The sequence below is a fragment of the Lepisosteus platostomus genome, chromosome 5 (genome assembly GCF_059453375.1).
Source record: "Lepisosteus platostomus isolate fLepPlt1 chromosome 5, fLepPlt1.hap1, whole genome shotgun sequence".
Lineage (NCBI taxonomy): Eukaryota > Metazoa > Chordata > Actinopteri > Semionotiformes > Lepisosteidae > Lepisosteus > Lepisosteus platostomus.
The window spans coordinates 56,933,482-57,077,660 of NC_142615.1; the positions used below are offsets into that span (position 1 = coordinate 56,933,482).

The window sequence follows — 144,179 nt, forward strand, 5'->3', positions numbered from 1 at the left end:
AACCTGAAAGGCTCCCCATGCAGTTGAGCTTTATCTGTACACATCTAAATGAAATAACAGAGCAGTACAGGACATGCTGTCCACATTGTGGAAACAGGAAGGCAACTCAGAGATTGCTTCAGAGAACGTGTTAGGGATGTGAAGATTAAAGATCTCTCCAAGCCCATTGTTTCTCATTTCACCTCTGACGGCCATGACCACACTAATTTCTCCGTCTGTGTTTTCAAAGATGGTTTTCCGAACTCAAACATCAGAAAGACTACCGAAACCAAAATTATCCTGCAGCTATGATCACACCTTCCCCCTTCTCTTAACAACAGACTACTCTTCTTCTAAATTTTCTCCATTCATTGAAATGTTTCATTTCACACCTCTCTACAGCTATTCTGACTTCACACCTCTTGACTGGCCTCTCTTTCTGTCCCCTGCTCCCGCCTCTCGCTCCTCCTCTCTCCATGCCTTTGTTCTCCTGCTACATTACCTTTGCTTACTGCCTTGTCTTTCTCACACCTGAAGAGGGCTTCATGGCCGAAACGTTGTGTTTTCTTTCTCCCTTTTTTTCAGCATGGAATAAACCTATTACTACTTCTTTTGCAGCCTACACATGCTGACGCAGCTACCCACCTGAACTATTATAATAATATATATAGATAAAATAACACACATATAAGACCACTTTATTGGCCATATACAATTTCAGGTATTAGGATTTTGTCTTTTAAAAAAACCCACAACTTGCTCTCATAGCACAGGGTGAACCATTTATACAGTGTCCCTGGAGCACTTGGGTTTAAGGGCCTTGTTCAGAAACCCAACAGAAGAGGATTTCTCTGATGGCCACGAGACACGAGCTGACAACCTTCCAACCACAGGCACAGCCACCACACAACCCCATATACCTTAGATAGTACGACGGCGCTGAGCTCACTCTGGTGCAGTTCTGCAATGTGAGGAAAGGCAGTAATGCAATGGATAACGCAGATCAAAAGATTGTAGGTTCATTTCCTGTCTGACTCATATTGCTTTTAAAACTATCGAGCTCCTCAGTAATAAATGTCCTTTATGTAAGTGAACTGCACCTGACAGCTATAAAACATACTTTGGGTCAATTGCAACAAACTTTCAAAAGGAGCACACAGCTGCAGACTAGTTAACACGATTATATCTTGAGATCATCTCCAGCTCTGAGCTCAATTGCAACGAAAAACTCTGCGGAACAAAGCTGGAGAGCAGCTGAACTTGTGCTCAGGTTTCAGCATTGTTGTTTTTCTAATTAACACTAACTGCAGGAGCTCTGATTCAAAGCTTTTCAATTATTCTGGTCAGTGTGTTAATATGTAGGTTATGAGGTATATGGGTATATGTAATATCATAATTGTTACTTTTTTTGTCTGTCCAAGTATATAACTGGATATTGTCAATTTCCAATTAATTATTACATATATTTTAAAATATTGCAGATCTGGGTAAGTTTGCTCACAAAAGCAAGAAACTTAGAACGGGACTTAAACAAAGAGACTTTGGCTAGGTTTTTTTTCTTATACTTCATTGACCCAATGGTGTGTTTCAGTCTTCCATAAAACATTCATAGCAGAGGATGGTTTTGGTGCATCAAATTCTAGGTTATGAGCCCAGCACACTTCAGCTGCACCACTCTGCTGTGTGATGAAGGTGTTAACACAGCCGTTCTTTCTATGCCTTCTAAAAGCACACCTGAGATGAAAAGTTGCAACGGTAAAAGATGTCACCTTAAGCACTTGGTGTTTTTTAGTACAGATCTTCACACTGTGCTTTACATGGTAGATCTCAAGATCGCTGAGAAACAGAGCTCCTGCTTTCCGACGCTACTGATACTTTAATCGTGAATCACCAATTCTCAACAAGAATCGGCAAATCAAAACCCAAACACATATTCACATCGGTGTCCTAGTCAATAACAATATGATGCATTTAAGAATCTGTGTGGTCTCGTGTTATATTTCTTACCATAAGAACCATAAGATTGTTTCCCAACTTGTCGGGATCGCAGGAAGAAAGTCCAGATTAATCCATTGGGATCGTACTGGATTTAATTGAGATTTTGAAATGTTTCTTGCAAAGTTATTCAAGTTTGCTTGAAACTTTAATAAAAAAGCTATTTGAAATTTCTTAGCTTAAAATCTCTGATGTTGCGGTTACTAAACTTGGACATGATGTTCCGAAGATGTGCAATGTGGTTTTATTCTTCAAGAATTCTCACTGTGCGAGCCTGTACTATGACATTCGATTTTGTTTAGATTATCTAGGTGGAGTACAACGAGAAGAACACCTTGAATTTTTTTTTGGTATAGAAAAAATGCTAATAAAGAAGTCTTTGACGCTATGAATAATAATAATAATAATAATAACAGTTTTGAACTGATCAATCTGTATTCTCTTGCAATAACAACTTATAATGTGGGAAGATTGGCTCTGGGTTTTTCTAAGTCCTAGTGAATGGTGCGAATATGTTGAATGCACTCTTGGGATTATCTACGCAAAAAAGGAAAGAAATTCATTTTAATCAAATACGTTCATTATCATGTTCTTCAAGGTACCATTGTGGTGCCAAATATTCAAGGATGTAAAGGATACGACTTTAAATAAGAACACCCGAACAGCACAATGAGTAAAAGTCTCAAGCCAGTCCCCCTAAAGAAAACTGACATTTCCGCTTCAAATTAAATACTACAGTCCCTGACCTTTACGTTTTGGCTTGAAATATGTCGGTCCCAATAAGCTCGGGTAGTGCTCATCTGTGTAAACTGTAAAGTCGATTACATGTGGCAGCAGATCAATTCCGTGAAATTTATGTTGTCAAGACCTGGTTTCAAAACAGGGTTATTATTGCCACAATATAATAGACTACCCACTATATTGTTTCAAGATCTATTCAGTGAGCACAGAAAGTTGTATAAGGGCTAGACTGCTTTGCACTTTCTAGATACCAGTATGCGAATTTGAGCTTTTTAAAATTATTTTAATAATAGTCTTTACAATAAAGTTAGTTAAAAAAACGTAACTTATCAAAGTAAGAAACAGTATTGTTTCAACAAATTTAGCCTTTTTATGCTTTTATTTTTTATTCTTTTTATACTTTAATATTTTACACATCACATCACAGACCATCTTGAAATTAAACAATTAGAAAACTGGAACACAACCTCAGTTCCCCAAAGAGAAAAACTGTCTTACACTGACCTCGTTCCTTATTAGGAAACCAAGGTTGTGAAGACAATCTGTTGTTTCTGTTCCTCCAAGGCATCAGTGAAGGAAAATATTATGCTAAAGTTGGGAAACACACTCCGAATGGTCCATATATTTGATTTCTGTGATCCGTGTAGGATACAATAGGCAACTTGGTGCTTCTCCAGCAATGTGTTTCAGGGAGAAACCTCAGTTTAGTTCAGTTTACTGGTGTATTCAGCACAGCTCCCTGTATCACTCATGCAGCTGGCCAAGTGCTCAATGGCGCCAGACTCAAGGACTTGTGTCTTTCCAGCTCATTTAGGTGTTCTGGTCTCTAAAAGGAGCTCAAATCCCCCTCCTACCACAAGCATTTTTTTCCCTGTCTTACGTTGTTCCAGTCTTCTTGTGCTCGCTGACAGTGACAGGAGGAGAAAAACAGAAAAACTGCTTTCCTGATTCATAATATTTATTTTATTAAAATACAAGTATATCTTTCAGCTTTTGTCACATGGCTTCTAGCAAACTCAAAGCATGACTTAATGTTGGCCTTTTCAGAAGCGGCTTCCTTCTAGCCACTCTCCCAAAGAGACCGAATCTGTAAACTGCTGAAGAGATTTTTCATGTCTGCACAGTTTCTCCCATTTCAGCCAAAGAGCTCTGCAACTATCAGTGACTCTTGGTCACTTTTCTGACAATCACCATTCTTGTCCGGTTGCTCAATTTGGTAGGAGGGCCTGATCTTAGTAGTGTCTGGGTTGTGCCATGTTTTTCCTATTTTGTTACAATGGGTTTTTAACGGTGCTTCTAGGAAGGTTCAAAACTTTGCCAATCTTTTTATAACCTTCTCCAGGTTTTTTCATTCTAACAACTTCATCTCAAAGTTCCAAAGGCAGCTCCTCAGTCTTCATGACAGCAGGACTGATCTGATCTGCTGTTTCAGTTGCGAGACCTGACAGTGATATTTACTGTGCAATCAAGCAATTGAACACTGGTGAATTTGAAATGAACACAGGTGTACCTTGTCAACGTATTTAGTGTGATCTCTCAAGATAATTGACCGAAATTAGGTTGTTAAAACAAAGGGGGTGAATACTTATCAATTAAGTAATTTTCCATTTTTATTTTAAATATGTCTTCAGAATTATAAATACTTAATTTCATTTTAACATTATAGAGAATTGCTTCTACAGGAGTGGAAAAAAACATTTAAATAATTTGACTTAGCAACACAGCAGAAGGAGAAATAAACAATGGGGCATGAATACTTTCTGAAGGCACTGTATATATTGCTTGTCCTGTCTTGTTTAAAAAAACAGTTGCATTGGAAAAAAATATATATATATGGAATTATTACAAATGGTGCCAAAATAGATTTTCCTATTAAAAGAGATTCATACAGTATCTAATTCTTTATTATTTACCCTTTATTGCATAAATATTTATTGTATTTGATATATATCCTCTCTTATCCACATAAATTAAACTCCATGACAAGAACTATTTCTGTTTTAGTCAACTGTAAATAAGAGTATAGTCAAAATTTAACTGACCAGATGAACTCAAAAGTGGGTGACTTCAAAGTGACTATGACTAATAGACATTTTGGGAACAAGTAAAGTTTTGTTCCATGCTGAAAAGGGAAGAAATTAAATGTTTCGGCTGTGAAGCCTTCTTCGGATGTCACATGCTGACGCATCTACCTACATATCTACCTTGACTTGACTAAGACTATGATTAAATAAAAAACCTGGTGACTAAATTGATGTTTTTAAGTCACCTAACTGGATAAAACTCTTCCCACACTGACTGTAGTTGAATGGTCTCTCTCTTGTGTGAATGCGCTGATGTAGTTTTAAGAGGTGTGAGTGACTAAAACTCTTCCCACACTGGCTGCAGCTGAATGGTCTCTCTCCTGTGTGAATGCGCTGGTGGGCTATTAAGTTACTTGACTGACTAAAACTCTTCCCACACTGACCACAGCTGAATGGTCTCTCTCCTGTGTGAATGCGCTGGTGGGCTATTAAGGTACTTGACTGACTAAAACTCTTCCCACACTGACTGCAGCTGAATGGTCTCTCTCCTCTGTGAATGCGCTGGTGGGCTATTAAGCTACTTGACCAACTAAAATTCCTCCCACACTGACTGCAGCTGAATGGTCTCTCTCCCGTGTGAATACGCTGGTGTCTTTTTAAGTCACTTGACTGAATAAAACTCTTCTCACACTGACTGCAGCTGAATGGTCTCGCTCCTGTGTGAATGTGCTGGTAGGGTTTTGAAATACTAGAATGACAGAAACGCTGCTTCTCCCTGTGCCATAATGGCAGTTTATCCACTCCATCTGAGCAAGGCCTTGACTGATTCTTCCTCATCCCCTGATCATGCTGGGGACTCTTATTCTGCCAACGCTCCATGGAATGGTCTTGCTCTTTGTGCTGAAACTGAGATCTGTTTTCTCCACCATGTCCCTCAGTGTGCTTCTCAGCAGTGTGAATCATCTGGGGCTCCTTCTTCAGCTCTCTGAGACTTAAACCGTCCAGTTCATTCAGTTGTTCCTCTCTTTGCCCAAGAACAGACATAGTCTCCAGTTCATTAAAACTTTCAACAATTTTCTCAGTAATCAGATTATTAAACCTGTGTGTAAAGTCATTAGATACAAAGGGATCATATGATTGTTTGAGACTCTGCAATGACAGTCTCTCCACTTGAACAGAACAATGCCTAATTATCAAGCCCTGTAGGAGCTGCTGTTGCTCCTCCCTGTAATGACTCTTCTCTGTGTGCTGTGACTCAGTACTGTTCTCTTCACCAGGTACATCAGTCTGCTGCTCTTCAGGGTCAATCAACTGGGTTTCTGTGTCCTGTTCTGTGAGATTTAAAACATCCAGTTCTTTACTGTGCTCTTGTACAGAGACACAGCCCAGTTCATTACAACCTTGTGTAATATTGTTCGTGTCCAGATTATTAATCTTCTCTGTAAAATTATCACATACTAAGAGCCCAGATGTCTCACTCTCAGGCTCTGTCTTCATCATGGGCACAGAGTCCAGATCCTTGACACTCTGTCTCCTCTCTGTGTGCTGCTCACTTACTGTCTCTTTCCCTTCTGCAGCAGTGAGCTCTGTCTCCTGTATCAGAATGGAGACCCACTCCTCCTCACTGCGCTGCTGTTCAAGAGGAGCCCTGTCCCCAGCGTCAGAGAGAGCACTGGCCTCTGAGCCTGTAAGCACAGGACAAGAGGACGAGACCTTTATAATAATAAACTTTATTTTATATAGCACTTTTAAAGGTGGCTTCTCAAAGCACTTTAAAAAAGGCCAACAACAAAAAATACACAATATAAGCACGGTGAGAATGCACAGTTAAAGGAAACAGTAGATGGTGGTACTAAGTCCAGTAGGAGCAGAAGGGTAAAGAACAGTTAAATAAAGGCTCTTCTGAAGAAGAAGGTTTTGAGTCTGGATTTGAAGAAGTTTAGAGAAGATGACTCTCCGATATCCTTAGGGAGAGAGTTCCAGAGCTTGGGGGCATAACAGGAGAAGGCCATGTCACCCATAGGGTGTAGAAGGACTGGGGGACAAATAGTTGTACACAATTAGAAGAGCGAAGGTTGGGAGGTGGGGAGTAGGGCGATAACTCAGACAGGTACTGAGGTGTCAAGCCATGGAGAGCCTTATAGGCGAGCAGGAGGATTGTTCAGTCGATAAGAAACTTGACAGGAAGCCAGTGCAAGGACTCCAGAATAGGAGTAATCTGAACACTTGCACTAGACCTGGTCAGGATTCTGGCTGCCAAATTTTGGACATACTGGAGTTTGTTCAATGTGGATTTAGAAGAGAGTAGAGCTTTACAGTATTCGATTCAAGATTAGACAACACTTTTCAGCCACAGTTAGTGATAACATAGGGCATAGTCAAGCAATATTTCTGAGGGGAATGAAAGATGTTCAGACAACATGCTGCACATGTGGGTCGAACATCAAATATCATCCTCAAGTGTTTCCAATATAGACTGAAGCTCAAGTACAAGACCATCTACAGATAGGGTTACAGCACTGGTTTTATAAAGTTGATGGGTGGTGCCAATAAGCATGACTTCAGTCTTGTCACAGTTAAGATGAAGGACATTTTGAATCATCCAAGATTTTATATCGGAGATACAACTAAATACATCCACATCAACGTCAGGTTTGGTATGGATTTATATTTGAGTATCATCAGCATAGTAGTGATAACTGAGGCCATGTGATCTTAAAAACTTTAAACTACACACACATACTAGTACACCCACAATCAATTTGGGTTGTTTAAACATAGCGGAATAAGTTGGTATAAGGGGGTGTTCTGATTTAGCTTTGTCAGAAACCTAACTACCATGTAAAAAGTAAGTCTACTGTAATAATATCATAATTACATTACATTTACATTAACACTGCAGATAGAAAGAGAGTGGTTAATACAGACACATTGACTGGACACTACAGTACATTAACACTACACTGAGAGAGAGGGTTTAAACAGACAACAAACTGGAAATAAAAGCATATTAACACTGCACTGACAGAGAGGGGTAAATACAGACACACTGACTGGACATAACAGTACATTAACACTGCACTGAGAGAAAGGGGTTAATAGATACATACCAACTGCACACTGCAGCATATCAGCACTGCACTGAAAGGAGTTTATACAGACACACTGACTGGACACTACAGTACTTTAACAGTACTTTGCACTGAGAGAGAGAGGGGTTAATATAGACACACTGACTGGACACTACAGTACATTAATTCTGCACAGAGAGAGGGGTTAATACAGACAAACTGACTGGACACTACAGTACTTGAACACTGCACTGAGAGAGAGGGGTTAATACAGACACTGACTGGACACAACAGGACATAAAGACTGCACTGAGAGAGGGGGTGAGTACAGAAGCATTGACTGCACACTACAGTACATTAACATTGCACTGAGAGAGAGAGGGGTTAATATAGACACACTGACTGGACACTACAGTACATCAACACTGCACTGATAGAAGGGGGTTAAAACAGACACAATGACTAGACACTCCTGTACATTAACACTGCACTGAGAGAGAGGGGGGTTAATACAGACATACTGGATTAATATTTCAGACACAGACACAGACCCTGGAGGACTGTAATACTTAAACTAATTAAAATATTTTTATATACACAATCATTAGTAGACATAGACATATAAAAATCTAGACCAATACAATGTAAATACAATATTAATAAATGTTGTTTCCTAATGACGTTGGATTACAAATTGATTCAGTGAAACAACTGTTGAATCTGAACAAGGTGTTTTCAGCACCGTAACCGGACAAAACAGTTCAGTTTCCAATAAAGAATCCCATTGCACACACATGTCTTTCCCACGTCACTCTGCATCTCTCCACTATATTCTCACCTCTTTCGGAAAGTTTATTTGATGACAGTTTGATACTTTGTTAGAACGCGTACTGATAATGAGAATGTTTACTATTGTGAGATGTTTTCTTTAAAATAAAGTTTGTTATTTAAAAAATCTCAGCAGTGAGTTAGTTATAGACACTGGTTTTTAACAAACACACACTCTGACTTCATACAAGTCACCACACTGACCTGACAATCGTTTCATGTCCATTTCTTCTTTTATTCCTGCAGTCACTACACAGGGAAGCGTCTGGGTACACTGATCTCCTCCTCCTCCCAACTCCTTCTCCCACAGCTGCAATCTCCACTTCAGGCTCTCGTTTTCCTTCTTCAGCTGCGCCATTTCACTCCCGACACTGTCCTCCACACACTGTGTGATTTTAAACACGGCCCGTCTCACCAGGATCTGGGAGACGCTGAGGAGTTTGTCTTGAAACGCGTTCTCAGAGTCAGACATCCTGTTTCCAAAAACTTCTGACACTTCATACACGAACGATTTGAGCAAAACGTGCATGAAAGAGGCAAGCTGGGTTTGCAGATTTAACAAGCACTCCGCCATCCTTCTTCAGAGTCGGTCAGAAACAAAGGCTGACTTCCGGAGTTTAAACAGAACAACTTATTTTTTATTCTTCACAGATCCTGTTGTCAGGGCTGTGCTCTGTTCAAGCATAAACACAGTCGACAAGACGTTGCGTATTCAGAACCTGAAGTTATTTTAAAGAAAAACAACAACTTCCTTCTTTATCTAAAGAAAATGATTCAGTCAACCCACACGTGGGTGAAATACATGCAGGGTCGCGCAATATAATGACGTCATTCGTTTGCGCGGTCGCAGCTTCAAAACAATCGAGAAGCAGAGCTGAGAAAGAGGAGTTTCTTCAACCGGATATAAACTTCTCTGCACCTCCTAGCGCCACCTAGTCAAGAGGAGTGAATCACCTGCGACCTTCGCCGTTCGTGACGGAACAGATTTACTTTTTTGCCCTTCCACAACCCTCCTCCCCAACGAAAACGTCTCAAGTGGATTTTTTCAAGTGGATTTTGATCTCCCTATGCAGGTTTTTGTTTAAAGAAAAAAATGCTGTCGTTTCTTGCCAACTGGCAGTATTTCTTCTGCACTGATAAGCAGGATTTCTATTTCATATTTCACAAATTGTTTGAATTTGTCCATTGTCCCTAATTGTTGTTTATGTTTGATTAACAGACAAAATATGACAACCCCTCTACTGAGCATATACTTACTTTTCCTTATGTACTGTAGCAGCCCCGACACTGAGAAACGAAGTGAAAATGGCTTTTATCTAGCATTTTATATTGTAACGCAACGGGGGCTCAGGCGGGCGCCCTTGCCGCATCTGTTCGGCCCCATCCCGACTGGAGGCTCGAACCCGGGACTTCCGCGTCTCTCTACAGAGACCTAGCCCCGTGAGCTAAAGAGAGATCTCTCTACAGCCCAGTAGCTGTGGTCCTGCTATCACAGGGAAGGGCGGTGACGTCACCCGCTCTGGTACGCCGGCTCTTACACACAGTGCTTGTCGGCCGTAAGCGTTACACTCTCCCCCGCTTAAATCGCCGTCCCCGGCGAAGGGCTATCCCACCCCGCCGGAGCCCCCGTTGCGTTACGTTGGTGTCAGAAGCGGGGCGGGATAGCCCTTCGCCGGGGACGGCGATTTAAGCGGGGGAGAGTGTAACGCTTACGGCCGACAAGCACTGTGTGTAAGAGCCGGCGTACCAGAGCGGGTGACGTCACCGCCCTTCCCTGTGATAGCAGGACCACAGCTACTGGGCTGAATAGAGATCCCTCTTTAGCTCACGGGGCTAGGTCGCTGCAGAGAGACGCAGAAGTCCCGGGTTCGAGCCACCTGTACTTTGGGCCGACCAGATGCGGCAAGGGCGCCCGCCTGAGCCCCCGTTGCGTTACAATATGTTCAATGCGTCTGACATATCCCAACAGCGACAGAGTTCTTTTGTGACACTGTTTCTACTTTTATCTTCTTTCTGTACGCTTTGATAAAAAAAAACGAGAAATCGTGCAAGGGGAAAAATGTATTTTTTCATAGAGAAAACGTGCACCAGGAACTGTTGTGTTGAGAAGAAATGATTTAACACGATAGGTGACCTTATTTACCGGAGCAAATGCTCACCCAGCAAGGTCTGGAGAACTTGGAGAGTCTGGTGGATGTGATAATTTCACGGTATTGTGGAAGAAAACAGAAAACACGTTTCTCACTTTGAAATTTTAGACGGGGCGGTGTATTACTAGTAGCGGCGCTGAGCACACTACGGGGGAATTCAGGTTATGTGATATACTAGAGTTTTAATAAATAACGCATCTGATTTCGAATCATAAGATTGTAGGTTCGACTTCTAGCTGGTTCGTGTAAATTTTAATCAGGCTCTTCAGTAATAGATTATTTAATGAACCGGACCTGAAAGCGAACGTTGGGTCTGTTTTCTTTGTTTTCCAGCATGAAATAGCAAATCGTTACAAAAAGCACCAGCTAATGTCCAATAGCTGTTTTTTTTTCAAATTACATTTTCAGGTTTAAGACACTTTTTAACAAAACACAAGTGTCCTTAAAATCTCCAACTTTCAGGTTTGTTTTACTCTGTAATAAAACAGTGGAGATCTGAAACCTCCAGGATTCCAATCTCTGATGTAGCTGTCCCTAAAGACGGAGGTGATGTTTAGCAGATGTGAGTTGTGTTCACATCTTGTATTCAAGGGTATTCGCTGCGTGAGCTCCTAAATGTGTGATCTTTATTACTCTATTTTGTGTAGATTATCTATGTGGTGTACAGATAGAACTCAACTACATGGTGTGAATTCTCTGTTCAGCACAAACAGAACCTGAAAAACCTCGATGTGATTTGAACACGCAGCCTTTTGATATGAAGTCAGACGCGCTTCCGTTGCGCCACGAGATCACGGGGGCTACTTTTAAGCCCCCATCAGCGTCGCGAATTTTTTTTTCCTCTTGTGAGGTGCGCCGCTCTTCCAAAATGACTTTCTTCTTCCCAGACCACATTTTATTCTTGCTGCGCAGCTCTTGAGCAGGTATTGTTTTCGACAACAGATCCAGGAACACTGATTGTTTTTTTTCATTAAGTACCCCATGGTGCAACGGTAGCACGTCTGAGTGTTTTAAGTACATGGGAGTCAACTGATACTGAACAGGTTCTGCTGCTGAACCTGCAGCCTTCACCATAAGGTCCAATTCCCCAGCCTTCTGACCTTATATGTCCATCCCTTCTCGTCAAATTCGTATTTTCACAGGGTACCCTTCAGAAATCGCAGTATAGAATGAAAAAACTCCAATAAATTTCGGCCGCTGTTGGTGATTTTCCTTTAAAAACAAATGGATCTCCAAAACTTTTACGGAGTGTATCACTTGCACTGAGACCAAGACGTGTTAAGCTGTACATGAGTCTTTGTGGCTCGGGTGTTAACCAAAAAGGTGGTGTTTTGAGCCCTCCCAGGGACGCTGAGCCTTTTAATGAACACACCCTCCTCACTTCATTTCTCCACAGGCGGTCTTGTACCACAATCAAATACAGAGCCTGTAGGGGGCAGTAAGCTCGTAAATATAGCTCGCTGTGTATATAATGAAGAAGCAGAGGTTAGTTTCTCATCTGCATGTTGCAGAGCCTTACGAAACTCGTACCAACAGCTGGGGTTTGATCCCTGCACGGGCTATTAGTTGAAAGGCCATTGTAAATGACGTGTAACAGATTTTCCAGCTGGCTTTTATGTTTCACACTAAATTGCGATCTTGAAACCAAAATAATTAGAAATATGGAACACAACCGTTGTTCCCCAAGAAGGAATGCTGTTTTACACTGACATTACTCCTTTTAATATTATCCAGATTGTGAAGACAAAGGAAAATATTACACAAAAGTTGGAAAGCACACTCTCAATCCATCTGTATATTTGATTTCCGTCATCCATTCAAGGGTGCTTGGTGCTTCGCAAACAAATCATTTCAGGGAAGAAACTTAGTTTAGTGAACTACTGTTGTATTTTCACTGATTGAATTTGATCTTTGTACTCTCTTTGCATTCTCAGATATAATATTTCAGAATTACAGTTCAAATGTGTTGGAAAACTTCACAGGCATTATTAGGTTAGCACTGTACAATTGTATTTTAATATCTTGGTATATTTACCTTCATTTTAATATAGAAGTAACCATAAATGTTGTTATTTTGTACTTTTGTCACAAAGGATGCTGAGGATGCACGGCGACTATTATACCTTGTGATACATGCAAGACATCTGTAAATGAAGATGTAATTACAATAAAATTGGCAATTAACAGAAAACCACAATTTGTATGATATTATTCCTTGATATCGATTATCAGTTGAAGGATTTGATGAAACTATCAAAGAAACAGCAGCAATAGCAGATGATTTTGGTTTTTGAACCCATCTTTACACCTCAATAATCCATTTGTCCTTGAAAAAAAAGAAAAGACAGGCATGTTTTGAGTTTTGAGAGGAACAATCCTCTTCTGGATCAAAAAGAAACATATAAATTTGATTGCTTCAGTAGAATTTTGGATTTTCTTTTGAAGATCTCACAAAGTATTGCCAGGATCTATATTTAGCATTAGGTAGTGATAACACTGCTGATATTGATGGAGTAGAAATCTATGATGTATTGACAGCTTTATCTGAAGTTTTGGGATTCATACCAAGAAATACTCTTTGTTTTCCACCCAAATGCTACTATTACATTACACATTATGAAAACATTACCAGTTTTAGTAGCTTCTGGGCGCAATTTTCCAAAACTGAAAATTGTATTACAAATTATTTAAGATGAACCATGTCCAAAAATTGTAAATCAGGATTAATATAATATCAACTGAAATTACTACAGAAGAAAAGATTTAACTGAAATATCAATAAGACTATGCAAGCCTAAAAAGTAGAACAGTTCAATTCATATAACTTTTATTTGTTATTTTTTTACACATTTTTTGACTCACACACTGGAAAACACTAACGTTTCTCTTTATTAGAGAATGTGAATAACAGTTTAACCCCAAATGTTTGTAATTGTGATTTTGTTAAAATTCAATAAATCATCTATCTATAGTAAGAAATTATTAAGAAAGTAAGAAATTGTTTTATTTGATAAACTATAAGACAATGAAGAGAGTTTACTTCGCTTTTGTTCTTTTAACTTAAGCGTTCAGGATCCAAATCCATCTGCGGACGGTTGTGTTTCTTGAATCTCTTGTAATCATCAAAAGTCATTGTTTTGGGCTTCAGTTTTTTCTTGAGTTGTACCATGGATATTTTATATGATCAATACTTTTCATGCTCTTTTGCATTTTCCTTCACATACAGAAAAAGTTCAAGGTGTTCATGTCACTGTGCTGCACATTTACGCTGGACCACCTGTAACAGTACAGGACACGCAGTGAGGAATTTGTGCAGCTTTCAGCTCAGTGCGGAGTCCAGAGGGAGGACTCGCTCGCTGAATGATCTCTCAGGAAATCCCGGGTGAGATTCAAAAGGTAAACCTGGCTCTCTATGAACACGAGCAAAGAGTTCTCACTCAACAGAAGATTGAGATGTGATTACAGTAATATAAAACACCTGAAGATGCCGGGGATTGAACCCCGGACTTGTGGAGCAGTAAGTGACTTGTAGCGCTGACATAAGAGATACTTACATAAAGTGCTTTTACTGACCATATTACAAATCACAGGAAGTAATAATAATAATAATAATTAATAATTGCTTACACTTATATAGCTCTTTTCTGGACACTCCACTCAAAGCGCTTTACCGGTAATGGGGACTCCCCTCCACCACCACCAATGTGTAGCATCCACCTGGATGATGCGACGGCAGCCATAGTGCGCCAGAACGCTCACCACACATCAGCTATCAGCTATCAGTGGGGAGGAGAGAATGTTAGAGGAGAATGTTATTCACATTCTCAGTAATGTAGCCAATTCATAGAGGGGGAGTATTAGGAGGCCATGATTGGTAAGGGCCAATTGGAAATTTGGCCAGGACACCAGGGTTACACCCCTACTCTTGACCACAGAGAGTCAGGACCTCGGTTTTACGTCTCATCCAAAGGACGGCGCCTGTTTACAGTATAGTGTCCCCATCACTATACTGGGGCATTAGGACCCACATGGACCACAGGGTGAGCACCCCCTGCTGGCCCAACTAACACCTCTTCCAGCAGCAACCTTAGTTTTTCCCAGGAGGTCTCCCATCCAGGTACTGACCAGGCTCACACCTGCTTAGCTTAAGTGGGTTGCCAGTTGTGAGTTGCAGGGTGATATGGCTGCTGGCTTTGGTTTTAAGACCTAAGTAAGGTCTTAAAACATTGGGTAGTAGTGGAATTTAAACACACGCTCCTGAGAGAGTGGAGCCTAAAATCCAGCATATTAGACCATTCAGCCACGCTACCTCTGGTCTCCTCTCCTTTCCTCACATTGCTGAGTATAGGTGCTTTCATGCAATTGAGCCAGGTTTGAATCCCAGCCAATGCATCTCCAAATTTTTTCAAATTAATCTGTGATCTTGCAGCACATCCTCTGAAACCAGCAATCGAAATTAGAAACATCTTCTTCAACACTAAAAAGCTCAATTAGGACGAAGCAAAATATGAATTCCTTTTGCAAGAAATTGTATATGGTCAATATAGTGATCATATCTTATCAGCAGATGGTAATCTCTAAGGAACAATCTCTGGCCATCACAGAGGACAGTCACCACACCGGGCATGAGCTCTTCACCCCACTGCCCTCAGGCAAGAGATATAAGAGCATACGGACACTTACCACTAGATTCTTCAATAGCTTCTATCCACAATCAGTGAGACTGGCGAACACATTTAGCCATCCCATTCGGACCACACCTACACCATCTACCTCTTTATGATTTCTTATCTATTGCACATCTCCAGTCATTGTTTACACGTCTGTATTGTTTACATTCAAACTGTCTACATGTTTACTTGCACATTGTCTATTGTTTGTTTGTACATTGTCTTGATGCACTGTTTGCACTTTGTTTTGTTTTTTACACTTGTTTTACAATCGAGAGACTTTCTGTAAGTAAGAATTCCATTGTACCAGTACCGGTTACATATGGCAATAAAGTTCAAGTTCAAGTTCAAGTTCATAAGTAATAGGTTTATTCCATGCTGAAAAATGATCAAATGATTGATGAACCCAAGTGATTTGAAAGAAATGTTCCACAACTCAAAGCGAGGTTGTATAAGGTTAGGGGAGCTGTCTGGTGTGTAAAACACCTGATTGCAGCACTGTGGCTGTTGTGCTTGAAGAGCTATTGACTCGTGAATAGCGCCCCCCTATCCCCATGTACCGCCTGTCTAATGGTGCCATATTGGTGCCAGGTTGTATAAGGTTAGGGGGCCTGTCTGGTGTGTAAAACACTTGATTTCAGCAGAGTGGCTGTTTTATTTGAAATGCTATTGAGCCATGAAGACGACCCACCTGTCCCAGTGTATTACCTGTAGTGTTATCTTCAAAAAATCATAAACAAATAAAGAAAGGTTCCACAACCCAAAACAAAGCTGGGAAAAGTCAGAGGACCTGCTTAGTGTGCAAAACACTTACGTGCAGCATTGTGGCTGCTGTGGTTTAAATGCTAATGGTTTCTGAACAGAATACCCCTAACCCCTGTTTTTAATAAGCTGCTGAGTAAAGAATATTTTCATCTTCCTGCTGTCAGTAGTATTGTCAATATAGTTGACCCTTACCTGAAGCTTTATTCCTGTGTTTACAGTCTGGGTAATTGGAGACAGGGCTGTTCTGCTTTCTAAGGTCATATACGGGTTTTTCGCACAAAGCTGTGTTGAACAGTATTTCTCGCGTTGTGAACGTCTGTACACAGCGGTCCCCCGGAGTTACAGTTAGTGCGTAATTAAGCATCAGTGAAAAACCAGAGGTTTTAAAAAAGATAATTAGCTCACTGATAGTTTGATGTAAAGGCTGTGAAAATATCCACAAGTCGTGGTCTTTAAAATGCATTTGGTTTGAAGGCGTTCTGTGCTTCCACTGCGAAGATATCGACAAAAGAATATTCGTGCTTGGTCAAAAAAATGTCATAAAAACTAAAAATAAATGCTGAGAAAGCATTCACAATATATTTTATACACAAAGGAAGTATTCTCGCAACTCTAAGAGGTTTTGTGTAAACGCTACAAGCGTTCCAAAATTGTTTTCGAACTTCAAGCTAACTTTACCCCGGTGTCCGGCTCTGGGCTGAATTTAAGATTTTTACCAAGTGTTAATGCGATTCCTTTCAAATAAATGTGCTTGTTTCACATATCTAAATGCAAAGAAAACAAGATTGCCGCATCTTAAAACTCTTAAAGAGCTGCACGGTTATTGTTTAAACTATAATCAAGATTGTCCTGTAAAGACTTTAAAAAGACAGGGTTTGGGCACAGCGACACCTAGTGGTCCAGGGCCGCAGCACCACAAGAGCCCAGTCTCACGTTCCATGTGATGCTTTTACTGCAATAAAAACTATGAATCACAAATTAAAAATATACAAGCAACTTTAATTTCAATATTTTTTTTCCTACAGTACAATATTAAACTACATTAAAAAAGAAAAAAAAAACATGTTACTTGTTTCATCCATCCATTTGCAGTCTGCTTTATCCAGTCCAGGGCTGTGGGTGCAGCCAAGCCTGTTTCAGCAAGAAAGGGCCCCAGGCAGGACACCCCATGGCAGGATGCCAGTCCAGCTCAAGACAGATGGACACACAGGCCCAGCAACAGCTCTGGCAGCAGCAACACTGAACACTGCGCCACTGCGCTCCCCTGAACTTGGTTTAATAGTATGGAAATTAAGATAAAGCTCAATCATTTTACAGATTTTGTTTGACTCCCTAAAAAACTGTAGCTTCTTACTACACTTTAACAAAAAGCCCCCAGCACTGATCAGCGCATCAATACTGTACATGGCCACAATATTTGACGTGATCGGTCAGGGACAAATTTAATCTCTAATTCTGCATTTTGAAGAGTTTAAGTCGTGTCCACATCATATTCTCCAGTGACTCACAAAACAGATGTAGAGTCGTGGGCCAAATCTGTATTATAATCTAAAATTCAGTATAATCTTGATGATATAAAAGTTTATTTACAAAAGTCATTAAAAAACTTCTTCAGAGTCTCTTCTGCAATTCTGAACCTCATGATAGCCAGTTAAAAGACTGAAATAAACTACAGATCAGTAATTACTGCAGACCAGGAGTTTGAATGCTTGGAGCTTTATTGAGTTTTTAAGGAGTGATCCGTCACAGCAGGCAGAACAGAGCCAAGAGTCTCACCAGGGAGAGAGGTCAGAAGATACACTGAAAGAAGAAAACACAGAATCTCCATGTAATAAACACCAACAACAGGACAGGAGATACAGTGAGAGGGAGAGAGGAGATAAAGATAGATAGAGAGATAAATAGATAAAGACTTTATTGATCCCAAAGGGAAACTGATGTTACAGCAGTCCAGCCCAAGAAAACAGAAACAAGCAAAAACAGACATCAGAATAGACAAAAAATTAAAATACGTACAGTAATACAACATAAATATAAAAGAAATATATAGGTGTATGCAAAATATGCATAGGTATATACAGATTGAGTGTCCAAAAAGTACAATGGAGCAACATGCTATCCATAGACGAGCAGATGAAGGGCTAATAGTCTTAGCCTAGGACAGTGTTATACATCCTGACAGCCACCGGGAGGAAAGACCTGCGGAAATGTTCCCTAGAACACTGTAGCTGGAGCAGTCTGGTGCTAAAGGTGATCCACTCCCCAATAACAGTCCCATGAAGCGGATGAGAGGTGCTGTTCATGATGGCTGTGAGCTTGGTCAGCATTCTCCTCTCAGCCACCATCTCCAGGGGGTCAAGACTCAGCCCCAACACAGAGCCAGCCTTCTTGGTGAGTTTATTGAGCCTATTTGCATCTCTAGTCATGATGCTGCAGCCCCAGCACACAACAGCGTAGAAGATGGCCGCTGCCACCTCTGATTCATAAAAAATGTGTAGCAGTGTTCCACACACACCAAAGGACCTGAGCCTCCTAAGAAAATAGAGTCGGCTCTGACCTTTCTTGTACAGGGCGTCAGTGTTACCACACCACTCCAGCTGATCATCCAGGTGTTCCCCTAAGTACTTGTAGGACTGCACCCCCTCTATGTCCTCACCCTGGATGGAAACAGGATTCAGCGGAGACTTATTCCTTCGAAAGTCCATGACCATTTCTTTTGTCTTGCTGGTGTTTAGCTGGAGATGGTTAAGATGACACCACTCCACAGAGTTGGTAATCAAGCTCCTATATTCCTCCTCCCTCCCCTCTCTAATATACCCCAAAATTGCAGAGTCATCTGAAACTTCTGCAGATGACATGCCTCAGAGTTGTACCTGAAGTCAGAGGTGTAAAAGGTGAACAGGAATGAAGCAAGGACAGTCCCCTGTGGAGCTCCAGTACTGCTAACAACCTGTTCAGACACACAGCTCTGTAGCCTTACATACTGTGGCCTGCAGGTCAGATAGTCTATAATCCAGGACACCAGGGGAGTATCCACCTGCACCGCCCTTAGCTTATCTCTCAGTAATGGTGGATGGATGGTGTTAAAGGCACTGGAAAAGTCAAAGAACAATGCTCCCTGTCTTCTCCAGGTGAGAGTTAGCTCTGTGTAGCAGATAGATGACTGCATCCTCCACTCCAAAGTGTGACCAGTAAGCGAACTGCAGGGGGTCCAGGTCTGTACTCACCAGGGTTCTGAGGTGGTCCAGTACAAGCCTTTCCAGAGTTTTCATTAGGTGTGATGTCAGTGCCACTGGTCTGTAGTCATTCAAGACTTTAGGGTGTCCCTTTTTGGGCACTGGCACCAGGCAAGATGTCTTCCAGAGGACCGGATCCCTTTCTAATCTCAAGCTCAGGTTGAAGATGTACTGCAGCACTGAACCCAGTTGGTCTGTGCAGATCTTTAGCACCCTGGAGCTGACACCATCAGGACCCGCTGCCTTCCCTGCATGGAGTCTCCTCAGCTCCCTCCTGACCTGGTCAGCTGTGATGGAAAGGCCGAGGAGGGCAGGGGAAGATGGAGTAGGAGTAGGAGGGATCTCATGATGGGGTGGCTGAGGACATGAAGAGGGTGTCTGGGGTGAATGGACAGTGGACCCTGTATTGAATCTGTTAAAGAAAAGCCCTCTCCAGGCCTCCCTCACTCTGTTGGCTGCCAGACAGCTTGTATCCAGAGATCTTCCTCATGCCATTCCACACTTCTCTCACATTGCTTGTTTTGGATTTCTCTCGTTACCGGACCCTCTGCCTCCCTTATCGACCCAGCCTTTGGATTTTGTCTTTTGGTTTGTCCCTTTGCTACTCTGTGTCCTGTGGGATTCCGGTCATGCATAAGGATCCTTCTATTCCACGTATAGGTTCTGTGACACATACAACAAGCCCAAAGTCTTATTATGTCTAGTAGGGCATTTAACAAACTGACTAAAAGTAGGCAGAATAGAGGAGAGCGAAGCATGATTAAAATCACCAGTTATCAGGACCAGGGCTTGTGGGTGACGAGTGTGTAGTCCAGCTGTAACAGTGTGTATGATGTGTCACACGCTGAGGCTGCGTCGGCAGAGGGCGAGACATACACCAACACAACAGTAACACACTAGAACACTCTAGGTAGGTAAAATGGCAGCAGGCTAACTGCTAGTAGCTCAACGTCCGGGGTGCAAAGCTGTTCTTTTACAGTAATGTGACCAGAATTACACCATCTGTTATTCACAAACACTGCCAGCCCTCCTCCTCTCTTTCTATCGGATTTTCTGATCCGCGCACCTGTGCAGTAAATACAGTTGTCAGCTGATTGCTAACTACAGAAATGCCATTGCCAGCCACAGAAAACCATTATAAATTTAGCAAAAACATTGTGCTTTAAAAATGAAATGTTAGGGACATTGTAAAAGTGATTCACTGGTGGCTAAGGGGAACGCCCTAGCCGAAGACAGGCGGTCTTAAGGTCTGGAGAACAGGACAGAGAAGGTGAGGCCTACGTCAGGATGGTGCAAGCTGGCAAACGGCTGCAAAAATTACAGGAGGCTCCTCGGGCCTGTGAGACGATGGTCTCTAGTGCTGTCAGGACACAGGGCAGCCCATGAGGCTGCTGGGCAGCCCAGACTTAACCAAAGGAAATTTGAGTTTAATTACTGATTGTCTGTTGCAGTACGTACAGCTCTTGACAGAGACCAGGTGCTGGAGGCCTGGGGACACAACCAGAAGGAGGACATGATCTGCTCCCTGGCGAGTGGGTTTGGGTCAAGAGGTTTCCTTCAAGCACCTTGCAGCCCCGTTGGGAAGGACTGTTCCAGGTGCTGCTGACCACTGGATCGGCCGTTAGGCTGGAGGGGAAAGACCGCTGGACCACGTCACTCTCTGTCGGCGAGCTTCTCCAAGAGAAGCAGATTTAACCAGCTAAAAATGTTGTATTTTGCCATTTTGCTGTTTGACGTAAGAGAAGCGGGTCCAACGGGGGACCAGGAACAACATTGGGATCAGGGAGAAAAGTTGTTTCTGTCAGTAAGGAATAATCAGAGCTCGTGCTGGGTATGTATTGCCAAACCACGTCACACATTACAAGGAGGGCTGCCCTTGGGGGTCATTCCTTTTAATATGAACCACCATGTAGGTAGACTAGATTGGACACATACTGTAGAACTACTCTGAACATATCTGCCAATGTAAAGGGAGGTAACTTAAAGCAACCGTATAGAGAAATAGCTAAAGGGCAGAGATGGTATCCCACAGATTTCGAGGGCTGGTACGCACCTCGTTATAATCACAGTAAACGTCCACCTGCCTTGCGCCTTGCCAGGCCATACAGGGGCTGGTTATGTTTTAACAGGACACATAATCAGAATACACAGTTCATGGGAAGAAAATTGTAATCGAACAGAAAACAGCTGAGCTCCGTTCTTTATGATGAAAGGAGACAATAATACTTGGGGAGTGGGGAAGTACCCGTTAGAATGCCCACCCCTGGCTTCCTGCAGAGTGGTCAGGAATACGCTATCTAGGCTGCGTGGTGCCACGCGCCTGGATATTGGCACATAGTCCATTCTCCCCAGATCGCTCCAAAATGCACCCCGAGCAATTACTGAAGTAGAGCGATTCTTTGCTATAGCTTTCCCTTGGTTTGGAACAGGGAAACTTGCTAGAGAATCTATTCACATGTCTGTGTCCTTAGAAAAACTTGCTAATGAAACGTCCGAAGGGTTAAGAACCAACAATGACGAGATGGTGGCCATGAGGACTGTCGCAATGCAAATTCGATTGGCTTTACATGACTTGTTAGCCGCTCAAGAGGGGACGTGTGCAGTAATTGGAGCTGAGTGTTGTACTGACACCCCTGACAATTCGGAACACATCCCGGATTTAGCACAGCACATCTATGATGAAGGACAGAAGTATCACACTTATAATCTTGATGATTGGGGCATCGGCTCATGGTTGATGTCAGTGTTTGGCTCGTGGGATACTCTTGCTCAATATGTATTGATGGGATTGGTAATGTTTGTTATTTTTGTCCTAGTCATATCATTTAGCATGGAACTGTACTGGAACTGTTCTGGGTGGGTTTTTTGTTTGTGATTTATAGAAAAAGCCTCCTTTTGTATCAGTGAGTTGAGTCAGTGCTTCATCAGCTGTGGCTCCCGTGTGCACATGTAATAAAGGTGATTCCTGCTTCAGACACACACAGATCGTGTGTCCTGTGTTGGACACAACAAATGCTCTGTTCAGTTGCAAGAAAGAAGCTCCCACAGTAAAGCTTAGTTCTGTTGGCTATAAACCTGGGTCGACATTTCTTCATACTTCTTCGTCGCTTTTTACAAGCCCACGTTTCTGTCCTTGAAGAAAAACACCCCCCACTGCCACCAAAACCCTGGGCTCGGTTTAGGGTTTTGGTCTTTCATATGAAGGAAAACGGAGCTTTCACTGGCCGATTATCACACTTTAATGGGAACCAAACTACAGAAAAGACCAGAAAAAAAGAGTAATGGACACAGCGTGTCCACACCGCACTCCCCCCTGGGTCAGAGATCAAATAGAACTGCTCTCACACTAAACAAACCACCACAGGAAAAATGAACCCAATAAGAGCATAAAACACCAATACTGAATATGATGATGTGACCCTGTCTAAGAGGAGCCAGGTATTAGACTGGCTGTAGCTGCTCACAGATGTAGCACTGGATACAAACTACAACTCCCATAAACACCCTGAGCCACTTCCTGACAGCGTCACAGTCCCTATTCCTCCTGGCTGTAGTGACGTCAGCGGGTCCCTCCCCGTTCTGGCAGCTTCACAGTCACCGGCGCTTGCAGGAGAGACTCACACGGGATTTCTTTTTTAAAAGTTTATTTTCTCAAAAATTAGAAAAACACACCGGAGGGTTTCCAGAGATATTTACAAGTCAGGAGTACAGCAGGCTGGTAGCGAGGTATATCTCCCTCTCTCCTACATGTTACTTTAAAACTCTTACTGTAATTTAACACGTTTGAACACGAAACAACATCGTAATTTCTAAAATTATTTTTATATTTATGTCATCATCTCACTACCCATCAGTAAACCCGTCTCCCAGTATAAGAAGTAAGACAGAGAGCTGGGAGAGAGTCAGCCTGTGCTCATGAGTCAGTGACGGTTTAATCTCCACACTGTCAGCAGGCAGCAACTCAAGGTCTTTAAAACTATCCCCAGTCCAGAAGACAGGATAGATCTTCTCTCCCTGAGTGAAGACCATGTCAGTGAAAGTGTAGAGATGAGCACTGGACTCCACTGTGTAAAAGGAGACCTTCCTCTCCTCAATATCCACACACCCCCAGCTTCCTGGGCTTCAGACTGAGGGGGAGAGAGGTCACAGGGTCAGTTAGAGCAGAGAAAGGGTGAGAGCCCAGACACCAGTAACCCTGCTGGGGAGAGAAGCTGAACTTTCCTCTCATCTCTGCAGATTCTCTGGTCACTCCTATTGTCCACCAGTTATTCACCTCCACCTCCCAGTAGTGTCTCCCTGAGGTGAAGGCCTCCCTGCTCATGACACAGGACCAGTAATACTCTTCCTCTATCCCAGTCTCACTCTCTTCCCATCCTCAGACAGGCTGAGCTCACAGTGAGCTGTATCAGGGTCCAGAGTCACAGCAGCTGGGGAATAAAACAGCAAACATCACAACAGGCTCCTGCCGATTACATTCCAACTTAACTCCATTAGACTGTGAAATGTCTTTGTCCCCCAAACACACCGAGAGAGAAAAACAAGTCAATTACTAATTACTTCTCTTCCCTTCCAGAGAAACAACATATTCTGTCATTGTTTCACTAAGTATTACACACGCAAGTGATCCCCATTATCCTCTAAATACAAACATTAAACATTTGTTTTCACAGCGATTAAACTTTGTTTTTTAAACAACATTATTAATAAACACAGGACCGACCGGACTGCAAGAGAAACTACAGCCCAACCACTCGCTTTCAAAAACTTCAAAACCCACCACAACGACCTGTATACTGTAAGAAACTGGACAACCTGTCTGTTAAAATGGTTTATTTCAAATCCCAGTTTAGCAGCTTGTTCATCTTCTCTAAGACCATTTTCCTGATGACTTAATAAATAAAACAGTGCTGAATTCAAAGACTGTATAATGCCCATTTTTACACAAAAACAATATAATTACAAAAGCAAAATCTTGCTAAAATATAAGAAAACCTTCACACTTTGAAAATGTGAAGAAATATCCAAAGTATTCAATTTAAACCAGAAATAACACATCCAGAAACCCAGAGAGAAACAGAGGCGCAGCATTCAAGATGGCATTCAGGTGGGAGGTAAAGTTTAGAGGCTGAGGAGTTGCTTTGAATTTTTCATGACCTGAATGTTATTTTTTTGCTTTTTTGACTGCAGAAAAATTAGGACTTAACACTAGTTGTTTAAACTTTGGTTATAATTGAAAAAAATATATTTTTTGAGGTTTAAGAATTTCTATATGAGTAGCACTGAGAACAGAAAAGAGAGTGCTGGGTCTTTGAAGGAGAAATCTAAGATACCTCAATTGTATATATATGGTACTACAAAAAATCGATAGCAACTAAAGAGAAAAGTGAAGCAGCTGGAGGGGATGTGGAACGAGTACTGGAGATGCGCTCGTACGCGAGTGAGACTCAGCTGCCGGAGGAAGAGCTGGAGTCCCTGCCCGGTGACCAAGAGAGGAAGGAGCGAGCTGACGCTGGAGGAGCTCCAGACCAACATGTTCAACATGATGGCACAGGGCCTGGCTGAGCTGAAGGAAATGATTAGATTTAATACAGTCAGTATTGAAGGTCTTAAAAAGTCCATGGGCTTTGTATTCAAAGAGGTTGAAGACTTAAAGAGTGAAGTGAAAGCTCTTAAACGAGTGAATATCGTGCAAGAAAAACATATTAAAGAACTTGAATTGAAAGCGAACGATGCAGAAAGATACCGTCGACGATGGAATTTAAAATTACTTGGAGTTAAGGAGGAACGCGATGAGGACATTGTTGCAACAGTGAAGGGTATCTGTAAAAGGACCCTGCCGGACCAGGAGGACGTGATATTGGCCATTGACATAGTTCACAGGCTTGGGAGAGCAAACATGTCTGGGCAAGTGCGCCCCAGATCGATTAAAATACAGTTCACCAAGAGGACGGCGAGGGACATGCTGTGGCGAGGGGCGAGAGGGAATGAGTATTTGAATGAGAACAAACTGAGATTTGCATAGGACCTGTCCGCCGCAGACAGGAGCACCAGGAGCCAGCTGTGGCCCCAGGTTGAAGCTGCAGTGAGAGGGGAGGAGAGCCTGCTTTGTGGGAGCGAGGGCCTCTGTTGACGGGAAGGAGATCCGCTCCCAGTGACTGCTCAGTTAATGATTGTGTTTGGTTTTATTTGTTATAGCAGTATATACTAATGGCTGCATCTGTAGCTATTAAAGGGAGCAAAATCCTAGTTATGTCGAAAAGAAATAAAGAAGATACTCTTATTAAAGATATAATTGAATTAACTCAGATTACTGATTACAGTCAGTAAGAAAAAGAAAAATTGAATCTTTTCCAATTGCAATTAAAGTAGATCAGATTTATGAAGAAAAAGCTAAAGGTGCATTTATTCGATCAAGAAGAAAGTGGATGGAAGAAGGGGAAAAATACTAAATATTTTTATAGTTTAGAAAAAAGAAGTTTAGAATATAAATTGATTGACAAGTTAAAAATGAATGGATATAGCTTTATATGTTACTGATTTTTACAAAACATTATATTCAGCAAGACAGAACAAGTCGGATATAGATGTATTCCTGCATTCCATAAGGAGAGACGCTAGATTTATAGATAAGGAATTCCGTATACAGTGTGATCAACAAATTACTAAGAACAAAATAAAGGTAAATATTAAAAAAATTATAAAAAATATTATAAAAAAAAGACAATAAATCCCCTGGGAATTATGGTTTATGTAGTGAATTTTATAATATTTTTCAAGATTTGTTAATTGATTTTTTATTTTGTGTTTTTGAAGAAGCTATACAAAAAAAAAAGAAATGCCACCTTCTCTGAAACAGGGATTGATCTCTCTTATTCCCAAACCTGACAAGGATAAATTAATATTAGAAAATTGGAGGCTTATAACTTTGTTGAATAATGATGCAAAATTATTAGCTTTGATATTTGCAAATAGATTAAAGAAAGGTTTGGATCAGATTATTGATGAGACACAATCTGGTTTTATGTAAGGCAGACATATTTGTAATAATATCCGTTTAATTCTGGATCTGATAGATTATAGTGATCTTTTAGAAGATGATAGTTATATTTTATTTATTTATAACTTTTATACAGCTTTTGATACAGTAGAACATACATTTATGTTTAAGTGTTTAGAATTTTATGGTTTTGGTGAAACTACTATTTTTCTTAAGAATAGTAAAGAGGTCTCTAAAGCAATTGAGGTTTTAAATGTGTTTTCAGCAGTCTCGGGATTGTCTTTGAATATTGACAAGTGTGAACTGTTTTCTCTTAAGGATTCTAATTTAGATGCAATAGTGAATATACCTGTGAAGAAAGTGGTTCGTTATTTGGGTATTATAGTCAGTAAAGACCAAGATGAAAGATGTAAATTGAACTTTACACCTATTTTAGATAAAACTACAAAAAGATTTCAGTCTTGGTTAATGAGGGACCTATCGTAGGCAGGTCGGGTTCTACTGTCGAAAGCAAGGAAAACATATGATATATATACAAAATACAATTTGATCACATAATTTGCTTCATTACCTCTGGCGGTTAAATGTTTTTTTCTGTTTGTGTTTGTTCTCTTGTACCTGTTTTGATCCTCTGGTTGTATTTGTATTTGTAAATTCTTCATACATTTAATAAAAAATTCTAAAAAGAAAGCATAAGAAATGGCTTTTATCTGGTACTTTGCATGTGCCAGATAAAAGTTCAATGTGAAGCACAGTACAGGCTCGATGGCTTCACATCTTCCATCGATCACATAAAAGTGCAGTAAAGCGATCTAAATATGACTCTGAAGTACTGGGAAAGATGATTATTTTGAGCGTGCCTCCCAGGGTCTGCTACGAGGCTGAAGTTGGCTTCTTATTCGCCTTATTCGGCGCTCACCCTGCGGCTCATGTGGGTCCTAATGCCCCAGTATAGTGACGGGGACACTATACTGTAAACAGGCGCTGTCCTTTCGGATGAGACGTAAAACCGAGGTCCTGACTCTCTGTGGTCATTAAAAATCCCAGGGTGTTTCTCGAAAAGAGTAGGGGTGTAACCCCGGCATCCTGACCAAATTTCCCCATCAGCCGTTATCAATCATGGCCTCCTAACAATCCCCCTCTGTGAATTGGCTTCATTACTCTGCTCTCCTCCCCACTGATAGCTGATGTGTGGTGAGTGTTCTGGCGCACAATGGCTGCCGTCGCATCATCCAGGTGGATGCTGCACATTGGTGGTGGTGGAGGGGAGTCCCCATTACCTGTAAAGCGCTTTGAGTGGAGTGTCCAGAAAAAGCGCTATATAAGTGTAAGCAATTATTATTATTAATAATTATTATTATTATTATTAATAATAATAATTATTATTATTATTATTTGTTCCACCTTAAATGCTGCTGCTGTGATGTTATGTCGCCTTTCGCCTGTAGATGGCTCTCTTCGATCAGTACTAATCCGGCTGGAATACTGTGGACATCCTCAGTGAAAGGGAGTCTCCAAATAAATAGCAACTGTCCAAATTATATTTTTGTATGGAATGTATTTCAGAAAATCAAAAGCCAATTTTAAAAACTCACCATAACATGGACTTACCCTGGAAAAAGGGGATTGCACTTTCTGCCTATTGCTACGCCACCCCCCCCCCCCCCGATTATAAGAACGTCTCACAATTCTGACACCAAGGTGTGAAAGACAATGTAACACACTATCGAAATCCTGAAGTATAAGAAATTTTAATGTACCGTTTTTTAAATATGACCCTCTGAACATGGCAGGTAAGCATACATTAGAAAAAAAGTACGGTTCAAATTGCAATGACACAAACTGTTTAGAAAATCATGACCTTGCCGATATTTGTAGGGAATATGTGTGTTTTGCACATGTCGAACTATACACATAAACATTGAGCTCCTGAGTCAATATCACCGGGGATGTCCAATAAAGACGAACATCAGTAGCTTCAAGGAAACTTAGACTCACACATGGAGTTTTATCTTCGAATAGAGGGTGGGGGAATTCATTTATACTCCCGTTGCTCTTTAGCTAAACTATTTTAAAACTATGACGCAGAAACTTGTAATCACCTTAAAGAGTCTTCTTGAAGACGTGCACTATCTACCTCTCAACTGTCAATTGATAGGACTTTAGAAGAAACTGTTCTCATAAAACCAACATACAGATTACACATTTTAAGGAACATGAACAGAAATCCGTGTTCTAAATAACATAAAACTGTCCCTGCAAATTATCACCAAGCTGTTTTACATGTCTGATCATCTTTCTTTCCTACTTTGCAGTGAGCACAAATTTTTTCGGTATCTTCTCGTGTATTTTCCATGCTATTTTACTGTCTCTTTCTCACATGAGACAGATCCACAGCCGAAACTTTAGGTCGGTTCCTGTTACTCTGTCTACAGCCAAATGTGACAGCGATACTGTCACTGCTTTTGGGCCACGTGTTCCTGCTGTTATATTATGCCATGTTCACCAACAGCCCGAAACGTTACTGCTGTAGCACAGGAGTTAAATAGGCGCAGTCGATAGAGTTTGAATCTCTTAATCTCAGAACTGTGGGTTCAGCCCCCATGTTGGGTCCCTCTGTGTCAATTTGATCCTCCCAATCCTCCTAGCATGACCTGATGGCTTACAGTGATCCCCAGTGCCTTACAGATGCAGCCATTCAAAATGTGCGGGCGATACCGCATTATTTTCGGGTGCGCTGTACGCAGTCTACATCGAGTTACCGGTAAATACCGCTAGTTACCGTAAATTCTCCTATAATACGGCAATAAAAATAATAGTATCCGGAATTTCCGCAAGGTGGAGCTAATAAAGCTCAACCTCTCATGTTTGAGCTGTCGCCATCAAAGTCTTTAACGAAGATATTACTAATAGTATTAATAATGAATGACCTTGGACAAGCTGTAAGTGTAAACTCAAAGTATTGCCCTGGTCCACATTCTTTTTTTCATTGACCGTCTTTGTAAAAGTAACACCACAGCATTTCGCAATCATGCATTTGTTTCCAATCATGCAAAGTACAGTAATTTTTGAGAATCGATTCACCATGCCTTTCACATGCTCATAAAAGAGATTGACTTAGGAACATAAATATATTACCGTATGCAAACTGCACTGTATACAGTATGTATATGTATATTTAATGTCTTAACTGTGCCCGTTTAAGTATTGAATATTTATATGGAATTTTACCACTGAAGGGAAATCTTAGTGCCTGAGCTTAAAAAGAATGGGAGCATACTGCAACGCATGTGAAGGCCATAAACGATATTAATTTTGGAACTTAAACATACAGTATATGGCTGGTCTCGGTACTTTAAAGAAAACATACACACCAGTATTCCATCTTCTTTAACCAAGTCTTTAACTAACGTGATACCGGAGTCAACAAGCATACTTTTAGAATTTTATTAAAAGGGAATTTAATATGGAATTGTGTATTTCAAGAAATTAATAATGATATGATTATATTCGTGTACTGCGACAGGGCTGTGTAGGGCTGTTTCGCCTCTTTCTTCATGCAACTTCCTTTGTAGCCCACTGGTCTACGTGCCTGATTACCAACTCACAGGTTGTGTGTTCGAATCCAGCTGGTGCTGGACTTTTCTTTTAACAAACATTTCTTCAAAAAATAGAATAGCAATATTATGGACAATCAATTGACTTTTATATTTCAAAATATCACAACATGATCAATTCTAAGTCATTTTTGATAGCAATGAATAGTCGGCTTCTTCCCTTCTGACAACGGTCCCTGCGTCCGCTTCCTGCTTCTATTGTGTGTGTGTGGGGGGGGGAATTCCTTCAGCTCTCCCTTCAGATTTAAAAGGTTATTAATCATATCTTCGGTGTCGCATCTTACAAGTGCAGCTGATCATTTGCTGCCTGGGTGGGTCAACTATCACAAAGCTTTAGAGAACCTAACATTTCTATTATCAACAAATTGTAAATTTGTAATAGAGTAAATCTTTATAGAGAAATGGAGGCTGGACAGTATGCGTTACAATATAAACATTTGTATTGATTTAAATTGTGTTTTGATTTAAATCGCAAATGCGTGTTTAATTATATGTGTTTTTTTAATCATAATCAGACTAATGCAACATAAATTGATACAGTATCTTTGTCTTCTAAGTATCTTAATAAACTTTCAGCATAGCTTTCTACCCGTTTAGATTTATTTTTCTTGGGATTTTGGGATCAAACGTGGAAGGATTAGATTGTAATCGTTTTTATTTTTCAAATACGTTTTAGAAAAGTGTACAGTAGGACAGCACAAAAAAAACAGACATTGTGTGGTACAGCACGGAGCTCAGTCAATTCAAACAAGTTCAATTTAAAAAAAACTGTAACGGACATAAAATTCCCTTTTCATAATTTTCATAATTTCCAACTACGAAATTTATTTAAACTGCGACACTTATCATTCAACTTTAAATAGACTTTTATATAGCGTTTTAAACGAATAAGTAATTAGATTGCTCATAAACCTAATCACTTTTTCTACATAAACACAGCGTGATTGCTCTCTGAAAATGCTTTTTCTTTATATTTAGGCTCAGATTTCAACTATAGATCGTATTATTATAAACTTTCTTGGAAAAATGTTTTTTATGTAAACCATGTTTGCTATTAATTCATTTAGGGCTAGAATATGTTCATTGTCTTCCAATCGAGTCGAGTTGACATTAGAAGTTTGCCACGCCCGGACTGTTACACCAACGCATTAGCATGTTAAAGCGATTTCATTGAGGAGCCTAGCTTTTTTAACTAGTAAGTACTGTACTTCCTACTTTGAAAATACCTGTGAAACCGGTTTAATTCGTCACAGCCAGCACTCCCGCAGAGAGGGGGGTTGTACTCGTTAATGTCTTAGCACAAAGCAGAAACTTCTTGTATTTTCCGATGACATACAAGTGGAAAGATTACAGATTTTAATTGTCCTTTTTCTGAACCAGGGAAAATCTGATCATGTTTCTCTATAACAATAATAAAAAACTTTATTTTACATATCACCTTTAAAAGTGGCATCTCAAAACAATACAGTAGATGTAAACCACAGATTACAAAGTAAATACCCAGACAAACACAAACGCGTTTTTTAATAAGATGCTTTTATTCGTTCATAATCTGACAATCTCAGGAAGACTAATGGGGGTCTGGCTTTTTTTCTGGAAAACCATAACTCTGGTCTTGTCCAGATTGACTGTCAGCGCTCAGGTCTGACAGTGCTTCTCCAGCAGCGCCAGGTTCTGCGGCAGCCTCTGTTCTGTGGGCGACAGCAGGACCAGGTCGTCTGCAAATAGCAGGAACTCGATTTCTGTAATTAATGCAGATCAGTAAATCAAGGGACAAAACAGTTATTGTGCCCGGATCCTCAATGGGCTTTGACGTGCTAATGCGTTGGTTTAACAGTCTGGATGTGGCAAGCCTCTAATGTCTCCCGACTTCGGCAAAAGGCACCTGTGTGGAGACTTTTCAGCAGCAGCGGGAGCAGTACGATGCATTACTGGGGAGGATTGGGAGGCTAGAGACACTCCTGAAAATGCAGACTTTTGTCGATGGAAACCGGTGTGTGTGTCTCTCTCTGCTGGATGTCCCTCTCACTCTCTGCTGAATGAATAAAAGCATTTTATTAAAAACGCGTTTGCGTTTGTCTGGTATTTACTTTGGTCCCTTTTAACTGTTTTTCCATCTTCTTTATTGCTTTGAGATGCCAGTTTTAAAAGTGATATGTAAAATAATGTCTTTTATTATTGTTATAGAGAAACATGATCCGATTTCCCCCGGTTCAGAAAAAAAGATCTAAAGTGCTACACCTAACTTTCTTAATTCGATGTATTTAAAGCAGTGAACTACTGTAGGTGTAACATAACATACAGAAATACAATCGAGAATAGTTTTGTGGTGTTTGTATAGATGAAACGTTCCTAAAACGTATAACGTAACAAAATTAAAGATGATTAAAATCTGTAATCTTTCCACTTGTACTGTATGTCATCGGAAAATACAAGAAGTTTCTGCTTTGTGTAACAATGGTATCAAAAAGTAATCTAAGTGGTGAGAAAGCTGTGCTCAATGTATTTAAGGGACTTAAAAGTAAAAGGAGATGCTTCATATTGCTTGACTAATTTTAAAAACTAAGTTATAAATGCAGATGCTCCCTCGGTGCCGCGCCGGGTGTAAATATCTAAATATACATTCGTCCCGGCTGGGGTGCGCGGGGAAGAGCAGAACAGGAGTGAAAGTGGTCAGGGTGGGATTTAGGAAGGCGTACAGTCTGGGCAGGTATAGATTACACTTTTCTAAAACGTATTTGAAAAATAAAAACGATTACAATCTAATCCTTCCACGTTTGATCCCAAAATCCCAAGAAAAATAAATCTAAACGGGTAGAAAGCTATGCTGAAAGTTTATTAAGATACTTAGAAGACAAAGATACTGTATCAATTTATGTTGCCTTAGTCTGATTATGATTAAAAAAACACATATAATTAAAACGTATTTGCGATTTAAATCAAAACACGATTTAAATCAATACAAATGTTTATATTGCAACGCATACTGTCCAGCCTCCATTTCTCTATAAAGATTTACTCTATTACAAATTTACAATTTGTTGATAATAGAAATGTTAGGTTCTCTAAAGCTTTGTGATAGTTGACCCACCCAGGCAGCAAATGATCAGCTGCACTTGTAAGATGCGACACCGAAGATATGATTAATAACCTTTTAAATCTGAAGGGAGATCTGAAGGAATCCCCCCCCATACACACACACAATAGAAGCAGGAAGCGGACGCAGGGACCGTTGTCATAAGGGAAGAAGGCGACTATTCATTGCTATCAAAAATGACTTAGAATCGATCATGTTGTGACATTTTGAAATATAAAAGTCAATTGATTGTCCATACTATTGCTATTCTATTTTTTGAAGAAATGTTTGTTAAAAGAAAAGTCCAGCACCAGCTGGATTTGAACACACAACCCGTGAGTTGGTAATCAGGCACATAGACCAGTAGGCTACAAAGGAAGGTGCATGGAGAGGCGAAACAGCCCTACACAGCCCTGTCGCAGTACACGAATATAATCATGTCGTTATTAAATTCTTTAGATACGCGATTCCATATTATATTCCCTTTTAATCAAATTCTAAAAGTATGCTTGTTGACTCCGGTATCACGTTAGTTAAAGACTTCAATGCTTAAAATCTTTAGGGAGAAATGGAATACTGGTGTGTATGTTTTCTTTAAAGTACCGAGACCAGCCATATACTGTATGTTTAAGTTCCAAAATTAATATCGTTTATGGCCTTCACACGCGTTGAAGTATGCTCCTATTCTTTTTATGCTCAGGCACTAAGATTTCCCTTCAGTGGTAAAATTCCATATAAATATTCAATACTACAATGGGCACAGTAAAGACGTTTACTGTAAATCTTTCTACGACAGACCAACGGACCACAAGTGCCCCTGTCGGTCAACCAATCACGTACCGCGGTACCGCGCGTCATCGTGCGTCACAATTGCTCGACGCCGTAGCCAATTACCTCCGGTACGTGTGTGTACCGCGCACTTTGAATGGTTGCATGGGTGCATGGCTGCATCTGTATGACCTTTTGCGTATTTCAGCTTTCTTTCCACTTTGAGCCTCGATTCAGATATTGCTCTGAAAGTATTGGGCAAGCAAGAGTTTGTCTGAATCGAGGGAGATCTACTCATGATCATATGGGTGGGGGTGGTGAGGGCACAATCCCTAGAACCCGAATCCGTTACAATAACAAAAGGACAGACAATGGAATACGGCTATTTCGAAGTCACAAATGTGAGATATAAAGTCGCAATTCTGAGTTGCTAAGTCACAATTCTGAGATACTAAGTCAGATTTCTGACTTACTAAGTCGCAATTCTGAGTTGCTAAGTCGGAATTCTGAGATAGCATAGTGCGATTTTTTTTCTCCCTGGCGGAAACGGGCTTCCATAGTATCGTACGCCGGTCTCCCGCGCAACAAGCGGGGGTACTCAGCACTATACTAACGAGGAGCGCTTGTCTGCTGCTGAGCGTCAGCTCTGTTTACTGTCAGCAGTCATGTCCTCATTTCCAAAGACTTTTTCACCTGCTCTCAGCTTTTAAAGACGGTCATAAACGCTCAAGAAGTAATTCATGTCAGTTTGAAGTCTGTTTCTGTTGTCTCAGCTCTTGATAAAGAAAAGCCGTGCGTGGGAGACTCCCTCTCTGAAGAAGTTTGCCGTCACCCTGCGAGGGAGAAGAGCCATCAATCACCGAGGCAACCACTGAGACAGTTAACATTAAACACGTGAAATGCGAGATGTTTCTATCGTTTCTACTCTAATGAGCGCTCAATAAAAATGATCAGAAACCGAAAGCGCTTCTTATGCGGATCAGTATATTCCGATACCACTGGTTCTGCAGAAGAAATAAGAAAAGCCGAACTCAAAGCACTGTGTTGCCATTACGGGTACTCTGTCTGCAGCTGCTTTAAGATCTACTCACACCGTGTTGCCATTAAGGCTACCTAGTTAAAAAAAAACGTATCGTCACCTTTTTGAACGTGATTATTAGACACCCGTTAAATCTCAACCGAGGTTTCTTGAGAGATCTTTCAGCGAGCGAGTTATAAAAAACTACTTCGCTTCCAACCTCTGCTGTCACTGTAAACTCGGACATGATGTTCTGCAGATGTGCAGTGTGTCTTTCCTCTTGTCGTATTCAAGAGTATTCACTGTGTGAGCTCCTCACTGTGTGTTCTGTACTCTACTGTGATTTAATTTAGATGATTAAGTGGAGTAGAGTGACAAGATCTACTTGAACATTTTCGGTTTGTGAAATGAAACACTAAGTACACTTCTGTTAATACAAGTAATGGACATTTAAAATAACCACAATAAAGCTACAAGAGTGAAAGATAAAAGACTATTTAGAATGACATTCACAATAGACTTAAGAACAGTACAACCGCCCGAACAGGGACTCGAACCCTGGGCCCTCAGATTAAAAGTCTGATGCTCTACCAACTGAGCTATCCGGGCTCTGAAAGAAAGGCGACACTGTCGGGATCCTCGCAAGTCACGTGTCTCTTGTGCCGAAGACCAGTCATACCTGACCCGTCTGGAATGACCACTGACAGACTTTATCATGAAGCGACGGCACCACTCCCAGTAGAATGAGTGAGAAATACAGCATGACATGGGCAGTTAAGGGGCTCCCACAATCCATCTTTCCTCACATTACTGATTTTTTTCAATAGCATTTTGACCTTTTTTCACATTCAGATTTTTTTCACATTTAATAAAATCTTTTAATCAACAACATTAAAAAGAAAACAAATGGAACATTTTTGGAACAATAATTAAAAAAAACTTTCAATGCCTTGGTTGTATACGTGTGCACACCGTTTATAAAGGGAGTTGCAACAGTGCTGAAATTTAAAGAGCATTTCTGTAGAGAAAACAGCCTTGATGTTAAGCTTAGTCTTTTAGAAATTCTATTTCTTAACACCCTGCACAGCCTCCCGACAGACTAACAAATATTTTTTGGAGAAATTGGCTCACACACCGGAAGACACTAACGTTTATTTACGTTAGAGTATGTGAATAACAGTTTAACAGTTTAACCGAAAAAGTTTGTAATTGTGATTTTGTTCAAATTCAATAAATCGTCTATGAACAGTAAGAAAATTATTAAGAAATTGTTTTATTTCATAAACTATAAGACAATTAAGAGAGTTTATAGGTCATATCCGTCGCTTATGATTGTGTTTCTTGAATCTCTTGTAATCATCAAAAGTCGATGTGTAGTCCTTCAGTACTTTCTCGAGTTGTGTCATGGATATTTTATACGATCAATACTTGTCATGCTCTTTTGCATTTTCCTTAAACGGAAAAAGTTCAAAGTGTGTTTATGGCTGTGCTTCACATCTACACGAGAGCACCTGTAACAGTACAGGACACGCAGTGAGGAGTTCGTGAAGCTTTCAGTTTAGTGCGGAGATCAGAAGGAGGACTCGCTCGCTGAATGATCTCTCAAGAAATCCCGGGTGAGATTCAACAGGTGTTTTCTGCAACAGCCACGACAAGTGTGAAGCAATCTCTGGATTTCCTGAATTTGAACTAAATTATTAGTTCAAGTAATTTAGGATTTAACAGAACTAAATGAGGTACATTTAGAACATTAGCGCAACTCTGCAGCACGTCGAGGGTGCCTGCATTTAATTGTGTAAACCTGGCTCTCTTTGAACACGAGCAAAGAGTTCTCACTCAACAGAAGATTGAGATGTGAGTACTGTAATATAAAGCACCTGGAGATGCCGAGGATTGAACCCGGGACCTCATACATGCGAAGCATGCGCTCTACCACCGAGCTACATCCCTGAGGGGTAAGGTTATGGAACAGATTTAGAGATGTGCAAATGCTCACTGATCGCACCACTCACGAAGAATGCCTGCAGTTTCCCACTTTCGCGTTTCTTCTACTACAGAGTAAATTCATAGGAATTAAGAATAAAGGAAGGAAAAATAATCGCATCGATGCTTAAAGAGACTGGGCACAAATTAATCTGTTATTTTTGTATCCAGTTACATGGGCGACGGTGGTTGATTCCCAGACGGAGGATTGCTTTTTTTCTACCTCCTTACTCGACTGTCTTTCAATTCTATTTTATTTGAAAGCTTTTTGCATCTTTTAAGTGCTCTTGATTAAACTATGCATAGAAAAACAGCAGTACTGGTGATTTAACGTAAAAGGGTGAAACAACGCCCCCAATCACAGGAATGGTAACAGGAAGGATTGTGTTCTTATTTAATATGTCCTTTTGAGATGTCTTATCAATGCACACAGGCGGTAGAGCTGAATAATTTACTTTTAGTGGTGTTTTTAAACAAAGATGTAACACGTTCTTTCTATACCAGGAAGAAAGGAGCAGACTTTAACTTTAAGAGGCAAAAATGACACCTTGTCAAAGCTAATATTAATTAAAATGACATCACAACAAAAGAGTGGAGCCTTGAGTGAATAAAGCCTTGAGTGGAGCCTTGAGCTTTCATTGGACGTCTGTGTCTCCATAACTTTGTAGGTGAGAGAGAGGATTGTGATAATTTGCAGGTGCTTCTCGGAAGTGCGTTGGTGGTACAGGCGCCTTCCAAATAATTGAGTCAGGTTTGAATCCCAGCCAGTGCAAACCCAAATCTTTTCAAGATAATCTGTGGTCCGCTAACACATCTTTTGAAACACTACAACAGGTAACACCCCGTGAGAAACATCATGAGCATCTGTTAAACCTCTCTACCTGCCCGTTCCTAGCAGAGACATGACGAGGGTCTAAAGGGACATTTTGAGCCGTAGAAACATTTTATCATTCAGTAATTTCCTGTGCAGTCAGGCCAGTTCCACTTTAACTGCGCCCGACAACGGAGGTCGTTTTGAAAACAACGAGAGTAAAGGGACACTGCACGTCTGCAGAACATCACGTCCGAGTTTAAGGACAGCAACATCAGAGATTGGAAGCTAGGGAGTTTCAGGTCTGTGTTTTTATTATAGGTTCAAGAAAGTCTGAATACCTTTGCAAGAAGTATTTCAGAATCCCAGTCAAATCCAGTACGAATGCCGCATAGATCTGCATTGTACAATTAGTATACTGTTTGTCCGTTGAATCAAACACGCCTTATAAAGCATTTCTAAAACAGGAGAGATCGTTAGGGAATGCGTCTACCTGTAAAACTAAAATAACTTCAAGGGCACTATAAGCAGAGGTGTGAAAGCCTGCTCTACAGAAGAACTATAGCCAGAGATGCCAAAGAGGTAGAGATTTCACCACGTGAGAGAAAGCATCTCAGAAAACGAAGTTGCGGTCGTTTCCACGCATTATAAAACCACTAGGTCAAACAACAAGAGCTGAAGAGCCGCTGTTCAGAGTAACGCGGCCGATCGTTCTAAGCAGGAGTTGGCTTAAACCTCCAGTCTCTTCAGGAGCATCTGTTGGAGTCACACTGCTACAGCGTATCTCCTTGTTAAATGTCCCTTTTATTGCTGTTGCTACCTCCAGGTGATGTAAACCAGATTCAGAAAAAAAAAAATTTGAACAACATTATTCCCATGTTTACACGAAGGTGTGGTGGCCAAGTGGTAAGGCGTTGGTCTCATAAACCAAAGATTGTGGGTTCAAACCCCACCCGTGCCTGTTTCATTTGTCACCGCTTTCCTTTAGTTTCAAAGTCTTCAAAAAACTGTGATTTTTAAACAGACAAAAATGTAGAAAAAGTGTTTTTTTAGCCCTACAATAGCAGGGTCAGTGACGTAATGAATAACACGTCAGGCCTTGCGTCAGAGAATTATAGGTTCGACTGCCATGTGGCTTGTTGCGATTATACCACTTACATTCTATTATATAAATGAACTGCACCTGAAAGCTATAGAAAACACTTTGGTAAGTTGTCTGCAGCCTCATGCGAATTTCGACAACTTACCCAAAACACTGTACTGTCTGGAATTCAGCTCCAGCTTTGAACTCAATTGCAATGAAAAACCATGCGTAACAAAACTGGAGAACAGCTGAACTTGTGCTCAGTTCGGTGATGAGGGTTCAGAACTGTCCTTGTTGTAATTAGCACGAACTGCACAGGCTCTGAATTAGACCATGTCAATTAGTCTGATCAGTGTAGGACACGTTAATGTAGAATTATTAATAGGTTTATTAGTTAGTTAGTTCAGGTTTACCCACCTGAACTAATGTAGAATTATTACTTGGTCTGTCTCTTGTTTGTATATAAATGAATGTCTCTGACAACTTAATGTTAGTTTTACGATGTAGGTCAGGCGTTGACATATGCACGAGTATGCGAAATGTCTCACTCCTGATTCAGCTCATCTTCTATTGGAGATTGGCAATTCCTCCTGTTTCTCATACAACCATATCAGAACAGAAGCCCGTGTCACCCAGCTGTGATTCAAGATCGACTCACATCTTTATCCCTTTTTTGTTCGTGATCATTATTTTCTTTAGTTGTGATCAATATTGAACTTTTTCTAAAAGAAATGACAATAATCAAACATGGAGGCAGATTTTTGAAAAGTATTCGGAATTGACAGGGTGCCCCTTTGGAACAGTCGTCAGAAAATGTGAGAAAAAGTTATGTAAGCTCTCACACAAAGCATTGAAGATTGGAATCTGAGTGTAAAAAAGCTACCCATCTCCCAATGAAAGGCAGGGATACACACCATGACTCGAATAGACTCAGCGAACTCTAACACCTATGATATTACGAGTGCTTTGCACGTGTCGAATTTCAAGAAGGAACTACTACAACAGTTGTGGACATAATTCATTACCACCAGCAAAGTCCAATGCCGGCAACTTCTGAGAAAATAATGTTCACTCATGGAATTTGGTCTTTGAACGGCTGGCGGGAAAATTCATTTATACTCCTGTTGCACCCTCAGCTGAAACATGTTAAAATAACAACGCAGATTTGTTGGAGAACCTGACAAGAATTATTGGGTTAGCACTGTATGTATTCTGGTATATTTACTTTAATTTTAATATAAATGTAAACATGCATGCTGTATAATCTATTGTAATTTTAAAATATGTTAGCTGAGGATGCGAGGGGGGCTATTATACCTTGTGAAACACGCAAGGAACTGTAAACACAAGATCACAAGAAAACCAGAATTTATGTGGTATTATCATCAATATCCTTCAAAATCTATGTTCAAATGAAGGATTTAAAGAAACTATGAAAAAAGCAACAGTAATAGCAGAGGATTTTGATTTTGGCTCTTCAAGTCAGTAGATCACCATAGAGTTGCGCCCCTACAAACAGCACAAAGGATGAAACCCACCTCTTTCGTTATTGCTATGTTTGTGCCGGTGAAAGTAGCATTTGTGCTATTGAAAGCATCTCGGAAGATGAAGGTGCAGTCACTTCCACATGTCATGATATCATTAGATCCGACGACAAGAGCTGAAGCCCCCGGCATTTTCCAAGCCAGCAATGTGAGGAAGATGGATTTGAAGGAAGGTAGCGTGGCTGAGCGGTCTAAGGCGCTGGATTTTAGGCTCCAGTCTCTCTGGGGGCGTTGGTTTGAATCCCACCGCTGCCAAATGTTAGTGTTTTAAGACCTGCAATACGATCAGTAAAAGCGCTTTTTGTTAGGTTGCGGGAGGTGTTTAGAGATAGACTTTCTAAAAGACAGGCTTAACATCAAGGCAGAAAAAATATTTTGTTTTCTCAACAGAAATTCTCTTTGGCACGTTCAGCTTTATGTAGGGACCAACATCTGCCGAGATCACTTTTGAGGCAGTGCACATGATAGTGTACCGGCAAGTACATTTAATATTGGCTGTGGTGGTGAGCTGCTTTTGTCTGTGAAACTTTTAATTCTTCACGCCGAATCGTTGGCAGGGGTAAAGCTTATTAAATCTTTGAACATAGCGCTTCATCAGAAATACTTTGTTCGTGCTCAAAAGAGATCAGAGGATTAACTTCATGAACTCACAAAGCATACCTTACAGGAAAGATTTAAAAGGGGAATTGATTGTGCTTCCTGATGTTGTTCCTGTGGTTTCTTTGGATACAAAGGTGAATGTTCTTTAAAGTTCTGCTAGAGTATCCACTGGGTGGGCTTTATCAATCAGCTCGGATAAGTCATCAGTGCTCCGTCTCCGGAAAATAATCAGCACTGTCGTTTTTTCCTGTGCTGTCTTTTAAAACATATAAGATCACGAGTTTACAGATTTCTCTAAATAACAACTATACATTTTAACCCAGCCGTTAGCATTCCTTCAATCCAATAGTTTTACTTCTGGTAAAAAGCAGCAAAATATATAGAGAGATGATATTCAAATATTTCAACATTCTTATTGGATTACCTGTATGGATATATCGCTCAGAATTCCTAATATGATTTTGAGTTCGGTTTTGCTTTACTGCTTTCAGAGTCTTTTATTGACCTTGCTGAAGCAGAGAAGTGACATAATCACAAATGCGACCTACCTGTGCTGCTGTTTTTGGTTAATAATGATAAAAAAACAGCTCCTTGCATTAAGAGCAAGAGCAACCAACACGCTTGCTGGTTGTGTTTGGTATTTTCCGTGGTGCTCTTCCTCAGCTGCAAAGTTATTTGGCGAGCAAAGAACTCTGAGAAGGAGTCTGAATCCGTCAACAATACAGGAATTCTAAGATCGCACTGCCGTCTTGTGTACAGAGATCTGCCTTTTCCTTATAGAGTGTTTTGGTGTTTAAGAACACGTATCCTACCTTGAATGCTAGTTTCAAAAGATATGTTACCGGATCACAGATTTTCTTGAAAAGATTTGGGGATACGCTTACCGGGATTCAAACCCGGCACAATTATTTAGAAGGCACTTATACCACCAACGCACTTCTGAGAAACACCGGCACATTTCTGCAATCCTCCCTCTCACCTACAAAGTTATGAAGAGACAGACGTCCAATGAAAACTAATTTGATTCACTCAAGGCTCCGCTCTTTTGTTGTTATGTCATTTTAATTAATGTTAGCTGTGATAAGGTGTCGTTTCTGTCTCTTAAAGTTTAAGTCTGCTCCTTTCTTCCTGGTTTAGAAATAATGTTCCATGATTGTTTACAAACATCACTATCAATTATTTGTCCAGCTCTAACGCCTGTGTGCGTTGACAAGGCATCTCCAAAGGACATATTAAATAACATGATCCTTCCTGTTACCATTCCTGTGGTTGGAGCGTTGTTTCGCCGTTTTTCGTTCTTCTACAATATTTGCAGACAGGACTTTTTCACTCGAGTTGAACAAAACAAGTCAGTCCATGAAAATCATCAGTACTGCTGTTGTTCTATGCGTAGTTTAATCAAGGTAGTCGAGTGAGGAGGCAAAAAAGCACTCCCCGTCGATAAATCAATCATCGTCGCCCGTGTGACTGGATATAAAAATAACGGATTCATTTTAACCAATCTCTGGAAGCTTCGATGCGGTTATTTTTCCTTCCTTATTTCTTCATTCCTATGAATTTACTCTGTAGTAGAGGAAACGCAAAAGTGGAAAACTGCAGGCATCCTTCGTTAGTGGTGGATTGTGTTCAGGGAGCATCAGCACATCTCAGTTACGTTAATAAGTCTGTTGGGGATATACCTCAGTGGTAGAGCGCATGCTTCGCATGTATGAGGTCCCGGCAGCTCCAGGTGCTTTATATTTCTGTGCTCACATTGCAATCTTCTGTTGAATGTGAACTCTTTGCTCGTGTTCATAGAGAGCCAAGTTCACACAATTAAACTCAGGCACACTCGAAGTGCTACGGTGTTGCTCTGCTGTTTTAAATGTACCTCTAATGCATTTAGTTCTGTTAACTACCAAATGATTTGAACTAATTTTATGTCATATTCAGGAAATCCAGAGGTCTTCAGACGTGTCGTGGCTGTTGAAGAAGACACCTGTTGAATCTCACCCGGGATTTCTTGAGAGATCATTCAGTGAGCGAGTCCTCTCTCTGGACTCCGCACTGAGCTGAAAACTGCGCGAATTCCATTGTACAACCGAGAAAAAAACTGATGGACCAAACAACGACATTTGATGATTACAAGAAATTCAAGAAACACAACAGTCCGAACACAGGTTTGAATCCCGAACGCTTAATTTAAAAGACAAAGCGAAGGATACGACCTGTAAACTCTCTTCGTGTCTTACAGTTTATGATATAAAAAAAACTTACTTTCATAATAATTTCTTGCTGCTGATAGACTATTTATTGAATTTTAAGAAATTCACAATTGCAAACATTTTGGGTTAAACAGTTACTGACATACTTTAACGAAGAGAAACGTTAGTGCCTTCCGGTGTGTGAGCCAATTTCTCAAAACAATATTTGTTAGTCTCTCGGGAGGCTGCGCAAGGTGTTTAGAGATAGAATTTCTAAAAGGCAGGCTCCCTGAGCTTAACATCAAGGCATAAAAAATGTTTTTTCTCTACAGAAATGCTCTTTAAATTTCAGCATAGTTACAACTCCCTTTGTAAAGGGTGTGCAGACATATACAACGAAGGCATTGAAAGTTTTTTTTTAATTGTTGTTCCAAAAAATGTTCCATTTGTTTTCGTTCTTAATGTTGTTGATTAAAAGATCTTATTAAATGCGAAAAAATCTGAATGTGAAAAAAGGTCAAAATGCTATTGAAAAAATCAGTAATGTGAGGAAAGATGAATTGTGGGAGACCCTTGACCCTCCATGTCATGCTGTATTTCTCACTCATTCTACTGGGAGTGGTGCCGTCGCTTCATGATAAAGTCTGTCAGTGGTCATTCCAGACGGGTCAGGTATGACTGCGCTTCGGCACAAGAAGAGACATGTGACTTGCGAGGATCACAGCAGTATCATTCACTGTTCAGAGCCCGGATAGCTCAGTCGGTAGAGCATCAGACTTTTAATCTGAGTGTCCAGGGTTCAAGTCCCTGTTCAGGTGTTTGTGTTTTCCTTAAGTGTATTGTGAATTTCATTATTAATCGTATTTTATCTTCCACTCTTCTAGCTGTACTGTCGATATTTTAAAAGTTAATCACTTGTATTTTCTTTAGTGTTTCCTTTCACAAACCGAAAATGTTCAAGACTATTTTGTCACCACACTCCACGTAGATAATCACAGGAAAAGAAAAGGAAACGCAGTGAGGAGCTCACACAGTGAGTACTGTTGAATACAACAAGAGGAAAGGCACACTGTACATCTGCAGAACATCACATCCGAGTTTACAGTGACAGCTTCTATTTCCACTGATGAATGAGACAGATTCATGAGGAGATCCTACGCGCAACTAAGCGAACACATCGCTATTTTGGTCTGATGTAGAGGCTCCATGTGTGTCAGCAGTACTATAAATGTAAGTCTTATACACTTTCAGGGGCTGCATCTGTAGCGCTTCATCAAAGAAGACTGTTTTACTTTACCACACGGTTACATTCACCCACCCAATCTATTCTCAGAATACCCAATGGCTCAATAACCCTGTTTCCCCCTGGGAACCACCAGTGTACAGTCCCATTCCATTCAAAAATATAACAAATATATTAAATTAATATATTCAATGAACAAATATAGTCAATGAACTGTGTAACACAGAGCTGCAGCTGTTTTTCGGGATGGCTGAGTGGTTAAGGTGTTGGACTTAAGCCCACTAAACAAATGTCTATGTGAGTTCAATCCCTGCTCCTGTAATTTGCTTTTGAAGTGACAGAACACTTTGAAGATTTACACTCTATTAAAATATGTATTTACTAAATTTCAGTTCTCTTCACTCCCTGGGATAACTGAACTCTCACTATCACATACTTAAGGCTTTACATGCATTAGCTGTGATACAGCTCCTAATAAAGACAGAATGAAACTGTATCAATAATAAATGACATGTTTTAAACAAACGTGTATTGATAATCTTCATTATTAATAAAAGTGGTGTGACGGGAAAGCAAATTAAATATTACAATGATATTCCAAGCAACTGATGTGTGCCGGAACCAAATGTCATCCACTGTGGGCTTTGTAAATTGTTTAAAAATTGTAAGTGAAGTTGAGATAATTAACAATTTGTTGAATCCTGCAGTTACAGATTAAAATGTGAGAAGATTTTCTCTGGGTTTATCTCTGTCCGAGTGCCTGATGTGAATATGCTGAACGCAGTGTCTTTGATTTATGTACTCAAACAACCAAAGAATCCCATTCTTGTCATCCTATGGTTTGTCAAACGTGATTTTTTCAAAGTGGGTGAGATTTCGTTTAGTCTTTCGCTCTTTTACTAGAGCAGTAATGTTTCTAGATGCGCATGAGCATGGTATAGCAGGCTGACAGCAGGAACATGTGGCCCACAAGCAGTGACAGTATCAGAGGTGTCTGCAGTATGTTGGTTTGTGAGCAGCGATAAAATAAAATGCCGAGGAAGCAGGTGTGCCTGCATAAATAAAGCTCCACCGAGCGGAAAAAGTAACAGAAGAACCAACCTAAATCCAACAGAAAGTTTCTGCAGCTAAAATCACAGGCAAAACTGCCACAAGCTTGAACTCACAACCTCAGCATGACTTCACTATGTACTGCTATATAAGTACAAGGCACTGACCAACTGTGCCACTGGAGCTGCGCAATGGGTTTGTTACATGTCTTAGATGTATTTACTGGAAGGTTGCAGAAATCATAAATCACTGATTTCATTATCTGCATGTTTAATATCCAGGAGAGAGAACTCCTTTAGGTTCTACAGCTCAAGTGCACTTTAAGAAGTCTGCTTTTGTGAGATGGATCTCCGAGGTGCAGCTTTTTTCTTATTACTAAAGATACCTCTACATTGTAAACTATTTGAAGACCTAGAAAAAGGAACATGGCGTTAGTTGAAATAAGCACTGAATGGGTTAAAACCCACACTCTTTGAATTGCTAAAGCGATGCCTTGAGGAGAATAAATCAACATACTGTATTCACAGAGGTCACTCGGCCACAGACAAGAACGATCAGCTACCACCACTATTATTATCATCATTATTATTATTATTATTCAACCATATGGGGAACAATACAGTTGAAGAATCCCACTGTTCTTATGGCAAGAAAAATAACATGAGACCACTGTAAGAGGTCGAGTGTTGTAATTGTTTGAACAATTGATTTCTATTTTTCCCTCTTATGGGCGACCCTGTGGTATTTCTTTTTCTCTTCGTTGTTGTGCACGGGCTAGTTCTGCAGCGATATTTGCCGCAGAAATTTCTGCGCAGCTCCGTATTAAATCTGTTCTCAACTGCAATGGACAGAAGACGACTCCAGTAGATAGCTGTGTAGTTCTGTAGGACCACACACGACACAGTGATAGTGCGGCTCTTAATGGACTGGTACACAGACCACATGAGAGGCAAGCAAAACGCTTTTAAAATTCCACAGGCTCACCAAGTCAGAGGAACAGCAATGAACTGAAAAGATCTGTTACAGACGTCTATGTCAACCTCTTTAGAGCTATAAATGCCATTTGTTTAATTTATCTGTAGATTAACACTCCCAAGTAACAGCACTTTACAGTATATTAATGTTAATTCCGCTGGTGGACATTAGCTGGTGTTTTTTGTAACAATTTGTTTGCTCTGCTGTAAGGAATAATAATAATAACATCACTTTATTAACCCTTTACAATTTATTGCATTAGGAATGATCTTTTTGCATACCCCAGCTTGCTCTCCATGAGACACACAGATAAGGAGAGAGCCTGGGGTCAGAGCACAGGATCTGCCATTGTATGGTGCCCTGGAGCAGTTGGGGTTAAGGGCCTTGCTCAGGAGCCCAGTGGAGTAGGATTCCTCTGCTGGCAGAGGGATTTGAACGAGCAACCTTACAACCACAGGCGCAGATCCTTAGCCACAGAGCCACTGCTCCACCCTAAATATGGAAAGTAAAGTATAGTAAAGAATATACAGTATATAAAGCACGCAAACCTAAATGTTCAAAGTTTTCAGGCTCTTTAGCATTTTCCTTCACATATGGAAAAAGTTTGATGTGTTCTTGTCACATTTCTCCAAGTAGATAATCTACACAAGAGCGCATGTAACAGTAAAGGACATACAGTGAGGAATTCGCGCAGCTTTCAGCTCAGTGCAGAGTCCAGAGGGAGGAATCGCTCGCTGAACGATTTCTCAGGAAATTTCGGTTGAGATTCAACAGGTGCTTCTTCAACAGCTATGACAAGTTGGAAGACTCATTGAAGTCTGAAGAGATCAGCCTCTGTGACAGTGTCCAGTGACACTAACTAACTGTCCTACTGTTCTCTGCTAACGTAGAGGGTGAATGTTGATTTAGGTGAATGTAAGGTTTCTTTCTTGTAAAATATTTTCGAGCGTTTTTTTGCTGCTGAAAATTAATCTTGTGTATTTGAATGAATTCTGATATTGTCACCTAATTCTATACATTGTTTCATCAGACTAGAACATTTAGAGGAGCTCAATTGCATTAATTAATTGCATAGTGATATTATTTCTTGCCGTTTAAATACTTCAGTCAAAACTGTAGAGAAGTTGCTCCTGTTTTCACCATTATAAGAACTGTGATGCACCAGTATTATTTACTCTCATAAAAGTATTGTAATTGTATTGTTCTGTTCCGTTACAGCCTTGAGTGACACAAATCTTCTCCTTTACTGCACTACACTTCTCCAGAGGCCAGTTCAGCACACAAGGATCCTCATTCAAACAAACACTGCAATCATTTGATAAATGCCATTTCTCATCCTTTCTCTTAGTGTTGGTGCTACTACTGTATGCAAAGGAGGCGACTTGACAATGAAAGGTGTAATCATCTTAAAGAGAGTCTTCATGAAGGAGTGTGTCGGCAAGCTCTCCTCTGGCAATTGACCGGGCTTGTGAAGAAACCAATCTCATTCAACAACCATACAAATTGCACAGCTTAAGGCACATGAAGCACAATTCGTGGGCTAATTGACACAAAACAATGTCACTTCACCTTATCCACAAAGCTGTTTTGCTTGTCTGACCACCTCTTCCTACATTACAGTGAGCACATACTGTATATTTCAGTATCTTTTATTTACCTTACTATTTTACTGTCCCTTTCACCCATGTGGAGATGTATCCACAGCGAAAACCCCGTGTTTCGCCCTACGTTTGTGCCAGTTTTACAATCGGTGTAGGAGCCTGCCTTACAGAAGTCCAGTAGCACAGTTGGTCAGTGTGTGGTATGCATGTAGCTGTGCACAGTGGAGTTATAATGAGGTTGTGTGTTCAAACCTTCCCTGGAGCATTAAGTCTTTTGAACGTTTTCCACCCAAAAAACGTTCATTCGCTGTAGTAGTTTCACTGTGACTTTGCAGGTAAAATATTCTTAATGATAATAATATTTCATATGCGATAAATAACTGAACTAGAAAATATTGGAGAGAAATGGCTAGTCACACTATTTGCAGCAGGCACTCAGACAGAGAAATGTCCTGTCATTAAAGAAAATTCATGAAGAAGAGGAGTGACATCATTGCAAAGGCGATATTTTCTGATGTCTGTCTTGGTTAATAATCATTTGCGTGGGAATTACTTCTGTCATTATTACTAATACTGATAAAAACAGAAAACTCACAGCTCTCTGGAAGTTGGCCTGGACTCTAGAAAGTGTTTTTATTTGCAAGCGGCTCTGGAACTCAACACCTGTTGATGGGTCACTTCTGTCAGACACATCAGTGGAACCCAAGCCCACCTACACACACATTCACACACACTAACAGATATACTGTACACCTACACTCTCACACACATTTACACTCACAGACACATCACACATTTATACACACAATAAGACACTCACACACTCACATATATACACTCACAGACTCACAGATACACAAATAGACACTATATACGCACAAAGACACCTACATACACTCTTAGGTACAGACACACTATAACTAACACTAATGCAGATACTGCTAATATTACAACAGTAACACAATCACCAAAACTTACACTATCATTGTTACTAACACTGACAAAAACTACTACTAGACTAATAATACTTATAATAACAGTAATACTCTCATGAAAACTAACATGATGATGATGAGTGTTAATACTCTGACACTAACACTATAAGTATCACTAATATTACATAAATACTAGCATTAAAACTAAAACTATCAGTAATGCTATCATCATTAATACTCACATAGACACTACACACACTGACAGACATGCCCACACATACACTTACAAATATAAAACTACACACTGACAAACACCACACACTCACGGACACAAACCATACACACACATTCTCAGGCATGCATTCACAGAAACAAATAGACACTATGCATACTCATAGACACACACTTATAGACACCAAACACTCAGAGACCCCACACGCTCACACACTAACAGACACAACAAGCTCACAGACACATACCTACACACTCACAGACACCACACACTTCCAGACACGCACCCACACACGCACAGATACTACAAACTCACTTACCTACAGATACACTATAACACAAATATAAATACTACTAATACTACAACAGTAACACTATAATTATAATTAATATTAACATGAATATGAACATTAAAACTAAAACAATCAGTAGTGCCACTGTCATTAATACTCACATGAACACTAGCATTAAAACTACCAGTTGTAATCTCAGTAATATTAACATGAAGACACTGATATTAGTATTAGTTGCTGCTCGTTGCTCGTGACGTCACACCGCTCTCTGTGACAAATGCGAGACACTTAGACGCGTGCAGTGACGAGGCGCCTGTCGCCGTGTTTACCATTCTTATGATTTATAAACACTGGAAAAATGCATTTAAACTGTTACATACATTTATGAACTTGAAATATCATTTTCTAGCTCTAGGATACAGTTACCTAAATAATAATATGAATAATCATTGTTTAATTTCGGATTGAACATTATTAACCCTAAACGCACTATGGTAATTGGTCGATACAGTCTTTATTAACTGTTCTCTAGATACTTAAACAGGGTCAAGAAAAGAATCAGTACTCACCAATCGGTGAAGTTAATCGATTTTTCTACGGTTCTTCTCCGTGCGCTCCGTGCGCCTCCCACGCTCTTTCTCTCTCTGATCCCGGTGCTCTGGCTGGTGTCTGTGACATCACAGCGCTTATTCTGACAGAGCAGAGCGCGTCTCTGCTGCTTTTGTGTGTCTTTTTCATGAATGCCAGAGGTACTCGAAATGTTGCAAAAAGAAAAGCGTTTTTTTTTTTGTTTTGTAAAAAAGTGAGTGCTGATTTTTATTTTATACAGGAAACGCATGCATGTTGAAACACTATTTAAATTCTATAAATAACTGAGAAATAATAAAGCAAGGAAAACATGATATATGTAAAAATACAATTTGATCACATAATTTACTTCATTACCTCTGGTGGTTATATGTTTTTTTTCTGTTGTGTTTTTTTCTCTTGTACATGTTTCTTAATCTTCTGGTTGTAGTTAAATTTGTAAATTCTATACGTTTAATAAAAAAAGTTTTAAAAAGTAGTGCATCTCTGCTGGACGAGACTCCTGGTTTTCATACAAATATAACATCTCCAAAAAACTAAACCGGGCTGTGAAGAGAGGCGATTTATAACAGTTGGAGAAGGAGAGCGACAAACCGAGGAATGAAAATCATTAAACAGAAAAAAAATAGTTTACTTCACAGATTAATGCGTTACAAAGCGTACCCGTGTGGAGCAGTGGAGAACGAGCACGAGTCCCTGAAATAAGCGCTTTTAAGGGTTTTACACGAATCTTCAGAGTAAAAGAGCCAGGAGGATCAGACTCCTGATCCTGGAGGTGTATACTGGTTTTATTTCCACCAAGCTCTCACTTCTATAGGTAGTCTGATGATTTCACTTAACTTTATAATTGTAACTAGACTTCACCTAATTGTACATTTATAAGACTGTCTGTGAGACACTTGTGAGAGCAGCTGAATCCCAGGGCTGGTGTGGAATCACACACAGACAGATCTTCTTCTGTGTGATCTGAGTCCCACTGCTCAGAGCTACAGACTGGTCAACTGGTCACTATTTTAGTCACGACCATCGGCCTTTGGCTACTAATAATCAATATACTGATCAGAGTGTCAATACTGGTGTTTATTACATAAATACAAAAATAATTCCACACTCACTTGTGTTATAAAACACTTAAAAAACATGTTTGGAGGCTGATATACATTAAAGAAAGTAATACTGAAGGGCTGGAAGTCCTGGAAAGGGTTTATTGAAGTTTCTTGCTTCTGCCCTGGAACAGAGCCCACAGCTGCCAGATCAGTGACCCCTGAGCCCAGTTCACAGAGAGGAGAATCAGGAGCTCTTTTATGTCTCTAAGAGGGCTGGGAGAAAGGGGAAAAGGGGGAAATGTGACTTGAGTCCAGGCTGTTCTGTCTGATATTGTTCATGTAGCAGCACTGATTGTCTGAATATCTTCTGGTTCTGGATTGTGAGGATAGAGAGCAGTACAGCATTGAGCTTCTGTCTGAGTGTGAGTCTGAGCTGTGAATCTGACTGAGAAGAGAATAATTTTTTATTCTGCCTCTGAGAATTTTTCTTCTTTGCCAAGTGGTGTTGCATCCCCTTCAGATACTCTGCACAGACTGCACAGAGTGAGAGAAGAGGAGAGAGAGATGGACAGATAAGAGCACACACAGCGAGACAGACATACGTCTTGATCTACTTTGAAGCAAGTTTCAAAGGTAAACGCAGACGTCACTTTGAGCACTTGGTCTTTTATAGTACAAATATCACACTGTGCTCTACATGGCCGTGTCTTCAAGATCGTTGTGAACCAACACAGTGGGCAAAAGACGTATAATATACGTCTATTAAACGCATACCTTAGACGTCTAAATGTGGTCTACAATTCGTCTAGAATGAAATTCTAATATACGTCTAAAGTTATACGTCAATTATACGTCTATGTTTAGACGTTCATTATACATAAATGGTTGGAGTTCTATTATACGGATAAATTTAGAGGACTATTATACTGTACATATATGGTTGGAGTTCCGGATAACTTTAGAGGACTATTATATGTATATGGTTAGAGGTCTATTATACGTATAACTTTAGAGGTCTATTATACGTATATGGTTAGAGGTCTATTATACGGATAACTTTAGACGTCTATTATACGTATATGGTTAGAGGTCTATTATATGTATATGGTTAGAGGTCTATTATACGGATAACATTAGAGGTCTATTATACGTATATGGTTAGAGGTCTATTATATGTATATGGTTAGAGGTCTATTATACGGATAACATTAGAGGTCTATTATACGTATATGGGTAGAGGTCTATTATACATCAAAGATAGGTTTTATAGGTGTAGAAACAAGTAAACCAAGCCAATGATTAGGTTTAGAAATTTATTCTGAAAATACACATTCACACCTGAAACATATGTATTTCAAATTATACATTGTATACAATCAATCAACAATCAACATATGGGCAATAATCATAAAAAACACAACTAGTCTTAAACTTCAGCTACAAATTCTGGCAACATGGCAATATACAGTATAGTAATGACAAACACAAAACTAATTACATTAACACACTAACTCAAAACCACATTTTGATTCAAATATACATTTTAAAATGTACAACTTCTATATTTCCAAGAAAAAAAAAATATTACAATGGAAGTTAAGACGATTTTTGTCCACTATTTGCAAACCCTGTCTAATTGTCCTAACAGTTAGAACCAAAAACCTATTATTTTCAGTGTCCAGATCTCCTGGCCCCCTGCCTTGCATATACATTCTTCACGTAACACATTGCGTGCTCCTTTATTTCTTTTTCCGTTGATGTAGGGTGGGACTTCAGCACCGCAGCTAGGAGAAAATTATATAATATTACTTCCCAAATAAATGATGATTAATATCTTCTTTAGTATAATCTAAAAAATGAACGGTTTACTAAGCTCAAAGCTGAAATAAATGTATAAAATTTGGCTTGCATCATAGCAGTTGAGCAATAAAGTCTGTCCTAATCAAAGAGTACCCAAAGTTTGAAAGTACAACATAGAATAAGAATAGAGAAATGGCAAAACGATTTTGTGTCATCTTCCCCATTCACACTATTTTTATGTGCCATTTTCTGCTTATTCACGTACTATTTTAATCAAAATAATATTAAGAAAGATCTGTATGTATTCAGATAGTATTATTATTGTTCATACTTACTCGTCAAAAGAGGATTGCTGAGATATTTGCGGATATACTTCTACGTTTGAAAAACGTGTCCAAAATGGTGACCAACGAATACTAGCAATGCATTGTGGTATATAACCGGAAAATATGCTGGGTTCGATATTTTCTCAACGTATGCGTTTATTAATGCTGTCGATATTATGGTTGGAATTTAACATTGATAATACATCGCGGCTATGTGCCCCCTGCTATGAGCTGATGTGCAATTATAACGCATACAGTTAGTAAGGATCGGTCACTGTTGTATGGTATTATATATAATGACATTATGGAATAGGATGGGGACAGGCCTGGCATCACGGGGGGAGGGAGAAATGTCGCCCCTTCAGTTTTGGGCAAAAAGATTTACCTAACTTAATTTGCACCCTAAAAAAATAGTTGTACTTTGTCAATGGTCAGACAACACTAAATGACACGAACAGTCACTCAGTCTGTGTGATGGGCAGGAGGGCTATCCGTCCAGGAACTGCACATATCAGTGTCGTTATTGAGTGTCAACATTACGATCCTGTTTGCTCAGGTGGACCGATTCCTTGCAGTAGTTTATCATTATACTTAAAATCGTTATATAACTAGGACTAGTTATAGCAGTCTGTGCTTTCTGTTGGTTTTACAACATTTTTTTCTTAACGATTCAGAACGTCCATGTAGCTGCAAAAATGAACGCTTATGGTACTTTTCGCTCCAGGCAATACAAACCGTGAGAGTGACGAAAAATGTGAAACTGAACTTCATCGCAAATACCAGATTGCTAGTCGTAATCTTCTATCATGGCATAGCTGCGAGATTTCATTTGGGTAGCTGCACCATACAGCTCCGTTTCAACCGAAATATCACCCCCCCTCAGAATTTCAGACGCCCCCCTAAAGATTTTTCCCCGGGCACCGCGCACTGATGGGGGACGGGGTGTCCAGGAAATGGTATCAACTTTTGTCAAGAAAATAAAAATAGAAACTCTATAGGCACTCAAACATTTTACTGTTTTTTTTCAGGCAGGTGGCAAGACCCCCTCAGCAAAACCCTTGTATGCCAAGCTGTGGGCATTGATTCGTCGAATATACGTATATTCACGGCGAAAATACGGCTATACGTATATATACGTCGCCTCGACGTATAATCAACGTCGAATTGCAACCGTAAAATCGACGACATTAATAAACGCATATATAACGTCGAAAACACATCTAACACAGTGCCTGAGGCTTTTTACAGTATGTATCGTGTGTGCCGCAACTAGGAGTATACGGCACTCTGCACAGTGTACGAAGTAAATCATTTTCGCAGTAATTAATTTACACGTGTATAATAAATATAGTAATAAATATAATAAATTAATTACTGCGAAAAAGTAATTAATTTACACGTGTATAATAAATATAGTAATAAATATAATAAATTAACTTCGTACACTGTGCTTTGATATGGATGTTCATTGGAAGGATTTGAGGAAACTATCAAGGATCTCAGAACAACCAAAGATACATTTGGGCATCTGCTATTGGTAAAGATTAACGAATACAGTAAGTGTGAAGTTTGCACACACACGAGAGAAAAAAATCAGTTTTAATTCACTTCATTAAACTGATGGTGTGTATAGCAGAGGATGGTTTCGATCCATCGACCTCTGGGTTATGGGCCCAGCACACTTCCGCTGCGCCACTCTGCTGACAGCTGTCATAGTGTGATTCAACACAACTGCTCTATCTTTGCTTTCTAAAAGTGCGCCCGAGATGAAAAGTCTAAACGGTAAACGCAGACGTCACTTTGAGCACTTGGTCTTTTATAGTACAAATATCACACGCTGCACTACATGGGCGTGTCTTCAAGATCGTTGTGAACCAAAGCTTCTGCTTTCCAAGGCAACTGATTCTTTCGTCGTTAATTCCCAAATCTTCAATGAGAATCAGTGAAATGAAAACCAAACACATGTACACACTCGCGTCCTAGCGTGAAAGAAAAAAGATGGAAGCATTTGAGAAATAACGAGTAGTCTGAACAGCTCCAGCCTGTCAACTGCTCTTCAAAGTGATCGCTACCTCCACACCCAGTTTATAACACTGAAAATGATTCAGGAAGCATAGCAAAGGTCTAAAACCAGTGGTTGAAAAGCGTCTTGATACATAAAATGACAATTTCTCAAAAGTAATATCTTCATCTTTGAAATATTGTCATCCATATATTTTCGTTTTTCTCTTTTTTACATATCACGCTTTCGAGAAATAAACTGTCTTGTAATGAAGGCTGCATTAGAAAATGTGTATCTAGCTTTGTTCAAATAAAACTGGCACATCCCAGTGGGCAAAAGATGTAGAATATACGACTATTAAACCCATACCTTTTAAATTGTAATCAACAAATGGCTAATCATCATAAAAAAAACACAACTAGTAAACTTTAGTTACAAATTCTAGTAACATGGCAATATATATATAGTAATGACAAACACAAACTAATTACATGAACACGCTAATATTTGACTCAAAACCACATTTCGATTCAAATATAAATTTAAAAATTTACAACTTCTATATTTCCACGAAAATATTATTAATGTATCACAAACGCTACTTTCTAAAAAAGACAGAATTAAACTGTTTGTTTTGTGTCTCATGGTGATCCTCCTCTCGATATGAATGAAATGTTTAATATGATCCCTCAGAAAAAAAAGAGTCAATTTCCGCCTGGAATGATTGATGCCCCATCAAACATTTTGTAATATCCCCGGAAGTTCATACAGTAGAATCCTGGTTCGTGGGTAAACAAGACTAAGGAAACGAGTTGGAAACTTGATGTCGAACTGGGATTTAGATCACCCGAAACATTACGCTACATTGGGCAGTATGTGCCAGAGAGTGGCTTTTTCACTCAGACGTTGATCAAAAGCTCAGCAAACGGCTCACGTCTGATTTTCTTGTTTTGGCCAAGATCTGAACTTTGAATTCAGCGACTACTTGGTCTGCTTTGTAATTCAAATGTAGATACAAATGTCACGGTTTTTTTGTAGATATAAAGGTGTTCTCTGTTTTCAAAGGATAGGTACTTAATTGGCTTTATGATTTGGTTTTGATTTTGTATCGTTGTGTTATTAAGTTTGTGCTTTTTGTGTTTTTAACGTATCGTGAACTTATTTTTGAAACAAATGCTGACAAAGGCAAACATGGCACACATCTGTTTATACCAGCGCTGGATTGTGCATTTTTTAAAGTAAAATCTACTGTGCACTTTTGGGAGTATAATACTGTAGGTTCGATATAAAGTGGCAAAAATATAAAGGGGGAAAATACCCCAGACTGTGTGTAAAGGCCTCGTTGAGACTGTTGTTCTCTTGTTAAATATGGCGTACTGTGCACGAAATGTTACAGAAACACAATCTGATATTTTAATAATTTATAATAATAATAATAATAATTTCTTACACTTATATAGCGCTCTTCTGGACACTCCACTCAAAGCGCTTTACAGGTAATGGGGTCTCCCCTCTACCACCACCAAGTGCTCTCGGATCCAAATATTAAGTTCTAATTTTTTTAAAGGTGATATCTTCTCTTCCTCTAGTGGAAATCATACGATGTGAGCAATTTTTTTTGTTTTTTTTTTCACGTTGTGATCCAAAGAGCCTGAGACGCACAGTCTGACAGTAACCGAACCAGAATGGATTCTGTTGGGAGTCGGACTGAGCTCATTCTCACTCCCTGTGCTGAAAAGAGAATCGGCTCTTCCCCGAGCACCATCTACAGCTGCTGGATGGTACTCTGCGTCCTGCTGCTCCAGCAAATATTTTGACGAAAGACAGATCACTTGTGCGCTTTTAACTTTCTCGCAGCTACAGACGATACCGAAGCTGGCGATATGAAGGCAACCGCTGGTACACCTTCTCTAACTTTCACAATCGCGATAAACATTTTTTTTTTAAAAAAAGACCTTTGAAGAACTAGATATAGAAATATATAACTAGATAAAAACATTAGCTTTATCGGTTTTTACATTAATCGATTTTGAATGTAATTTGATCTTTTTACATTGCATTTTACATTGAAAAAAAAAACGTGCATACCTAATCCACCAACGGACAGAGCAATATTTTACGTTGCCTTCCAGAGCTTCCAGCGTGTGATGGATTTGGATGGGCGTCTGTATGATACCACTACAGCACTGGCGCAGGTGCAAAATCGACTTTCACAGGACTTTTTCAGTGTCTTCTCCTCTCTCAAATGGACCGAAGCACAGGAGCCAATATTAGAGAAAACGACAGGTGTTTAAACAGAGTATGTCCCAATGTCTGCGACAACGTTTTGTCATTTTGTATAAACGCAAACGGTTCATCATTTAAAAGCCAACATCATTCTTTTTCTCACTGGCGCAAATACGCTACCACACATGCGAGCTGTTGTGTGAAAGAAAATTCATATGTGCGTAGGAAGGCAGAATAAAATCCAGAACTGTATTGGTGATATCGATAAACAGGGCTCATGTTCACAATAAAACTTTATTGTATAAAACGTAAAAATTCGTAAATATTTGTTTTAATCAGCAAAGTGTCTGTTTAACCATTCATGAAGGATTCTTAGACAAAAAAACACACCGTTATATGAGAAAATATATTTACTATATGTGCATTTAACTTACTTTTTAACAATTTTAGTTTCAAGGTCAATGAAAATTGTTTCCCTGCTTTTTTGTCATAAATACACAAGCTTGTTATGTCTTGTGTCAGAAATAAACTGCATGAAATTTGCTAAAGCAACAAAACTTAAGTGCGACAAAGAAGACAAACATTTGCGTTTATAGTGCAATGTTATCTCGAGCCTTTAAAATTACTTTAAATGCAATTTGTTTTTCTCTGTAGCTCTAAGGCTTTGTCATTTAGGTGTGCTGTTTTTTTTACATGTTGTAAAAAAGTCGCTAAATCATACGAAACATAAAAAACTCCAATTGTAAACAATTGACCATTCATATTCCTGAATTTTAAACCTATGGAGTATTTATACCTTGTCTTTGTATTTGTGCATATTACAGAGCTCCTTTTCAAAAGCTGTCAGTATAGATTAGTGCTTAGGTTTCCTGTTTTTTTATCCAGGTGGTCCAGATAAGACTCTTGGTATAGGAGCGCGTCTGTGTTGCCTTCTGGATTTCAAATGAGCAGCTCAGTGCAGAAAAGAACCCTGTAGATTAGCATGTACATTTGCATGGACAGTAGATTTTTCAGAAAGTGTAATTGGATTATAGCACGTGCCCCTGAGGATGTTGTTGATACGTCATATGTGCTCTTTTTTGTATTATATGTATTTTTGTTGTTCAAATAAGAAATATTTTAAAAAAACTTTCAGGATGGTTGCTGCTGTAAAAATAAAATGACATCAAGGGCGCTGTATGCAGAGGTCTGAAACCTGCTCCACAGAAGAACTTTATCCAGAGGTGTTAAAGAAAATTGATTTATTTTCCTGACTGCAATGTATGGTGAAGCATAAAATCTAGCTGCATAAATCTCTATTACGTGTCATTTATGAAGGCGTTTCAAATAGCAGCCAGTGAAGGATTAACGCTTTTGGAGCATGTATTATGTTCTTAATACTCTTATTTAAATAAGCTTAAATTCGCATACTGTTATTTAGACATTGCAAACCAGTCTGACCTCATACAACATTCTGTGCCCGCTGAGTAGATCTTAAAGCAGCTTCAGCCAGAGTAGCAGTAATGGCAACACAGTGCTTGGAGTTCAGCTTTTCTTATTTCTTCTGCAGAACCACTGGTATCGGAATATACTGATCCGCATAAGAAGCGCTACCTGTTTCAGATAGTTTTTATTGAGCGCTGCTCTAAACTTTACATTTGCTCAGGCTTGTTTTCCCCATGAAAAAAGACATTTCCTTAATTACATTTAACTTTTTTTTCCCTTATCATCAAGTAGAAATAAATAAAACATATCGTTCCATTTAAGAGCCACATGCAGGATGGCTGGTGGTCCAAGGCGTTGCGTTCAGGTTGTAGTTTCCCCTAGAGATGTTTGTTCAAATCCCACTTCTGACAAAGAAGTTAGAGTAGAAACGATAACATCCCTAAGTAGAAAACATCTCACATTTCATGTGTTTAATGTTAAGTGTCTTAGTGGTTGCCTCGGTGGTTGATGGCTCTTCTCTCTTGCAGGGTGATGGCAAACTTCTTGAGAAAGGGAGTCTCCTACGTAAGGCTGCTCTTCGTCAAGAGCGGAGACAAAAGGAACAGACTTCAAACCGACATTAATTACTGAGAGCAGGCGAAAATGTCTTTGGAAAAGAGGAAATGACTGCTGACCGTAAACAGAGCACCGGACAAGTGCTCCTCGTTAGTGTAGTGCTGAGTACCCCTGCTTGTTGCGCGGGAGACCAGGGTATGTTTCTGTGACAGGGCACAGTGTCCACATGGGTTCAATCCCCACTCTTGGTAGTGTTGTAATAAGTTTTAAGTGACAGAACACTTTGATGATTTGCACTCTATTTAAATATGAATTTACTAAATTTCAGTTCAGTTCTCTTCACTCCCACTCCCTGGCATAACTGAACTCTCTCTATCGCATACTGAAGGCTTTACATGCATTAGCTGTGATACAGCTCCCCAATAAAGACGGAATCAAACAGTTTGTTCTGTTTCTCATGGTGATCCTCTTCTCGATCCAAATGAAATGTTTAATATGATGCCTCAAGAAAAAAAAAGGAGTGAATTTCCACCTGTAATGATTGATGCCCCATCAAACATTTTGTAACATCCCCGGAAGTTTATAAAGTAGAATCCTGGTTTGTGGCTTAAATTCAAGGTAACCAAGACTAAGGAAACAAGTTGGAAACTTGATGTCGAACTGGAATTTAATCACCCAGAATATTTCACTACTTTGGGTAGTATGTGCCAGAGTGGAGTTCTTTAGATCCGTTTGACAGCTCAGTTGGTAGAGTGGAAAACTGTAGTGGGAACAGTAAGGAATCCTTAAGTCGCTGTTTTGACTCCAGCTGGAAGGAAGGTGCTTTTTGTGAACTTTAATCAAAGAGTTAAAATAGCGAATCTTTTTCACTCAGACGTTGATCAAAAGCTCAATAAACGATGAAGCAGAGGCTCTTGTTCCGAATTCAGCTAACATCTGATTGTCTTGTTTAGGCCAAGATCTGATCTTTGAATTAAGGGACTACTCTGTCTGATTTGTAATTCAAAAGTAGATACAAATGTCACTGTTTTCAAAGGATAGGTACTTAATTGGCTTTATGATTTGGTATTGATTTTGTATCGTTATATTATTAAGTTTGTGCTTTCTGTGTTTTCCATCGTATTGTGAACTACTTTTTTAAACAAATGCTTACAAAGGCAAACACAGCACACATCTGTTTATACCAGCGGTGAATTGTACATTTTTATTAAGTACAATCTACTGTATTTTTAGAAAAAAATGGCGTACTGTGCACGATATGTTGCAGAAACAGAACCTGATATTTTCATTATTATTATTTTAATCATTTGACAAGTATGAGGTCCAGGATCCAAATCTTCAGTTCTGATTTTTTTTAAAGTGATATCTTCTCTTCCTCTCTTGGAAATCACAAGATGTGAGCAAATGTTTTTTGTTCTTTTTTTTTCACGTTGCGATCCAAAGAGCCTCAGACACACAGTCTGACAGAAACCAAACCAGAATGGATTCTGCTGGAGGCCGGACTGAGCTCATTCTCACTCCCTGTGCTGAAAACAGAATTATCTCTTCTCCGAACATCGTCTACAGCTGCTAGATATTGCTCTGCGTCCTACTGCTCCAGCAATTCCTTTGACCAAAGACAGATCACTTGTGTGCTTTTAACCTTCTTGTAGCTACAGGCTCTTTGATGGCTCATGCTGATCGTCCTCTGGATCCAAAAGAAAATTTTAAAGCTGATGCATTTTCGATTGTAATTTGCATCTAGCTACAACGTCCCTGGAAAAAATATTTTATTAGTTGTGTGCAATCGGTATCTTTTACTTTACAGATGGTAGTGGAAATAGTTTTTAAAATGTTTTCTAAAGAAGATTGTATTGCCAGGACCTTACTTTAGCGCTCAGTAGCGATTACACTGTTGATATAGATGGAGAAGAAATGTAAGATGAATTGATGATCTAAGTTAAAATAGCCCTATCACGCCTCCTGTAACAGTGTTTGTATTCATAGCAAGTAATATTCTTTTTCAAACCCGAACGTTGCTTTTGCATTAAGTGTTACATAACAATTACCGGTTTCGGTAGCTTCTGAAGAGCGCACTTTTCCAAACTGAAGCCTATAAGAACATTATTCAAGATGCACCATGGCCCAGAATCGTGCATCGGGACAAGGATTAACATCAATTGAAAGAACTCGCAAATAAAAGATTTGACCGAAAAATTAAATGAGTAGGCAAGTATTAAAACAACACCATAACTTCTTGACTTCCAAACTCTTTCCTGGTTCAGGCCATGTAAAATGACATCATCAGTGGAGTCATGCCGAGGTTGTGAGTTTAAGCCTCACCTGGAGCAGCCTGGTTTTCTGTCTTGACAGGTAAACAGTGTTTTGTGTTATTTGCTAAATGGAGAGAGGATTCTGTGTTAATTGTGCTCCTCCTGGAAGAGGTCAAGATGAGATGTTCACGAGGCTGGTGGTAAATATCCTATCCAGGAATATTTTTTGTTCTTTATCAGGGAATATCGAATATCGGGGCTGTATAAAGGGGCTGTAGGGGGTCAGATCTATAGATGTAGTAAACACATCAGTGGAGACGGTGTGTCTGCTCTCTGTGAGAGAGATGGGCGGAAAGAATAATCTGTGGTCTGGGAAGAAGAGACCCTCTTTTGAAGAGCGGCGCTCCTCACGGAAGAGAATGAAAAAAATATTTTTCAGGGACGCTGATTTTTCTCTTTGGGGGAATTAATGTGTGACCTCGTGGCGCAATGGTAGCATGTCTAACTTCAGATCAGAAAGTTGTGAGTTCAAGTCATGTTGAGGTCAGCTGATGTGTTTGCAGGTGCTGCTGGTGCCGAACCCGGAAATTACACCACGCGGTTGGGTTTTATCTGTACACCACTTAGGTAATCTGAACAAAATAACAGAGCAGTACAGAACACGCAATAAGGAGCTTATGCAGCGAATAATCTTGAACACGACGAGAGAAAACTGCCCATCTGCGTAACATCATGTCCGACTTTAGAGACAGTAACATCAGAGAATGGAAGTTTCAGACCATGTTTTTGTTACAGGTTCAAGCAAACCTGAAAGTTAGGGAGTGTTTGGTCACTTTTGTATGAAAACGTGTCTGAAGCCTGTAATTATAATTCGCCCTTTTTTAATTGTGGTTGAAATCCACTCCTATGTACCAAGACCTTACAGTATATTCATGTTTACTTAAATGACTAACGCTATTGGACATTAGTTGGTGTCTTTTTTTGTAATGATTTGCTATTTCATGCAGGAAAGAAAGGAACCCAGACCCAACGTTTGCTTTCAGGTGCAGTTCATTTACATACCGGACATCTATTTCTGAGGAGCCTGATTTAAATCACACAACCCCGGAAGAAGTCGAATCGATAATCTTGTAAACCGAAATAAGACGCGTTATCCATTAAACCACTAGCCCGTCACGTAAATGAATTGCACCATGGTGAGTTCAGTGCCGCTACTAGTAATACCCCACCCCCATCTTAAATTTCTAAGTGAGAAACGTGTTTTCTACATTTTTGTCAGTTTTAAAACTAGGAGTATACGGCACTCTGCACAGTGTACGAAGTAAATTATTTTCGCAGTAATTAATTTATTTACACGTGTATACTAAATATAGTAATAAATATAATAAATTAATTAATTACTGCGAAAATAATTTACTTTGTACACTGTGCAGAGTGCCGTATACTCCTAGTTTCGGCACACACGATATATACAGTAAAAAGCCTCAGGCACTGTGTTAGATGTGTTTTCAACATTATATATGCGTTTATTAATGTCGTCGATTTTACAGTTGCAATTCGACATTGATTATACGTCGCGGCGACGTATATATACGTATAGCCGTATTTCGCCATGAATATACGTATATTCGACGATATATATATATACGTATATTCGACGAATCACTGCCCACTGGGAATAGGTTTATTCCATGCTGAAAAGAGAAGAGAGAAAACATAGCTGTGAAACCTTCTTCAGGTTTGTTTTCTCTCTTCTCTTTTCAGCGTGGAATAAACCTACAGTATTACTTGTTCCTTTGCAGATACGAATGCTGACGTAGCTACCCACCTGAATATATTAAACGCTTCATCTATATGATTAACATAATGTTCTCCTGAATAACTACTCGAAAGAAGCCGTAGCTCAGGTGTTAGAGAGATTTGAAATCGGATCGGTGGATTTAGAGTCCAGACTGCGAACCGACAGCTGACACAGGTCTTTTATAGAACCGTTTTGATTTTCTCTACTTTGTCCCCGTGACGTCATTGTCCTGCTCGCAGCCGAGCCCGACACACGATACTGTCTGGTTTCTGTCACTGGGCGGGTCTGTGTTGGTTCTAATGCCCCAGTATTATGACGGGGACACTAAACTGTAAACAGGTGCCGTCCTTCGGCTGAGACGTAAAACCGAGGTCCTGACTCTGTGGTCATTAAAAATCCCAGGTCGTCTCTTGAAAGAGTAGGGGTGTAACCCCGGCATCCTGGCCAAATTTCCCATTGACCCTTACCAGTCATGGCCTCCTAATAATCCCCATCTCTGAACTGACTTCATCCCTCTGCTCTCCTCCCCACTAATAGCTGATGTGTGGTGAGCGTTCTGGCGCACTATGGCTGCAGTTGCATCATCCAGGTGGGGCTACACATTGGTGGTGGTGGAGGGGAGTCCCCATTACCTGTAAAGGGCTTTGAGTGGAGTGTCCAGAAAAGCGCTATATAAGTTTAAACAATAATAATTATAATTATTATTATTATTATTATGTAAAATGCAATAAAAATATCATGTTTGAATAATGTAAAAACTGATAAAGCTAAGGCTTTTTTCAGGGCTATATCTACTTTTTAAAAAAAAGAGAAGTGAAATTTGGAGAAGATGCACCAGCGGTTGCCTTCACATCTCCAGCTTCAGTCTCGCCTGTAGCTGCGAGAAGGTTAAAAGCACACAAGTGATCTGTCTTTGGTCAAAGGAATTGCTGGAGCAGTAGGACACAGAACAGTATCTAGCAGCTGTAGACGATGTTCGGAGAAGAGATAATTCTGTTTTCAGCACAGGGAGTGAGAATGAGCTCAGTCCGGCTCCCAGCAGAATCCATCCTGGTTTGGTTACTGTTAGACTGTGCATCTGAGGCTCTTTGGATCGCAACGTGAAAAAAAAAAAACAATTGTTCACATCGTGTGACTTCAACGAGAGGAAGGGAAGATATCATTTTTAAAAATATCAGGACTGAAGATTTGGATCCGGGACCTCATACTTATCAAATTATTAAAATAATAGTTATTAAAATATCAGATTGTGTTTCTGCAACATTTTGTGCACAGTACGCCATCTTTATCTAAAAATAAAACAACAGTCACAACGAAGCCTTTACACGCAGTCTGGGGTATTTTTCCCTTTTATATTTTTGCCACTTTATATCGAACCTGTTATACTCCCAAAAGTGCACAGTAGATTGTACTTAATAAAAATGTACAATTCACCGCTGGTATAAACAGATGTGTGCCGTGTCTGCCTTTGTAAGCATTTGTTTAAAAAAGTAGTTCACAATACGATAAAAACACAGAAAGCACAAACTTAATAATACAACAATACAAAATCAATACCAAATCATAAAGCCAATTAAGTAGCTATCCTTTGAAAACAGAGAACACCTTTATATCTACAAAAAACTTGACATTTGTATGTATTTTTTAATTAAAAAGCAGACAGTGTAGTCCCTTAATTCAAAGATCAGATCTTGACCAAAACAAGACAATCAGACATGAGGTGAATTCAGAACAGGAGCCTCTGCTTCGTCGTTTATTGAGCTTTTGTTCAACGCATGAATGAAACAGATTCACTATTTTAACTCTTTGATTAAACAAAGTACACAAAAGGTGCCATCCTTTGAGCCGGAATTGAACCAGCAACCTAAGGATTCCCTGCTATTACCCACTACAGTCCTCCACTTTACTAACTGATCTATCAAAGGGATGTCAGGATGTCAGGAGCTGCTCTCTGTCACATACTGCCCAATGTAGTGAAATGTTCTGGGTGATTTAAATCCCAGATTGACATAGTTTCCAACTCGTTTCCTTTTTTTTAATTTGAATTTAAGCCGCGAACCAGCATTCTCTGTATAAACTTGCAGGGATATTAAAAAATGTTTGATGGGGTATCAATTATTCAGAAATGGACTCCTTTTTTTTCTTGGGGGATCATATTAAACATTTCATTTGGATCTACAAGAGGATCACCATGAGGAACAAAACTAAGTTTCATTCTGTGTTTATTAGAATCTGTATCACAGCTAATGCATGTAAAGCCTTTAGTATGCGACAGTGAGAGTTCAGTTATGCCGGAGAACTGAAATTTAGTAAATCCATATTTAAATAGATTGCAAATCTTCAAAGTGTTTTGTCACTGCAAATATTATTACAGGGGTTTACCAGCTGCCGCACGTGCTTGTTTTGGGATTATTTCCAATAAGTATCCCATTAGTAGTTGTGTGTCCTTACTGGTATCTTTTAAACATTCGATTATATACAAACGGGACAGAGACAAAGTAATAATCCCATTTTAAGGTGTCTTGCATTTTAATTTACTGAACAGATAAATTGAAATGCTCTGATTCAGAGCCCCTGCAGTTCGTGCTAATTAGAACCACAACAATGCTCCTGAGTCCTGGGCACTACACTGAGCACACGTTCAGCTGGGCTCTGACTTTGTTAAGCACGACTTCTTGTTGCAGTTGAGCTCAGAGCTAGATATGATCTCCATATTCTACCGCAATAAGTAGTCTGAAACTTAGTAAATAGTACACAGTTTTTAACTGAAGTCAGGTTGTTAAAAAATTAAACCAGCACCCTGTCACCGAAACTTACCCCGGTCTTCCGCGCGACAAGCGGGGGTACTCAACACTGTACTAACAAGGAGCGGTTGTCCGCAGTTGAGCGTGAGCTCTGATTACTGTCAGCAGACATTTCTTCATTTCCAATGACGTTTTCTTCTGCTCTCAGCTTTTTACCGGTCATAAATGCTCAAGAAGTAATTCATTTGAGTTTGAAGTCTGTCTCTGTTACCTTCGGTCCTGATAAAGAAAAGCCGTGCGTTGGAGACTCCCTCTCTGAAGAAGTTTGCCGTCACCCTGCAAGAAAAGAGAGCCATCATTCACCGAAACAGCCACTAAGACAAATAACATTAAACACGTGAAATGCGAGATGTTGTGGAAATGTTTTCTACTTAGAGATTCTGTCGTTTCTACTCTAACGAGAGAGGCTCTTTGTCGGAAGTACGATTTGAACAAACGTCTCCAGGGGAAACTGCGACCTCAATGCAACGCCTTAGACCACCAGGCATCCTGTCTGTGGCTCTTATATTGCATTATATGTTTTATTTATTTCTACTTGTTGATAGGAAAAAAAGTGAAATCGTGTAATTTGGGAAATGTATTTTTTTCATGGGGAAAACTAGCCTGAGCAAATGTAAAGTTAAGAGCAGCGCTCAATAAAAACCATCAAAGCCGAAAGCGCTTCTTATGCGGATCAGTATATTCCGATGCCGGTGGTTCTGCAGAAGAAATAAGAAAAGCCGAACTCAAAGCACTGTGTTGCCATTACGGGTACTTTGGCTGCAGCTGCTTTAAGATCTACTCAGCGGGCACAGAAAGTTGTATGAGGTCAGACAGGTTTGCGCTGTCTAAATAACAGTGTGCGAATTTAAACTTATTTAAATAAGATTATTTACAATGTAATACATGCTCCAAAAGCGTTAATACTGCACTGGCTGCTATTTGAAACGCCTTTAGAAATGACGCGTAATAGAGATTGATGCAGCTGGCTTTTATGCTTCACAATACATTGCAATCAGGAAAATAAACCAATTAGAAATATGCAATACAACGTCTTTGAGTTCGGCTATTTTTATTTCTTCTGCAGAACAACTGGTATGGGAATGTACTGATCTGCATAATTCGCGCTTTCGGTTTCTGATCGTTTTTATTGAGCGCTGCTCTGAACTTTACATTTGCTTGTGCTAGTTTTCCACATGAAAAAAAAGAGATTTCCCTAATTACACGATTTCACTTTTTTTCTTATCAACGAGTAGAAATAAATAAATTACATATAATTCAATATAAAAGCCACAGGCGAGTTGGCTGGGGGTCTAAGGCGTTGCGTTCAGGTCACAGTTTCCCCTCGGGTTTTTTGTTCGAATCCCACTTCTGAAAAAAAGGTTTTCTCGTTTTTCTCTGTGAAAAGACAATCAAGTTCTTAACAAATTTCATATATTAGACTTCCGCAATACGTTCTGGCTTTAACAGGAAACTGTGCGCTTCCACAGAAAGAGTAACAAGAGGAGACGTTTCCATGTTACTTGTAGACTTAGATAAAGGAACGTGGCGGTGAATGAAAGAGGCACAGACGGGATTCGGACCCGCGATCTTCGGTTTACGAGACCGACGCCTTACCACTTGGCCACCGTGCCGTCGCTGGGAGCTGGGTCAGCTTACTATATGTTGAATCAATTTTACTGTTGTAATAGAGGAACAAGAGGCGCAGTCGGTAGAGCTTGCGACCCTTAAGTTCAAAATCGTTGATTCATGGGTTGTTTGTGTCCTTTCTGATCCCTCTAATCTTTTAGTAGGACAGTGCAAGCAGGACGTGATAGGGTACAGTGACTCCCAATGTCATATGAGCTTTGTGTAATTTAGCTTTCTTAACGCTATGGGGCTCGATTCAAATATCGCTGTGAAAGGTTTTTTCTAGATTGAGGGTGATCTGCTCCCGAGTAATTATAAACACCTGAGCGTTTACTGTTTACTGTTGTGTTACTGTGATAAAGGAACACCGCACTTTATCAAAATACTGCTGCTTCCTAATTTTACATAATGGTATTTAGACCGGGGAGAGTGACTGCATTCCAAGAGGCTAAAAGTTGATTTCACAAAGCCCCCATTTAATAAAATACATTAGAAACCGCAAGGAAAACAGTATGTTTTAATAAGTCTTCTCCTGGTTTTATATTATTATAGTCTTTCACATTTGAATGCATACCTTACCGAAAATCTTACCTAGATTACAGGCAACACAAACAGTTCTTAATGCACAAAGTCTATTTATAGTTGACTTTCTGCTAATCACATCTAATAGTTCATGAATCTTCCTGCCCATCATGTGTCTGCTAAGCAGTTTCTCCATTTTCCTCCTCCTGTCATTGTCAGCAAGCACATCAAGATGGGAAAATATAACAGGGAAAAAGAGTAGCTGGTAGGAGTGGGATTTGAACCAAAACCTCGATCTAGAGACAAGAATACCCATGAGAGCTAGAAAAACAGAAGTCCTTAATCAGGGTGCGTTAGAACACTCAACCATCCTGACAAGCAACTGGTAGGAGTGGGATTTGAACCCACACCTCGATCTGGAGACAAGAATACCCGTGAGAGCTAGAAAAACGCAAGTCTTTGATCATGGTGCTTTGGTGGTGGTGGAGGGGAGTCCCCATTACCTGTAAATCGCTTTGAATGGTGCTTTAGAACACTCAACCATCCTGACAAGTGATGGATGAATGGAGGTGTATTGAATACACCAGTAGTTCACCAACCTGAGTTGCTTTGCTGGAGAAGTGCCATGTTACATGTTGTAAACGTCAAACGTACAAACGTGTTGTACTTTCCAACCTTTGAGTAATATTTTCCAGAGCTAGGGTGCAGTTGTCTTCACAATCTGGATTATCTCAAAAGCAATGATGTCTGTGTAAAACAGATTTTATTTTCGGGAACCGACGTTGTATTGCATATTTCTAATTGATTTGTTTTCATTATTGTAATGTATAGTGGAGCATAAAAAAACATCTGCAAAAATCTCTATTACGTGTCTTTGGCATTTCAAATAGTAGCGAGAGCGAGGATCAAACCCCCCTCTTGGCGATAGTTGCCTCACGCTCTGAACAACCAAGTCCTGCTTATTCCCGCTGTGGGTCGTGGATGGTGTGTTTTGGTATTTACTCGAAATTACGGAGGATACATGGGACTGCATTTACCTGATAACATACCATGATCTCTAGTACCTAATGAGCTTTGATAATTCAGCTTGCTTATCGCTTTGGGCTCAATTCAAAAGTTGCAGTGAAAGCAGGAGCTGAGCAGGATTCTGTTTAAATGGAGCCAGATCTGTTCACAAGCGGGGAAACACTTCAGCGTTTACTAATTGAAGACCACAATCCGCTAAAACACCCCTGTTTCTTAGACTAAAAGAAGCTAAAAGCATTTTTGAACATGGGTTATATTGTAAATACTGTTATTAAAAAGCTTATTCGCATACTGTCGGTTATTTAGACGGTGCAAAACAGGCTGCCCTTATAAAACTTTCTGTGCCCGTTTTGACCAAGGAGAAAGTATTTTCTGATGGAGCGCTATGCGAAAAGATTTAATTAGCTTTACCCCTGCCAATGATTCAGCATGAAGAAGTAAAAGTTTCAAAGGGAAAAGCAGCTCGCTAACACAGCCAATATTAAATGTACTTGCCGGCACACTATCACGTGCATTGGCTCAGAAGTGATCTCGGCAATGTTCCCAAAGTAAAGCTGAAAGTGCCAAAGAGCATTTCTGTTGAGAAAACTGCCTTGATGTTAAGCTTAGAAAGCCTGTCTTTTAGATGTTCTATCTCTAAACACCTTGTGCAGCCTCCCAACAGACTAACAAATATTTTTTTTGAGAAATGGGCACACACCCGGAAGACAATAACGTTTATCTACATTCGAGTATGTGAATAACAATTTAACAGAAAAAAGTTTGTAAATGAGATTTTGCAAAAATTCAATAAATCGTCTATAAACAGTAAGAAATTATTAAGAAAGTAAGATATTGTTTTATTTTATAAACTTTAAGACAATGAAGAGAGTTTACAGGTCATCCTTCGCTTTTGCTCTTTCAACTTAAGCGTTCAGGATCCAAGCCCATGTGCGGATGGTTGTATTTCTTAAAGTAACTTGTAATCATCAAAAGTTGTTGTGTAGTCCTTCAGTTCTTTCTCGAGTTGTACCATGGATATTTTATACGATCAATACTTTTCATGATCATTTGCATTTTCCGTTTCAAACGGAAAAAGTTCAAAGTGTCCTTATAACTGTGCTCCACATCTACACGAGAGCGCTTGTAAGAGTACAGGACATGCAATGAGGAGTTTGTGCAGCTTTCAGCTTAGTGCGGAGTCCAGAGGAAGGACTCACTCGCTGAATGATCTCTCAAGAAATTCAAAGGGTGTTTTCTGCAAAAGCCATGACAAGTGTGAAGAACAGAACGAAATGTTTTGGAGTTACATTTAAAACAGGAGAGAACACTGTAGCACTTCGAGTGTGTCTAAATTTAATTGTGTAAACCTAGCTGTCTATAAACACAGACAAGGAGTTCTCACACAACAGAAGATTGCGATGTGAGCACAGTAATATGAAACACTTGGAGATGCCAGGGATTGAACACAGGACCTCATATATGCAAAGCATGCACTCTACCATTGAGCTACATCCCCAACAGAACAGCTTGTGGAACTGACTTAGAGATGTGCAGATGCTCACTGACCACAATCCACCACTCACGAAGAATGTCTGCAGTTTCCCACTTTCGCGTTTCCTCTAATACAGAGTAAATTCATGGGAATGAAGAAATAAGGAAGGAAAAATAGTCACATCTAAGCTTCCAGAGACCGGTTAAAAATGAATCAGTTATTTTTATATCCAGTCACATGGACAACGGCCCAGTGGGCAAAAGACGTATAATATACGTCTATTAAACGCATACCTTAGACGTCTAAATATGGTCCGCAATTCGTCTAGAATGAAATTCTAATATATGTCTATTGTTATACGTCTATGATAAGGTGTTCATTATACATAAATGGTTGGAGTTCTATTATACGGATAAATTAAGAGCACTATTATACATATATGATTGGAGTTCAGGATAACTTTAGAGGACTATTATACGTATATGGTTAGAGGTCTATTATACGGATAACTTTAGAGGTCTATTATACGTATATGGTTAGAAGTCTATTATACGGATAATTTTAGAGGACTATTATACGTATATGGGTAGAGGCCTATTATACATTACAATACAGATTTTAAAATGTACAACTTCTATATTTCCAAGAAAAAAAATATTACAATGAAAGTTAAGACGATTTTTGTCCACCATTTGCAAACCCTGTCTAATTGTCCTAACAGTTAGAACCAGAAACCTATTATTTTCAGTGTCCAGATCTCCTGGCCCCCTGCCTTGCATATGCATTCTTCAAGTAACACATTGTGTGTTCCTTTATTTCTTTAAAGGTAGGGTGGGACTTCAGCACCGCAGCTAGGAGAAAATTATATAATATTACTACCCAAATAAATGATGATTAATATCTTCTTTAGTATAATCTCAAAAATGAACCATTAAGGTTAACTAAGCTCAAAGCTATAATAAACGTATAAAATTTGGCTTGCATCATAGCAGTTGAGCAATAAAGTCTGTCCTAATTAAAGAGTACCCAAAGTTTGAAAGTACAACATAGAATAAGAATAATTAGAGAAACGGCAAAACGATTTTGTGTCATCTTCCCCTTCACACTATTTTTATGTGCCATTTTTTGCTTATTAACGTACTATTTTAATCAAAATAATATTAAGTAAGATCTGTATGTATTCAGATAGTATTATTATTATTATTTATACTTACTCGTCAAAAGAGGATTGCTGAGATATTTGCGGATTTCTTCTACGATTGAAAAACGTGTCCAAAATGGTGACCAACGAATACTAGCAATGCATTGTGGTATATAACCGGAAAATATACCACAACGTATGCGTTTATTAATGTTGTCGATATTATGGTTGAAATTTAACATTGATAATACATCGCAGCTATGTGCCCCCTACTATGAGCTGATGTGCAATTTTAACGCATGCAGTTAGTAAGGAAACGGTCACTGTTGTAAGGTATTATATATAATGACATTATGGAATAGGATGGGGACAGGCCTGGTGTCACGGGGGGAGGGAGGAGTGTCGCCCCTTCAGTTTTGGGCAAAAGGATTTACTTAACTTGTAATAAAAAAATAGTTGTACTTTGTCAATGGCCAAACATTAATTTATTTAAACGTGTAAAATAAATATAGTACATATAGTAATAAATATAGAAAATACAGTAATAAATATAGTAAATTAATTAATTACTACGTAAATAATTTACTTCATACACTGTGCAGATGGCTGTATACTCCTAGTTGCAGCACCCACGATATATACAGTAAAAAGCCTCAGGCACTGTGTTAGGTGTGTTTTCGACGTTATATATGCGTTTATTAATGTTGTCGATTTTACGGTTGCAATTAGATGTTGATAATACGTCGCAGCGACGTATACACAGATGCAGCCATTCAAAATGGGTGGGGTATTTCGTGGTATACCCCGGTGGGCGTGTCACATTAAAACGCAGTATCATGCAGTATCACGCAGTGTATCGCGTCATTTGAGGTCATGCTGGAACCTCTCGTGTACAGCATTTGAGCTTGGACAAAAGTTGGACAAAAGTACACAACCTACCTTTATCAGAAATATTTATGCATCAAAGCCTTTACCGAAGATATTACTAATAGTATTAATAATGAATGACTTTGGACAAGCTGTAAACTCAAAGTATTATGCTGGTCCACATTCTTTCTAACCGTCATTTTAAACGAAAATACTTTTAGTTTTTTCTTTGACAAACACCACAGCATTTCGTGGATAATTTCTTAAGCACATTTGTACAAGCACTTGGAATCTGTCCAAGCCCTACTTTGTCAGGCATTTTCTTTTACTGCAACGGACATAAAAACTCCCTTGCTTTTAACAGAGCGTTTCATAATTTCTAACTACGAAAATTATTTAAACTGCAACACTTATCATTCAACCAGGGCTCAAAATATCACAAGGATCCTCAAGAGCACATCAAAGACTGTATTAAAAGATACTTGTATCAGATACATGAGAATCCAGGCTTTTTTTCTCAACACTTTCTTTTCCGTATACCAGATATTATGGAACTACTTCAGAAGGCTGTCAGCCAGTCAGATTCCAGGAATCAGTACTTTAAAGAAAATTCGATTTCTCCCTAAACATTTTAAGCATCGAAGTCTTTAACTAACATGTGAAATAGTGGCAGTTTTAAGCTTTTCTGCTAATATAATATGGAATTGCGTATCTAAAGAAATTAATAATGATATGATTATATTTGTGTACTGCGACAGGGCTGTGTAGGGCTGTTTCGCCTCACAATCAGACAAATGCAACATAAATTGGGCTGTGTAGTCTTCTAAGTATCTTAATAAACTTTCAGCATAGCTTTCTCCCCGTTTAGATTTATTTTTCTTGGGATCTTGGGATCAAACGTGGAAAGATTAGATTGTAATCGTTTTTATTTTTTAAATACATTTTAGAAAAGTGTAATCTATACTAAAAAGCTGTACACCACCTGCTATAAAGATACATATTGTAATACTTTCGGTCTCAGATAGGACGGACACAAGAACTCAGACTTGCAGAGTTAAAGCAAGTTAAAGCCTTGATTTTATATATCACCTTTAAAAGTGGCATCACCAAGCAATACAGATTACAAAGTAAATACCCAACACTGATTGCACCCATCTGTCATGTTAATAAAGACCTTTAAATTGAATTTAGTTTTATTACTTGTTTTTCAGGAAGTTAAAAAAAAACACTTGAATTACTTATCCAGTCTCTCGAACTAAAATTATTTTTCAATCAATGCAACTAACATCGGGCAACGTGTTTTTTTTAATCCAACATTGACAGCCACATCTTAAATCTTGTCAGTCAGCTCTTTTTTCTCTATCTGAATTGTGGCGATTCAAACAACCTGGGATAACAAGTGGTCTCAAAGTCACCGAGCTCACAGAGCTTCAACAACAGATGACAATTTCCTTAGTCCTTCCTTAGTCTTCCTGAAATTGTCAGATTATGAGTGAACAAAAGCATTTTATTAAAAACACGTTTGTGTTTGTTTGGGAGCTATATTATGTATTTTTCATATGTAAGAAATAATGATGTGTTCCTGCTTACACATTGCACTTCTTTAAAAGCTAGAAAAACAGGTTTCGATTCAGATTATCTGGCGAGCCTTGTTTTGTCAAAGGAAAATTCTATTCTACTCTGAGAATGTAGGGGGAGGAAGAATGTCCCTTGTCTTTTTACTTACTCCAATACACCAATGCATTAGCATGTTAAAGCGATTTCATTGAGGAGCCTAGCTTTCTTAACTAGTAAGTACTGTACTTACTGGGTTTTGAAGGGGGGGAGGTGTCTTTTGCTGGAAATCTCGCCCCCTTCTACTTTGAAAATACCTGTGAAACAGGTTTAATTCGTCACAGCCAGCACTCCCGCAGAGAGGGGGGTTGTACTTGCAGTGCATCGGTATAGATGGGAAAGCCAGAGCTGAGTCAAGTCTAGCCATGTGTGAGTCTAGTCTCACAGAGCTTCAACAGCAGATGACAACTTGTGAGTTTGATTAAGAATGAATAAAAACATTTCATTAATAACGCGTTTGCGTTTGTCGGGGTGCTGAAAAAGTAAAAAACAATTACTTTTTGACAATGAAGAACTGTGTGTGTGTCTCTCTCTCTGCTGGCGTTTGTAATCGTTTTTATTTTTAAATACATTTTAGCAAAGTAATGTACCATAAAAGTATTGTGAGACATATTTGGGTTAACTTGTTCAGTGTTCAGTGTGTGGTAATTTGTTTGGTGCAAGTGAAGTTTTATTTAAAATCTGACCCAGGGAAAAGTGTGGTGTGGACGGCTGAGGAGAGAATGCAGGCTCGCGCTGTGTCCGTTATTCTTTTTGTCTTTTTGAGCCAGTGAAAGTGTCACGATATTAGTTCCCCCTCCTTAAGGGTGCTCCAGCCCTATCACTCAAGACTTTATTCCATGCACCTGCGCCCTATTCCCTGCCCACCTTAAAAGTCAGGCGCTGACGCTCTTCCGGGCTCTGCTCTGATTTCCATATCGTGCGAGTCCGGGACCAGGAAGCGCCTGGTCCCGTTAAGGTTTTAACCTCTGTTCCCGTTCCTGTTCCCCGTCCGCCGGTTCCGACCCGGCCTTCGTGGTTTTTAATTCCTTCCTCTGATGGATCTCCTGGTTTTGGACTTACCCTTGCGTTTTGGATATTCCCTAAGGATTACTCTTGGATTGTTCGCCTCGGCCACACCTCCCCCGTGCACCAGCGCACCTTGGACACGCCCCCCTGTCTTCAGCCCCGTTTTCCTGCATGACGTTTCCCCTGTGTTTCCCCACTCCGTCGGACTGTGTCGTCCGCATAGGGTCCGGAAAGAACTGTTCGTTACAGAAAGCTCTGTTGTCCTTCACATGAATGCCTGAATCATTGTACCGAACCCAGGATTTTACAGTATTTTTTTCTTTAAAATACCAATAACAGCAACATACAGTTTACATAATATGTTGATGTTCCAAAATTAATATAGTTTATGACCTTTATGACCTTTGTTATGCTCTTCGTTAATGTCTAAGCCGGAACACATCATTATATCTCATTTTGTATTTCTTTAAAAAAAAAATCGTTTGCCCAGCCTAACAGTAATGTTGTTATTGTTTTTATCCTGTAAAGCGCTTTGAGGAGCCACCTTTAAAGGCGCCATATACAATAAAGTTCATTATTATTACTATTGTTAATTTGCTGGACAGAGAGGTGAACATTATTACGCAGAAGACAAAGATAGCGATTTACGTTGCATTGTGCATTGTGCTGCTATAATACAGTTTTAAATAATTAAAAGTCTAAACACTATCAGCTTTATTTATGGGTTTTAAATAAAGGCGATTTAAATGCGATTTAAATCAATATAAATGTTTATATTGCAATGCATAGGTGACTATTCATTGTTATTAAAATGACTTAAATTCGATCATGTTGTGATATTTAGAAATATAAATTTGTTTGGTGCGAGTGAAGTTTTATTTAATCTCTGACCCAGGGAAATGTTTTATTTTTTCAAAGATGTGATATATAGTATATTCGACGAATCACTGCCCACTGGGTGTGCGGACCTTTTCTTATTTACCTTGTGCAATCGTGTTTCATAAAATGTAATTGTATTATAGCATGAACCCCTGGCGATTTTCTTGATACGTTATATGTGCTCTTGTTTGTATTGTATGTATTTTTGTTGTACAAATAAAAAGTAAAAAGCACAATTTTCCGGATGCAGCTGCTGTAAAAAAAATTACTCCAATACACCAATGAACAGACCCACTCACCTCTTAGTGTGCACAGTGCATGTCGCAGCGCTTCCTGCTTTCACTTCAATGCGCGTCCTGATGTACCCCGGTCTCCCGCGTGACAGGTGGGGATAATCACCACTATACTAACGAGGAAGACATCGCTCTCTCCGACCCCCGGCATCATATCCCGACCCACCATGCTGGAAGCTGACGCGTGCTGTGATTCCTTTATGGAGCAGAAATGAAAACCGAGGAGCCGAGAGATCATTTCAGCATTTCGCATGTGAATGGAAAACACAAACGACCAACTTGGAATGACTTGCTTTTGACGCTTTTCAAAGCATTCTTTGTGCATCAAACAGACCCACTCACCTCTTAATGTGGAGGGATCTGCACAGTGCATGTTTCCTGCTTTCACTTCAATGCGCGTCCTGATATTGATTTTTTTTCGTGTGCCGTGCGGAGGCTCTGAAAGCGAGAGCAATGAAAAGGTGCACGGCGCTGTGAAAGAAACGGAGGTAAAGACGTCTCTATACATGGATGACATCACCCTCCTCCTCTCTGACAATGCCTCAATTAGCAGAGCACTGCAGTGTTGTGATCAGTTCTCTTTGGCTTCCTCTGCAAAAATTAACAAATCTAAGAGTGAGATTTTTTATCAGAACTGGAGGGAGCCAAAAGAAGGACATGATCTCAGGCTGCAAGAGAAGAGAATTAAGGTCCTGGGGGTGTATTTTGGAGAAGAGATAGGAACAGTAAATTGGCAGAACAATTTGCCAATCTTAAACAAAAAACTGATGCAATGGAAGGACCGATACCTCACCATGACAGGGAACTTGCTGGTCATCAAAGCCGAGCTCTTGCCTGTCTTGAATTTTCTGGCTTCTACCTTCCCAATCCAACACCGTGTTGCGGCGGCGCTGAGGAGATTGATGTTTCAATTTCTATGGGGTGGGAAGCAGGAAAGACTCAGAAGGGAAATAATGTACAGGCAGCTACCCTCAGGGGGGAAGTCTGTCCCAGATATTGCTACGAAGCTACGAAGCAGAAAATCTGTGGGAAATAGAGAGCATAGGTCAATATCTCAAGAAACTGTGAAAAACATTATCATGTTTAAGTAAAGAATGTGATTTGAACCAGAAAAAAAGAAATTGTTGCTATTTAACTGGTACCGTGTCAAAATGTAATGAGATGTGATCATATATACTGTTTTAAGTATGTATATTAATGTAAAGCTTTCTAATTTGTGATGTCCTGTATTTTTTTTGTGAAAAGAAAATAAAGTTCATAAAAATCGAAATCGGTTCACCCAGGGCGAGGCTCGGCCATTGCACTCCGGCTGTGCTGACCCCTGCGAATTCCCCAAATGTGGGAATCTCGACTGCATAATTTCTGGTAGTGGGGGACTGCGTTCGCGCTCTCCCCTGATGTGCTTGGTCCAATATCGGATACGGAAGAGTTACGACACCATGAGCTGCGATACGATCCCAGTTCGAAGGGAGTCGATTCCACTGCTGGTTCTCGGTTTCTTTTAGTTAGAGGTCCGGAGAAGCATTTCAAGCTCGTTGCACTATTCCTTCCGGACATTCATTCCCTTTTCAAAGTCAGTCGTTTTGCTGTAGTCTGCATTATTTAGGCTGATTATCGAGGTTAGCCTTTATTTGGTCATGGGGGCCTCGGTACTGTATGCTAATTCTCAAGACAGTTTCACCCGTTTTCTGATTGCTAGGTTCTGTACCAGAGCAGACATGTCAAACAGTGAATGGCTGTACCTCTATTGTATCCCTGCTCAATTAATGAAATCAGTAATAAATGAATATATGTATAGTTATACGAAAAACAAGTGGTTTATCGACTCATCTTCATTTGCAGATTTAGAGGCAGATTCGATATTCGTTTTACAAATGGGTTTTTTTTTATATGGGTCACACTCATGCCATAGCAACAAAACATCTCTAGAAATGAGGCTATAGATCACCTTTCCATCCTCCAGGTTTTCTTCCCAAAGCCTAAGGCACCAACGGTGACCCCTGCTGGCCGAGAGAGCAAAAGCTTGCAGCACCTGGTATTCCCAGGCAGTCTCCCATGCAAGCACTAACCAGGCCTGACCCTACTTAGCTTCAGAGATCAGACGCGTTCAGGGTGGTGTGGCCGCAGGCGAAAGTAATAGCACCTGACTCGCTACTTGAAGCTGTGTGTGGCTGGGGTTCCGTGCCCCCCGAGCTTGACTGAAGTATCGTTCGTGTGCAACTCTTTGGAAAGGAGCTGCTTTCCAAATTGCATTGCGTACCTGGATGTTGGCGAATGTGCTCCCTTGTGTTGGCTTGTCCCGCACTGGAGGAGAACAAACAAACTGCTCGGAGGAGCACAAGGCAAGTCTTCACAAGACAAAAACCTCCAGTGCACACATGTCAAACAGTGAATGGCTGTACCTCTATTGTATCCGTGCTCAATTTGGGTGGGCAAAACGAGAAAACGAGCGCGCCGTTTCCTACACATCTGCAGTCACCAATGCACATTCGCAGCATTTCCCGGGACGCAATTTGGCCTCATTTGCATAACACCAGACCGGCAGATCGCTACGCAAGCTCGCGTCGTGCACCTGCCATACACCGAACAAACACTGGAGCCTTTTCAGCAATTTCCAAAAAACGGGCCTGCTCGCCTGCCCACAAGGCTCCATCTCTTACCCGCTCTCCAGAGCCTGCTGTCTTCTGTGCTGTTCTCTCGGCACCGCTGCAGCGCACACAACTCCTGTAGCGCGGGGAGAAAGTTTCCACGCTCCGCCGCAGGGAAGGCTCGCTCCGTGCGCACACGTCCTTTCAATGCCAGTTCAACAAGTGCTCCGCATTAGCAGCGTCGGGGCTCCGGCGTGTCGCACCTCACCTCACACAGCCCCCTCCTTGAATGTCTCGCGCTGGGCATGCCCCGCTCTTCTCCACCTCATCTTATCGCGTGTGACCACCGACAATGGCCACAATGCCGGGGAATGGCACCTGTAAAGTGTTAATTGGGGCACAGGAACAGCCCGTCTCGTCTCGGGGGCCGGCTTCAAAGACAATACAGCAAACACAGCGGGGCGGGGGAAGTAGACGACACGACACATGCAGGTACATTCAGCTCCGGTGGGAACGAGTCATTTGTCGGTCTTTTAGTGTTCCCCTTTACCAATCAGTCGGGGTCTCCTCCTAATCCCCGTCTCATATGTAACAATCAATGACGAGGCCCCCCTGTCCCCCCTGTCCCGCGATATTGTATTTGTCTCCTGGCCGCTGGCTGGCGCCGTGAGATTTAGTACTCGCGCAAGAGACCGGGGGCAGAGCGCCCCCCACAAAGTGTGCGCTCCAGGTTCCCTCTCGGGGCTCTGCAACACAGCAGAAAGGCAGCGAGAAGGAGCCTCTTGCTCTGACGCCGCAAGCCACAAGAGGGCGGAGGCGCCGCGCGCCCGGCCGACGTGTTGGACTGGTGTGCTTTATGTGCTGAAATAAACACGCGACAGCCCAGAAATGTTTTCAGAGTGCTGTGCACTGGAGGTTTTTGTCTTGTGAAGACTTGCCTTGTGCTCCTCCGTGCAGTTTGTTTGTTCTCCTCCAGTGCAGGACAAGCCAACACAAGGGAACACATTCGCCAACATCCAGGTACGCAATGCAATTTGGAAAGAGGCTCCTTTCCAAAGAGTTGCACACGAACGATCCTTCAGTCCAACTCGGGGGGCACAGAGCCCCAGCCACACACAGCTTCAAGTAGCGAGTTAGGCGCCTTGGCTTTAGCTTGTGGCCACACCACCCTGAATGTGCCCAATCTTGTCTGGTCTTGGAAGCTAAGCAGGGTTGGGCCTGGTTAATACTTGGATGGGAGACTTCCTGGGAATACCAGGTGCTGCAAGCTTTTGCTCTCTCGGCCAGCAGGGGTCGCCGTTGGTGCCGTAGGCTTTGGGAGGAAAACCTGAAGGATGGAAAGGTGATCTATAGCCTCATCTCTAGAGATGTTTTGTTGCTATGGCATGTGTGTGACCCATATAAAAAAAAAAAACGTTTGTAAAACGAATATCGAAGCTGCCTCTAAATCTGCAAATGAAGATGAGTCGATAAACCACTTGTTTATCGTATAACTATACATATATTCATTTATTACTGATTTCATTCATTGAACACGGATACAATAGAGGTACAGCCATTCACTGTTTGACATGTCTGCACTGGTACAGAACCTAGCAATCAGAAAACGGGTGAAACTGTCTTGAGAATTAGCATACAGTACCGAGGCCCCCATGACCAAATAAAGGCTAACCTCGATAATCAGCCTAAATAATGCAGACTACAGCAAAACGACTGACTTTGAAAAGGGAATGAATGTCCGGAAGGAGTAGTGTAACCAGCTTGAAATGTTTCTCCGGACCTCTAACTAAAAGAAACTGGGAACCAGCAGTGGCATCGACTCCTTTCGAACTGGGATCCTATCGCAGCTCATGGTGTCGTAACTCTTCCGTATCCGATATTGGACCAAGCACATCAGGGGAGAGCGCGAACGCAGTCCCCCACTACCAGAAATAATGCAGTCGAGATTCCCACATTTGGGGAATTCGCAGGGGTCAGCACAGCCGGAGTGCAATGGCCGAGCCTCGCCCTGGGTGAATCGATTTTTTACGAACTTTATTTTCTTTTCACAAAAAAATACAGGACATCACAAATTAGAAAGCTTTACATTAATATACATACTTAAAACAGTATATATGATCACATCTCATTACATTTTGACACGGTACCAGTTACATAGCAACAATTTCTTTTTTTCTGGTGTAAATCACATTCTTTACTTAAACATGATAATGTTTTTCACAGTTTCTTGAGATATTGACCTATGCTCTCTATTTCCCACAGATTTTCTGCTTCCTCCCTCCTTTCTCTCCACAGATCTCTGAGGTAATAGTTCTCTTGGGTGATGAACAGGGCCAGGCTACCTGCTGCCTTGACTGGGACCTCGATGCCTTTGAACAGCCCCATGTTCCTCACTCTCCACAGGGCGTCTTTCCCACTGTTCACCACGGCCCAGATCCTGTCAAACAAGTCAGGAGGAAGTTTGACAGGAGAGATGCCGTTGTAGTGGCAATGCTTGTTAATAAGACAGAATTAAGCGGTGGTATGCTGTCCTAAATGAGGCCCCATCTCACCTTCCATCTCTGTGGTGCAGCCACAGAGAAAGTATTCATGCAGGCTGATTTAAGATGTTTTCTTTTGATAAGGGACAGCTCCCAGATGGGGATGCACTTAGCTAAGCCTGGCTATCATGATCAATGGTCATCCATTGGCGCCTATCTGTCTAGGGAGTGCCAAATGGACATCTGGACTGCATTCCTAAGTGTCAAGAGTAAGTGACTCATATCTCACCTTGATCAACCAATCAGGGACTGGCAGGGCGTGGTAATACCACGTGGGTCTCCAATGCCCGCCAAACTCTCAACCAATCAGCACACATCTGTGTCTTGGTCAAAAAGTGAGCGCAAGCTCAGATCGGGGCTCTCCTTGGCCATTGACGCACATCCTCAGAGACAATCACGTGACAACTGCTGTTGTCTGCAAAGGGACTTGGACTTTGTTATAAGCGCAAGGCCGAGGATCCCGTACGTACTCAGAATTCAGAAAGCTTTTAAGCGCAGGAGGCGCCTTATCCCCGCTCGCTCGCTCATTCCCCTGTTCACACGTGCAGTGCGGCTTGTCCGTCTGTTTATTTGTCAGCTTTGGCGAGACACGGGTGCTTGTGTATTAGCGTGAGCGTTTTTTATTCTGATCATGAACAGTTTAACAAGTCCGCAAAGGATCGAGGAAAGGTTTATCGCCAGCTGAAAAGAGACACAGCGCTTCGGCTGTGGAGACTTGTTCGGCTGGCGTTCGGAGAGTCGCGTTTTTCAGAATTGTATTGAGATCGTTTTCCACAGAGCTCAGATGTCAAAGCACAGCAGCAGCTCTCCACAGCGATCCTCTATAGCGCCCTTTCTCCCGCAGCTCCGTCCTCATTGGAAGGAAGCAAGAGTGAAAGGCTGAAGTGAAATAGAGCGGGGACGAAGGCAGTGAAGAGAGAGAACGTGGGAAGAAGAGAAAAACGCAAGGGAAAAAAGCAGCGTCGTAAAAACCGGGGTAAAGTTAGCTCGAAGTTCGAAAACGATTTTGGCACGCCTGTAGCGCTTTCACGAAACCTCTTAGAGTTGCGAGAATGCTTGTTTTGTGTATAAAATACATTGTGGATGCTTTCTCAGCCTTTACTTTTTCGTTTTTATGACATTTTTTTGACCAAGCACGAATATTCTTTTGTCCATATCTCCGCAATGGAAGCACAGAATGCCGTCAAACCAAATGCATTTTAAAGACCACGACTTGTGGATATTTCCACACCCTTTACATCAAACTATCAGTGAGCTAATTATCTTTTTTTAAACCTGCGGTTTTTCATCGATGCGTAATAACGCATGAACTGGAACCCGGGGGACCGCTGTGTGCACACGTTCACAACGCGAGAAATACTGTTCAATACGGCTTCATGCGAAAAACCCGCCTATGACCATAGGAAGCAGAACAGCGCAGTCTCCCATTACCCAGACTGTAAGCACGGGAATAAAGCTTTGTTTGATTTCTGAAACCCTTCCTTTACGCCCTGTTTTCATTCAGGTAAGGGTCAACTATATTCACAATACTACTGACAGCAGGAAGATTAAAATATTCTTTACTCAGCAGCTTATTAAAAACAGCTGCCATGATGTTCAAACCGATTTTTTACACAGAACACTGACACAGCTTTGCATTCTGAATCTCTTTTTCTCATGCTTTTATTTAATATGGCACAATGCACTAGGATAGGGGTATTCTGTTCACAAACCAATAGCATTTAAACCACAGCACCCACAATGCTGCAAGTGTTTTGCACACTAAGCAGGTCCTCTGACTTTTCCCAGCTTTGTTTTAGGTTGTGGAACCTTTATATTTTTTAGGATTTTCTGAAGATAACACTACAGGTAATACACTGGGATAGGTGGGTCATCTTCATGGCTCAATAGCATTTCAAATACAGCACCCACACTGCTGTACCCAAGTGTTTTACACACCAGACAGGCCCCCGAACCTCGTACAACCTTGCTGGGGCTGTGGCCCCTTTCTTTAATTTTTTATGATTTTCTGAAGATTACACTACAGGTAATACACTGGGATAGGTGGGTCGTCTTCATGGCTCAATAGCATTTCAAATACAGCACCCACACTGCTGTACCCAAGTGTTTTGCACACCAGACAGGCCCCCGGACCTCGTACAACCTTGCTGTGGCTGTGGCCCCTTTCTTTAATTTTTTATGATTTTTTGAAGATAACAATACAGGTAATACACTGGGATAGGTGGGTCGTCTTCATGGCTCAATAGCATTTCAAATACAGCACCCACACTGCTGAAACCAAGTGTTTTACACACCAGACAGGCCCCCTAACTTTATATAACCTTGCTGTGGCTGTGGCCCCTTTCTTTATTTTGTAATGATTTTCTGAAGATAACACTACAGGTAATATAGTGCCATAGGCGGGTCGACTTCATGGCTCAATAGCATTTCAAATACAACAGCCACACTGCTGAAACCAAGTGTTTTACACACCAGACAGCCCCCAGAACCTTATACAACCTTGCTGTGGTTGTGGCCCCTTTCTTTATTTTTTTATGAGTTTTTCAATATGGCACCATTAGACAGGCGTTACATGGGGATAGTACATCGTGCTCTTCACGAGTCAATAGCTCTTCAAGCACAACAGCCACAGTGCTGCAACCAGGTGTTTTACACACCAGACAGCTCCCTAACCTTATACAACCTCGCTTTGAGTTGTTTAACATTTCTTTCAAATCACTTGGGTTCATCAATCATTTGATCATTTTTCAGCATGGAATAAACCTATTACTTGTTCCTTGGAGATTACCATCTGCTGATAAGATATGATCACTATATTGACCATATACAATTTCTTGCATAAGGAATTCATATTTTGCATACACCGATCCCCCTGGAGTCCCAAGTGATTCTGGTTTTGGAAAGCTAAAGGACAATGAGCTTCACGATACCAGGGGGACAGTGGCTGGTCAAGTCTCCCCTAAACAATGGATCTTGTCAGATTATGATGTCAGTGCATTTAATAATGTTGTTGAACTCTCTTTAGCCCAAATACAGAGGAGCCCAGACCCAGAATGTTACACATACTGACAGAGAGTGATCTCATTATGTGTGTTTGGATTTTAACAACTATTTTATTGTTTGCTAGAACCAAAACAATCTATGTTAGACATTTTCATCTTCAGCCAAAAATACAAACCTGTGTACGTAGTGTGGTGCAGGTTCTTGTCCCATCCTGCTCTTGGTCCAGGTTGGAGGGTTGCACCGATTCTGAGTCTTGTTAGCTGGTATGGATGGGTTTGGGGGTGTTGATACCAGAGTGGTCCAGGAGGGGGATTCAGGTGTCTCGGGGGCATTCTTGTTTTTCTATGAGTTCAGGTTGATTCTGTTGGTTCTGTCATGTATCTCCCTCACGCAGGCAAGCGCTCCCGCATTCCCTCGAGCTCTCCCCATACCAAATGTGCACATGTCAATCAGTCCTCTACTTAAACCCTCATCTGTCCCCCGGTCATTGCTCATGATTGAGATTCTCTCCCGGAGCTTACCTACTAACTACGCCTTTGCCTTACTATGACTTCTCCCCTGGACCTCAACCCAGCTTTTACGACAACCGCTTTAGCCACTCGATTTTGTACCTTCGCCTGTTTTACGCTTTCTCGGATCCTGACCCCAGCCTGTCTCTTCGTTTACGCCTCTGCCTACCGACGCAAGTTCTACGCCTTCCCGGACTCCGACCCCTGCCAGTCCCTCGACTACGCCTTCGCCTGTCGATTCTGTGCCTACGCCTGTACTACGCCTTCCTGGACTCAGGCCCCTGCCTGTTTACTCCGACTACGCCTGCGTCTCGCGCCAACCCTACCAAGGGCACCGCATTGGATCCCTATCCTCAGCAGTCAGCCCCTGCGTGACAGGTTCTGAGTGTCTTGGTTACATCCGTTTGTGTGTATAGATGAAAAAAGCTATTGAAGAGCACCCCCACACCCCCCACCCGTCTCGGTGGAAGTTGCCATGTTCAAAAAATCCTAAAAAGATAATTAAAGTTGCACACAACAAAGCATGACTGTGAAAGGTCAGGAGGCCTGCCTAGTGAGCACAACACTTGATTACAGTCAAAAAAACCATTAAAAAATAAAGAAATGTTCCACAACTCAAAGCGAGGTTGTATAAGGTTAGGGGAAATATCTGGTGTAAAACACCTGGTTGCAGCACTGTGGCTGTTGTGCTTGAAGAGCTATTGACTCATGAATAGCACCCCCCAATCCCCATGTACCGCCTGTCTAATGGTGCCATATTGAAAAACTAAAATTCTTATTAAAAAAATAAATAAAGGGGCCACAACCACAGAAAGTTTGTATAAGGTTAGGGGACCTGTCTGGTGTGTAAAACACTTGGTTTCAGCAGTGTGGCTGCTGTATTTGAAATGCTATTGAGCCATGAAGTCGACCCACCTATGGCACTATATTACCTGTAGTGTTATCTTCAGAAAATCATTACAAAATAAAGAAAGGGGCCACAGCCACAGCAAGGTTATATAAAGTTAGGGGGCCTGTCTGGTGTGTAAAACACTTGGTTTCAGCAGTGTGGGTGCTGTATTTGAAATGCTATTGAGCCATGAAGACGACCCACCTGTCCCAGTGTATTACCTGTAGTGTAATCTTCAGAAAATCATAAAAAATTAAAGAAAGGGGCCACAGCCACAGCAAGGTTGTACGAGGTCCGGGGGCCTGTCTTGTGTGTAAAACACTTGGTTTCAGCAGTGTGGGTGCTGTATTTGAAATGCTATTGAGCCATGAAGACGACCCACCTGTCCCAGTGTATTACCTGTAGTGTTATCTTCAGAAACTCATTACAAAATAAAGAAAGGGGCCACAGCCACAGTAAGGTTGTATGAGGTTTGGGGGCCTGTCTGGTGTGTAAAACACTTGGTTTCAGCAGAGTGGGTGCTGTATTTGAAATGCTATTGAGCCATGAAGACGACCCACCTGTCCCAGTGTATTACCTGTAGTGTAATCTTCAGAAAATCATAAAAAATTAAAGAAAGGGGCCACAGCCACAGCAAGGTTGTATGAGGTCCGGGGGCCTGTCTGGTGTGTAAAACACTTGGTTTCAGCAGAGTGGGTGCTGTATTTGAAATGCTATTGAGCCATGAAGACAACCCACCCATCCCACCTGTAGTGTTATCTTCAGAAAATCATAAAATAATAAAGGTTCCATAACCCAAATCAAAGCTGGGAATAGTCAGATGACCTGCTTAGTGTGCAAAACACTTACCTGCAGCATTGTGGGTGCTGTGGTTTAAATGCTATTGGTTTGTGAACAGAATACCCCTATCCCAGTGCATTGTGCCACATTAAATAAAAGCAAGAGAAAAAGAGATTCAGAAAGCAAAGCTGTGTCAGTGTTCTGTGTAAAAAGTCGGTATGAACATCATGGGAGCTGTTTTTAATAAGCTGCTGAGTAAAGAATATTTTTATCTTCCTGCTGTCAGTAGTATTGTGAATATAGTTGACCCTTACCTGAATGAAAACAGGGCGTAAAGGAAGGGTTTCAGAAATCAAACAAAGCTTTATTCCCGTGCTTACAGTCTGGGTAATTGGAGACCGCGCTGTTCTGCTTCCTATGGTCATATACGGGTTTTTCGCATGAAGCCGTATTGAACAGTATTTCTCGCTTTGTGAACGTGTGCACACAGCGGTCCCCCGGGTTCCAGTTCGTGCGTAATTACGCATCGATGAGAAACCGGATGTTTAAAAAAAGATAATTAGCTCACCGATAGTTTGATGTAAAGGCTGTGGAAATATCCACACGTCGTGGTCTTTAAAATGCTTTTGGTTTGAAGGCGTTCTGTGCTTCCATTGCGGAGATATGGACAAAAGCATATTTGTGCTTGGTCAAAAAAATGTCATAAAAACGAAAAAGTAAAGGCTGAGAAATCATCCACAATGTATTTTATACACAAAGCAAGTGTTTTTGTAACTCTAAGAGATTTCGTGAAAGCGCTACAGGCGTGCCAAAATCGTTTTCGAACTTCAAGCTAACTTTACCACGGTCTAATGCCGTGTGTGAGAGCTTACGTAACTTTCCTTTTCTCACATTTTCTGACAACTATTCCAAAGGGGCACCCTGTCAACTCCTAACACTTTTACAAAATCTGCCTGCGTTTCATTTTTGTCGTTTTTTTTTAAAGTTCAATATTGATCATAACTAAAGAAAATAATGATCACGAACAAAAAAAAGGGCTGAAGATGCGAGTCGCTCTTGAATCGGAGCTGGGTGACACGGGCTTCTGTTCTGATATGGTTGTACGAGAAGCAGGAGGAATTGCTTCACTCGTATGGAGGATGAACTGAATCAGGAGCGAGACATGTCAATCAGGCAGAAGTTAAACCTACAATCTCCTGATGAAAAAGCGTTATCCATTAAGCTACTGGCCCTGGTCTTATGACTTAACTTCACCATAGAGAACTCAGCGTCACTACTAGTAATACATCACCTCCAGTCCAAAATTTCTAAGCAAAAAAATATAATATATATATATAATTATACGTATATATAATATGTTTAAAAAAGACAAAGGATTTGTGTGTCGCGCTAAAATTCCGCTTAATTTTGAATGCAAATAAAAACCATTTTCTTCCAAGAAATCATATTTTTTTCCCATCCTTCATACTATACGTGTCTCTTGTAGTCGTAAAGCATTTTGATTTAAAGCGGAGCCTGATACACGATACCGTCTGGTTTCAGCCTCGCAAACACGTCCGGACCCCCGCTGAACGACCACCAATCAATAACATTCGAACTCTGATCCTGCGCTCCCGTTCATTTGTGAGAGGAGAAGACACTGAAATAGTCGTGTGAAAGTGGATTGTGCATCTGCGCCACTGCTGTAGTAGTAGCATAAAAACGCTCATACTAATCCACCACACGCTGGAAGCTCTGGAAGGCAACGTAAATATTGCTCTGCCAGTTGGATGATTAGGTATACACGCTATATTTCAGTTTAAATATAAATTGAACCTATCAAAAAATCGATTTTAGATTCTAAATCGATTAATGTTAAAACTAATAAAGCTAATGTTTTTTTTTTTCAGGGCTATATCTACTTTATTTAAAAGAAGTCTATCGCGATTGTAAAAATTAGATAAGGTGTACCAGCACAGGGAATGAGAATGAGCTCATTCCAGCCCCCAGCAGAATCCGTTCTGGTTTGGTCAGTGTCAGTGTTTGGATCGCAATGTGAAAAACAATCGTTCTCATCGTGTGACTTCAACTAGAGGAAGGGAAGATATCATGTTTAAAAAAATCAGGACTGAAGAGAATGGGAACAGAATCCGGGGCCTCACACTTGTCAAATTAAAAAATAATAATAATTAAAATATCAGGTTGTTTTATGCAGCAATTTGTGCATAGTACGTCTTATTTTTCTTACAATAAAACAACAGCCTGCTGTAGGTCATGCATTGACATATGCACGAACATGCGAAATGTCTCACTCCTGATTCAGCTCATGCTCTGTAGGAGTGAAGAGATTCCTCCTGTTTCTTGTACAGCCATATCAGAACAGAAGCCTGTGTCACCCAGCTCTGATTCAAGAGTGCATCTTCAGCTGTTTTCTGTGATCATTATTTTCTTTAGTTATGATCAATATTTAACATTTTCGAAGAAAAAGAAAAATAATCAAACACACAGGCAGGGTTTCGAAAAGTATTAGGAGTTGACAGGGTGCCCCTTCGGAATAGTCATCAGAAAATGTGAGAAAATGAAAGTCACGCAAACTCTCACACACAGCATTAGAGATTGAAATCTGATTATAAGAAAGTAACCTGTCTCCCCGTCGGTAATCAAACCCCAGTTTCCCGTGTGATAGGCAGGGATACACACTACTTTACTAACTAGGAGCGCTTGCTAGCTAGGCATTTACTCTTAAGGCTGCTACTGTTTCGGATTTCTACTTTTATTTTCATTCCTTACAGAGGAGCGCATGAAAACGAGTTTCCAGCTGCGCCATCCACACTCCTGCTCCGCTATTGTCACAGCTCCTCCTTGTGCACGACCAACACCCATGGAGTCGGTTGTTTCATCTTTACTAATTAGGTTTTCAATGGCTGGAAGTAGGGCACAAGACACGCGAACCCTATAAGCATCCTTATCTGCTTTCAGCTGCGAAATGTCATTCGTGGATGCTGAAGAATTTATTTCCAAGGCAGCAGTTTCAAGCAACTTAGCGTTTTAAAAGTAGAGCAGTGCATTTCCATGTTTATGCAGGCACACGACGTAAGGAGATTCCCGTACTCGGCAGAACTTGAACCTGCACAGGGAGACCCTGATGGACTTCAAGTCTATCGCCTTAACCACAAAAATACAGCAGAACTCTTCAAACCAGATAAAACTGGCGACTTAAGTGTTCCCATCTGTTTCCACTACAGGCTTCCGCTTTACTAACTGAGATATCGGAGAAGCGAAAGCTTATTTTACACATACAGCCCAATCTCAAGGTTGTGAATTCGAGCTCCACGCTGGCGAGAAATTCCATAGGTAATGATAAAATTTACTTGCATGCTAATCAATAGAAATATTAATAAACTATTCCCGATACCAGTTTCACAGTGACTTTGTAGGTGACGTATTCTTTATGAGAATAAGGTTTCGTATGCGATCAATAACAGCACCGGAAAGAAAAGACCTGCCACTAAGGGAATTCACTAAGTGAAGCCGAGACGTAATCAGAAAATAGACATTTAATCACTTTGCATGTTCTTTAGTGTTTTTATATATACATACCGATAGACGTTCAAGGCGTTCTAGTCGCTGTACTCTTCCTAGATTATCTAAACGAAATCACAGTACAGTACAGGACTCGCAGTGAGGAGCTCACGCAACGACTACTCTTGAACACAACAAAAGTAAAGGCACACGGCACATCTGTGGCACATCACGTCCGAGTTTATTGACAACTACCTTAGAGATTGTAAGATGGGAAGCTTTTAGATCACTTTTTTAAAAGTTCAAGCAGACCCGAAGAGACATTTCAGAATCCCAGTCAAATCCAGTACGATTGCTGGATCCTTCGAATTCGACTGAACTATAGCACAGATCTGCAGTCCACCATTAGAATACTGTGGGTGTGTTGTATAAGCCATACTGCCCAAAATAGTTCCAAAACAGGAGATGCATCCTCATTTAGGAACGTGGTATAAAGTGAAATGGTCTGGGAAGAGTCCTTTGTTTGAACAGTTCAAAATAGACGTAAAGGGGTATTTACGGACTCTTTCGAAATGTAAGAACAAGCTGTGCGGACCTTATCTTTATTTACCTTGTGTAATCGTTTTCCAAAAAGTGTAATTGTATTATAGCATGTGCCCCTGACGATTTTCTTGATACCTTATATGTGCTCTTGTTTGTATTGTATGTAGTTTTGTTGTTCAAATAAAAAGTAAAAGACACAACTTTCTGGATGCTGCTGCTGTAAAAATAAAATGACATCAAGGGTGCTGTACATAGAGGTCTGAAACCTGCTTCGCAGAAGATCTTTATCCAGAGGTGTTAAAGAAGTCGAGATCTCGCCATGAGAGGGGAAGCATCTCAGAAAAAGCAGGTGCAGTCGATTCCACGGTCATAACGCCACTAAGTCGGGCGACAAGAGCAAAACCCAACCGGCTTCCTCCAGGCAAGTAGTGAGACAAAGGGAGAGGGCACAGCGGGTAGCGTGGCCGAGCAGTCTAAGGCGCTGGATTAAGGCTCCAGTCTCTGTGGGGGCGTGGGTTCGAATCCCACCGCTGCCAGGTGCTTCTGTCGAGACCTCTTTTCAGCTGACTTCAGATGAAAGGGAGGGAGCTGCGTTCTGGCAGTCTCTCGAGAAACTAAGCAAAGTGTTTAAAGATACTTTCTCAGCTTGACATCAAGGCACAAACCAAAATCCTTCTTGCGTCCTCTCAACCTAAATGCGTTTTGCCACTTTTTGCGTTATGCAGGGAACGACGTCTGCCGAGATCACTTTTGTGTCAATGCAAATCGTAGTGTGCCCTCCACTTTACTGTTGGTTGTACTGGCATGCTACTTCTGTCTGTGAAACTTGAATGTTCTGCTTCTTCACACCGAATCGTTGGCGGGGGTTGAGCTTGTTAAATCTTTGCGCATAGCGCTCCTTGGAAGTACTTTGTCCAAGTTCAAAAGCGATCGTGGGATTTACTTCATGCGTTCAAAAAGCATGCCTCGCACGACAGATTTAAATGGGGAATGGAGTCTGCTTCTTGCTGTTTTTCCTGTGGTTGCAGTTACAAAGTCGATCGTGCTTTCACATTCTGTTAAATTCTGTATTCACTGGCTGAGCTTTATCAGTTGGTTCGAAAAGGAATCTCTGCTTCGGTTCCAGAAAACTCATCTGTAGTGTGTTTTTTTCCGTGCCCATGGCAGTCTTTTAAAGCTGGTAATAATGGCGGCAAAGTTAATTTTTTATCCGCTTTAAAAGAATAAGGACGGGCTGGGGCGAGCTCCATTTACCACTCTTTCAGCTAACCGCCGAACTCGCAAACTGATTACACTGCAGAGCCACAGGCGCCTCGCTTTTCTCCATTCTCTGGGTCAGGGTGAAAAAAAAAAACTTTGCTGGTATTAGCTGGCCTGCTGGGAGCACCTCTTCTTCACTGATAAGCAAGATTTGTGTTTCATCTTTCGCAAGCTGTATAGATTTCTTTCAATACAAGTTGTTCCAGAAAGGAAACGAACACTTGCATTCACCTGGATTAAAAGGCATGGGATTTGCCCGTAAGGATACATTCTGTACAGTTAGACAGGAAAAAAGGCACCGCTGGGAATTGGACCCAGGATCTCTTGTTTACTAGGCAAGCGCTTTAGCCAACTAAGCCGCGGCGCCAGCAAAGTGCTGTCCTTTGACAGCCACTTGGACACGTCTCAACTGCTCTGAGACATCTGCGTTCAGTGTGCACCAAGCCTGCTCGCCTTGCAAGTTGCCTCATTTACATGCGATAGCTCCACCACTAAGAGAAAAGATGAGAAATGGCTTTTATCTGGCACTTTTCATGTCAGAGAATCTCAATCTGCTTTCCGTGTACAAGAGGATGTCCAACTCATGTAGCTAAAGACGTAGACGACAGTGCTCCACTGAAATCTTGATCTCACAACCCTCGGCATGACTCCGCTGTGTTCTGCTTTAGACAAAAGGGGGGAAAAGACTTCTTTCATCACACGTTTTGCACTGTTTACAGTGTTTGCAGTGCTCTTTCTTAAATGAAAACCAGGAATCGGCACCATATGAGGTGAGACTAGATAATATTGGAACAAGTAGCCTCGCCATTCCATGCGTGATGTGAGCAAAGTGTAATTCCTGTCTTTATAGTGTGCTTGTTAGAGACTTAGCTGGCACCCAGAGTGCTTTAAATCCGGGAGTCAGCAGCCCAAGACAAGAGAGCTTCCTTCGTCTATGTTTTTTGCGTGGAGGGGGGAAACCATGCGTGTGCTGCAAACGATCTTAGTATCTAAGTGCCGTCCCACATAACCGATCCCAACAATCTGCTTTACAGAGGAGCACTGCCGGAGCTTATGGTTGGCAAACCAGGCCGACCTCTTCTGTGACTCTTGAACACTGAATCTCAAGATTGTGAATTCAAGCTCCACGCTGGCGGGAAATTCCATAGGTAATGATCACATTTTCTTGCATGCTAATCAAAAGAAATATTAAGAAACTTTTCCCCATACCAGTTTTTTACAAAAGTAAAGGCACATGGCACATGTGTGCCACATCACGACCGAGTTTAGTGACAACTACCTCAGAGATTGGAAGCTGGGTAGTTTCAGATCAGATCACTTTTTTATCAAAGGTTCAAGCAAACCCAAATAGTTTTGCAAGAGACATTTCAGTATCCCAGTCAAATCCAGTACGATTGCTGGATCCTTCGAATTCGACTGAACTATAGCACAGATCTGCAGTCCACCATTAGAATACTGTGGGTGTGTTGTATAAGCCATACCGCCCGAAATAGTTCTAAAACAGGAGATGCATCCTCGTTTAGGAACGTGGTATAAAGTGAAATGGTCTGGGAAGAGTCCTTCGTTTGAACAGTTCAAAATAGACGTAAAGGGGTATTTACGGACTCTTTCGAAATGTAAGAACAAGCTGTGCGGACCTTATCTTTATTTACCTTGTGTAATCGTTTTCCAAAAAGTGTAATTGTATTATAGCATGTGCCCCTGACGATTTTCTTGATACCTTATATGTGCTCTTGTTTGTATTGTATGTAGTTTTGTTGTTCAAATAAAAAGTAAAAGACACAACTTTCTGGATGCTGCTGCTGTAAAAATAAAATGACATCAAGGGTGCTGTACACAGAGGTCTGAAACCTGCTTCGCAGAAGATCTTTATCCAGAGGTGTTAAAGAAGTCGAGATCTCGCCATGAGAGGGGAAGCATCTCAGAAAAAGCAGGTGCAGTCAATTCCACGGTCATAACGCCACTAAGTCGGGCGACAAGAGCAAAACCCAACCGGCTTCCTCCAGGCAAGTAGTGAGACAAAGAGAGAGGGCACAGCGGGTAGCGTGGCCGAGCGGTCTAAGGCGTTGGATTAAGGCTCCAGTCTCTGCGGGGGTGTGGGTTCGAATCCCACCGCTGCCAGGTGCTTCTGTCGAGACCTCCTTTCAGCTGACTTCAGACGAAAGGGAGGGAGCTGCTTTTTGGCAGTCTCTCGAGAAACTAAGCAAAGTGTTTAAAGATACTTTCTCAGCTTGACATCAAGGCACAAACCAAAATCCTTCTTGCGTCCTCTCAACCTAAATGCGTTTTGCCACTTTTTGCGTTATGCAGGGAACGATTATTAAATTATTATTAAAGGTTCAAACAAACCCGAATACCTTTGCAAGAGAAATTTCAGAATCCCAGTCAAACCCAGTACGTTTGCTGGATCCCTCAAATTCAGCTGAACTACAGCACAGATCTGCAGTCCATGGTTAGAATACTGTGGGTGCGTTACATAAGCCATACTGCCCAAAATAGTTCTAAAACAGGAGATGCATTCTCGTTTAGGAATGTGAGATAAAGTGAAATGGTCTGGGAAGGGTCCTACGTTTGAACAGTTCAAAATAGACGTAAAGGGGTATTTACGGACTCTTTCGAAATGTAAGAACAAGCTGCGCGGACCTTATCTTTATTTACCTTGTGTAATCTTTTTTCATAAAGTGTAATTGTATTATAGCATGTGCCCCTGCCGATGTTATTGATATTTTATATGTGCTCTTGTTTGTATTGTATGTAGTTTTGTTGTTTTCAGCTGACTTCATATGAAAGGGAATGAATTGCTTTTTCACAGTCTCTCAAGAAACTCAGTTTTAATGCCCTCCATTTTAATGTTGGTTGTGCTTGCGTGCTGCTTCTGTCTGTGAAACTTGAATGTTCTGCTTCTTCACACCGAATCATTGGCAGGGGTTGAGCTTATATAATAATTATAATAAATAACTTTATTTTATATTGCACCTTTAAAGGTGGCAAGCTATATGAGAGCGCATGTAACAGCACAGGACACCCAGTTAGGAGCTCACACAGCTTTCAGCTCAGTGTGCAGCGCTCTCTTGCCTTCCTGAAGATGACGTTAAATTAGTTAAAATCATGTGATAGTTAACAAAGCTTAATAGTGAAACAGCCAGCACAAATGGTTGCGTTTGTGATTATGTCACTTCTCTACTACAGCAGTGTCGATAAAAGAAACTCTGAAACCACTAAAGCACTGCACAACTGAATTCGGGAGAATAATATTAGGGATTCTGAGCGATGTCTGCATACAAGCAATCCAATACAGATGCTGAAGTCTTTAAATATTGACTCTCCCTGTTGTGCTGCCTTTTCCTTGAAGGAAAACTATTCAACTGGAAGAATGTTTATCGCAGGTTTAAAACTTGCTGTTGCTATTTGGAGAAATCCACAAACTCGTGTTTTTCTTGTGGTTTAAAAGACAGCCATACCCACTGACAAAATAACGACACTGCTGCTGATTTTTTCCGGAGCCGAATCACAGTTGACCTTTGTGAGCCAATTGATGAAGCCGACCCAGTGAATACTATGGCAGAAGGTGGAAGAGCGTTCAACTTTATAACTACCGCAACCACAGGAACAACAGCAAGAAGCAGAATCAATTTCCCATTGAATGGTGCTGTTGTTTGAGGTATGCGTTGTGAACGCATGCAGAGAATCCCACAATTTCTTCTAATCTTGATAAAGTATTCCTGATGGAGCGCTGTGTGCAAAGATTTCATAAACTGTACTTCTGCTGACAATTCGGTGTGAAAAAGCAGAGCATTCGAGTTTCACTGACAAAAGCTGAATGCAAGCCAAAAGCAATATTAAATGGAATTGACAGCACACTACGATTCGCACTGACTGAAAAGTTATCTCGGCAGCTGTTGTTCCCCGCATGAAGCTGAAAGGGTCAATGAGCATTTCTGTTGAGATAACAAATTAAAGCTTTTTTTTGCCTTGATGTTGAGCTGACAAAGACTACCTTGAAAGATATCCCAATCTCTCGACAGACTGTCGAATAAATTCTTAACTGATCATATTCTCATCGGAAGCAAGGTCTTAACATAGAAGAAACTGGCAGCAGCGGAATTTGAACCCATGACTCCAAAAAGACTGTAGCCTAAAACCCAACACCTTAGACCGCTCAGCCACACTACCTTCTGCAGCACATGCCTTCCTCACATTCCTCAATTAAAGAACACTGGGCTTTAGCTCTTGTCCAACATGGAAATGACTGTACCTTCGTTTTATGAGATATTTCCTCAACTTCTTTGGCAGCTCTGAATATAGTTCTTCTTTGGAGCAGACTTCAGACCTTTTATTTAATTTATAAAGGAGGGCGCATTCCAAAATGTGTAATTCCTGTTTTAGAAAAGCTCTGGGCGGTGTGTCTTCTTTTAACGCACAAACAGTTTTCTAACTGTATACTGTAGATCAGTGCAGCTATCGTACTGGATTTAGCTGGGATTCTCAAATTTTTCTTAAGAAGGTATTCAGGGTTGCTTAAAACTTAAATAAAAAAGTGATCTGAAACTACCTACTGTACCTTCCAATCTCTGATGTTGCTGTAACTAAACTCGGATGTGGTCTTTTGCAGATGTGCAGTGTGCCTTTACTCTTGTCGTATTAAACATTACCTCTGTTGTTGGGCAGAGTTGAAGGGGAACAAACTGCACAGAAAATTACGGAACGATAAAATGTTTCTACACTTCAAAATGTCCCTTTAAAACCCTCCTCACACACGTCGGTGTGGGGAGTGGGCAGGTAGAGAGGTTTTACAGATGCTCATGATATTTCTCATGGGGTGTTACCTGTCGTAGTATCTCTCTCTGCGCCTCTGCGGCTGAAGTGTGAGGTAACGTTTTGAACAGCCTCTTTGTCTTACAAAACAAGAAATGAAAATCAACTGGTAAATTGAACAGTGCAGTAATCAGCAAAGTATACATTAGGAAGCAATTAAACAAAAGATTAGCAAAAATTGAAGTTGAGTAGATTGGAGAAAGAAATTAATTCTATTTGTAAGCAAACGAGAACCCACGCTGGGCATGAATCACACCAATCTTTCCGCATTTCTGAAACGTTTGATTGAATTGACAAAGAAATCCTCTCCCGATCTTCATCTTTGAAAAGGTTAACCTTTTGAGCCAGCAGGTGTAACACTGCAAAGCTGCCTGTTTCTCACAGATGTTTGAAGCTGTAGATAACATTTTGCATGTTTGGTGCCATGGCTTAGCTGGTTAGTGTGCCTGACTAAAAAACAAAAGATCCTGGGTGTGAATCCCAGTGGTATCTATTCATAAACAGCAGGCCAATCACTGCCAATATTTATGGAGCTCAATTTAAGGATGAAAGGATACGCATGTGTTACAGCTTTCTGCAGGTGTTTTATGTTTTAGCACAAGTGTTTGCTCTGTGGCACAATGGAGGGCGTGTTGGACTTCTAGATGTTAATAGAATTAAGTCATTCAAAGGTTGTGGGTTGGAGTCCACCCAGAGTCACATGTTATTTTGATTCAGCCTATCGAAATCCTCTAGGGATTGGTGTTGATCAAGTCAAATAAAGGACTTCTTCTGAGTCGACAGTCGAAAATGAACAAGCGGCCACAAGGGAGAAATTAGCACTGGACAAGGTCGGTGATCGCATTATTCCTATCCTGTAGTCCTTGCACTGGTTCCCTGTCAAGTTTCATGTCGACTTTGAAATCCTCATGCTCACCTATGAGCCTCTCCATGGCTTGGCACCTCAGTACCTGTCTGAGCTCTTATTGCCCTACTCCCCTAATCGCAACCTTGGCTCTTCTAATTCTGGTCTCCTATCTGTCCCCCAAGCCCGTCTACACTCTACGGGTGACAGGGCCTTCTCCGGTTATTCCCCCAACCTCTGGATCTCTATCCCCAAGGATATCAGAGAGTCACCTTGTCTAAACTCCTTCAAATCCAGACTCAGAGCCTCCTTCTTTAGAAGAGCCTTTAATTAACTATTCTTTACCCCTTTGCTCCTACTGTATTTAGTACCACCATCTACAGATGCAGCCATTCAAAATGGGTGAGGTATTTCGCGGCATACCCCGGTGGGCGTGTCACGGTATCACGCATTTCACGCATTTCACGTGTGTCACGTGACTAACTATCCGGCGTCGCCTTGTAAAACCGCCAGGGGGAGCTTAACCTCTCATGTACAGCATTTGAGCCTTTAATTTTGAACTGTGTATTACAGCATGTTAATCATCAGTCATTAAAATGTTGGTATATTTTATGAAAGCAAGATTGCTCAGTTGGACAAAAGTACACAACCTACCTTTATCAGAAATATTTCTGCATCAAAGCCTTTACTGAAGATATTACTAATAGTATTAATAATGGATGGCTTTGGACAAGCTGTATACTCAAAGTATAATTTCTTTAGCACATTTGTACAAGCACTTGGAATCTGTCCAAGCCATACTTTGTCAGGCATTTTGTTTTACTTTAACGGGCATAAAAACTTCCTTGCTTTTAACAGGGCGTTTCATAATTTCTAGCTACGAAAATGATTTAAAATGCGACACCTATCATTCAACTAGAGCTTAAAATATCACAAGGAAAAATACACACCGGTATTCCATTTCTCCCTAAACATTGTAAGCTTCGAAGTCTTTAACTAACGTGATACCGGAGTCAACAAGCATACTTTTAGAATTTGATTAAAAGGGAATATAATATGGAATCGCGTATCTAAAGAATTTAATAACGGTATGATTATATCCGTGTACTGCGGCAGGGCTGTGTAGGGCTGTTTCACCTGCCTGCTCATGTGAGCTGTCTTGTAGCCTACTGGTCTTGGTGTGTGACTACCAACTAGCAGGTTGTGTGTTCGAATCCAGCTGGTGCTGGACTTTTCATTTTTATTTATTTATTTTTTAATCGCGTAACATAAACAAATTACCGTATGCAAACTGTACTGTATACAATATGTATATGTATATTTAATGTCTTAACTGTGCCCGTTTAAGTATTGAATATTCATATCTAATTTTACCACTGAAGGGAAATCTTAACATAAACATACGGTATATGGCTGGTCTCGGTACTTTAAAGAAAAAAATACACACCGGTATTCCATTTCTCCCTAAACATTGTAAGCTTCGAAGTCTTTAACTAACGTGATACCGGAGTCAACAAGCATACTTTTAGAATTTGATTAAAAGGGAATATAATATGGAATCGCGTATCTCAAGAAATTAATAACGATATAATTATATTCATGTTGCAAAAGAACTGCAACGGACATAAAAACTCCCTTGCATGGTTTCATTACGACCAGAATCGGTCTTGAGATATTTTTAAATTGATTTACAGTATTTGAGAGGTATGTCTTAACACCGATACTACAGTGCTTAAGTACTGCTCACGTATATGTTTCTAGGTTTATATTATGCATTTCATACGGTCAAATTACTTTTGAGCATCTAATAAGAAGCGCGAAACGGTATGCGTTTTACTTTCGTTTTGTGCTGGGACCCGTGGATTGATTAGAGATATCAAGTACTGTACATACAAGTCATTTTTTAAATGTTGTAGTTCGTCTTGAAAATATGTTATGAGTACATCATCTATCAACAATTACACAGGTTCTGTTTCCATATTGCGGATTTTGGTTACGTAATATTATTTTCTAGATTTCACGTTGTGAATATGATGGGATGTCTGATGGGATGTTTCTAAAAATCCATCCTCTGTAAAACGTCTTCTCTAGTTGTCCTGCATATGTATTCGCTAATGAAGCTGTGTGTTCTGAGCCTGGATCTCTACATTTCTGTATGAACCAGCTTAGAGGGCTAAAGACAGCTTGTGTTTAAATTGACTTGATGTGACTTGTTCTGTGCCAAGTCACATTATTTTATAGCGTCTTTAAAGCGTTATCAAATACGGTGTTACTGTAGTTTACTGAGTCCCATGTCACATGGTCTGTGATTGAAACCTGTAAAACCGGTTTAATTCGTCACAGCCAGCACTCTTCAGGTGTGAGGGTCTTCTGCTCAGAATGAAACGCTAAAATGTTTGTGTATATTCTAATGGTAGTGGGGGCAGGGTGTGTGGGAACACCCTGCATTGGAGATCTATGTTCTTCACACCTGAAACATTTTCTCTGAAAGGATTTTCTTCGCAGTTTAACCGATCTTGTTACAGCATGTTAGAGTTTACTATTATTAACCATATTAATTTTAAGTGCTTAATGTAAAATCTTGTAAAAATATATTTTCATTGTTCAAGTATACATTAATATACATTAAGTCTGACTATCATATAATAAGTTAAATACAAAACTAAAGAAAAAATAGGGTTAAATATAATTCAAAATATTTTGCTAACAATGTTAACTGTTTATGAATAATAAAATGTATTAACTAAGGAGTAGGATGGCACAGTTGTTAGTATGTTTTTTGTTTTGTTTCTTTTTCTTAAATACAACAGTAGTACCTGATGTCTCAGTGGCTTTCAAAATTAAATTATGCATGCAAACCTGTGAACTAGAAAGATAACTAAGATATCCATCCATTATATTCCATAATATCCATGAAATATATGGCGCTGAAATACAGTATGTGTGACGCATAAAAGACACCAAGGGATTGGGTGAGCTCCCATCACAAAAAAAAAACTGCAAACCTGCACTACAGCGACCATAGTACAGTATGGAGACCAAGGCCTTTTACGGGAAGAGACGGGGTGCTTCTGCCGCCCCAGCTTCCAAAGAGCGAAGGGTAAGCAAATACAGCATTCATCTGAAATACGCGATTACAGCGCATATTACAAGGTATTATTGCCGTTTTGAATTTTAAATTCAATTATAATTATTTCTTCGTAGCCTGTTCTTCAAGAAAACACCGCACGGGCGAAACGATCTACCACCAGGACAGTAAAAAAGAAAGCGGTAAGACGGAAAAAAAGAAAAGTTTATTTTGACTTCTGTTCCACGACTGATGAATACTACTGTGTGACTTTATTTCTTACATGAATTATGTTATTTTGCCACAGGCCGTGGGTCTCTGCACTCGGCCACTGGCCAGGGTGCCAACCTGTAGAAGCAGCACCTGTATGGAGACATTTCGGCAGCAGCGGGAGCATTACGATGCATTACTGGGGAGGATTGGGAGGCTAGAGTTCCAGCAGTCAAACAGTTGAGCAGCTGTCTCCCGAAAAGTGCCTCTCCCCGCCGCGCAGGCTGCAATGCCTGGCGGAAGCTCTGCCCCCCGCAGAGCACACACCGCCTCAGAACACTCCATCCCGGCCTCTCAGTTCACCACCGCGCAGGAATCTGTTGATGCTGTCCCCGCCGGCTATCTCCCCCCAGAAAGCACAGCGGAATTCACAGATGCCAGTGGGACGAATAATTCTCCCAGATGTCCAACTGCTACCCATCACCCAGGAGATGGAGGGGGGGTTGTACTTGCAGTGCATCGGCATAGACGGGAAAGCAAGAGCCGACCGCTACGCCGCCCTCGTGTTTCGAAATCTTGTGACTTTTGAAATTTACTGGGGGTGGACCACGTCTGTAAATTTCGATGGGTCCAGAGGCAAAAGTGCCTTGCCTTGCAATCTCCAGGAAACCATTAGTACGATGGTGAATCGGAGATTCTCAACCCTTGCTGCGTACGACTGGAAAAGAATTTGTGATCGGATCAACGAAATGCTTCGTAGGAAGAGGCGGTCTTTTCCTCTTGTCTAACAGTCTGTCCACAAACAAAACATTCCTGTTAGACAAGAGGAATTGAAAAAAAAACAATTTTGTCAATGAAAACCGGTGTGTGTGTCTCTCCCTGCTGGATGTCCCTCTCACAAACTGCTGAATGAATAAAATAATTTTATTGAAAACGAGTTTGCGATTGTCTGGTATTTAAATTCTTGAGATACGCGATTCCATATTATATTCCCTTTTAATCAAATTCTAAAAGTATGCTTGTTGACTCCGGTATCACGTTAGTTAAAGACTTCGAAGCTTACAATGTTTAGGGAGAAATGGAATACCGGTGTGTATTTTTTTCTTTAAAGTACCGAGACCAGCCATATACCGTATGTTTATGTTAAGATTTCCCTTCAGTGGTAAAATTAGATATGAATATTCAATACTTAAACGGGCACAGTTAAGACATTAAATATACATATACTGTACATATTGTATACAGTACAGTTTGCATACGGTAATATGTTTATGTTACGCGATTAAAAAATAAATAAAACTGGAAGGTCCAGCACCACCATTATGTTTATATGGTTGTTTTTGTTGGTTGGTTGTTATTATGGTTATTAATAATACGATCTATAGTTGACATCTGAGCCTAAATAAAAAGAAAAAGCAAGTGATTAGGTTTATGAGCAATCTAATTACATATTCGTTTAAAACGCTATATAAAATAAAGTTTATTATTAATTTGCTGGACAGAGCGGTGAACATTATTATGCATAAGACAAAGATAACGATCCTGATCAGTTTAGAAATCTGTGTACGCTGTAAGGTTTTTACTTCTTAAACTTTTAAAATACACGTTTTGAATAGAAAGAAATCCTCTTCCTGGCACAGTGTGTATAGCAAATCAGCACGTCTTTTTTCTCCAATCAGAGGGGTGTCAGATAGTGTCAGCCAATCACCATTCTGCGTTGGGTAGCAACGGGTGACTGTTCTCAGGCGGAAGATGTAAACAGCTTAATGTTCGTGTTAAATATTTTTTTTTTTAATTCAATTAAACGGGCACAGTTAAGACATTAAATATACATCTACATAATGTATACAGTACAGTTTGCATATGGTAATATGTTTATGTTACGCGATTAAAAAATAAATACAAATGAAAAGTCCAGCACCAGCTGGATTCGAACACACAACCTGTTAGTTGGTAGTCACGCACCTAGACCAGTAGGCTACAAGACAGCTCGCATGATCAGGCAGGCGAAACAGCCCTACACAGCCCTGCCGCAGTACACGGATATAATCATACCGTTATTAAATTCTTTAGATACGCGATTCTATATTATATTCCCTTTTAATCAAATTCTAAAAGTATGCTTGTTGACTCCGGTATCACGTTAGTTAAAGACTTCGAAGCTTACAATGTTTAGGGAGAAATGGAATACTGGTGTGTATTTTTTTCTTTAAAGTACCAAGACCAGCTATATACTGTATGTTTACGTTCCAAAATTAATATCGTTTAAGGCCTTCACACGCGTTACAGTATGCTCCTATTCTTTTTATGCTCAGCTACTAAGATTTCCCTTCAGTGGTAAAATTCAATATATACAACGGGCACAGTAAAGACGTTTACAGTAAGTCTTTCTACGACAGACCAACGGACCACGAGTGCCCCTGTCGGTCAACCAATCACGCAACGCGGTACCCCGTGTCATCATACCTGCGGTATCTGTACCGCGGTGTCTGTACCGCGCACTTTGAATGGCTGCATCTGTACTGTCTCCTTTAACTGTGTATTCTCATCCTGCTTATCTTGTGTATTTTTTCATTGTATTGTTCTAATTCTGCAAAGTGCTTTGAGAAGCCACCTTTAAAGGTGCTATATAAAGTAAAGTTTATTATTATTATTATTAATAATGAACAGTGCATTTAACACTGAGCACACTTGGTCCTTCTTTGAGAAGGACAGCAGGGGTAGGGAACAAGCTTTTCACGTGTGTTGTTGAAGACCATATCATCACTTTGTTGCAGGAAATGTCTGAATGCCATCATCGGAGTAAGGACAGGATCAGGGTTCGGGGAAGTCTTTTTGATGCCTGAAACTGTGTGGTTCCTGGTTGTAACGGCTGGCACGGAAAGGAATAAATACTTATTTTTTATCTGCTAAAAGAAGAAAGGAAATATTTGATAATTGTCTAGCAGTTGTTTTGATCAAATTATTGTAATGCAGTGGCGGGTACAATTAAGGTATAATATGTACATGAACTGAGTCTGAAATCTGAGTCGGTGATGGCAACTGACTATCACTGGAGGACAGTTCATCATGAGTGGGTAAGCCTGCATAATGAGGGAGAAAAGATTGGCCTCTGTGACGCAGTGTCCAGTGACACTAACTATCTGTCCTACTGTTCTCTGCTAACGTAGAGGGTGAATGTTGTTTAAGGTGAATGTAAGGTTTCTTTTTTGTAAAATATTTTCGAGCACATTTTTGTTGCTGAAACTTTATCTTGTGCATTTGAATTAATTCCAATATTGTCACCTAATTCTATACATTGTTTCATCAGACTAGAACATTTAGAGGAGCTCAATTGCATTCATGAATTGCATAGTGATAGTATTTCTTGTCGTTTAAATATTTCAGTCAAAAATGCAGAGAAGGTGCTCCTGTTTTCACCATTATAAAAACTGTGTTTCACCGGTAATATTTACTCTCATAAAAGTATTGTAATTGTATTGTTCTGTGACAGTCTTGAGTGACACAATCCTTCTCTTTTACTGCACTACACTTCTCCAGGAGCCAGTTCAGCACACAAGGATCCTCAGTCAAACAAACACTGCAATAGCTTGATAAAAGACACTTCTCATCCTTTCTCTTAGTGTTGGTGCTACTATTCTATGCAAAGGAGGTGCCTTGACAATTAAAGGAGTCTTCATGAAGGTGTTAATGGCAAGCTCTCCACTGGCAATTGACCGGGCTTTTGAAGAAACCAATCTCATCCAACAACCATACAAATTGCACAGCTTAAGGCACATGAAGCGAAATTCGTGAGCAGATAGACACAAAACAATGTCGCTTCACATTATTTGCAAAGCTGTTTTGCTTGTCTAACCACCTCTTCCTACTTTGAAGTGAGCACATATATTTTATTTTCTTCTCTTATATTTTCCTTGATATTTTACTATCCCTTTCCCCCATGTGGAGATGAATCCACATCCAAAACCCCATGTTTCACCCTGCATTTGTGCCAGTTTTACAATCTGTGTAAAAGCCTGCCTTACACAGGTCTAGTGGTACAATCAGTCAGTCTGTGTTACTTATATAGCTGTGTACAGTGGAGTCATGCTGAGGTTATAAGTTCAAGCCTCCCCTGGAGCCATTAAGTCTTCTGAATGTTTTTCACTCATAAAAAGTTCATTCGCCGTAGCAGTTTCACTGTAACTTTGCAGGTAAAATATTCTTAATGAGAATAATATTTTGTACGCGATAAATAACCGCACCAGAAAATATTGGAGAGAAATGGCTTGTCGCGCTATTTGCAGCAGACACTCAGACACAGAAATGTCCTGTCATTAAAGAAAATTTATGAAGAAGAGGTGTGACATCACTGCAAAGGCGATATTTTCTGATGTCTGTCTTGGTTAATAATCATTTGCGTGGGAATTACTTCTGACATTATTACTAATACTGATAAAAACAGAGAACTCACAGCTCTCTGGATGTTGGTCTGGACTCTAGAAAGTGTTTTTATTTGCAAGCGGCTCTGGAACTCAACACCTGTTGATGGGTCACTTCTGTCAGACACACCAGTGGAACCCAAGCCCACCTACACACACATTCACACACACTGATAGATATACTGTACACCTACACTCTCACACACATTTACACTCACAGACACATCACACATTTATACACACAATCAGACACTTACACACTCACATATATACACTCACACATGCTGTCATCATTAATACTCACATAGACGCAGGCACTACACACACTAACAGACATACCAACACATACACTTACAAATATAAAACTACCCACTGACAGAAACCACACACTCACAGACACACACCATACACACACATTCAAAGGCATGCATTCACAGAAACAGACACTACGCATACTCACAGACACACAGACACACACTTATAGACACCAAACACTCAGAGACCTCACACGCTCACACACTAACAGCCCACACACGCATAGACACCACACATGCACAGACATGCACCCACACACGCACAGATACCACAAACACACTTATCCACAGATACACAATAACTAAAACAAATATAAATACTACTAATACTACAACAGTAACACTATCACTAAAACTGACACAAACTACTAATAATAACAGTAATGTTGTTACTAAAACTAACATTACTACTAGTGTTAATACTCTAACAGTAACACGATAATTATAATTAATATTAACATGAATATGAACATTAAAACTAAAACAATCAGTAGTGCCACTGTCATTAATACTCACATGAACACTAGCATTAAAACTACCAGTTGTACTCTCACTAATATTAACATGAAGACACTGATATTAGTATTAGTTGCTGCCCGTGACGTCACACCGCTCTCTGTGACAAATGCGAGACACTTAAACGCGTGCAGTGACGGAGCGCCTGTCGCCTTGGTTACCATTCTTATGATTTATAAACACTGGAAAAATGCATTTAAACTGTTACTTACATACATTTACGAACTTGAAATATAATTTTCTAGCTCTAGGATACAGTTACCTAAATAATAATATGAATAATCATTGTTTATTTTCAGATTGAACATTATTAACCCTATCTATCTATGAATTGGCTACATTACTCTGCTCTCCTCCCCACTGATAGCTGATGTGTGGTGAGCGTTCTGGCGCACTATGGCTGCCGTCGCATCATCCAGGTGGATGCTGCACATTGGTGGTGGTGGAGGGGAATCCCATTACCTGTAAAGCGCTTTGAGTGGAGTGTCCAGAAAGCGCTATATAAGTGTAAGCAATTATTATTATTATTATTATTATTTATTAACTGTTTTTTAGATATTTAAACAGGATCAAGAAAAGAATCAGTACTCACCAATCGGTGAAGTTAATCGATTTTTCTACGGTTCTTCAGTTGAAATAATTGGTTGTCGATAGATAAGTGATCAATAACTCTTCTCCGTGCACTCCGTGCACCTCCCGCTCTCTTTCTCTCTCTGATCCCGGCTCTCTGGCTGGATTCTGTGACGTCACAGCACTTATTCTGACAGAGCATAGTGCGTCTCTGCTGCTTTTGTGTGTCTTTTTCAGGAATACCAGAGGTACTCGAAATGTTGCAAAAAGAAAAGCGTCTTTTTCGTTTTGTAAAAAAGTGAGTGCTGATTTTTATTTTAAACAGGAAATGCATGCATGTTGAAACACTAAATTCTATAAATAATTGAGAAATAATAAAGCCAGGAAAACATATATGTAAAAATACAATTTGATCACATAATTTACTCCATTACCTGTTTTTTTCTGTTGTGTTTTTTTCTCTTGTACCTGTTTCTGTTCCTCTGGTTGTAGTTATATTTGTAAATTCCATACGTTTAATTAAAAAAAGAGCGCGTCTCTGCTGGAGGAGACTCCTGTCCGGAGCCCGGAGGGCTTTTCATACAAATATAACATCTCCCCCCCAAAAAAATGGGCTGTGAAGAGAGGCGATTTATAACAGTTGGAGGAGGAGAGCGACAAACCGAGGAATGAAATTCATTAAACAGAAAAAAAAAGTTTACTTCACAGATTAATGAGTTACAAAGCGTACCCACGTGGAGCAGTAGAGAACGAGCACGAGTCCCTGAAATAAGTGCTTTTAAGGGTTTTACACGAATCATCAGAGTATAGAACCTAGGAGGATCAGACTCATGTTCCTGGAGGTTAAAATGTGTATCCTGGTTTCATTTCCACCCAGCTCTCAGCTCTATAGGTAGTCTGATGATTTAAATTAACTGTATAACTGTTACAAGACTTCATCTAATTGCACATTTATAAGACTGTCTGTGAAACACTTGTAAGAGCAGCTGATTCCCAGGTCTGGTGTAGAATCACCAGAGCACTGCTCAGAGATACAGACTGGTCAACTGGTCACTATTGTAGTCACGACCATCGGCCCATTGGCTACTAACAATCAATATACTGATCAGAGTGTCAATACTGCTGTTTATTACATAAATACTAATATAATTCCACACTCACTTGTGTTATAAAACACTTAAAAAACATGTTTGGAGGCTGATATACAGTAAAGAAAGTAATACTGAAGGGAAGGAAGTCCTGGAAAGGGTTAATAGAAGCTTCTTGCTTCTGACCTGGAACAGAGCCCACAGCTGCCAGATCAGTGACCCCTGAGCCCAGTTCACAGAGAGGAGAACCAGGAGCTCTTTTATGTCTCTAAGAGGGCTGGGAGGAAGGATAAAAGGGGGAAATGTGACATGAGTCCAGGCTGTTCTGTCTGATATTGTTCATGTAGCAGCACTGATTGTCTGAATATCGTCTGGTTCTGGATTGTTAGGATAGAGAGCAGTACGGAGTTGAGCTTCTGTCTGAGTGTGAGTCTAAGCTGTGAATCTGACTGAGAAGAGAATAATGTTTTTTTTTTTATTCTGCCTCAGAATTTTTCTTATTTGCCAAGGGGTGTTACATCCCCTTCAGATACTCTGCACAGACTGCCAGAGAGAAGAGGAGAGAGAGATGGACAGATAAGAGCACACGCAGCGAGAGAGACATACGTCTTGATTTATTTTGAAGCAAGTGTTCATTTCTTTGCTGGAACAAGTTGTTTCTGAACTTCAAGAAATTCAAACAACTTATGAAAGATAAAATACAAGTCTTGCTTATCAGGACCGAAGAAATACCGCAGGAAAATGCCAGTGATTTTTCTCCTTTTAACGAAAAGTGGAGAAAAACAACGGCAGTGCATTTCCTTCGGCTTGGTTTAGCTTAATACAAGTATTCACTTCCTTTTCTGTAGATTACAGCCTGCGAAAGATGAAATAAAGTTATTGGTTATTCATGGTCAGTGCAGGGAAATACTGCTGGCTGGCAGGAAAATGTCAGTATTTTATTTTAGCTACAAACGTGTGAATGTCAAAAAACAACGGGAGTGTGTTTCTGTGCAGCTATTAAACAAAGGGCTGGTGGTTCAAACCCACTCAGGGATGTGCTTCAAATTGTTCTGCTATAACCATAATCTCTTCTTAAACTTGATGGGATTTCTTTGTAAACCCTCTTGATCTTTGCAGGAAATGTGCATTTTACTCGTGTGGAACTACATGTAAACAATTAAGTACCTAAGTCAATGTTCAAGAGAACCATTTTCACGTGTGGAATTTTATCTTCAACTGGCTGTCAGGAGAATTCATTTTTACACCCGTTGTATCCTTAGCAAAAATATTTTAAAATTAGATCACAGATTTGTTGGAGAACTTGACAATCCTTGACAATCATTAAATGAGCATTATACAAATGTGCGTTGATATTTTGTATATGTACCTTAATTGTAATAAATATAAACATAATTGATTTGATATGGATGTTCATTTGAAGGATTTGAGGAAACTATCAAGGATCTCAGAACAACCAAAGATACATTTGGGCATCTGCTATTGGTAAAGATTAACGAATACAGTAAGTGTGAAGCTTGCACACACACGAGAGACAAAAAATCAAAAATCATCATCATTAAACTGACGGTGTGTATAGCAGAGGATGGTTTCGATCCATCGACCTCTGGGTTATGGGCTTAGCACGCTCCCGCTGCGCCACTCTGCTGACGGCTGTCATAGTGTGATTCAACACAACTGCTCTATCTTTGCTTTCTAAAAGTGCGCCCGAGATGAAAAGTTTAAACGGTAAACGCAGACGTCACTTTGAGCACTTGGTCTTTTATAGTACAAATATCACACGCTGCACTACATGGGCGTGTCTTCAAGATCGTTGTGAACCAAAGCTTCTGCTTTCCGAGGCAACTGATTCTTCCGTCGTTAATTCCCAAATCTTCAATGAGAATCAGTGAAACGAAAACCAAACACATGTACACACTCGCGTCGTAGCGTGAAAGAAAAATGATATGAGCATTTGAGAAATAACGAGAGTAGTCTGAACAGCTCCAACCTATCAACTGTTCTACAGTGATCGCTCCCTCTACACCCAGTTTATAACACTCAAAATGATTCAGGAAGCACAACAAAGTTCCAAAACCAGCGGTTGAAAAGCGTCTAGATACATAAGATGACAATTTCTCAAAAGTAAAATCTTAATCTTTGAAAGATTGTCATCCATATATTTTCGTTTTTCTCTTTTTTACATAACACGCTTTCGAGAAATAGACTGTCTTGTAATGAAAGCTGCATTAGAAAATCGGGAATATGTCTTTTGCGTTATTCAGCTTTCTTAGCGCTTGGGTCTCGATTCAGATATTGCAATGAAAGCAACAGGGGAGTAAGTTTTCCTTTTCTAAATCAAAGGTGATCTGCTCACAAGGAAGTATAAAAACTTCAGCGTTTACTTTTTGAAGACCGCAAATGGTCGAAACACTGTTGCTTCATAAGCTAATAAGTAACATTTCTGAGCACGCATTGTATTACTAATGCTATTATTAAAAAAAGCTTAAATTCACATAATGGAATTTGGACGGCTCAAAGTAGTCTTTTGTACAACTTTACTTGCCCGCTGAGTACAGTTTTAACCAACAACAGCAGATGTAGCAGTAATAGCAACAACGTGGTTAGAGTGTCACAATACACTCTATGAAAGAATTGCGGCTTCAGATCGTTTTGTTCTGTTGAAGCTGCCTACAGGCTCTAAATTGTTGACATTGGCTGTGATCTTTTTTCAGGTTTCATAAAATTCTTCACATATTTGAAATATTTCATTCGGGTTCGCCTAATACACGGTGCAAACCGTACCTGCAGCAGAATGCTGTGGCACATGAAGTTGTTTTGTTTAGCGGTTGTAAGGATTGAGGCGCGTACTACAAATCGAGCAAGCGAAAAGAAAATTAAACAGGAGTCACTTTTTGGATTCCTAATCCATTGTGCTCTGCTCGTCTAGGTTCAAATCCTATCCTTGTCATGGTTAAGGCCTGAGACGTGTGTGTTTTTTCTAAACGGTGTTTGCATTTGTTTCCTCTTTTACTACTGTACTAGAGCAGTAATATTTCTAGCGGTGGAAGAACATGGTATCACAGGCTGACAGCAGGAACACGTGGCCAGAAGCTGCAGTACATTGGTTTTGGAACAGCAATAACTCTCCTGTGGAGACAGGTGCGCCGGTATTAATACAGCTCTTTCGAGCGGGAAGAGTAACAAGAACTGACTTAAACTTACCAGTTATGTTCAATAGCTAAAAACGCAAAACCAACCTCTTCAGTGGTTGAATCTAAATAACAGAAGCCAATGCTGCCATCAAGGAAAATAAAATTCTGAGTTATGTAGTTTTGAGACTAAATATCTGACTTTCAGTTTGAAGCGGTACAATGGATTCTAGGTCACATTCGTTATTGATTCAGGATATATATGAGTGTGCTAATGGTTAAAACTGTGTTTACATGAGCTACAAACGTTAACATTTTCATTGCGAGAAGAAAGTCAGTCCGTGCGCATTTCTCAGCATGCACATTGTCAGGAAAATTAAACCCACAGTGCCAGCAAACCTTTCGATAGGCTGTAGGTACTGCCATTGCAAATATAACAGGTTGTTCATACACACATATGATATCGTTGCTATCTCGTAATAAGGAGATAATTTGGTATTTATTAATTAAGATTTTTTTCCTGGGTGGCAACAATGCGCTTCCGCAATAAATCATAGACTCTGCTTTCAAAATAGCTGCACCAGGCACTTGGACACAGATAAACACAGGGATTTAAAATTCAGGAATATGAATGGTCAATTGCTTACAGTTGGGTTTTTACGTTTTCTTATTTAGCGATTTGTGTATCAATCTTTTAACAATTCATTAAAATGCTACAATATGTAAAATAAAAACAACAGCACCGTTAAATGAAGGGGAGACAGGTAGTTTTTTTTTTTACAATCAGATTCCAATCTCAAATGCTGTGTGTGAGAGCTTAGGTAACTTTCCTTTTCTCACATTTTCTGACGACTATTCCAAAGAGGCACCCTGTCAACTCCTAATACTTTGTTTGTTTGATTATTGTCGTTTTATTTAGAAAAAGTTCAATATTGATCATAACTTAAGAAAATTACGATCACGAATAAAAAAAGGGGCTAAAGATGTGAGGTGCTCTTGAATCAGAGCCGGGTGAGACGGGCTTCTGTTCTGATATGATTGTACGAGAAGCAGGAGGAATCGCTTCACTCCTATGGAGCATGAGCTGAATCAGGAGGGAGACATTTTGTATGCTCGTGCATATGTTAACGCATGACCTACATCGTAAAACTAAATTAAAAACTAACATTAAGTTGTCAAAGATATTCATTTATATACAAACAAGAGACAGACATAGCAATGGTTCTACATTAACTTGTCCTACACTGATCAGACTAATTGAAATGTATGAAAGCCCGTTTCTGCCAGGGAGTTAAAAAAAACGCGCTATGGTATCGCAGAATTCCGACTAAGTAACTCAAAATTGCGACTTAGTAACTCAGAACTCCGACTTTATATCTAAAATGTTCTTTAGCTCAGCTAGCAAGGCCTGGATTCAAGCTAATACAGTTAGTAGGGTGGGAGCGGCGAGGGCACAAGCCCTAGAACCCGAATCCGTTACAATAACAAAAGGACAGACAATGAAATATGGGCTATTTCGAAGTCGCAAATGTGAGATATAAAGTCAAAATTCTGAGTTTTTAGGTCGCAATTCTGAGATTCAAAGTCACAATTCTGAGATACCATAGTGCGTTTTCTTTTACTCCCTGGAGGAAACGGGCTTCCATTGGTTCTCAGTGCTGCGAAGCAAAAGCAATCTCTGAGAAATCAGACAAATTATTATCAGAACATGTCAAAAGCTGATCAGTATTTCTTAACTGGGAAGCAAAGAAATGCTTGTATTACACATTTTAATATGACATGCAATTACACATGAAAATTAGTAAAATTATTTTCATTGCGGTAAGTGTTGATAGAACAGCCCCCTCGATAAAAGAAAGTGTGGACGGACGTGTCGCATGTTCCGTACTCTGTCTGACAGCGAGTTTAACACACTGTCCTTGGAAATTAGAAACTAATTGAACAATAAATTAATCTGAGCAAATTTTACACGTGTGGGTGATTTAATTCTGTCGAAATTACGTGGAACTCCTCCGCTGGGGTCAGATACACACGGGAAAGTGTTCAGGCGGCTTCACGGAGTCCCGCCTCAGACTGGAAGCAGGTTCTAATTAGACGCTGAGAACAATCCGGGTCTCTGTGTGTAATTGATTGTGTTGATTGAGCGGTAGTGCGACCATGTGTGTGGTAGCATAGTCCTGGTAGTATAAAAACCTAGTCACCGCATTCACACTCTATGCTTTCTTGTTTCAACATAGTTTGGTGGTTTATTTGTCTTACTTCTGTAGCAGTTTAGCGGGACGTCAATTTGGCAATGCGCTCGTTTCTCTTTGTGCTGTGCCTGTGCACAGGGGCCGGGCTCCCCGCACTGATCTCCGCTGGGCTGGCTGGCTGGGACTTAGAAGCCGCTGGGAAAGTGTCCAGAAGCCCCTCATCCCCTCTGTCCTGCAGGTTCCACTACTCCTACAAGGTTGGCTATGTCCCCACGTGGGCCAGGAGAAAGACCTTCTTCAAGGACCTGAAGAACAAGCACAGCTTTGTCCTGCTCACCACCAACTGTAAGCTCCTTGAGCGAGGTGCTGTGTGCAGGTCTCTCTCTCTCTCTCTCTCTCTCTCTCTCTCTCTCTCTCTCTCTCTCTCTCTCTCTCTCTCTCTCTCTCTCTCTCTCTCTCTCTCTCTCTCGCTCAAGGCTCAAGGCTCAAGGCTCAAGGATGAGTACTTCCAGGCCACTGCCTACTTTGCCACAGCGGAGCAGAGGCTGTACATCCACTCGTGTTACATAACGGAGAAACCGGACCAGCACTCCCAGCCCCGTTTCCCCATGATCGACAACTTGGGGTACGGCCCCTTCTGGGAGGGGAGGTGGGCAGGAGCCCTGAGAGCCTGCAGGGGTTCATCCTTGTCCTTGTCCCCAGGTGCATGGTGGACAGCAAGGCAGATGGCTGCCTGTCCAGGTTTGTCCCCTCCAAGCAGAAGGATGTGCTCCGCTTCACAATTGATGCCTTCCTCTTCCAGAAGAAGCTGTCCAGGAAGGTACTGCTCTCAAAGGCTGCTCAGCCTTCTTGCTCTACTGATCCATTGTCTGCTTTTCCATCCAAGATCTAGATGTGAACCAGACTGTAGCAGCTGTAGTACCTAGAGCTGCCAGTTTGCCTTCACTGATGGCAGAAGGTCCTTCTCTGTCCCTCTATTGGCCTTGATCCCTTAATGCTGTGACTTTCCCTCTTGCAGCATGAAGTGACTGAGCTGTACATGCACTGTGTCATGGCTGTGGCTCCTGCTAAAGCAACACCAGGGACCAAGTCCTGCACCTACAACAGGGAGGCTAAGAGGTACTTCTGCAAGGAGCCTGCTGAGGGTGCTCTGGGACATGCCAGGTGGAGGCCTCACCTGTCCTCTCCTCCAGGTGGGAGGAACTGTATGGTGACCATGAGGTCTGTGCCTGCTGTGAGTCCAGGTGTGCTGGCAGCTGGAATGAAGGTGGGTCTGGTTCTCTATCCCTTGTGGATGCATCTCTGCCCAAGAGACAACCATGCTTGGACAACTGAGGAATGATCCCATGCTGGACAAAGGGACTGTTTAGATGAGTAGCATCACTGTGGGACTCTGGGTATAGCGGATCCCTCACTCTTGGGTGCTGCTTGTCCACAGGTACCAGGAGCCTGGTGACCAGCAATCGGGTGGCTTTGGCACCAGTAGAAACTCCTCTGGATGTGGGAGCTGACTGGACTGAGGATGAGGAAGGAGACCCTCAGAGCTCCAGTGAAGATGCTGAGAGCACCAGTGAGGATGTGGAGGGAGCAGAGGACTTTGGAGATGTTGGCCAGTGGACAGGTAGGGTCTGGCAGGAGGAGCCCCAGTAGGGGTGGGTGTCCTGCAGTTCAGCTGCATTGTTCTCCTTCATTCCTCCCCAGGTGCCTGAATGAAGGCTCCAGCCTGGCCCTTGTGACTCTCCTGCCTCCACTTGCCTTGTAATGGCAACATCTCAATAAAGCTGTGAAAGGCCCTTGTTTCTTTATGGTTTATAGGTTTGAATGGGGTGGAGGAATTCAAGGGAAGTGAGACCCATTAATCAATGAAAGTATTTGTGGGGGGGGTTCCCCTTTCAAGATGCTTCCTGTCTTGCTGCCAATGAGGACTGAAAATGTCTGGAGTAATAAAGCATTGTACTGGGGGAAGATGGCTGCATTATTCCTTGGCAGGGCAGTGTGACTTTTTTTTTTATTGGGGGAGAGACAGAGGTGTTCAATATACTGGAAATCCTCCCATTTCCGAGAGGCATAGTGCTTATGGAGTGTGAGTTGCTACTGTAGTGCCCAGTAAGAGTGAGATCTGGTGTCCTATTCTAGGCTGCACTAACTGACTAAAAGAAACACAAGGAAGGAATTGTCAACAGGGGCTTGGTGTAAAGTAGGCCTTCCCTTCCTTAGCAGAGGAACAATACTGGTGCAAAAACATCAGTGAATAATGGTGCAGTTAGAATCTCGGAGGTCTTGTCTTATGGGTGTTGGTTTCACAGTAGTGGTAGTGGACAGTCATGAGAAGTATTAGGATCGAGACTGGAGATCCCAGTACTTGACTGGGAAGACAGGTGTTCACAACCACCTCTACCAGCAGCACAGACTGTGTCGATTGAGACTGAACGCTTACTACATAAAGCCTCTCCACTGTTTCAGTGTCCCATGTCATAAATTTCAAGTGAATCCTAGTCTTCCTTTGTGACTACCTATAACTTGCACAAATCCTGCTGGCCCACTAACACTGTCAATTTTTAGCCCTACTGCACTGCCCTATTAAAGCTTCAAGGATTTAGGATAAACTATTTTATATAATGGTTCCAAAGGTGGCTTCTCAAAGCACTTGACATAATTATAAGAATACACAGGATAAAACAGTTCCAATAGACAGAGGAGACCATGGATGGTGGTACTAAGAAAAGTAGAAGCAGAGTGGTAAAGAATGGAACCAGTTCAGTAAAGGCTCTTCTACGGAGCAAGGTGTTGAGTCTGAAGTTGAAGGAGTTTAGGGAAGGTGACTCTGCTACCCTTGGGCAGAGAGTTCCAGAGTGTGGTGGCATAACAGGAGAAGGCCCTGTCACCCATACAGTGTAGAGGGGCTTGGGGAACAGTTAGGAGACCAGAATTAGAAGACCGAAGGTTATGAAGGAGTAGAGTGATAATAGATTAAACTGCTACTGAGGTGCAACTGAAATGTGAAGGCACGTTCTATAGTTTATGCAAGAAAGGTTAATGTAAGGCTTTTATGGGAAGGGGGTAATGGCAGCACTTTTGAGGACCGTTGGTACAATGGCAGTGCTCAAGGATTCATTTCTAATATTGAGGACAATGGGTTATATACCCATCGTTCTTACCAAAGAATCAGAGAGCTTTTGATGTATAAAAAGATTCCTTTCCACCACTAATTTATTCAGGTTTGGTTCATTTGGGTTTTATCAGTTAAATATTTAATATTGTATTTGTCAATTTGTTGATGCCTGTATATCACAGTGATCTGCACACACCTTTGACTGAATATGGGCTGCCAAACCTCTCCACCAAACTTATGTATCACTGTATGTACATAAAAAGTTTATTTGTAATAACAGGGGTGTTGGTGCCAGTAGTCAGATTGGGTCAATTGCAAGGTAAGAACAGCATCACATTAACTGGAGATGATCCAGAGATTAGCATGCAGCTCTGTACGCCAGATTAATACCGATTTGCAACTCGCTTGTCTGCTGACTTTAGTCCCCTGCTCAGTAATCACAATGTTCCCAATTGCAATGAGCCCAAGGAAACAGCTGCTGCTCTCTAGAGGAGACTACAGGACAGGACTAAGTACAATTCCTGCAATAGACTAAGCAGTTTAGTGCCAAACTAATGGAACACTGAATCCTATGGGACAGTTACGAATGTAGTAACAGCTTAATACTGAAATAATATCGTAAACACCTCTGATCTTAAGAATCTGTCGCTGTTAAAAAGTATTATAATAATAAGCTAAAATTGTACTGCAGCCACAACACAGTGGACCTGCAGCTCCTGTCCTGATCATACAGAAAGATGTCATCACTATAACACCTGTTAACAAACATAGGGCCTGCAGTCTGCGAAAGAGAGCTCTGAGGTGAATATTCCTTGAAGGGAAGTGAACTGAAAAACAGGCAAATACATCACTCAGATGAAGAGCAACGACTGTCGCTAAAGAAAGTGAGCGAGGGTACACCTATAGTACTTCGTCCACAGAAATTCAAACATAAATTCGTAACGCACCAGAGTACCACAAAGCTAGAAGCGTGCCTTCAACTGGAGTATTATAGCACGACTATTTATAAGTAATATTAACTTATTCCAGCCATTCATCTGGTTTAAGAATACGAATCGATGCCTTCAAATAGACCTTTAACAGTCCTTTGATGTAGAATTAAGAAAATGGGGAATTATTTGATCCCATTCCCAATCCAGTAGTTTATGAACAGGCGCTCTCAGCGGACTGTGTGCAGGAGTGATGGGTGATGTGGAATTCTATGGGCTCAGTGGGACTCTGGGAGTCAACTCAGGGCTCTGCTGTAGATTCCTGTAGAACCGGTGTGAAATGATAATGTATCGTTGGCTGGTATTGTTAATGTAAAGTTTACTGGTACGTTTCGGCCAAAACATATTTTCTTTCTTCTTTTTTTCAGCATGGAATAAACCTATTACTTGTTCCTTTGCAGCCTACGCATGCTGACGCAACTACCCACCTGAACTACAAATTGTATGTCGGCCGTTCCGTTACACTATATTGATGAATCGTACAAGATCATAGGATCTATAAGCCTGAAGACTTGTCTTGTACAGTGCCCTGATAAAAATCAAATTAATTACACTATTTTTTATGGAATCCCATTTCTGGTAGTGAGGCTACCATAGTACACGGATGGAATAGTGGACGGTGGGATTTTAATTTTTTTTTTAATTTAAACACCAGAAATACAAAAACGAAGACAGAATATGAAATAAGATACAGAAATAGACACTTCACATCCAGGAGAATTCACAATTATTAAAGCTGAAACTTATACTTTTTTCATATTTCCATTGTATGTCCTTTTTTACTTAAAAAAGAAGGTCTTCTTTAGCTTAGCTGGCAAGACTTGGTTTGAGCCAATGCAGTGAGGCACGAACTAGGGTGGGGGTGGTGAGGGGCACAAGCCCTTGAACCAGAATCCGTTACAATAACAAAAGGACAGACAATGAAATATGGGCTATTTCGAAGTCACAAATGTGAGATATAAAGTCGGAATTCTAGTTACTAAGTCGGAATTCGGAGATACCATCGGGCATTTTTTTTTACTCCCTGGCGGAACCGGGCTTCTATAGAAATAAAAAAGACTAATTGAAATGGTCTGATTCAGAGCCTGTGCAGTTCGTGCTAATTAGAACAACGGCAGTACTGAACCCTCAGCACCGTACTGACTGCTGAGCACAAGTTCAGCTGCTCGCCAGCTTTGTTACGCACAGTTTTGCATTGCTATTGAGCCCAGAGCAGGAGCTGATCTTCAGACAGTACCGTGTTAAGTAGTTTGCAGCTTCATGCAAAACAATTCGACAGTTCCTTGCAATTTACCCAACGTGTTTTCTATAGATTTCAGCTGCAGTTCATTTACATAAAGGAAATCTACTACTGAGGACCCTGATTGGTTTAAAAGGAACATGAGCCAGGCAGGAGTCAAACCTACAATCTTCTGTTCCGAAGTCAGATGCGTTATACATTACGTCACTGGCCCTAATCTTACGGTGCTCAACTGCACCATAGTGACCTCAGCGCCACTACTAGTAATACATCGCCCCCGGCCAAAGTTGCTTAGTAAAAAAAAAACATTTTCTTTACTTGTCTGTTTAAAAATATTATATCTTTAAAAAAGACAAAGGGTTTGTGTGTCGCGCTTAAGTTTCGATTCATTTCGAATGCAAAGAAAAAACATTTTCTTCCAAGAAATCATAAATTTGTCTCATTCTCCATACTATAATTCTCTCTTGTAGTAGTAAAGTATTTTGAGTCAAACCAAACAATATATTAAAGGACAAATAATAGGTTTATTCCATGCTGAAAGGAGAAGAGAGAAAACACAACGTTTCAGCTGTGAAACCTTCTTCAGGTTTGTTTTCTCTCTTCTCTTTTCAGCATGGAATAAACCTGCAGTATTACTTGTTCCTTTGCAGATACGCATGCTGACATAGCTACCCACCTGAATATATTAAACGTTTCATCTATACGATTAACATAATGTTCTCCTGAATAACTACAGTAAATGACAAAGCCTTAGAGCCACAGAGAAAAACAAATTGCATTTAAAGTAATTTTAAAGGCTCGAGATAACATTGCACTATAAACGCAAATGTTTGTCTTCTTTGTGGCGCTTACTTTTTGTTGCTTTAGCAAATTTCATGCAGTTTATTTCTGACACAAGACATAACAAGCTTGTGTATTTATGACAAAAAAGCAGGGCAACAATTTATATCGTCCTTGAAATTGAAATTGTTAAAAAGTGAGTTAAATGCACATATAGTAAATATATTTTCTCATATAATGGTGTGTTTTTTTGTCTAAAAATCCTTCATGAATGGTTTAACAGACACTTTGCATAATAAAAAAAATATATGTACGAATTGTAACTTTTTATACAGTAAAGTTTTGTTGTGAACATGAGCCCTGTTTATTGATATCACCAACACAGTTCTGGATTTTATTCTACCTTCCTATGGACATATGAATTTTCTTTCACACAACAGCTCGCATGTGTGGTAGCTTATTAGCGCCAGGGAGAAAAAGAATATTGTTGGCTTTTAAATGAGAAACCATTTGCGTTTATACAAAATCACAATGCGTTGTCCCAGACATTAGGACATCCTCTGTTTAAACACCTGTCATTTTCTCTAATATTGGCTCCTGTGCTTCGGTCCATTTGAGAGAGAAGACACTGAAAAAGTCGTGTGAAAGTGGATTTTGCACCTGCGCCAGTGCTGTAGTGGTATCATACAGACACCCATACAAATCCATCACACGTTTGAAGCTCTGGAAGGCAACGTAAAATATTGCTCTGTCCATTGGTGGATTAGGTATGCATGCTACATTTCAATGTAAAATGCAATGTAAAAAGATCACATTTGATTCAAAAACGATTAATGTAAAAACCGATAAAGCTCATGTTTTTTATCTAGTTTTATCTATATCTATATTTAGTTTTTCAAAGGTCTTAAAAAAATGTTTATCGCGATTGTGAAAGTTAGAGAAGGTGTACCAGCGCGTGCCTTTATATCGCCAGCTTCGGTCTCGCCTGTAGCTGTGAGAAGGTTAAAAGCGCACAAGTGATCTGTCTTTCGTCAAAATAATTGCTGGAGCAGCAGGACGTAGAGTACCATCCAGCAGCTGTAGATGGTGCTCGGGTAAGAGCTAATTCTGTTTTCAGCACAGGGAGCAAGAATGAGCTCCCAGCAGAATCCATTCTGGTTTGGTTGCTGTCAGACTGTGCATCTGAGGCTTTTTGGATCGCAACGTGAAAAAAAAGAACAAAAAACAATTGCTCACATCGTGTTACTTCCACCAGAGGAAGGGAAGATATCACTTAAAAAATCAGAACTGAATATTTGGATCCGGGGCCTCATACTTATCAAATTATTAAAATAATTATTTAACTATCAGATTGTGTTTCTGCAACATTTCGTGCACAGTATGCCGTATTCAACAATAAAACAACAGTCACAATGAGGCCTTTACACCCAGTCTGGGGTATTTTCCCCTTTTATATTTTTGCCACTTTATATCGAACCTGTTATACTCCCAGAAGTGCGCAGTAGCTTCTACTTAATACAAATATGCAATTCACCACTGGTATAAAGAGATGTGTGCCATGTCTGCCTTTGTAAGCATTTGTTTAAAAAATAAGTTCACAATATATTAAAAACACAAAAAGCACAAACTTAATAATACAACGATACAAAATCAAAACCAAATCATAAAGCCAATTAAGTACCTATCCTATGAAAACAGAGAACACCTTTATATCTACAATAAAAATGTGACATTTGTATCTACTTTTGAATTACTGTACAAAGCAGTCAGAGTAGTCGCTGAATTCAAAGATCAGATCTTGGCCAAAACAAGACAATCAGACGTGAGCTGAATTCGGAACAAGAGCCTCTGCTTCGTCGTTTATTGAGCTTTTGATCAAAGTCTGAGTGAAAAAAGATCAGCTATTTTAACTGTTTGAATGAAATACACAAAGGGCACCTTCCTTCAAGCCGGAGTCAAACCAGCGACCTAAGGATTCCCTCTTGTTTTCACTACAGTCCTCCGCTCTACCAACTGGGCTATCAACAGATGTCAGGAGCTGCTCTCTGGCACATACTGCCCTATGTAGTGAAATGTTGTGGATGATTTAAATCCCAGATCGACATCATTTCCAACTCAAACACCCGTTGTAAGCGTCTGACCATTGATATTCTTGAATTATAAGCCTGTACACACGCTGGCAGGCAGTTCAGCGAATATGATGCCCCTGCAGGGGCTGAATATTAGACAGACGTACACATACAGTCATCGTGTGGAGTTTATTCCTCCTCTACCACAGTCTTTGCCTCTTGTCACATTTGTGCTTAATTGTCGATTTTTTGTATAGAACACTGAATATCTTGAGGAAGCCTGTCAAGCAAAGACTGATGGATTATTGAGGTGCAAACACTGGTTCAAAATCAACACCCTCTGCTATTGCTGTTGTTTCTTTGATAGTTTCTTCAAATTTCTCATCTGACCTTCAATATCGAGGGATATTGAGCATAATACTGTAACGCAACAGGGGCTCAGGCAGGCGCCCTAGCCACATTAGGTCGGCCTCCCACCTTCGGGGGCTCGAACCCAGGACTCCTGCGTCTCTCAGCAGGGACCCAGCCCGGTGAACCGAAGAGAGATCTCTTTCTACATCCCAGTAGCTGTAGTCCTGCTATCACAGGGATGGGCGGTGACGTCACCTGCTCTGGTACGCCTATAGTATGATGTTTACTATAGGAAGAAGTGCGTCCCTGGGTGGGTTCAAAACACCCACCTTTGGGTTAATAGCCGAACACGCAAACCGATTGCACCACAGAAATGCTTGCACCTTGCTTTTTGTTTTATTTACATGCTTTTGGTGAACAAAAAATTTGCTCGCATTTCATCTTTTGTAAGCTATATGGTTAAAAAAAAAAAAGATGGGTTCCGCAAAGGAAATGAATACACGCATTAAACCAAATCAAGACCTCTGTGAGTGTCCCAAATTACATGTTCTGTAAAACAAGGCAGGAAGAAAGGTACCACTGGAATTCGGATCCAGTATCTCCTCTTTATTAAACAGGTGTTTTAATCAACTTTGTCATGGCGCCGGCAGAGCGCTCTTCTTTTATAGCAGCTTGGACACACCGCCATGAGACATCTGCGTTCGGTGTGCGTTGAGCCTACTCACCGAGCAAGTTGCCTCCTTTAATGCACTAGCAGCCCCCATACTAAGAGACAGGATGAGAAATGGCTTTTATCTGGCACTTTTCATGTCCAAGGAGATCAATGTGCTTTCCGTGTACAACAGGGTGTCCTCTACACCCGCCACCGAAGCATAGCACAGGCTTGGTGGCTTGACATCTCCCAAGGAAAATAGTGAAATTACAGGTGGAAGAGTAAAATAACCCTCAACAATGCAGAAAGATGGTCATCTTAAGGGCGCCAAATCATGTCTGAAGGGAGTGGGTTTCTAGGTGAGGTGGCTGAGTGGTTAAGGTGATTAACTACTAATATATTGTGCTCTGCACGCATGGGTTTGAATCCCATCCTCATCAGTGACAATAACTTTTTTTTTCTTTAACGTAACCTTACATCTGCCCATAAAGTTCATATATTTTTCTGTAGCCGCAAATTCCCAATATTTCTGCTGTCTCCCAAGAAACACAAGCGTGGAGTCAAATCATATTAAATAACACAACACATCTATTAATTTAACATCCAGATGTGACAGGACACATGTAAGACTTACACACAATGTGTGGATTTTTTTAAAAACAAGTTGTGCCAAAAACTAAATGAACACCTTCATTAAACTTAATGCAGAAGCATGTTGTCTATAATGAAAAATGGTGCAAAAGGAACCAGTGGGATTTGATCACAGGATGTTCTGTTGACTAGGCAAGTACTTTTACCAACTAATCCACAGCAAAGCACTACCCCTTTTTAAGTGGTTGTGTTTTCGTTTCATTTTTCACTCTTGTACTAGAGTAGTAATGTTTCTAGACGTGCATGAACGTGGTATAGTAGGCTGACAGCAGGAACACGTGGCCCACAAGCAGTGATGGTATTAGAGGTGCCTGCAGTATGTTGGTTTGTGAGAAGCGATAAAGTAACTTGCCGAGGAAGCATGTGTGCCTGATTTAATAGAGGCCATCGAGCAGAAAAAGTAACAGAAGAACCAACATAAATTCAACAGCGATCTTCTGCAGCTGAAAACACAGGCGAGACTTCTCCAGAAAACTCACAACCTGGGCATGACTTCACTGCACACTGCTGTTGAGAACGATTGGTGCAGTGGTGCATTGGAGCTGTGCGAGTATTTCTCTCTACACTGACTGACACTGCAGAAACACAGGGTTTTGGCTCTGGATCCATTTCCTCGTGGTAGAAAGAGACAGTAAAATAGCAAGGAAAATACAAGAGAAGAAACTGAAAGAATTGTGCCCACTTCAAAGTAGGAAGGACAGAGGTGGCCAGACACTTAAAACAGCTCAGCGGATAATTTGTAATGACATTCTGCAGTTTGAACATTTGTTCTCCGAAATCTGATTCGTTATATGAGATGAACTGATATTAAATAGGAATAATCATTGATATAATAATTGATGTCTGGCAAAGGCAAATAACCTTTGTTCATGATTTGGGATGTGACTGGTTACATTTCAACAGTTACAACCCCCTATATAAAGGGTTTGCACTCTTATGCAATCAAGGGATTGAAAGATTTTTATTATTATTATTATTATTGTTCCAAAAATATTCTATTTGTTATTTCTGATGGAGCTGTGTGCAAAGATTTAACAAGCTCAACTCCCGCCAACGATTCGCCGTGAAGAAGCAAAATATTGAAGTTTCACATACAGAAGCAGTACGCCAGCACAACCAACATTAAAACACTACGATTTGCACTGACTCGAAAGTGATCTCAGCAGACGTTGTTCCCTGCATAACGCTAAAGGTGGCAAAGCGCATTTGGGTTGAGAGGACGCAGTAAAGCTTTTGTTTTCTGCCTTGATGTCAAGCTGACAAAGTATCTCTAAAACTTAGCTTAGGTTCTCAAGGGACTGTCAAAACACAATTCCACTGATTGCTTTCCAAGTCACTTTTTGCCAGCCGGTAATATTTCTTCTGCACTGATAACCAAGAATTGAATTTCATTTTTTCGCAAGCTGAGTGAATTTCTTGAAAAACAAGTTTTACAGAAAGGAACTGAACACATGCATTTAACGAAATCAAGCCCTTTGTGATTGCCCGAAATGGTACGTTCTGTACCACAAGATAAGAAGAAAGACATGGCTGGGATTTGAATCTAGATTATTTTGTTTAATAGACAGGTGCTTTAACTTAGTAAGGCACGGTGACAGGACAACCATCACCTTTTACAGTCACTTGGACACACCACTCTGAGACATCTGCGTTCAGTAAGCGCTGAGCCTGCTCTCAGAGCAAACTGCCTCTTTTATATAGCAGCCTCGACACTGAGAAACGAAGAGAACTGGCTTTTATCTGGCATTTTTCATGTCCAATGCGTTTGACATCTCCCAAGGGTGACAGATCTTTTGTGACACTATTTCTTCTTCTTTTTTCTTTCTGTGCGCTTTGATAAAAAAACAAGAAATCGCGCAGGGGAAAAATGTCATTTTTTTCATAGAGAAAACGTGCACTAGGAAATGTGTTGAGAAGAAATTATTTAACATGATACGTGACCTAACTTACCGGAGCAAATGCTCACCCGTCGAGGTCTGCTTTACTACAAGAGTGAAAGATTTGATCATTTCTCGGCATTGTGGAAGAAAACAGTTTCAACTTTTTTGAATTCTAAATCAGTCGGAATTTCAGTGCGACACATAAACTTTTTGTCTGATTTAAAGAGATTATATTTTAAAACTCATAAAAATGTAGAAAACACCTGTTTCTCACTTTGAAATTTTAACGGGGCGGTGTATTACTAGTAGCAGCGCAGCACACTATTGCGCAATTCAGGTTATGTGATATACCAGAGATTTAATACATAACGAGTCTGATTTCGAATCATAAGATTGTAGGTTCGACTTGTACCTGGCTCGTGTAAACTTTACTCAGGCTCCGCAGTAATAGATGTCTATTATGTAATGAACTGCACCAGAAAGCAAACGTTGGGTCTGTTCTTTTTTTCCAGCATGAAATAGCAAATCGTTACAAAAAGCACCAGCTGCCCAATAGCGTTTTTTTTAATTACATTTACTTCAAGCTTCAGACACTTTTTAATAAAACAAAAGTGTCCTGAAACTCCCTAGCAGGTTTGCTTGAACTTGTATTAAAAAAAGTTATCTGAAACTTCCAGGATTCCATTTCATTCTCTAATGTAGCTGTCTTCTGAAGTCGGACGTGATGTTTAGCAGATGTGAACTGTGCCTTTTCTCTTTGTTCAAGGGTATTCGCTGTGTGAGCTCTATTTTATTTAGATTATCTATGTGGTGTACACACAGATCTCAACTGCATGGTGTGAATTCCGTGTTCAGGACCAGCAGAACCTGAAAAACTATGAGCTGACTCCGATGTGATTTGAAAACAAAGCTTTCTGATCGGGAGTCAGATGCGCTACCGTTGCACCACAAAGTCACAGCTGTTTACTGATTTGAATTCCCCAAAGGAGAAAAGTCAGCTTCACAAAAAAAAAGATTTTTTTTTCCTCATGTGAGGAGCGCCGCTCTTCTGAAGAGAGTTTCTTCTTCCCATACCATATTTTATTTTTCCTGCGCAGCTCTTGTGCAGGTGTTGTTCTCGATAACAGATCCAGGAACACTGATTGTTTTTCTATTTCTTAATTATTTCTCTAATTAAGTACCCCAATGGTGCAACTGTAACACGTCTGACTCTAAATCCCGAAGTTAATTTTCAGAGTATATCGGAGTCAACTAATACTGATCAGGTTCTGATTTTGCTGAACCCACAGCTTTAATCATAATGTCAAATTCCCAAAGCCTGCTGACCTTATATGTCCATCCCTTCTCGTCAAAACTCGTATTTTCACAGGGTACCGTTCAGAAATCGCTGTATAGAATGAAAAACTCCAGTAGATGTTTGTGATTTTCCTTTAAAAACAATTGAATCTCCGGAAATTTTACGGAGTGTATCACTTTTACTGAGACCGAGGAGTGTTAAGCTGTACATGAGTCTTTGTGAGTCGGTTGTTAACCAAAAGGGTGGTGGTTTGAGCCCTCCCAGGGTCGCTATGAGCCTTTTAATGTACACACCCTCCTCACTTCATTTCTCCATGGCCGGTCTTGTACCGCAATCAAATACAGAGCCCGTAGGGAGCAGAAGGCTCGCAAAATAGCTCACTGTGTATATAATGAAAAATCGGATGTTAGTTTCTTATCTGCCTGTTGAAGAGCCTTACGCAACTTGTACCAACAGCTGGGGTTTGATCCCTGCACGGGTTATAAGTTGAAAGGTCATTGTAAATTACGTGTAACAGATTTTTCCAGCTGGCTTTTATGTTTCACACTAAATTGCGATCTTGAAACCAAAATAATTAGAAATATTGAACACAACCGTTGTTCTCCAAGAAGGAAGGCTGTTTTACACTGATGTCACTCCTTTTTATTTAACCCGGATTGTGAAGACAACTCTGCCCTATCAAAGGAAAATGTTACACAAAAGTCGGAAAGCACACTCTGAACCCATCTGTATATTTGATTCCCGCGATCCGTTCAAAGCTGCTTAGTGCTTCGCAAGCAAATCATTTCTGGGAAGAAACTCAGTTTAGTGAACTACTTGTGTATTTTCACTCATTGAATTTGATCTCAAAATTACAGTTCGGATTTATTGGAAAACTTCGCAAGCATTATTAGGTTAGGACTGTAAAATTGTGTTTTAATATCTTGGTATATTTACCTTCATTTTAATATAGATATAACCATAAAAGTTGTTAAGCATATTGTACCTTTGTCGTACTTTTTAAAACATTTTAGCTGAGGACTCACGGCGACTATTTTACCTTGTGATACATGCAAGACATCTGTAAACGAAGATGTAATTACAATAAAATTGGCAATTAACAGAAAACCACAATTTGTATAATATTATTCCTCGATATCGATGATCAGTTGAAGGATTTGAAGAAACTATCAAAGAAACAGCAGCAATAGCAGATGATTTTGGTTTTGAACCCAACTTTACACCACAATAATCCATTTGTCCTCGAAAAAAGAAAAGACAGGCATGTTTTGAGTCTCATAATTATCCTCTTCTAGATCCAAAAGAAACGTATAAATTGATTGCTTCGTTAGTATTTTGGATTTTCATACGAAGATCTCACGAAGTATTGCCAGGATCTATATTTAGCGTTCGGTGGTGATAACACTGCTGATATTGATTGAGTAAAAATCTATGATGTATTGACAGCTTTATCTGAAGCGAGAAGTCCTCGAACGCCGCTTATGAAGTGTTGGGACTCATACCAAGAAATACTTTTTGTTTTCCCACCCAAAATGCTACTATTGCATTACACATAATATTGTAACGCTTACGGCCGACAGGCACTGTGTAAGAGCCGGCGTACCAGAGCAGGTGACGTCACCGCCCTTCCCTGTGATAGTAGGACCGCTGTACCGAGATCTCTCTTTGGCTCACTGGGCTGGGTTGCTGCAGAGAGACGTGGGAGTCGTGGGTTCGAGCCCCCGATGGAGGGGGGCCGACCTAATGCGGCAAGGGCGCCCGCTTGCGCGCCCCCGTTGTGTTACATTATGAACATTACCAGTTGTGGTAGCTTCTGGGTGCGATTTTCCAAAATTGAAACTAATTACAAAATTATTTAAGATGAGCCATGTCCAAAAATTTTAAATCATGACTAATATTAATATCAACTGAAATTACTACAGAAAAAAAGATTTAACCGAAACATTTATAAGGCTATGCAAGCCTAAAAAGTAGAACAATTAATTTCATATAACTTTTATTTTTTTAGAAATGGTGCTCACACACCTGAAGACACTAACGTTTCTCTGCGCTAGAGTATGTGAATAATAGTTTAACCCAAAATGTTTCTAATTGTGATTTTGTTAAAATGCAATAAATCGTCTATCAGCAGTAAGAAATTATTAAGAAAGTAAGAAATTGTTTTATTTCACAAACTGTAAGACGTGAAGATAGTTTACAGTTTGCATCTTTCGCTTTGTCTTTTAACTTAAGCGTACATGATCGAAGCCCGTGTGCGGACGGTTGTGCTTCTTGAATCTCTTGTAATCATCAAAAGACGTTGTTTAGTCTTTCAGTTTTTTCTCGAGTTGTACCATGGATGTTTTATATGATCCATACTTTTCATGCTCTTTTGAATTTTCCTTCACTTATGGAAAAAGTTCAAGGTCTTCTTGTCGCTGTGCTCCACATCTAGACGAGAGCACCTGTAACAGTACGATGCAGCTTTCAGTTTAGTGCGGAGTGCAGAAGGAGGACTCGCTCGCTGAATGATCTCTCAAGAAATCCCGGGTGAGATTCAACAGGTGGCTTCTTCAACAGCCACGACAAGTCTGAAGACTTTCTCTGAATTTCCTGAATATACTGTAACGTTAAATTAGTTCAAATAATTTGGTAGTTAACATAACTAAATGCTTTGGAGGTATATTTACAGCAGAGCAAGACTTCAGGCACTTCGAGTATGCATGAAATTAATTGTGTAAACCTGGATCTATATGAACAAGAATTCTCTTGTTCATAATATCTTTTTATATTTGTTAATTGAATATATCAATTGAGTATATCTGTTATATATTTTAATGGGATAGGACTGTACACTGGTGGTTCCCAGTGGAAAAAAGGGTTATTGAGCCATTGGACATTCAGAGATTATATGTTGTGTGGGCGAATGTAACTGTGTGCGAAAGTAAAAAAAAAAAATCCTCTTAGATGATCAAAGAATAAGTTGGGTGGGTGAATGTAACTGTGCTCTAACAATCCTCTTAGATGAAGCCCTACAGATGCAGCCCCTGAAAGTGTATTTGACTTACCTGTATAGTACTGCTGACACAAATGTAGCCTCTACATCAGACAGAAAAGGCAATGTGTTCGCTTAATCGTGTGAAGGATCTCCTTGTGAATCTGTCTCATTCATCAATGGAAATAGAAGCCATTAGAATACGATACATGTTCACCTTCAACCCCGCAGCTGCCGGACGTGCTTGTTTTAGGACTATTTGCGATGAGTATCGCATTAGTAGGTATGTGTCCTTAAAAATGTAAGGGACATTCAGTTATATACAGACGGTACAGAGACAAAGTAATAATCCTATTTTAACGTGTCCTGCATTTTAACTTACTGAACAGATAAATCGAAATGTTCTTATTCAGAGCCCCTGCAGTTCATGCAAATTAGAACCACAACAATACTCCTGAGTCCTGAGCACCACACTGAGCACACGTTCAACTGGGCTCTGACTTTGTTCAGCACGACTTCTTGTTGCAGTTGAGCTCAGAGCTGGAGATGATCTCCATATTCTACCACACTAACTAGTCCTAAACGTAGAACACAGTACGCACTTTCTTTAAAACAATTTAAAATATTACACAAAGGCTGTAAAGCACACTCTGAATCGATCCGAATATTTGATTTCCACGATCCGTTTAGGCAACAACAGGCAACGTGGAGCTTCTCCAGCAAAGCATTTCTCAGTTTTGTGAACTACTGGTGTTTTTAACAAACTGATTTGCATAGCATGGCCAAGTAGTGTAAAGCGCCAGACTCAAGGGCTCCTGCCTTTCCATTGCTTGGGTATTCTGGTCTCTGAATAGAGGTGTGGGTTCAAATCCCATTCCTAACAGCTGCTCCCTTTTCCCGTCTTCTTGTGCTCGCTGACAACAACCGGAACAGGAAAACTGAGAAACCGGTTTGCGGGCACATGATGGGCAGGGAAATGCTTCGTGAATACTTACACTTTATTAGCAGAAAGTCAAATAGGCTTCGATTTCTGCCTTAAGAACTGTTTCGGGTGCCTGTAATCGAGTAAAGATTTACGGCCAAGGTATGCATTGAAAGGTGAAAGACCGAAAATATAAATCCAGAAGAAGATTTATTAAAACATTGTTTTCCTTGCGGTTTCTCCTGTATTTAATTAAATGTGGCATTGTGAAATCAACCTGTAGCCATACGGAATGCAGAGTGACAGCGGCAGGAACAGAGAAGATTATATAAGAAGATCATATAAGTCTCACAGTCTTATAAATTTACAATTAGATTAATTATTGTAACAGTTATACCGTTAATTTAAATAATCAGACTACCTATGGAACTGAGAGCAGTCTGGAAATAAAACCAGGAAACACATTTTAACCTCCAGGATCAGGTTCCTGATCCTCCTGGCTTCTATACTCTGATGATTCGTTTAAAACATTTAAAAGCACGTATTACAGGGACTTGTGCTATTTCTCTACTGCTCCACACGGGTACGCCTTGTAACACATTAATCTGTGAAGTAAACTATTTTTTTTCCTGTTTAATGAATTTCATTCCTTGGTTTGTCCCTCTCCTTTTACAACTGTTATGATTCGCTTCTCTTCACAGCCCGGTGTGTTCTTTTTTGGGGGGGATGTTATATCTGTAAGAAAAGCCGCCCGGGCTCCGGACAGGAGTCTCCTCCAGCGGAGATGCACTCTGCTCTGTCAGAAAGAGCACTGTGACGTCATAGACACCAGCCTGAGCGCCTGGATCAGAGAGCGAGGGCACGCACAGAGGAGAGTTATTGATCACTTATCCATCGAAAACCAATTAATTCAACTGAAGAACCGTAGAATAAACGATTAACTTCACCGATTGGTGAGTACTGATTCTTTTTCCGTTTTTGACCCTGTTTTAAATACCTAGAAAACAGTCAATAAAGACTGTATCCATCAATTACCATAGTGCGTTTAGTGTAGAAAAAAAATAGGTAACTGTATCCTAGAGCTAAAAAATTATATTCCAAGTTGATAAATGTATGTAACAGTTTACATGTATTTTTTCCTGTGTTTATAAATCAAAGAGCGATGTGACGTCATGGGTAGCAACAAATACTAATACTAGTGTATTCATATTAATATTAATGAGAGTAAAACTGGTAGTTTTAATGCTAGTGTTCATGTGAGTATTAATGATGATAGCGCTGCTGATAGTTTTAGTTTTAATGTTCATATTCATGTTAATATCAATCATAATTATACTGTTACTGTTATTAACAGTAGTAGTAGTGTTAGTTTTAATAATAGCATTATTGTTATTATAAGTAGTTTGTGTCAGTGTTAGTGATAATGATAGTGTATGTCTTAGTGATAGTGTTACTGTTGTAATATGAGTGGTATTTGTGTTAATGTTAGTTATCGTGTATTTGTAGATACTGGATGGTATAGCTCTCGGTATAGCCCTCGGTATAGGGATAGCCCTCCTGCACATCAAACAGTCCGAGTGACTGTTAGTGTCAGTTAGTGTTGTCTGACCATTGACAAAGTACAGCTATTTTTTAGGGTGCAAGTTAAGGAAGCAAAAGTGTTCAAAAATCCTTTTGCCCTGTTCTGAGGGCCTGTCCCCATCCTATTCCATAATGTAATTATATATAATATAATACCTTACAACAGTGACCATTTCCTTACTAACTGCATGCGTTAAAGTTGTACATTAGCACATAGCAGGGGGCTCATTGCCACAATGTATTATCAATGTTAAATTACAACCGTAATATTGACAACATTAATAAACGCATATATTATTGAAATTGAAAACATATCTAACACAGCATCTTTTCCAGTTATATACCAAAATGCATTGCTGATATTCGTTGGTCACCATTTTGGTTAAATACTGTCATGTTTTTCAACTAAGGAGAAATCTGCAAAAATCTCAGCAATCTTCTTTTCACGAGTAAGTATAAATAATAATACTATTTTAATGCATCATGTCTTACTTAATATTACTTTGATGAAAAATAGTATGTTAATAAGCAATAAATGGCACATAAAAATAGTGTGAAGGTGAAGATCACACAAAATCAACTACAAATGTGGGAATTTTAAATTTTTAAGATTATAAATTACATGTAGCACATTAGCAACACTACAGTAATGCTAATATAACAATAGTGTAAGAAAATCCTGACCTAATTCCTTTCAAATGCTGATACAAAATGTGAATGATTTCAGAGTTTCAGAAGTGGGTATTGAGTCTCCTATAGAGTTCAGAGATGAATTGAGGCATGTGGGAAGGTGTACAGAACAGGTGGACTCCCAATTCCACATCAAGAGGCTGAGCACAATGGAAGAGTTCTGTACACACAAGCGAGTCTATGCTGCTGGTATGATATTATATTCTCTCTGTGGTGTAGAAAATATTTACTACTAGTATTCTTGGTTACAGATAGGTCATAATATGACAGCCTACATCTGATTAATAGGATCCATCTCTGGCATACTTTCTTATTTTGTGTTTATAATGTATAATCTTGCTTATCTTTTAATGCCAAAATAAAGTGTTTTACAAAAAGCTCTATGTTCTAAAAAGTTACTACACCAAAATATGGTCACTTTGTATTCTAGGACTGAGCAAATACTGCAAAAAAGTGTAGTTAATATGTGAAAATGTGCAATGGGTATGTCTGATTAGTTTATTAGTGAAGATCTAGTAGTAAAAATAACTTCTAATATTATTTCTAATATAATATTATTTCCAGATAAACCAAATTTGGAGAGTAGGCAGCAGTGATGTCAGAGTGTGTTCACAGTGTTGTCAAGGTATTGATTATTGATTTTTTAAATGTTTTTACCTTACATTTTTACTTTGATCAAGTTTAAATATCCACAAAATTTAGCTTAAAGATACCTTGTTAACCACTGAATTTGCAAGGTGTAAAACAGCAAGTGAACTGATGATGGAATTCAACTTCGCTGGCACAAACCGGAAAGATCAACGGCAAAAGAGGGGCCTGGGAGACACAAATCTTTATAGAGCAATTAAAGGTACTCTTATTCAATGTTGTACTTTCAAACTTTGGGTACTCTTTAATTAGGACAGACTATTGCTCAATTACTATGATGCAAGTTAAATTTAATGTATTGATTAAGCTTTGAGTATAGTAAACCTTAATGGTTCTTTTTTGAGATTATATTCAAGAAGATATTAATCATCATTTATTTGAGAACTAATATTATAAAATTTTCTCCTAGCTGCGGTGCTGAAGTCCCATCCAACAGCACCAGAAAAAGAAATAAAGGAGCACACAATGTGTATGCAAGGCAGGGGGGCTGGAAGTCTGGACACTGAAAATGATAAGTTCCTGGTTCTAACTGTTAGGACAATTAGATGGTGTTGTAAATAGTGGACAGTAAAAATCGCCTTAACTTCACATTGTAATAATATTTCCCTGGAAGTATAGAAGTTGTACATTTTAAAACTTATATTTGAATCAAAATGTTGTTTTGATTTAGATATTAGCGTGTTCATGTAATTAGTTTGTGTTTGTAAATATATTGCCATGTTACTAGAATTTGTAGCTGAAGTTTACTAGTTGTGTTTTTTTATGATTTTTGATGATTAGCCATATGTTGATTACAATATTGTACAGATGCAGCCATTCAAAGTGCGCGGTACAGACACGTAACGGAGGTAATTGGCTACGGCGTCGTGCATCGTGACGCGCGATGACGCAAAATACCGCGGTACGTGATTGGTTGACCAACAGGGGCACTCGTGGTCCGTTGGTCTGTCGTAGAAAGACTTACTGTAAACGTCTTTACTCTGCCCGTTGTAGATATTGAATTTTACCACTGAAGGGAAATCTTAGTAGCTGAGCATAAAAAGAATAGGAGCATACTGTAACGCGTGTGAAGGCCATAAACGATATTAATTTTGGAACGTAAACATACAGTATATAGCTGGTCTCGGTACTTTAAAGAAAAAAATACACACCAGTATTCCATTTCTCCCTAAACATTGTAAGCTTCGAAGTCTTTAACTAACGTGATACAGGAGTCAACAAGCATACTTTTAGAATTTGATTAAAAGGGAATATAATATGGAATAGCGTATCTCAAGAATTTAATAACGGTATGATTATATCTGTGAACTGCGGCAGGGCTGTGTCATGCGAGCTGTCTTGTAGCCTACTGGTCTAGGTGCGTGACTACCAACTGGCAGGTTGTGTGTTCAAATCCAGCTGGTGCTGGACTTTTCATTTTTATTTATTTATTTTTTAATCGCGTAACATAAACATATTAAACATACCGTATGCAAACTGTACTGTATACAGTATGTATATGTATATTTAATGTCTTAACTGTGCCCGTTTAATTGAATTTAAAAAAATTATTTAAAACACGAACATTAAGCTGTTTACATCTTCCGCCTGAGAACAGTTACCCGTTGCTACCCAACGCAGAATGGTGATTGGCTGACACCATCTGACACCCCTCTGATTGGAGAAAAAAGACGTGCTGGTTTGCTATACATACTGTACCAGGAAGAGGATTTCTTTCTATTCAAAACGTGTATTTTAAAAGTTTAAGAAGTAAAAACCTTACAGCGTACACAGATTTCTAAACTGATCAGGATCGTTATCTTTGTCTTATGCATAATAATGTTCACCGCTCTGTCCAGCAAATTAATAATAAACTTTATTTTATATAGCGTTTTAAACGAATAAGTAATTAGATTGCTCATAAACCTAATCACTTGCTTTTTCTTTTTATTTAGGCTCAGATTTCAACTATAGATCGTATAATTAATAACCATAATAACAACCAACCAACAAAAACAACCATATAAACATAATACCAACCAAAAACATAGATAACGACCACAATACAAAATCAAATAATCAAACCATTTTACTCTCGCAAAGTCCTCCAATTATCATAATCCCGCCCCTTATGCAAAACCAAACCTTCCTCCCATCCCAGTTTATTCTGTTTATCATAAACAAAATCCACCTCAATTTTCAACATAAAGCATTACACAAAATCAATACCTCAACACTCCATACTCAACAACGATAATTCACAAACAGCCAGAACATGTAACTACACATTCCCAAACAGACCTAATTTCCATAGCCCCGCCCCTTATGCAAAACCAACATCCCTCCCCTGTTCTCTCTCTCTCCTGGCGGTTGTAATTGTTTTTATTTTCAAATAAATTTTAGCAAAGTCATGTATTTTAAAAATGTTAAGATTTGTATATTTATGTCTTTATTTAGTGGTTTCATTAGTGACAAAGGCTAAACTTTCTTGGAAAAATGTCTTTTATGTAAACCATGTTTGCTATTAATTCATTCAGGGCTAAAATATGTTCATTGTCTTCTAATGAAAGAAGGGTTCCTTTCGCCGTAGTCGGGAGCCTAGCCTTTAACTAGTAAGTACTGTACTTACTGGGTTTTTGAAGGGGGGGGAGGTGTCTTTCGCTGGAAATCTCGCCTCCTACTTTGAAAATACCCGTGAAACCGGTTCAATTCGTCACAGCCAGCACTCCTGCAGAGAGGGGGGTTGTACTTGCAGTGTATACAGTACACGCGTTATGCTCTTCGTTAATGTCTGTGAAGTTTTATTTAATCTCTGAGCCATACTGATTCTTCTGGAAGCCAGTTTCCGCCAGGGAGTAAAAAAAAAAAAACACACTATGGTATTCTCTCCAATGCAGTGCAGTTAAAAACATACCTCTGATGCTGCTCCTAAATGAATATCGTTTATGACCATCAGAAGCTTTATGCTCCTTTTTTTTTTCCAGTGGATTGAACAGGGAGAGGCATTTCATGATGTACTTTTCACTGATGAAACAACAGTGGCTCTGGAACAGTTTTCAACCAAGTCGTTTTATGAAAAGGGGAGATATGTACACGTTACTGAAGCTAAAAGTTTAGCCTTTGTCGCTAATGTAAACACTAAATAAAGACATATAGAAATCCCTACGTTACAGACTGTATATGGCTGGTATTGGTAGTTTAAAGAAAAAATACACACCAGTATTCCACTTTCTCCCTAAACATTTTAAGCATCAGAGTCTTACATGTGGTTATTTCGGAAACGTTTGTACGTGCTCCTTCTGACCATGTTACTGTTTACTGTTACTGACCATATTAAGTTTAAGTGCCTGTGGGCACTTTTCCTGTCCGTGGGGGGTGTACCGTCTTTCATTAGAAGGTTAGTCTGTTCTACTCTGAGAATGTAGAGGGGGTGGAAAGTGCCCGCGGTCATTTAATTAGTATTAAAATTCACACTGATTCCCTTGCGAAGATACGGACATAGGAATATTCGTGCGTGGTCAAAAAATGGCATAAAAACGACAAAGTGAAGGCTGTGAAAACATTCACAATGTACTTTATACACAAAGCAAATATACCCCCCCCCCTCTCTCAATTCAATTCAAGCTGCTTTATTAGCATGACAGATGGGTACAATCAGTGTTGGGTATTTACTTTGCTTTGAGATGCCACTTTTAAAGGTGATATATAAAATCAAGGCTTTAACTTGCTTTAACTCCGCAAGTCTGAGTTCTTGTGTCTGTCCTATCCGAACCCGAAAGTATTACAATATGTATCTTTATAGCAGGTGGTGTACAGCTTTTTAGTATAGATTACACTTTTCTAAAATGTATTTAAAAAATAAAAACGATTACAATCTAATCTTTCCACGTTTGATCCCAAAATAAATCTAAACGGGGAGAAAGCTATGCTGAAAATGTATTAAGATACTTAGAAGACAAAGATATCAATTTATGTTGCATTTGTCTGATTGTGAATCAAAAAACACATATATTTAAACCCGCATTTGCGATTTAAATCAAAACGTTATTTAAATCAATATAAGTGTTTATATTGTAACGCCTAGGTGACTATTCATTGTTATTAAAATGACTTAAATTCGATCATGTTGTGATTTTTAGAAATATAAATTTGTTTGGTGCGAGTGAGGTTTTATTTAATCTGTGACTCAGTGATGGCCTGGCATGGTGAGGTGCGCTGGCAGCTATGTGGTGTTACGCAGTGGTGGCCTGACATGGTGAGGTGCCCTGGCAGCTGTATGATGCAGTGGTGGCCTGGCACGGTGAGGTGCGCTTGCAGCTATGTGACGCAGTGGTGGCCTGGCACGGTGAGGTGCGCTGGCAGCTGTGTGATGCAGTGGTGGCCTGGCACGGTGAGGTGCGCTGACAGCTGTGTGGTGTGGCGCAGTTGTGGCCTGACATGGTGAGGTGCGCTGGCAGCTGTATGATGCAGTGGTGGCCGGGCACGGTGAGGTGCGCTGGCAGCTGGGTGATGCAGTGGTGGTCGGGTATGTAGAGGTGCACTGGCAGCTGTGTGCACCTCATCGTGCCAGGCCACCACTGCATCACACAGCTGCCAGCGCACCTCACCGTGCCAGGCCACCACAGCGTCACACCACACAGCTGCCAGTGCACCTCTACATACCCGACCACCACTGCCACACAGCTGCCAGCGCACCTCACCATCACACAGATGCCAGCGCACCTCACCGTGCCAGGCCACCACTGCGTCACAACACACAGCTGCCAGTGCACCTCTACATACCCGACCACCACTGCATCACACAGCTGCCAGCGCACCTCACCGTGCCAGGCCACCACTGCGTCACACCACACAGCTGCCAGCGCAGTTCACCGTGCCAGGCCACCACTGCGTCACACCACACAGCTGCCAGCGCACCTCACCGTGCCCGGCCACCACTGCATCACACAGCTGCCAGCGCACTTCACCGTGCCAGGCCACCACTGCGTCACATAGCTGCAAGCGCACCTCACCGTGCCAGGCCACCACTGCATCATACAGCTGCCAGGGCACCTCACCATGTCAGGCCACAACTGCGCCACACCACACAGCTGTCAGCGCACCTCACCGTGCCAGGCCACCACTGCATCATACAGCTGCCAGGGCACCTCACCGTGTCAGGCTACCACTGCGTCACACATATTTCAGCGCCATATATTTCATGGATATTATGGAATATAATGGATGGATATCTTAGTTATCTTTCTAATTCACAGGTTTGCATGCATAATTTAATTTTGAAAGCCACTGAGACATCAGGTACTACTGTTGTATTTATGAAAAAGAAACAAAACAAAAAACATACTAACAACTGAGCCATCCTACTCCTTAGTTAATACATTTTATTATTCATAAACAGTTAACATTGTTAGCAAAATATTTTGAATTATATTTTACCCTATTTTTTCTTTAGTTTTGTATTTAACTTATTATATGATAGTCAGACTTAATGTATATTTGAACAATGAAAATATATTTTTACAAGATTTTACATTAAGCACTTAAAATTAATATGGTTAACAATAGTAAACTGTAACATGCTGTAACAAGATCGGTTAAACTGCGAAGAAAATGCTTTCAGAGAAAATGTTTCAGGTGTGAAGAACATAGATCTCCAATGCAATTTCAACCAAACCTGTTCCCACACACCCTGCCCCCACTACCATTAGAATATACACAAACATTTTAGCGTTTCATTCTGAGCAGAAGACCCTCACACCTGAAGAGTGCTGGCTGTGACGAATTAAACCGGTTTTACAGGTTTAAATCACAGACCATGTGACATGAGAGTCAGGAAACTACAGTAACACCGTATTTGATAACGCTATAAAACGCTATAAAATAATGTGACTTGGCACAGAACAAGTTTACAGCACAGTACAAAAATAAATGCTGACCATGACTTTAGAAGCATAAATTGCCTTACACTCAATTTAAACACAAGCTGTCTTTAGCCCTCTAAGCTGGTTCATACAGAAATGTAGAGATCCAGGCTCAGAACACACAGCTTCATTCGCGAATACATATGCAGGACAACTAGAGAAGACGTTTTACAGAGGATGGATTTTTAGAAACATCCCATCAGACATCCCATCATATTCACAACGTGAAATCTAGAAAATAATATTACGTAACCAAAATCCGCAATATGGAAACAGAACCTGTGTAATTGTTGATAGATGATGTACTCGTAACATTTTTTCAAGACGAACTACAACATTTAAAAAATGACTTGTATGTACTTGATATCTCTAATCAATCCACGGGTCCCAGCACAAAACGAAACTAAAACGCATACCGTTTCGCGCTTCTTATTAGTTGCTCAAAAGTAATTCTAAAAGTATGCTTGTTGACTCCGGTATCACGTTAGTTAAAGACTTCGAAGCTTACAATGTTTAGGGAGAAATGGAATACTGGTGTGTATTTTTTTCTTTAAAGTACCGAGACCAGCCATATACTGTATGTTTATGTTCCAAAATTAATATTGTTTATGGCCTTCACACGCGTTACAGTATGCTCCTATTTTTTTATGCTCAGCTACTAAGATTTCCCTTTAGTGGTGAAATTAGATATGATAGGTGTCGCATTTTAAATCATTTTCGTAGTTAGAAATTATAAAACGCCCTGTTAAAAGCAAGGAAGTTTTTATGCCCGTTGAAGTAAAACAAAATGCCTGACAAAGTATGGCTTGGACAGATTCCAAGTGCTTGTACAAATGTGCTAAAGAAATTATACTTTGAGTAAACAGCTTGTCCAAAGTCATCCATTATTAATACTATTAGTAATATCTTCAGTAAAGGCTTTGATGCACAAATATTTCTGATAAAGGTAGGTTGTGTACTTTTGTCCAACTGAGCAATCTTGCTTTCATAAAATATACCAACATTTTAATGACTGATGATTAACATGCTGTAATACACAGTTCAAAATTAAAGGCTCAAATGCTGTACATGAGAGGTTAAGCTCCCCCTGGCGGTTTTACAAGGCGACGCCGGATAGTTAGTCACGTGACACACGTGAACTGCGTGATACCCCGGTGGGCGTGTCGCAGTATGCCGCGAAATACCTCACCCATTTTGAATGGCTGCATCTGTACATAATGTACTATAATTTGAACTAGATATTTTTCAGGTGTGAATGATTGTATATTTTCAGGATACATTTCTAAACCAAATCATTGGCTTGATTTACTTGTTTCTATGCCTATAAAACCTATCTTTGATGTATAATAGATCTCTATCCATATGTGTATAATAGTTCTCTATAGTTAATTGTATAATAGAACTCCAACCATATATGTATAATAGTCCGCTAAATTAGATAGATAGATACTTTATTGATCCCGTGAGGGAAATTGCAGTGCAACAGCAGCTTAACACACACAACACAGCCACAGTGTAACGAATTATATACTAATAGTACAATACATACAATACAATACAAGAGTTACTCACAGTCCGGACACACAAGAGGAAACTAGAACAGAACAGTACACAGAAAATTGTATCACACGTATGAATATAAATATAGATGTAACCATAGATATAAATATAAATATAAATGTATTGCAGAGGTCCCTGGCATATATTGCACAAAAGTGGTTGTAAACGGGAAAAAGAAAAAGAAAAAGAAAGAGAACAGATGTAGCAGTATATGTGTATATGCGTTTAGTCCAGAAACAGGTCACTGTCGCTGTTGCCTCTGCCAAGACGCAAGGTGGATGCGTTGTACAGTCTTATGGCAGACGGCAAGAATGACCTCCTGTAGCGCTCCCTGTCGCACCGTGGATGAATCAGTCTATTGCTGAACGTGCTCTTCATTCCTGCAAGCCTGTCATAGAGGGGATGGGAGAAGTTGTCCATGATGGCCTCCAGTTTGGACATCATTCTCTCAGCCACTACCTCCAAGGGGTCCAGGTCAGACCCAATGACAGAGCTCGCTCTCCTGATGAGCTTGTTCAGCCTTTTGGAATCTACTCTCTAATCTCTAATCCCAGAGCCCCAGCACACCACTGCGTAGAAAATGGCACTCGCTACCACCGACTGATAAAACATGTGTAGCATCTTACTACACACATTGAAGGACCTGAGCCTCCTCAAGAAGTAAAGTCGGCTCTGTCCGTTCTTATAGATGGCCTCGATGTTCTTAGACCATTCCAGTCTATCGTCGATGTGCACTCCCAGGTACTTGTACGAGTCCACCATCTCCACGCCACTCCCATGGATGTAGACAGGAGTAGATTTGACCTTTTTCCTCCTGAAATCTACCACCAGTTCCTTTGTCTTTGTAACATTCAGTTCCAAGTGGTTCACCCCACACCACTCCACAAAGCTGCTGACCAGTCCTCTGTACTCCTCCTCCTGCTCACCCTTGATACATCGCACAATTGCAGAGTCATCTGAGAACTTTTGCAGGTGGCATGACTTTGAGTTGTACTTAAAGTCCGAAGTATAGAGGGTGAAGAGGAATGGAGAAAGAACTGTCCCTTGAGGTGCCCCTGTGTTACTCACTACCAGTTCAGACACGCAGTTCTGAAGTCTCACAGACTGTGGTCTGCCCGTCAGGTAGTCAGTGATCCACGAGGTCATGGAGGCATCGACTTGCATCTCCTCCAGCTTCCTCCTTAGAAGTAAGGGCTGGATGGTATTGAAGGCACTGGAGAAGTCGAAAAACATGATCCTTACAGTGTTGCCAGCCCTGTCCAGGTGTGAGTAGGCCCTTTGCAGCATGTAGATGATCGCATCCTCCACACCAACACTGGGCTGGTAGGCAAACTGTAGGGTGTCCAGTGATGAGCTGACCATGGGTCTCAGGTGGGATAAGACCAGCCTCTCCAGTGTCTTCATGATGTGAGAAGTCAGTGCAACTTGTCTGTAGTCGTTGAGGACAGAGGGGCGCCCTTTCTTTGGTACCGGGACCAGGCATGATGTCTTCCAGAGCACCGGGACTCTCTCCAAGCGCAGGCTCAGGTTGAACAGTCGCTGGAGCACTCCGCTCAGCTGATCAGCACAGGCCCTCAGAACTCTGGGACAGATGTTATCTGGTCCTGTGGCCTTACCCCCGTGCAGCCTCTTCAGCTCCTTCTTCACCTGGTCAGCTGTGATGGTCAGCCTGGCCCGGGGGATGATGCTCATAGTGCTTTCAGTGCCGGAGGTGTTAATGGCGGAGGTGTTGGAGAGTGGCAGCTGTGGGGGATGGGTGGGTGAGCAGCCGTCGGGGGTTGTAGCTGTAGGCGGCCATGTTTGTGGGGGGATGGAGGAGGTGTTGGGCAGTTGCAGCTGTGAAGGGTTAGGGAGCGTGTGGCTGTGGGGGGATGGGTGTTGCGCCACAGAGGACCCAGAATCAAACCTGTTAAAGAACTGGTTCAACTTGTTGGCCATCTCCAGGTTCCCTTCTGTTGCAACCCCAGCCTGTTTGAAGCCAGTGATCTCTCTCATGCTGCTCCATACATCTCTCACCCTATTCCTTTGCAGCTTGTCCTCTACCTTCCTCCTGTAGGCATCCTTGCTCTCTCTTAACTTCTGCTTTAGCTCCCTCTGTACACGCTTGACCTCTTCCTTATCTCCCCTCCTAAAGGCTCTCTTCTTGTCATTCAGAAGAGCCTTCAGGTCGCTGGTGATCCAGGGTTTGTTATTTGAAAAGCAGTGTACGTCTTTGGTGGGGATGGTGTTGTCTACGCAGAAGTTAATATAGTCAGTGACACAGTCCACCATGCTGTCTATGTCCTCCCCATGTGGTTCGCACAGCACATCCCAGTTGGTGGCCTCCAAAGCACCACGTAGATCCTCCATAGCCTCCTGAGACCATCTCCTCACGGTCCTCATGGTCACAGGTTGGCGCTGGACAATAGGCTTGTATAGTGGTGTAAGCAAGACAAGGTTGTGATCTGATCTGCCAAGGGGGGGAAGGGCTGTGGAACTATATGCATCCTTAGCATTGGCATATAATAAGTCCAGTGTTTTGTTTTCCCTGGTCGGGCACTTAACAAACTGGTGGAAAGTAGGCAGAGTGGTGGAAATAGATACGTGGTTAAAGTCTCCTGAAATAGCTATAAAAGCGCTTGGGTGCTTTGTTTGTAGCCTGGCTGTGACTGTGTTTATGACGTCACACGCTACCTCTGCATTTGCCGTAGGTGGAATGTAAACAACAACAAAGATGGCGCATGTAAACTCCCGCGGCAGATAGTACGGACGCAGTCCTACGGCTACCAGTTCAATGTCCGGGTTACAGACGCGCTCCTTAACATGAATATGTCCAGGATTACACCATCTGTTGTTTACAAGCACCGCGAGCCCCCCTCCTTTCCTCTTACCGCTTTCGGTATTTCTGTCCGCCCGCACCGTCTGAAAGCCGCCGATGGTAACGTTCGAGTCCGGAATAAGTTCCTGCAGCCACGTCTCGGTGAAACACATGATACTGCATTCACGATACTCCCTCTGGCTTCTCACCAATGCTCCCAGTTCGTCCATCTTGTTCGCTAAGGACCGCACATTTCCCATGATGATCGAAGGAAGGTAGGGTTTAAATCTCCTTCTCTTCGCCTTTCGCGTCGCACCAGCCCTACAGCCTCGGCTTCTCCTCCTCAGCTCCTCCGGCACCGATGGCTTCTCTCCAGTGAGTAGAGCCGGACGCGCTAGCGCGATCAGCTGGTCCCGCGTGTAGACAATGCCTCTGTGGCTATCGGCATTGCAACTCGATAGCCACAGAGGTCCGAGTATCAGAAAAAACAAGAAAAAGTTTCTCAGCTTCCTAGTATCCATCATGTTGTGATCGCAAATCTAGTTGCCGGCAAAGGTATGAAGAAAAAACACTAACACAC

The 144,179-nt window shown here is 40.5% G+C and overlaps 1 protein-coding gene, 1 long non-coding RNA gene, 9 other non-coding genes and 1 pseudogene across 11 annotated transcripts; 7 read left to right on the forward strand and 5 right to left on the reverse strand.

The window, feature by feature from the left end:
- Positions 1–3,075: 3,075 nt before the first annotated feature.
- On the reverse strand, positions 3,076–9,441 carry LOC148669951 (uncharacterized). Its single transcript, XR_015936953.1, has 2 exons — positions 8,843–9,441; positions 3,076–6,424 (listed from the first exon to the last, which is right to left on the reverse strand). It is a non-coding gene; the product is annotated as an uncharacterized LOC148669951 (long non-coding RNA).
- Positions 9,442–24,860: 15,419 nt separating this feature from the next.
- On the forward strand, positions 24,861–115,215 carry LOC148669952 (zona pellucida sperm-binding protein 3-like). Its single transcript, XM_088632955.1, has 6 exons — positions 24,861–25,049; positions 113,983–114,131; positions 114,209–114,326; positions 114,525–114,625; positions 114,700–114,773; positions 115,208–115,215. Exons 1-6 carry the CDS (start codon positions 24,861–24,863, stop codon positions 115,213–115,215), a joined length of 639 nt encoding a protein of 212 aa, XP_088489081.1.
- On the reverse strand, positions 35,472–35,544 carry trnak-uuu (transfer RNA lysine (anticodon UUU)). Its single transcript has one exon. It is a non-coding gene; the product is annotated as a tRNA-Lys (tRNA).
- On the reverse strand, positions 36,814–36,885 carry trnaa-cgc (transfer RNA alanine (anticodon CGC)). Its single transcript has one exon. It is a non-coding gene; the product is annotated as a tRNA-Ala (tRNA).
- On the forward strand, positions 38,619–38,690 carry trnam-cau (transfer RNA methionine (anticodon CAU)). The gene has a single exon. It is a non-coding gene; the product is annotated as a tRNA-Met (tRNA).
- trnat-cgu (transfer RNA threonine (anticodon CGU)) lies at positions 67,835–67,906 on the reverse strand. Its single transcript has one exon. It is a non-coding gene; the product is annotated as a tRNA-Thr (tRNA).
- On the forward strand, positions 77,952–78,122 carry LOC148669957 (U1 spliceosomal RNA). The gene has a single exon (XR_015937387.1). It is a non-coding gene; the product is annotated as a U1 spliceosomal RNA (small nuclear RNA).
- Positions 80,465–80,583, forward strand: LOC148669958 (5S ribosomal RNA; annotated as a pseudogene).
- On the reverse strand, positions 81,208–81,372 carry LOC148669959 (U1 spliceosomal RNA). Its single transcript, XR_015938311.1, has one exon. It is a non-coding gene; the product is annotated as a U1 spliceosomal RNA (small nuclear RNA).
- Positions 91,533–91,614, forward strand: trnal-aag (transfer RNA leucine (anticodon AAG)). Its single transcript has one exon. It is a non-coding gene; the product is annotated as a tRNA-Leu (tRNA).
- Positions 94,378–94,459, forward strand: trnal-aag (transfer RNA leucine (anticodon AAG)). The gene has a single exon. It is a non-coding gene; the product is annotated as a tRNA-Leu (tRNA).
- A 7,842-nt stretch (positions 115,216–123,057) lies between the features above and the next one.
- trnas-acu (transfer RNA serine (anticodon ACU)) lies at positions 123,058–123,139 on the forward strand. The gene has a single exon. It is a non-coding gene; the product is annotated as a tRNA-Ser (tRNA).
- Positions 123,140–144,179: the final 21,040 nt, after the last annotated feature.

Bases quoted from the DNA above. Each gene is read 5' to 3' on its own strand.
- LOC148669952 (XM_088632955.1), top strand. From the start codon at position 24,861: ATGTGGAACGAGTACTGGAGATGCGCTCGTACGCGAGTGAGACTCAGC. The intron at 114,132-114,208 runs GTACGGCCCCTT...CCTTGTCCCCAG, and splicing joins CCCATGATCGACAACTTGGG to GTGCATGGTGGACAGCAAGG. The intron at 114,626-114,699 runs GTACTTCTGCAA...CCTCTCCTCCAG, and splicing joins TACAACAGGGAGGCTAAGAG to GTGGGAGGAACTGTATGGTG.